The sequence below is a fragment of the Miscanthus floridulus genome, chromosome 8 (genome assembly GCF_019320115.1).
Source record: "Miscanthus floridulus cultivar M001 chromosome 8, ASM1932011v1, whole genome shotgun sequence".
Classification (NCBI taxonomy): domain Eukaryota; kingdom Viridiplantae; phylum Streptophyta; class Magnoliopsida; order Poales; family Poaceae; genus Miscanthus; species Miscanthus floridulus.
In genome coordinates this window covers 176,484,682-176,628,860 of record NC_089587.1, presented here as the reverse complement: position 1 = coordinate 176,628,860, position 144,179 = coordinate 176,484,682, and the positions used below count along the sequence as shown (strand labels likewise).

Here is a 144,179-nt window from a genome sequence, read left to right as displayed (position 1 = left end):
TTCTAGAGCTAGTGAAGAACTTCTTCTTCTTCTTGCCATCAAACTTGATGCCACTCTTGTTGAGCTTCTTTAGCATCTTGGTAGTTTTTCTCACCATGCGAGCAAGGCTTGCATCATCAACTTCATCATCACTTGAGCTCTCATACTCAAGCCTTGCTTTGCCCTTCTCATGAATAGCTTTGAATGCTAAGTCCTTTTCTTTCTTCTTGTTAGAGGATGAGCCATCTTGAGGTGTGATGTGCATGTACATCTCATGAGCATTGATCTTTCCCAAGATTTGTGTTGGTGTAGCAGTGGAAAGATCACCTTGATGAAGCATGGTCACAATATGCCCATATTTGTCAATGGGGAGGACACTCAAGATCTTTCTTACAACATTGGATGGTTGCATTTGAGTTAGTCCAAGCCCATTGACTTCCTCTACAAGAACATTCAAACATGAATACATTTCATTAGCACATTCTTTAGGAAGTATTTCAAAAGAGTTAAGCTTTTTCATGACAAGATGATAGCATTCCTCACACTCACTCTTTGTTCCCTCATGGAGCGCACAAACGTCCGACCATAGTGCATGGGCGTCTTTGTGGTTCCTCACCTGGTTGAACACATCTTTGCAAAGACCTCTAAAGATGGTGTTTCGAGCCTTTGCATTCCATTTCTCGTAATTCACCTCATCGCCTTGTAGGTTAGTAGCATCCCGAGGTTTTGGGAAGCCTTGTGAGGTGGCTCTAAGTATTCCAACATCTAGAGCTTCTAAGTACGCCTCCATGCGAATTTTCCAACATGGAAAATCATCCCCCTCAAAAATAGGAGGTCCATCCCCATGAGACACCTTTCTGTAGGCGGTTAAGCCTAAACACGTGAGCACAAGGCTCTGATACCAATTGAAAGGATCAAGATGCCCAAGAGGGGGGGTGAATTGGGCTAATTCTAAATTTCTTTGCAATAATTAAACTCTACGGTTAGCCTAATTAACTCCATGTGCCTAGAAAGTGTTGCTATTGATCTAGCGCACAAAAGTTAGCACCCTAAGTTCTAATCCTACTCTAGCATGGCAATTCTAGGAATATAAATGACAAGAATTAAATTGCTCAAAGTAAATGCTCAAAGTAAAAAGAGAAAGAGGAATGCGGCGATGTTTTGCTGAGGTATCGGAGTGTCGCCACTCCCCACTAGTCCTCGTTGGAGCACCCGCACAAGGGTGTAGCTCCCCCTTGATTCAGGCAACGATCAAGTGCTCTCTACGGGTTGATTCTTTGACACTCCATCGCGGTGAATCACCCACAACCGCTCACAACTTGAGTTGGGTCATCCACAAGCACCACCGGATGATCACCAATCTCCCAATCACCACCAAGCCATCTAGGTGATGGCGATCACCAAGAGTAACAAGCGAACTCTCACTTGACCATGACAAGCCTAATAAGAAGGGTGGATGCACACTTTACTACTCTTGATCTCACTAATGAGGGCACTCTTTGGGATTCTCAAATCTCAATCACCTCACTAGGACCTTGCTCTTCTTGGCACTCTCAAGGATGTTTCTCAGCTGTTAAAATGAGCAAAAGTACCCCCACGCATGAATGGAGGAAGTATTTATAACATGGGCTGAAAAACGAACCGTTATGTGCCTCTGTGGGGTGACCGAACACGCCGGTCAAGTTGACCGGACACGCCGGTTAGTTCACCCTGAACTCCAGTGATTATAGTGTGACCGGACACTGGCCAGCGTCTGGTCAGCACTGACCGGACACATTCGGTCATGATTTTCCCTCTCTGGAACATTACTGGAGTCGACCGGATGCTGGCCCTCAGCGTCTGGTCACTTGACCTCTCAGCGTTCGGTCGCACTAGACAAAAACACCTTGGTCAAATGAACTGACTGGACCCTGAGCCAGCGTCCGGTCACACCAGAGCCAGCGTTCGATTAGTATTTGACCCTCCATTCACTTCTAACTCTCGATCATACGTGAATGAAGTTTGCTCCATTGGATCTAAGGGCTATTTTGGAGCTACATAGTGCTAGATTTAGCAAGTGTGCACCACACCTAACTCACTAGACTCACCTAGGTCAAGCTACCCGTCCATACCCCCCTTAATCGTATGGCCAAAGGAAAAACAAAGTCCTAAACTACTCTAAGTGTCTCTTCAACTCCAATCGACACTTAGAACTAGTCCATCCTTAACCTTGTCGTTCATCCTTTGAAAACCAAAACGATTTCCATCGTAGGGGCATGACCACCATGATAGCCCAATTGATCTCCATTACCATGACCTAACTTGATTGCCTCTACAAAACGCACGTTAGTCATAGTAATTATGTATTGTCATTAATCACCGAAACCCAACAAGGGGCCTAGATGCTTTCAGAGAGTAGGGAAGGTGTTGCCTTTTGGGAGAAGAGGGCATCTACAAAGTGGTTGTGTAAGGACCGTGATGCCAAATAGTGAAGTTCGTGCATCCGGTCACTGCCTCGCTCAGCGTTCGGTCACTGCTGCTGACGCTTGCTGTTGCCGAGCAACTGATCGGACTCGTCCGGTTACCTCTGCCGAGCTCATTTCTTCATGATCTTGCATCCGGCTTGGTTCCCATCTTTATGCTTGGACTTTGCTTGATATCTTGGGTCTTCTCTTGTGCTTCTAGGGTCTTGCTTATGGTGTTGATTGTGGGATCATCATGTCACCTTCGTCCAAGTCACGTCTTTCACCCTATTAAACTACAAAACAATTACTTGCAAATTCATTAGTACAATTTGGTTGTGTTGGTCATCAAACACCAAAATCCAAAGTAAATGAGCCTAGGGTCCATTTTCCTTACAATCTCCCCCTTTTTGGTGATTGATGACAACACGGCCAAAGCAAGCAAATAATAATTTTTTTTAAATTTAAAACTATTTACTTGCTAGGATGCAATGCAAAGGGCAAGGTTATATGATGCTAAAAGATACCACATGTAAACATCTTTGGAAACTTATCTTGCCCTTGCAAATGTCCCCATGTGGCATTATGGATTTAAGCCTCCCCTTAACTCCATAATCCACTATCCTCCCTTTCTCGGACCATTACCACTTGTAAATTATTATGATCGGGCTTGCTTTTGGTCCTACAAATTCTCCCCCTTTGGAATCAAACACCGAAAAGGAAGACATCAGAAGCACAAGGAAGGGTCAAACTTTGTGATCCTTTGTATGTGAAGTGGAATATGTCATAAAATTTGACTCTCACATTACATAGACTAAGCTCCCCCTAAATATATGCATACATATGATGGAGAATGTAGTTTATGCATAATTGGCAAATTAATGTTCAAGGGAGTTTAATCTATATAATGTATGGAGAAAGCATATAAATACCAAAGTGAAATCGACATGATGATATCGGTTTAGAAATACCACATGTGGAAACTAATTTGATTTATACCACTTGCAATAGGTGGTGGATATTTGAAGTATGATGCTTAACTCCGGGGACTCCATTTTCCTTGCAATGAGACTACTACACACATGATAAGCTTGAAAAGGTGTTAGTCTCAAAGCATCCAACTTGTAGAGTAATCTCCCCCTAAATTTGTGCACACAAGTATGGAATACTTGTAGGAGACATGCACATTGATTTTAGAATAAAAAATACCACTTGAAAGATGACATCACATGAATGTGAGAATCATTTTCAAAAGTGATATTCGGGAGAAATTATCTATAATTTAGACTTTGGCACATATTAGATGAACAATTATAAAACAAACTATGTGTTGTGCTCCTAAATAATTAAAACCATGTAGGTTTGCTCCAAGGGTTAAGAGTGAAACCGAGCAAGCCTACCATAAGATATACCTAGTGTATGCAAGACAAAAGATTAAACATGCAAATGCAAACCTAGGCATAAAAAAGAACTAGATGCAAATTGAAATTGCAAGAAATTAAATCTAGTTACCTAACATGGGAAGGGGAATTTGGGTCCATAGTGTTCACTAACCCACTTGGCAATTGACATGGTCCAATGTGATGCACCCCATGAAATGCACCCAAAACTATACCAAGTCTCCAAATTCCCCAAAGTCCATCGGACTTCTCACTTCCCTTTCGGGATCCAAACCTTCTTGGTGCTCTTCATGTTGGAAATGATCTCCTTTGGCACCCAAATGTGTTTTGCTCCATTGTTGGCTTATTTGTTCACCTTGATGGCCACCACCTTGTCATTTTTCTTCTTCAAGAGATAAGGTGTGGAGGCCTTTTTGTCCACCTTGTTGGTGTAGGTGTTGGAGAGCTTACTTGTTTCCTTTTTGTTTTTCTCTTTCTTCTTAGCTCTTCCCCCATTCTTCACCTTGCACTCATAGGACTTGTGGCCTTCCTTGTGGCACACGTAGCAAACCATGGTTTATCCTTCATCAAGCTTCTTCACTCCCTTGAAGGTGTTATCTTGATGAAGTTGGGCTTGCTCCATCTTGCCTTTCACTTGAGTCAAGTCCTTGGTAAGGCGAGCCACTTCTTGCTTGAGTTGCTCATTCTCCATTGTGACCTCTTGTGTGCATGTTTCTACAACAACTTTCTCAACATAAACTTGGTTGCATAAGGGTGAGTCAAAACATAAATCATTACAAGAAGTAGAGGCATCCTTTTTAGGCATGTCAAAAATTGAACCTTTCCTTTTAGGTGCCTCGGTGGGTGTTGTACTGACGGCTTCAAGATTTGCAACTTTATTAGTTAGCTCATCACAATGTTTGCACATGATTTCCATTTTAGCGAGCAAACTTTTATAAGCATCTTGTGAGCTAGCTAACTTTTCCTTTAATTTTTCATTTTTCTTTACAAGTTGCTCATCATTGATTGTGCAATTATTTGTGTTTGCACTAGTCTCAAGTTGCTCAATTTTAGTAGATAGCTCCATATTAAGATTGGCAAAAGTTTCATATTGTTTAAGTAAAGTAGCATAAGCTTGTTGTGAGCTATCTAGTTTTTCTTTTAATTTTCAAGCTTCTTTTGTTGACTAGTGCAAACTTTAGCAAAGTTAAGATTTTCTTGCACAATTTCATCATAAGAAGGTAGCTCATCATCACTATCACTATCATTGTCACTATCACTAGGGATAGGCTTTTTGTTACCTCGTGCCATAAAGCACACACGTGAGGTGCTTGATGATGAGTGCTTATGCCCGCGCCTCTTGTGGTTTTCATCTTCTTCACTTGAAGAATCATCCCATGACCTTATTGATGTGAGGGCTGAAAGCATCTAAGCCCCTAGTTGGGTTTCAGTGATTAATGACAATACGAGATTACTGTGACTAACATGTGTTTTGCAGATGCAATTAAGTTAGGTCATGGTAATGGCAATTGATTGGGCAATCATGGTTGTCATGCCCCTACGGTGGAAATCATTTCAATTTTCAAAGGATGTACGACAAGGTTAAGGATGGACTAGTTCTAAGTGTTGTTTGGTGTTGAAGAGACACTTAGAGTAGTTTAGGACTTTGTTTTTTTCCATTGGCCATACTATTAAGGGGGGTATGGATGGGTAGCTTGACCTAGGTGAGTCTAGTGGGTTAGGTGTGGTGCCCACTTGTCAAATCTAGCACTAGGTAGCTCCTAAAAAGCGCTTAGATCAATTGGAGCAAACTTCATTCACATATGATTGCGAGTTGGAAGTTAATGGAGGGTCAAATGCTGACCGGACGCTGGTTCCGGTGTGACTGGATGCTGGAGCAGAGTCCGGTCAGTTCATTTGATCAAGGTGAAGTCGTCTGGACACGATCGGACGCTGAGAAGTGAGTGACCGGACACTGGGTGCTAGTGTCCGATCGACTCCAGTAAGGGTCCAGAGAGGAAAAATCCTGATCAGATGCGTCCAGTCAGTGCTGACCGGATGCTGGTTAGGTTCCAGCTACTGACCGGACGCTGAGCAGCAAAGTGACCGGACGCTGGGTGCTAGAGTCTAGTCAACATCAGTAAGGTTCTAGAGGGTAGTTTTTGTGACTGGATGCGTCCGATCAGTGCTGATCGGACGCTGGCCAGTGTTCGGTCACAACTTAAACTACATAGAGGTAGGTGAACTGACTGAAGCGTTCGATCATCTTGACTGAAGCATCCAGTCACCCCGTAGAGGCACATAACGGTTCATTTTGAATGAGGGGTTATAAATACTTCCTCTATTCACTCAAGGGATCATTTTGTTCATTCCAACAGCTGAAAAACACCCTTAAGAGTGCTAAGAAGAGCAAGGTCCTAGTGAGGTGATTGAGATTTGAGAATCCAAGAGAGAGGCCTCATTAGTGAAAGCAAGAGTAGCAAAGTGTGCATCCACCCTTCTCATTAGGCTTGTCGTGGTCAAGTGAGAGTTCGTGCTTGTTACTCTTGGTGATTGCTATCACCTAGACGGCTTGGTGGTGATTGGGAGCTTGGTGATCATCCGGTGGAACTTGTGGATGACCCAACTCAAGTTATGAGCGGTTGTGGGTGATTCACCGCGATAGAGTGTCGAAGAATCAACTCATAGAGAGCACTTGATCCTTGCGTGGATCAAGGGGGAGCTACACCCTTGCACGGGTGCTCCAACGAGTACTAGTGGGGAGTGGTGACTCTCCGATACCTCAGCAAAACATTGCTGCGTTCCTCCTTCTCTCTTTACTTTGAGCATTTACTTTGAGCAATTCAATTCTTGTCTTTACATTCATAGAATTGACATTCTAGAGTAGGATTGGAACATAGGTTGCCAAACTTTTGTGCGATAGAACAATAGAAACACTTTCTTAGCACAAGGGGTGAAGTGGGCTAATCGTAGGGTTTAATTATTGCAAAGAATTTTAGAATTAGCCCAATTCACCCCCCTCTTAGGCATCTTGATCCTTTCAATTAGTATCAGAGCCTCATGCTCACATATTTAGGCTTAACCGCCTAGAGAAAGATGTCTCACGGGGATGGACCTCCTCCTATCTTTGAGGGAGATGATTTTCCTTATTGGAAAATCCGCATGGAGGCGTATTTAGAAGCTCTAGATGTTGGAATACTTAGAGCTGCCTCACAAGGATTCCCAAAACCTTGGAATCCCACGCACCTTCAAGGCGATGAAGTGAACTATGAGAAATGGAATGCAAAGGCTCGAAACACCATCTTTTGAGGCCTTTGCAAAGATGTGTTGAACCGGGTGAGGAACCACAAGGACGCCCATGCACTATGGCCAAACATTTGTGCGCTCCATGAGGGAACTAAGAGCGAGCGTGATGAACGCTATCATCTTGTTATGAAAAAACTTAATTCTTTTGAGATGCTTCCTAAAGAGAGTGCTAATAAAATGTACTCACGCTTGAATGTTCTTGTAGAGGAAGTCAATGGGCTTGGACTTACTCAAATGCAACCATCCGATGTTGTGAGAAAAAATTTGAGTGTCCTCCCTATTGATAAATATGGGCATATTATGACCATGCTCCATCAAGGTGATCTTTCCACCGCTATACCGACTCAAATCTTGGGAAAGATCAATGCTCATGAGATGTACATGCACATCACACCACAAGATGGCTCATCCTCTACCAAGAAGAAAGATAAAGACTTAGCATTTAAGGCTAGCCAAGAGAAGGGCAAAGCAAGAATTGAGTATGAGAGCTCAAGTGATGATGAAGTTGATGATGCAAGTCTTGCTCTCATGGTGAGAAGAACCACCAAGATGCTAAAGAAGCTCAACAAGAGTGGCATCAAGTTCGATGGCAAGAAAAAGAAGTTCTTCACTAGCTCTAGAAGGAAGCCAATCTCCGAGATGGGTTGCTACAATTGTGGAGAACTTGGTCATCTAGAACACCAATGCACAAAGCCCAAGAAAGACAAGTACAAGAATAAGAACAAGGGCAAGAAAGATGACTCAAGTGATGAAGATGAAAAGAAGAAGAACAAGCTATACAAGAAGAAAGATGGCAAGAAGGACTTCCACAAGAAGAAGAAAAATAGGAAGGCATACATCATCCATGATTGGCTCACGGACATTGATTCATCAAGTTGCTCATCCGATGATGATAGTGATAATGAGAAGGTGGCCACCATTATGATTGATTCTTCATCATCTTCACCGACACCACCGCCATCATCCTCTACACACCTATGCCTTATGGCCAAGGGTGAATGAAAGGTACCAAATGATGATGATAGTAGTGGTGATGAACATGCTAATGATGATGATAGTGATAGTGATAGTGATGATGATGAATATGAAACACCTTCATATGATGATCTTGTTAAATTGCTAAATCAATATACTAGGATTATTAGAAAGACTAGAGCTAAGAATGACAAGCTAGAAGCTAAGAATGATTCTCTTTTAGCTAAATGTGATATAGCCGAAAAGGCTAGTGTTGAGCTTAGAGAAGCAAATGAAGCTATGTCATCTAAACTCAAGGAGCTCAAATCTTCTAAGAAAGAGCTTAAAGATAAACATGATAAACTTGAGCGGATGCATAAAGAGCTCATCACTAGCCATAATATGCTAAAAGAAGAATATATAACTCTCAAGATAAATCATGATAATCTTGTTATTGCTCAAGAATTTTTATCCAATGAGCCACATGATCCTACTAACGATGTTGTTAAGATTGATATAGCTACATCATGTGATGATTTAATTGTTGAGAGCATTGAGCAAGGATCTAGTGGCAAAGGCAAGCAAGTGGTTGAGTCTGATTACTATGATGAGTATATCAAGATCAAGAATGAGAATGAGAAGCTAAAGAAAGATCTTGAGAAGCTATCAACCACCAACACCATTGTGCTAGAAACTCTTGATCATGATGGTGACTTGATTCTTGAGAATGAGAAGCTCAAAGAAGAGAACAAGAAACTCAAGGAAGAGAAAAATAATGATGCACTCAAGGAAGAGAACAAGAAGCTCAAGTTGAAGAAAGAGCACCTCAAGATTGGATTGAGCAAGTTCACAAGAGGCAAGCATCTTCAAAGTGAGCTACTAATGAACACCATTATGAAGATGGATAGAAGTAGCATTGGGTACTTGGCAAACCAAGAGAAGAAGGCTCAAGCTCAACAACAACAACACAAGTCAAAGTCAAAGCCAAAGAGGTATTTTGAGTGTGGACAAGAAGGCCACTTTGCCCATGAGTGTTAAACTCCACCACCACAACCCTTGCCCAAGCATGCTAGACCCTTTGCTTTCAATGCTCATTACATGCTTAGAAAGGACTCTAGTGGAAAGATGAAAGTTATGTTCTTAGGACCTCCCAACAAGAATAGGCCTAAGAAAATATGGGTAGCAAAGTCACTTGTTGAGAAGGTGAAGGGCCCTCAACAAGTTTGGGTTCCTAAAGCTTGATCTCTTGTGTGTAGGTGAACTACAAGACCGGTGGAACTCATTGGGTAATTGATAGTGGTTGCACACAACATATAATCGGTGATCCTCGTATGTTCACCTCACTAGATGAAGAAGTAGATGGACAAGAAAGAATTACATTTGGAGATAATTCAAAGGGCAAAGTTAAAGGATTGGGCAAAGTGACAATATCAAATGATCATTCAATCTCAAATGTGCTATATATTGCTTCATTGAGCTTCAACTTGCTATCCATTGGACAATTGTGTGATCTTGGCTTCCAATGCTTGTTTACCGAGAAGGAAGTTGTTGTATCTAATAAGGATGATGATCAAGTGATATTCAAAGGATTTAGATACAACAACCTATATATCTAGTGGATTTCACCTTCGAAGATGCTAATTTGAAGACTTGACTATTCACCAAAACAACACTTGGGTGGCTATGGCATAGAAGACTTGCTCATGTTGGGATGAGCTCACTCAAGAAGCTAATGAAGAATGATTTGGTGAGAGGGTTGAAGGATGTGAAGTTTGAGAAGGACAAGCTTTGTAGTGCATGTCAAGCAGGCAAACAAGTTGCAAATACTCATCCTACAAAAGCTTTCATGTTAACCACAAGAGTGCTAGAGCTCCTTCACATGGATTTATTTGGACCAACAATATACAAAAGTTTGGGAGGAAATCTTTATTGTCTTGTGATTGTTGATGACTATTCAAGATACACATGGGTATTCTTCCTTCATGACAAATCCAAAGTTGCATCATGCTTCAAAAAGTTTGCCAAGAGAGCACAAAATGAGTTTAAAGTGAAGCTCAAAAAGATTAGAAGCGACAATGGAAAAGAATTTGACAACACAAACATTGAAGCATATTGTGATGAAGTTGGGATCAAGCATGAGGTCTCCACAACATATACTCCTCAACAAAATGGTGTAGTTGAGAGAAAAAACCAGACATTGATCACACTAGCAAGCACAATACTTAATGAGTACAACACTCCTAAAGCTCTATGGGCGGAAGCTATCAATACCGCATGCTATGCATCCAACCGCCTATTCCTTTAAAAGTTCCTTGGCAAGACACCTTATGAGTTGCTAAATGGGAAGAAGTCGGACGTCTCCTTCTTTAGGGTGTTTGGTTGCAAATGCTACATCTACAAGAAGCGACAACACCTAGGGAAGTTTCAAAGACATTGTGATATTGGTTTTCTTGTTGGTTACTCATCAAAGTCCAAAGCATATAGAGTATTTAATCATGCCACCAGCTTGGTTGAAGAAACATATGATGTGGAATTTTATGAATCTAACGGCTCCTAAGGAGCACATGAGAATCTTGATGATGTAGGTGATGAACCATTGAGGGAAGCCATGAAGAATATTCTGGTTGGAGACATCAAGTCACAATATGATGAAGATGATGTACAAGTGATTAATCCACCTTCTTCATCAAATGTGCCACAAGATGGTGATAAAGATGGGAGAGTAGAAAATGAAGACACTCATGTCTCCTATGAGCAAATGGTGGTACAAGCACAAGATGTTGATGCTCCACAACCTCCCCCTCAAGTGGTTGATAGAAGAAATTCACCTCTACTACAAGTTCATCCACAAGATCTCATCATAGGGAGTCCATCAAAGGGAGTAATGACTCGCTCTCAAAAGCTTGCTCCGTTTATTGAACATCAATCTTTTGTCTCTTGCTTTAAGCCTACTAAGGTAGAAGAAGCTCTTCAAGATCTGGATTGGATAAACATCATGCATAAAGAGTTGAACAACTTCACTCGAAATGAAGTGTGGACTCTTAAAGAGCGACCACAAGGTGCAAGAGTCATTGGAACAAAGTGGGTGTTCCGCAACAAGCAAGATCAAGGCGTTGTTGTGAGGAACAAGGGAGGACTAGTTGTAAAGGGGTTCTCTCAAGTTGAAGATTTAGATTTTGGAGAGACCTTTGCACCGGTTGCAAGACTAGAAGCCATTCTTATCCTCCTTGCATATGCATCACATCATGAAATGAAACTATATCAAATAGATGTGAAAAGTGTATTTTTAAATGGCTTTATTAATGAACTAGTCTATGTTGATTAACCTCCTGGGTTTGAAGACCCTAGATATCCTAATCATGTTTATACGTTGTCCAAGGCGCTATATGGGCTTAAACAAGCCCTAAGAGCTTGGTATGAGCGCCTTTGGGACTTCCTCATTGACAAGGGCTTCACCATTGGGAATGCCAACACCACACTATTCACCAAGAAGCTTGATGGACATATCTTCATTTGTCAAGTGTATGTTGATGATATCATCTTTGGATCATTAAATGAAGATTCTTGCAAAGAGTTTGATGAATTGATGTCGAAGGAGTTCAAGATGTCAATGATTGGAGAGCTTACATTCTTTCTTGGTTTTCAAGTCAAGCAAATGAGAGAAGGGATTTTCATCTCTCAAGAGAAATACACCAATGATCTTCTCAAGAGGTTCAAAATGGATGAATGTAAGCCAATCAAGACACCAATGCCAACTTATGGACATCTCGACCTAGATGAGGGAGGTAACACGGTTGATCAAACTCTCTACCACTCTATGATTGGTAGATTGTTATATTTAACCGCATCTAGGCCCGACATCATGTTTAGTGTGTGTATGTGTGCTAGATTTCAAGCTAATCCTAAGAAAACTCATTTGATTGCCATTAAAAGAATCCTTAGGTATCTTAAGCACATACCATGCATTGGCCTTTGGTATCCCAAAGGAGCTATATTTGAATTAGTTGGCTATTCCGATTCGGATTATGTCGGTTGCAAAGTTGATAGAAAAAGCACATCCGGAGGGTGCCATTTGCTTGGTAGATCACTTGTGTCTTGGTCCTCCAAGAAATAAAATAGTGTGGCTTTGTCCACCGCCGAAGCGAAATACATTGCCGCGGGTGCTTGTTGTGCACAAATACTTTACATGAAATAAACTTTGCTAGACTATGGTGTAGTTCTAGAAAAATTACATCTTTTGTGTGACAATGAGAGTGCGGTAAAACTTGCTAATAATCTGGTTCAACACTCTCGCACCAAGCACATAGATATCCGCCATCACTTTCTTAGAGATCATGTTGCTAAGAATGATATTTCACTAGAAGGTGTAAGGACCGATGATCAATTAGCGGATATCTTCACTAAACCGCTAGATGAGGCAACATTTTGTAGGTTGAGGAATGAGCTCAAGGTGCTTGATTTTAGCAATTTCACTAGAAAATGAGCTTGTGTTGTCCCTTGCATTGCATTGTAATATACAACATGTTTAATCTTTGGTAATGCATATAGGGCTTGTCTAACATGGTTAAGATGACCGATGAAAAGCGTGTGAAGAAACTTAACCTTGGATCCAACTTGACAAGCAACTAGAATTACTTTCAAGTATTGCATTGCATATGCATGCATGTTGTTTTGTCGTTTCTCTTCAAATCACCCTTTTATTGCCTATTTTCTTAAAAAGAATTATAGCCTAAGGCAAAATATTTAAAAAAAAATTGAAGGTTTGAGAGAGGTCACTCACATCAGTCCCAATTAGTGTTTATTTGGATCTTATTGAAGTTGGAACTTGATTGGGAACAGGCAGCGCGAGACTTTGAAGAATTGCTGAAAAGGAGTGACCGGACGCTAGACCAGACTCTGCTCCTCTGCGTCCGATCAGTTCACAGGAGGTGAACTTTGCTGCGAAGGAGTGATCGAACGCTGGAACAGTGTTCTCCCTGCGTCCGGTCAGAAGGTGATCTTGCGTTCGGTCAAGCGAAGAAGATAAAGTCAGGATCGACCAGACTCTGGTTGTGTTCGGTCAGTGGTGATCGAATGTGTCCAATCACAACTCCAGAGGATTTGGACCTCTCTGGAGTCGACTAGACTCTGGGTGACGGCATTTGGTTGTTGCCACCGGAGCGCCCGGTCAGTAGAAATCGTGTGGATCTAAAACTCTTCTCCGTTTCCTTTTCAATCATGGGTGAGCCACCATAAAATCAGGCCATCGGTTCACCTATCCCGCATCCACCGCTCGAGCTCGCCGTGCTCCTGTGCCCTAGTCACGCTGCATTGCCCGAGCCACCGCCTCCAGCACCACCGTGTTGCTCGCCGAGCCACCCTACTCATGCACCCACGCCGCCACACAACCGCACCTCCCCGCACCTGCGCGCCGCCACTCGCCCCGCGCACCTGCTCTACGCCAGCACCATGCTCCATTGCCCTAGTGCCACCAGCGCCCCCGCTGTCCTCCACTGTCATGCCCTAGCGCCTCTGCCTCATCGTGATCCACCACCATGTCAGCGATTAGCCCCAATCATCGCGCCGCATTGCCTCGCTGGAACAATAACCCTAATTGTCGTCCCAGTGGTTCCCCGATTCATTCCTCTTCTCGTCATTTCGCCGGTTCATCAGGTAGCAAGCCCTCGTTTCCAATTCCATATATAATGCTTGCTTTCTTAGGGTTTCATATCTCTAGATGTGTATTGAAATTATTCATAAATCCGATCTATTCTAACGTGCAGTGAGTCGGTGTTGTTGAGGTCTCATTGGTAGTTGTCAGACACCTTGGGGCTAAGCTCGCGAGTACGGATCAAGGCCAAACCTCGAAAGTGTTAGTGATAGTTGGTTCTTGTCTGAGGCAGCAGATCACTTCAGATGGCACATGTCAAGAACTTCAGAGGTGATCCAGGTGATGAGGATCCGAGGCCTCCGCCTCACTTGCCTACTGATGTGAAAGGCAAGGGGACGAAGAAGATCACGTCGAAGAAGCGGAAGTATGCAGATGCAGATACAGCGAGAGCAGTCGCAGTTGCAACCACCACAGAGCGTGTAGAGAGAGGAGGTGCTAGGAGTGGAGTCTAGATTGCATATCAGCTTTCACCTGCACAGAGAGCAGCTATAGAGCAGGTTGAGTGTCATCATGGTAGTCTAGCTGGGACTGTCATGATTGAGGGACGACGTGTTGCTTTGGAGGAGACTCAGCCTTAGGGGGAGCCAAAGCAGCAGGCAGAGCAGACCTAGGAGATAGAGCAGGCAGAGGAGATAGAGCAGGCACCATAGCTTCGCCGCTCTTGTTGTACACGTACCTAGGTGACACCGAGGGCAGAGACACAGCAGAGGGGTTCTCGTCTGCCTCCTAGACCACAGGGTCCGCCTCTTGTGACTTATCTGGATTTGAGGGCCGCCACAGCCAAACAGAGTATAGTGGTGCTACTACAGTGTTTCCTACCTATAACAAGACTTGGATGCTCCGCCATAGTGCAGTGAGGACACCTAGTCAACCGCGCCATCGTCCAGAGGTGCCAGAGACTAGCCCAGCAGGATAAGACTATCAGGGGCATTGCAGCTATAGAGGAGGAGCAGTTAGATGCTCAGTAGGAGGGTATGGTCGAGAGCGACCCTAGTGACAGTACTGATGATGACTACTAGGACATTCCTCAGATGCCTGCACAACAACATGACCATGAGGCTAGTAGTTCTAGTTCAGCTCCACCTGAACCATAGACAGATCCTGCTCTACTTGCTATCCTTGAGCGGATGAGGCAGGATCAGGCTCGCCAGGCCTAGGAGACAACAGCTGCTCTAACATAGGTTCAGGCTAGACAAGACAAGTTCCAGCGTCAGCAGCAGGCTATCCAGCAGTAGCAGCAGGCCATGCAGCAGCAGCAGCTCCTCAGGCAGCAGCAGTTACTTGGATTCATGCAGCATGTAGTTACTGCTATTAGGGCTCCACTGCCACAGCCTTCACCCTAGATCGGCTAGCCTGCCACCACTTCTATGACTCTAGCTTTATAGCCTAGTGGACTTCAGAGTCAGGGACAGTCAGCAATATAGTTTCCTTCACCTACAGAGCAGGTGTCCTAGTGGTTTGCCTCACTAGTGCCAGCCTCATAGTTTTCACCTCTACAGACGGGCTTCACACCGGCACAGACTTCCTCGCTGCTAGCGCCAGATACCATAGTATCTAGGAGCCTTGGTGCTACCTTTAGTGAGTTGACAGGATAGCCTACTCTGCCATATCTATATGTCCCTGGACCTTCCATAGTTGCACCTATTATCAGGACTACAAAGACGCTCCCTTCCTTAGTTGTGTCATCAGAGTCGCCTGCCACAGTTATACCTGTAGAGTCACAGGCTGCACCAGTCCCTGATCCGACCCAGACTGCTTCAGCGTCGCTTCTAGCTATAGAGGGTCAGACTGCTCAGAGCTCAAGATCAGATGATGATGGCATGTAGTTCCAGCTTGCTCCTCGCACCTCAGCGCCCGACTCATCCGTTGTAGCCCCACCGACCGACCCCTAGGTTTTGGTGTTTGACGCCAAAGGGGGAGAGGGATCAAGTATGTTAGACTTAGGGGGAGAGATACATTTAGGGGGAGTCTATCTATTATATTTGGCTTTTTATGTGTGATACACTATTATGCATTCATGTGTTTACTTTCATGCATCGAACTATATTTATGTGATAGTGATATCTACGTAATCGTGATATTAATGTTATATGTGACATGTGTGCTCTCTATTTTGAATTATTTATATGTCATATCACTTGTGTTATGCTCATTTGCTTTGCTTCCACATTTTACTCCAATGCAAATGAGCTTTATTAATTGTACTCATGCTTATTTCATATCTATTGAGTACATCATGTTGGCTTGGGTCATATAAGTTTGCCTAAACCTTTTGTTCTTATTGTCATAAGCTTATATGAACCAAGCATGTTGAAAACCTCATCTCTTACACATACTCGAGGTGGTATTGTCATTAATCACCAAAAAGGGGCAGATTGAAAGCATCTAGGCCCCTAGTTGGGTTTTCGTGATTAATGACAATACGGGATTACTGTGACTAACATGTGTTTTGCAGATACAATTAAGTTAGGTCATGGTAATGGCAATTGATTGGGCAATCATGGTTGTCATGCCCCTACGATGGAAATCGTTTTGGTTTTCAAAGGATGTACGATAATGTTAAGGATGGACTAGTTCTAAGTGTCGTTTGGTGTTGAAAAGACACTTAGAGTAGTTTAGATCTTTGTTTTTTCCTTTGGCCGTACTATTAAGGGGGGTATGGATGGGTAGCTTGACCTAGGTGAGTCTAGTGGGTTAGGTGTGGTGCACACTTGTCAAATCTAGCACTAGGTAGCTCCTAAAAAGCCCATAGATCAATTGGAGCAAACTTCATTCACATATGATTGCGAGTTGGAAGTGAATGGAGGGTCAAATGCTGACCAAACGCTGGAGCAGAGTCTGGTCAGTTCATTTGATCAAGGTGAAGTCATCTGGACACGACCGAATGGTAGGAAGTGAGTGACCGGACGCTGGGTGCCAGCGTCCGGTCGACTCTAGTAAGGGTCCAGAGAGGGAAAATCCTGATCGGACGTATCCGGTCTGTGCTGACCGGACGTTGGTCAGGTTCCGGCTACTGACCGGACGCTGAGCAGCAAAGTGACCGGACACTGGGTGCCAGAGTCCAGTCAACATCAGTAAGGTTCTAGAGGGTAGTTTTTGTGATCGGACGCGTCTGGTCAGTGCTGACCGGACGCTGGCTAGTGTTCGGTCACAACTTAAACTACACAGAGACGGGTGAACTAACCGAAGCGTCCGGTCACCCTGTAGAGGCACATAACAGTTCGTTTTGAATGAGGGGTTATAAATACTTCCTCTATTTACTCAAGGGATCACTTTTGCTCATTCCAACAGCTGAGAAACACCCTTGAGAGTGTCAAGAAGAGCAAGGTCCTAGTGAGGTGATTGAGATTTGAGAATCCAAGAGAGAGGCCTCATTAGTGAAAGCAAGAGTAGCAAAGTGTGCATTCACCCTTCTCATTAGGCTTGTCGTGGTCAAGTGAGAGTTCGTGCTTGCTACTCTTGGTGATTGCCATCACCTAGATGGTTTGATGGTGATTGGGAGCTTGGTGATCATCCGGTAGAGCTTGTGGATGACCCAACTCAAGTTGTGAGCGGTTGTGGGTAATTCACCGCGACGGAGTGTCGAAGAATCAACCCGTAGAGAGCACTTGATCCTTGTGCGGATCAAGGGGGAGCTACACCCTTACGCGGGTGCTCCAACAAGGACTAGTGGGGAGTGCTGACTCTCTGATACCTCGGCAAAACATCGCCGCGTTCCTCCTTCTCTCTTTACTTTGAGCATTTACTTTGAGCAATTCAATTCTTGTATTTATATTCATAGAATTGCCATGCTAGAGTAGGATTGGAACATAGGTTGCTAAACTTTTATGCGATAGAACAATAGAAACACTTTCTAGGCATAATGGGTGAAGTGGGCTAACCGTAGGGTTTAATTATTGCAAAGAATTTTAGAATTAGCTCAATTCACCCTCCCCCTCTTGGGCATCTTGATCCTTTCAAGGGCTTTGTCCTTGAATGCCTTCTTCTTTGTCTTGGGTGTGGGCTTATTTGGACAAACTTCCACAAAGTGCCCTAACTCGCTGCATCCATAGCATCATTTCTTTCTTTGCGCATTTCTTTAATTGGTGAAGATGAAATCTTGGATTTGGATGGGCACACCCTTGACATTGAGCCTTTGGATCTTCTTCTCCACCTTGTTGATAAGTTTGATTGATTCTTCATCAAGGTCGGAGGTGGAGGAGGAAGATTGATCATCATCGTCATCCTCGTCTTCATCATCATCATCATCTGCTTCATCGTCACTTGAGGAGCTTAAGCTTGAGCTTTGTCTCAACTTGCTTGTCCTTCATCTTCTTTTTCCCACTACATGCGAGAGCTTTGCCTTTGCTTGATGACGAGGCTTCTTCTTTACCCATCTTTCATGACATTTCAAATGCCACTATCTTGTCAATGACTATGGCCGGGGTCATGGTGCTCAAGTCCTCCATGTTGTGAAGGATGATGATGATGCTTGCATATTTCTTTTGTGGTAGCACGGAGATGATCTTCCTCACGATGTCCGCATCATCTAGCTTCGTTAATCCTATTGAATGGAGCTCATTGATAATTAGATTCAAACAAGAATACATATCATGAACAAGCCCATCATCATTCATTTTAAAGGAGTCATAATTTTGTTTTAGCTAGACAATGTTTTGCTCACGGATATTAGTTGTGCCGTCATGGAGCTTTTGGAGTTTTAACCAAATTTCATGTGTCGTATTTAAAGTTAACAATTTGTTAAACACATCCATGCTAAAAGATTCAAACATGCAATTTTTAGCTCTAACATTGAAAATAATTTTTTTTTCTTCACTCTTTGTGGGTTTATCGGGATTCTTAATGGGTTTCATCCCGTCACGAGTGACTCTCCAAATATCCAAATCTACCGCCTCAAGGTGACAAGCCATTCTAGTTTTATAGTAGGGAAAGTTAGTGCCAACAAAGTGTGGAGGCCTAGAGGTATCCATCCCAACCACTCTAAATAGCGTCGGCTCAATGGCGGTGAAGACAAAGGTCCAAATTGAGCCAACCGGCTCTGATACCACTTGTAAGGACCATGATGCCGAACAGTGAAGTCCGTGCGTCCGGTCACTGCCTCGCTCAGCGTCCGGTCGCTGCTGCTGACGCATGTTGTTGCCGAGCAACTGATCGGACGCGTCCGGTCCTCATAGGGCCGCGTCCGGTCACCTCTGTCGAGCTCATTTCTTCGCGATCTTGCGTCCGGCTTGGTTTCCATCTTCGTGCTTCGACTTTGCTTGATATCTTGGGTATTCTCTTGTGCTTCTAGGGTCTTGCTTATGGTGTTGATCGTGGGATCGTCATGTCGCCTTCGTCCAAGTCACGTCTTGCACCCTATTGAACTACAAAACAATTACTTGCAAATTCATTAGTCCAATTTGGTTGTATTGGTCATCAAACACCAAAATCCAAAGTAAATAGGTCTAGGGTCCATTTTCGTTACAGGTTGGACGGTCTTGGGTCCTCCACTGATCCTACTATGTCCTCTGTGTTGCCTCACTCATCACGCCGAATTTGGCATTAAAGCTTGGACGGTGAATGGAGGTTTGATGGCGATGAACAACATTAGGCAGTGGGAAGCTTTATAGAAGCGTAGGGTCATGGTTTGGCATAAAAGCGCATGTCAAGGAGACAAACCGATGTACGGTGTTGGGACTTGATTGTGGTGGTGACGCCTAGCGCAAGGTGGGCGGGTGAACAGGCAGCCTTTGAGGCGAACTCTATGTCATGTGCAGGCGGGCGCACAAGCGTAGGAGATATCTCTAGCAAAAATAGAGGATAATGGATAGGCTCGATGGAGCACCGTGGTGGCCGGCGTCGAGCATGAAGGACGTTGATGCAATTGAGTTCTAGGACACGCAAGTCAGCAAAGTATGTAGAGATGCACCAACCGCTCGGGGATGGATCGTGGTGGAGATGATGAAGACAATTGAAATCGATCCAAAGCTAGCCAAAACCATGGTGCGCACCCAAAGATTCGCCACACAGGCGACTGGATCTACCACCCCAAAGACCATTGGACCATTGACAGTGAAGACGACTAAATGTCTGAATGGAGAGACGAGCAGATCAAGTGGATGACGATGGTGTTGGGCGAACTCCACAAATATGGGAGTAAAGAACAAAAAAAAAGTTGCAACAACCATGAAATCAACATTGCAAGATGGAATAGGAACGTAGCAAAGGACAGAAAGAGCTACAACGATGATGAAGACATCATTGCAAGATGGAATAGAAAACTGCGATACAACGACAATGAAGACAACATTGCAAGATGGAATAGAAACTGCGACAACGTGTTGACGTGCTACAGCCATAATAAGAGGCACTAAACTACCTAACAACACTGAATCTACAGCTAGGAAAGGTGGGACCCCTCTCTCTTGTCTCCGGCAAGCACACCGTGTCGATCGAGAACGGAGGGAATGAATACTAGGTCTAGATATATAGTACTAAAAACTATGTATTTAAAGAAGTCAAAACAACTTAGGACATGTTTGGATGATGCGGTTTTTAAAAATTATAGTATCACAAAATTGTGGTTTTATAAGCAAAAGAGACGTAAAACCGTGGTTTAGAAAAAATGGTTTATGAGTAGAGTTTTTAAAACTCCTAAAAGACTACAGTTCTAACAAAACTATGGTTTTAGAGACTACAAAATTTGTTACATCCAAACATCCAGTGGCTTTTAATAACCAAAGTATTTTGTAAAACTATAGTATTTCTCTAATACTTTAAAAATACTTTGCACCCAACAGAGCCTTAGAGTTTGGAATGGAAGTAGAAGTTATTGGGTCCCTCTATAGACAATTAGCAGACTAACTTTTTCACATAAAACTAAGGCACAATGTGAGGAAATGCGGTCCTATTGTCAAGTTAGAATCATGGAAAAAAATGGTATACTGACCTGCCGACTAATCCTTTACAAGAACTGCACCTAAGAACAAACTAAACTTTTATGTTTTCTCCCACGTTCTTCCGCATTTAAAAAAACTTTCTTGTTGAAAATGTAAATCTACCCTATCCGACCCGAGTATACGGAAAGCAAATCGCATGTACATCAAACCACCCAGAATATCATGTCCACGGTCACACTCCATCGGAAGAGTCGGTCTTCTCATCTCCGTTCCCACCAATGCGCTCGTAGAACAAGATGTAGCCATGATCCGTGTTGCCCGAATATTCACGAGAAGAGCCATAGAACGTCTGTAGGGCGGACTCCGGGATCATCTCGACGTTGTCATCATCGAAGGACAGCCAATGGTCATGGCTCTTGATCTTGGCTACGTAGTGCCCCTGGTTGGGGCCGCTACCCAGGTGGACCACCACGGCAAAGAGGGAGTACTCACAGTCAGCAACGGCATCACTGGAGCTGCTGCTGAGCTTAAGCTCCAAGGGGTACACCACTCGGTACGACAGCTTCTTGTTCCGGTTAAGCTGCTCAATGAACTTGAAGCGCTTTAGGTGGATCACCAATGTTTGTGGCACCTTTTTTATCTTCATTCTCTTCTCTGCTTCTTGCAAGCTGCATGATGAGAAACCAAAATTTCGAGTTCAGTACATGGCACAGGGAAATCAAGCTAAGTAGTTCCTACCCATGGTGATTCTGAATGCATATTTCCACCTCACTTATAAGTGCAAGGTTAGCATCCCAGTTGAAACTGGACAATCAGATATTCAGATTTCCTAATGAACGATGGATGCACAAACTTAGAATCACTTGTATATCAATGCGACCATTACATATATTCTGTTGTGATCTCGACAGGACAAATTTCTCAATATTGTATAAAAAGTGCAGGAAAATATGTAGAATAGCAGAAATTGCCAGATTACAAGGGATTGGCCTGTAATGCTTCCCTTCCAAGGAAGGGAGTAGTTGCTTGGATGTTAGATTTGCTTTATAATTATCTGGATTTAAGTACTTGATGAACTTAGGGTGTGTTTGGTTTGAGGAATCAAACCATTCTAGACGAGGTGGTGCGTCATGAGTCCATTCCTCAAATTTGGTGGAATGACTTCATTCCTCACACTAGTACTAATTATTAACTTGTGAGGAATGAGGTGATGATGCATCAACCCATTTCATTCCACAAACCAAAACAAAAAAGGGAGTGAGAAGATGATGGACTAACCCATTCCTCAAACGAAACAACCTATTAATGAACAGAACAAGGATTGAAAATATTGACATGCCAATGAACCAGGGATTACATATTATCACAAGTTCACAACAAAGAGACAAAACCATTAGGAGACCAAAATGGCATCTAGCTTTGTTACCTGCAGCACTTGTCACAGAAGAACTTGTCATCCGCATTTAAAGTCTCGGTAGAAAAGAAATTCTTGAGGCAGCTTGTGAGTGAACTATTCTGTTCAATGTCAACGCTCAAGTCAAAAAATGTCTCATCCTTTGCGGTGATTGTCTCACACATTAGGCATCTGGTTTCATTGGTCAAAGTACCCTGCAAAGGTAAAGGGTAACTGTGCATGAAATCCTTGTAACAAAAAGTGAGTGTATGTGTGAAACTTGGCATCTTTTACAGTAAAGAAGAATGGCACCGGATTCAACTCAAACCTGGCTAGTCAGTTTAAAGCCACCTTTTTCTAATTGAGTTAGTGTCAAGGACCTCGGGTCCCTGGGTAGCTGGGCCTCGGCTACGTAGTTCGTAGCCGCGATCCGTCTTCTCCGGCGAGGTTTCCCCCTCCGCCGCAGGCTTGGTTTGGTTGAGAGAAAGAGATTAGGGATAATACTTTTCTTCCTTCCTCTCAGCTGTCCACGAGTACAATCTAAATGGCCTGAGGCCCAAACCAACCAACGCCATGCGCTCCTACAATTTAGGAATAAAAATAGTAACTAATGAATAGAAATAGCAACTAATCCTCTGCTTCCTCTCAGCCACTGATAGCTGGTCCGGCCTGGGCGTCTGGCGTGCGCGCGCGTTCTGCGCGTTCGGCTGCTCGCCGCACGTCCCTGGCACGCCGGCGCCTAGAGTATGTCAGGCCCCACATGACATCTCTCCGCCCCTCGAGAGCCAGATCGTCCTCGAGCTGGAACGCCGGGTACCGCCCGCGAAAGGAGCCGATGTCCTCCCACGTTGCTGAAGCCGCTGGTTCTCCTTTCCACTGGACGAGCACTTGGTGAGCGCCGCGGGCGAGGCGTGAGCGCACGACGAGCTCTGGTTCAGGTTGCACGGCGCCATGGTGGATGTCAGGCAAGGCAGGTGGAGCAGCCGGCACCGGCCCGACGAATTTCTTGAGGAGGCCCACATGGAACACATCATGCAGCTTGGCCCGCGGAGGCAGCTCGAGACGGACCGCGACGGGGTTGATGATCTCGGCGACGCGGTACGGCCCATAGAAGCGGGGCTTCAGTTTGCCCTTGCTGACCTGTGGCAGGGAGGCTGGTGCGCGATGACGGAGTCGAAGAAGCACAAGGTCGCCGACTGCATAAGCGACTGGACGGTGCCGCTTGTCGTAGTACTTCTTGTGGACGGACTGCGCTTGCTCCAGGCGGTAGCGAACATCGGCCAAGAACTCGTCCCTGTCCGCCATGTTCCGTGCGACGGCCGCCACACGGGTCTCACCCGGTTCATAAGACCGGATAGTAGGAGGGTCGCGGCCGTAGACCACCCTGAAGGGCGTGTCCCGCAACGACGTCTGATAGGCGGTGTTGTAGACGTACTCCGCCCACGGGAGCCAGCGGATCCATTGGCGGGGACGATCGCCGGTGAAGCAACGAAGGTACATGACGATGACACGATTAGCCGCCTCGGTTTGGCCATCAGACTGCGGGTGGAAGGCAGTCGTCATGTGCAACTTGGTGCCCAGGAGCCTCATTAGTTCCCTCCAGAATGTTGAGGTGAAGACGACATCCCGGTCGGAGACCAAGGACTGGGGAACACCATGGAGACGCACAATCTCCTTGAAGAACGCCTGCGCGACGGATTCTGCAGTGTAGGGGTGAGCTAACGGGATGAAATGGCAATATTTGCTGAAGCGGTCCACCACCGTCAGGATCACCGACTTCCCTCCCACACGGGGCAGGGCTTCCACGAAGTCCAAGCCGAGGTCGCTCCAGATTGCCGTGGGCACCGGCAGTGGCAAGAGGAGTCCGGCAGGGTGGAGGTGCTCGGACTTGTACCGCTGGCACGTGTCACAGGCACTGATGAAGTCCTGCACCAGGCGACGCATGTTGGGAAAGTGAAAGTCGCGACGAAGCCGATGCAGCGTGCGCTGCACACCCTCATGGCCGTCCTCGTGTACGGCAGCGAGCACCTCCTGTAGGAGCAGGGAGGACGGCGGGATGTAGAGCCTGGAGCCGAACGTGACCAAGCCGTCACACAGTCCCCACGGCGCTCCCCGTGAGCCCGCCAGGATCACATCGCGGATGGCCATGAGCGCGGGGTCCGTGAACTGGGCTTGACGCAGGCGGCTGATGTAGTCGAAGCGGGGAGCGGAGACAGCCAACACCGCACTGTCCTCGGTGTCGCGGCGGGATAGAGCGTCGGCCACCGTGTTGGAGACGCCCGGCTTGTACTCGACGGCGAAGTCGAAACCGAGGAGCTTGCCCACCCAGTGGTGTTGCGGAATGGTCGCCAGGCGTTGGTCGAGCAGGTACTTGAGGCTGAAGTGGTCGGTGCGCACCACAAAGCGGCGCCCCCAAAGGTACGGCCTCCAGTGGCGAATGGCGAGGACGAGGCCGATCAACTCCCGCTCGTAGGCGGCGAGGGCGCGATGGCGAGGCGCCACAGGCCGGCTGAAGAAAGCCAGCGGGTGCTTGTCCTGCAGGAGCACGGCGCCGAACCCGTACGTGGATGCGTCGCACTCGACGATGAACGGCTTGTCGAAGTCCGGGAGGGCGAGTACAGGGGCGGAGGTGACGGCCTGCTTGAGAGCTTGGAACGCAGCGGCGACCTCCTCAGACCAGCTGAACCCGTCTTTCTTGGTGAGCACCGTGAGGGGCGCGGCGATGAGGCCGTAGTCGTGGACGAATTTACGGTAGTAGCCCGCGAGACCGAGGAAGCCGCGGACTGCACGTGCTGAACGCGGCTGCGGCCAGTCCAAGACCGCCTGCACCTTGGCGGGATCCATGGCGACGCCGGCCGCGCTGATGATGTGCCCCAAGTAGCAGATGGAGTCGACGCCGAAAGCGCACTTAGAGCGCTTGACGAAAAGTCGGTGCTGTCGCAGGACGAGGAGGACGGCTCGCAGATGGCGCAAGTGGTCCGCCCATGTGGAGCTGTAAATGAGGATGTCATCGAAAAACACAAGGACGAACCGGCGGAGGAAGACGCGCAGAATGTCGTTCATGAGCGCCTGGAACGTCGCTGGGGCATTGCACAACCCGAACGGCATCACAAGGAACTCGTAGAGGCCGTCATGTGTGCGGAACGCCGTCTTGGCGATGTCGTCAGGGTGCATGCGGACCTGGTGGTAGCCTGAGCGCAGGTCCAGCTTGGTGAAGAATCGGGCGCCGTGCAGTTCGTCCAATAGTTCGTCGACCACCGGGATCGGGTACGCGTCCTTGACGGTGATGGCGTTGAGGGCTCTGTAGTCGACGCAGAACCGCCAGGACCCGTCAGCTTTCTTAACGAGGAGGACTGGGGAGGAGAACGCCGACGTGCTGCGGCGGATGAGTCCTTGCTCCATCATAGCGGCGCACTGCCGCTCCAATTCATCCTTGTGGGCGACCGGGTAGCGGTACGGGCGGACGGCCACTGGTGCGTTGCCCGGCAGGAAGTGAATGGCGTGGTCGCGGCCACGCTGTGGTGGCAGCCCGCGAGGCTCCTCAAAGACGTCGCCGAAAGAGGACAGGACGGCGTCGAGCAGCGGTCGCGCCTCGACCGGTGCACTGGAGGGCGGCGTGCGCGCCGTGGTCTCCGCAGCCGGTGCCGGACGCATGTCCAGGCCCGCCGCCATGGGGCCAGGCACGCCCTGGTCGGCCATCTGCTCGAGCCCGCGCCAGCAGACGGTGCGGCCCAGCCGCTGGAATGCCATGGTCCCTACCGAAAAGTCCCAGGCAATGCGACCCAAGGTGGCCATCCACTGGGTGCCCAGGACCATATCATACCCCGCCAGGGGCATCACATACAAGTCGACGTGGAACGCCAAGCCGTCGATGTAGATTGCCGCGCGACGGAGGACGCCGGGGCAAGGGACTTTCTCGCCGTTGGCCACCGTGGCGGTGAGGCGAGGGCGCGGCTGGACGGGGAGACCCGTGCGCGACGCCGCGGCCTCCCCAATGAAGTTGTGGCTGGACCCGGTGTCGACGAGCGCGATGAGGGAGGCGGCACCCAGAGTGACGCGGAGCAGCAGCGTGTTGCCACTGGGAACGCCGGCCACCGCGTGAAGGGAGAACACGGGCGCCTCCTGGTCCGGCTCGGCGGCGGCGGCGGCCTCGTCGTCGTCGTCCATGATGCTGTCCAGCAAGAACAGGCGTTTGCAGAACTTGTTGTGGCCGCGGCTGTACTTTTCGTCACAGTTGAAGCACAAGCCGAGGCGGCGGCGCTCCTCCTGCTCGGCCTGGGTGAGGCGCTTGACGGGCCGGCCCTTGACAGTAGCGGTGGGCGCGGCTGGCTTGGTGCCGTGTCCTGGTGGCGCGGGCAGCGCCAGACGTTGCGGGAGTGCGGGCAGGAGGCCGCGACCCGCTCCCTTGGGCGCAGTCGCCGCCGATGCGGTCGTCAGCGTGTACTGCTCCCTCAGCTCCAGCTGACGAGCGAGGCTCATGGCCGCCGCGAGGGACTGAGGGTTGTGAACCTGCACATCCAGGCTGAGCGGAGGAAGAAGTCCCCCCGTGAACAATTGGACCCGCTGTGCCTCCTCCAGATGGCCGGCCCGGGGAAGGAGCGCCTGAAAGCGCGCCTGGTACTCCGCAATGGTGCCCGTGCGCCGGCAATCCGCGAGCTCGAAGAGCGGGGCAGAGCGGAGAGGTGGACCGAACCGAAGATTGAGCAGTTCGGTGAAACGGCGCCACGACGGCGTTCCCTCGTCCGTCTGCACCTGCATATACCAGAGCTGCGCCTCGTCGTCGAGGTTGTAGGAAGCCATCCAAGTTTTCTCTTCCTCCATGATTCTCTGTTGATGAAAATACGATTCACACCGATTGATGAATATGAGGGGGTCCTTCGTACCATCATACTTCGGAAAATCCATTTTCTGGAATTTCGGCGGCCGGTCATTATGATGCTCGCCGGTCAGCGCCTTGGAGCCCGACGACGACGTACGCTCGGCCGTGAGGGAAGCGATGGCCTTGGCGTTGGCCTCCACAGTGGCCTGCAGCGCCTTCATGGCGTCGGTGAGGGCTTTGATCTGATCGGCATCACCCATGGCGGCGGCCGAAGAAGGCGACGCGGACGCGGATGAGGGTGATACGGCGGCGGCTGGAACTGGTGGTGGGCTGGTGGCGGCTGATGGGGAGGTGGGACGGGATGACGAGGATCGCCGGGATCGTGATACCAGGTTGTCAAGGACCTCGGGTCCCTGGGTAGCTGGGCCTCGGCTACGTAGTTCGTAGCCGCGATCCGTCTTCTCCGGCGAGGTTTCCCCCTCCGCCGCAGGCTTGGTTTGGTTGAGAGAAAGAGATTAGGGATAATACTTTTCTTCCTTCCTCTCAGCTGTCCACGAGTACAATCTAAATGGCCTGATGTCATGTTCAAACAAGTCTACACTAGGCGCCATAGGGCCCGAGATGTGCGCAGGGCCCAGGAACGCGCTGCTGTGCGCGCGGCCAGCACCCAGGGGGCGTCCTCCAGCAGTGGCTAGGAGGGAAAGTAGGAAATCTATTAGCTATTTTGGTTAGTCCTTAATTAGTGGACTTTGTTACTCCTTTTGGTTGAGCCGGAGGCTATACATATCTTGTAACCAGACACTTGGCAATTAAGAAAGAATTACCATCTAATCTCTCTCCCTCTCTTCTATCTAAGCCGGCGGCTGGGGGCATAACCCACCGACGAGGAACGGCGGCAAGGGGGTATAACCCGGCCGGCCACCACGGACAGCGGCTACGATCTACGTAGCCGAGGTCCCCCTTCCCTTGGGCTCACTGCCCTTGACAACCTGGTATCCCAGAGCCGACGATCCTCTTCTTCCCACCACTCCCAGTCCTCCACAGCCGCCTCACCACCCTTCCAGCCACCACCACCATCCCCTTCATCTCCGTCCACAGCCACGTCAGCGCCGCCAAACATGGGTGACGCCGATCCGCCCACCATGGCTGACATGATGAAGATGCTCCAGACCCTGACCACCAACATGTCCCAGATGCAATCCGACATGGCGGGCATGCAGGAGAAGCTCAGCTCGACGTCCGAGTCCAGCACCCACCACGACGGCCAGCATCACACGGATCGCCCCCCGCGGTTCCAGAAGATGGATTTCCCGCGCTTCGACGGTAAATCCGACCCACTGATTTTTATTAATCGGTGTGAGTCGTATTTTCGCCAGCAACGCACCATGCCGGAGGAGAAGGTGTGGATGGCGTCGTACAATCTGGAGGACGTGGCCCAACTGTGGTTCATCCAACTCCAGGAGGATGAGGGCACACCGCCATGGGGGCGCTTCAAGGAGCTCCTGAACCTTCGCTTTGGCCCGGTGCTGCGGTCCGCCCCGCTGTTCGAGCTCTCCGAGTGCCGCCGCACGGGGTCAGTCGAGGAGTACTCCAACCGCTTCCAGGCGCTCCTCCCTCGCGCGGGCCGCCTCGAGGAGGGCCAGCGGGTGCAGCTCTACACCGGCGGGTTGCTGCCACCGCTCAGCCACCAAGTGCGCATCCACGCGCCCGAAACACTGGCGGCGGCCATGAGTTTGGCGCGGGCCCTGGAACTCGTCGAACTGGACCGCCTCAACTCCACCCACGTCAAGACTGTGCCGCGCGCGCCTGGTCCACCGCCTGCACCGCGCCCAGGCGTCCTGGCGGCCCTGCCAGCGCCCGTCACCCCGACCCCGGCGCTCCAGACGCTGCCAGCTTCCCAGGCGCAACCCCTGGCCCTACCGGCGCCACCACCAAGGGCTGGGGGCAAGCGCCTCTCCATGGAGGAGCAGGCAGAACGGCGTAAACTCGGGCTCTGCTACAACTGCAATGAGCCCTACTCCCGCGGCCACAACAGAGTATGCCGCCGCATCTTCTACATCGACGGGGTCGTGCTAGATGAGGAGGTACCCGAGGAGGAGGCGCCGGTCTACTCTCTACACGCCGTCGCCGGCATCCCTGTGTGCGGCACCCTCCAGCTTGAGGTGCAGGTGGGCGCGGCCACGCTGCTCGCCCTTATCGACACAGGCTCCACCCACTGCTTCATCGGCGAAGCAGCCGCGCAGCGGGCTGGCCTGCCCGTCGAGCCTCGGCCTCGGCTCACGGCGACCGTGGCCAATGGCGAACGCATCTCCTGTCCGGGCGTTCTGCGCCACGCGCCCATTGTCATCGACAACCGGCCGTTCGCGGTCGACTTGTACATCATGCCCCTGGCCGGATATGACTTAGTGCTGGGCACCCAGTGGCTGGCGACTTTGGGCGATATTGTCTGGAATATGGCTGCAGGGACCATGGCGTTCAAGATGGCAGACCAGCAGGTCTGCTGGCGCAGCGTCGCTCCGCCAACACCACCGCGCCTCCACTCTACTTCGGTGGCCGAGCCCCTCCTGGAGGAGCTGCTCGCCGCGTTCGCCGACGTGTTCGCGGAGCCACGGGGCCTCCCTCCAGTGCGTGGCCGCGCACACCGCATCCTCCTCAAGCCCGGCACCGAGCCGGTGGCAGTGCGGCCCTACAGGTATCCGGCCGCCCACAAGACGGAGCTGGAGCAGCAGTGCGCGGCCATGATCGCGAACGGCATCGTCCGGCGCAGCGACTCCGCTTTCTCCTCGCCGGTCCTCCTCGTCAAGAAGCCGGACAAGTCCTGGCGATTCTGCGTCGACTACCGCGCACTCAACGCGGTCACGGTGAAGGACGCGTTCCCTATCCCCGTCGTCGACGAGCTCTTGGATGAGCTCCATGGCGCCAAGTACTTCACCAAGCTCGACTTGCGCTCGGGGTACCACCAAGTGCGCATGAGGCCGGAGGACGTACACAAGACGGCGTTCCGCACACACGACGGCCTATATGAGTTCCTGGTGATGCCGTTCGGCCTCTGCAATGCCCCGGCAACATTTCAGGCCCTCATGAACGACGTCTTGAGGCCGTTCCTCCGCCGGTTTGTCCTTGTTTTCTTTGATGACATTTTGATCTACAGCAAGTCCTGGGCCGACCACCTATGACACCTCCGCGCCGTCCTCAGCGAGCTTCGTCAGCACACCCTCTTCGTCAAACGCTCCAAGTGTGCTTTCGGGGTCGCCTCTGTCGCCTACCTCGGCCACACGATCTCGGCGGCAGGGGTGGCCATGGACTCCTCCAAGGTACAGGCCATTCACGATTGGCCGGTACCTCGCTCCGCACGGGCGGTGCGCGGCTTCCTTGGGCTTGCGGGCTACTACCGCAAGTTCATCCACAACTACGGCTCCATCGCCGCGCCGCTCACCGCGCTCCTCAAGAAGGAGGGCTTCACCTGGGGTCCTAAGGCTACTTCGGCTTTCCTCACCCTGAAGGAGGCAGTCACCTCGGCACCGGTGCTCGCTATGCCGGACTTCACCAAGACATTCGTCGTCGAGTGCGACGCATCGTCCCACGGGTTTGGTGCTGTCCTCATCCAGGAGGGACACCCCATCGCCTTCTTCAGCCGACAGGTCGCACCTCGACATCACGCCCTGGCAGCATATGAGCGTGAGCTCATTGGCTTAGTCTAGGCGGTGCGTCACTGGCGTCCATACCTCTGGGGGCGCCGCTTCACCGTTCGGACAGATCACTACAGCTTGAAATACCTCCTGGACCAGCGCTTGGCCACCATTCCGCAACACCATTGGGTTGGCAAGCTGCTGGGATTCGACTTCTCCGTCGAATACAAGCCGGGTGCAACGAACGCGGTCGCCGACGCGCTGTCCAGGCGCGACACAGTGGAGGGCGAGCTGCTGGCCCTCTCCTCTCCGCGCTTCGATTTCATCGCCAAGCTCCGGCAAGCTCAGCTGGAACACCCGGCACTTGTTGCTCTCCAGGATGAGCTAGCAGCAGGCACCAGACCAGCCCCCTGGGCGCTGGTGGACGGCATGGTGCAGTTTGCGGGGCGGCTGTACATCCCGGCTGACTCCCCGCTGCTCCAGGAGATCGTGGGGGCCATACATGAGGACGGCCATGAAGGCGTACAGCGGACACTCCACAGGCTGCGCCGCGATTTCCATTTTCCTAACATGAAGCAAGTTGTGCAGGACCGGGTGCGTACATGTGAAGTCTGTCAACGCTACAAGTCTGAGCACCAGCACCCTGCGGGCCTCCTCCTTCCTCTGCCGGTTCCCCAGGGTGTGTGGACTGATGTCGCGCTCGACTTTGTGGAGGCGCTGCCACGAGTCCGCGGCAAGTCGGTAATCCTCACCGTGGTGGATAGGTTCAGCAAGTACTGCCATTTCATCCCATTGGCACACCCGTACTCTGCTGAATCCGTCGCCCAGGCCTTCTTCAACGACATCGTCAGGCTCCATGGTGTCCCTCAGTCCATGGTCTCCGACCGGGACACGGTGTTCACGTCGTCGTTCTGGCAGGAGCTGATGCGGTTGATGGGCACCAAGCTACAGATGACCTTGGCGTTTCACCCCCAGTCCGACGGGCAGTCCGAGTCGGCCAACCGCGTCATCATCATGTACCTCCGGTGCTTAGTGGGGGACAGGCCGCGCGAATGGCTTCGGTGGCTGCCATGGGCAGAGTACCTCTTCAACACGGCATACCAGACGTCTTTGCGGGACACTCCCTTCCGCATTGTCTACGGGCGTGATCCTCCCTCCATCCGCTCCTATGAACCTGGGGACACCAGGGTGCCGGCCGTCGCCAAGACAATGGAGGAGCGTGCGACGTTCCTAGTGGACATCCGCTATCGCCTGGAGCAGGCACAGGCATACCAGAAGCGCTTCTACGACCGCGCACACCGAGAGGTCACCTATCAGGTGGGTGACTGGGCGCTGCTTCGACTCCGTCAGCGCACGGCGTCGTCTCTACCTCAAGCTGTGGGCGGCAAGCTGAAGCCGCGCTTCTTCGGCCCATACTGCGTCGTCGAACTCATCAACGAGGTTGCTGTCCGGCTGGAACTACCCCCTCGCGCCCGCATCCACAACGTGTTCCATGTGGGGCTGCTCAAGAAGTACCAAGGGACACCGCCGACCGAGCCTCCACAGCTGCCGCTACTTCACCATGGTGCCATTGATCCTGAGCCGGAGCGCGCGGTGCGGTACAGGCTGGCCCGGGGTGTGCATCAAGCATTGGTTCAGTGGAAGGGAGCTTCAGCCGCGTCGGCCACCTGGGAAGACGTCGCCACACTCCGCTCCAAGTTTCCCCAATTCCAGCTCGAGGACGAGCTGGCTCTCGACGGGGAGGGAGATGTCATGTTCAAACAAGTCTACACTAGGCGCCATAGGGCCCGAGATGTGCGCAGGGCCCAGGAACGCGCTGCTGTGCGCGCGGCCAGCACCCAGGGGGTGTCCTCCAGCAGTGGCTAGGAGGGAAAGTAGGAAATCTATTAGCTATTTTGGTTAGTCCTTAATTAGTGGACTTTGTTACTCCTTTTGGTTGAGCCGGAGGCTATACATATCTTGTAACCAGACACTTGGCAATTAAGAAAGAATTACCATCTAATCTCTCTCCCTCTCTTCTATCTAAGCCGGCGGCTGGGGGCATAACCCACCGACGAGGAACGGCGGCAAGGGGGTATAACCCGGCCGGCCACCACGGACAGCGGCTACGATCTACGTAGCCGAGGTCCCCCTTCCCTTGGGCTCACTGCCCTTGACACCTGAGGCCCAAACCAACCAGCGCCATGCGCTCCTACAATTTAGGAATAAAAATAGTAACTAATGAATAGAAATAGCAACTAATCCTCTGCTTCCTCTCAGCCACTGATAGCTGGTCCGGCCTGGGCGTCTGGCGTGCGCGCGCGTTCTGCGCGTTCGGCTGCTCGTCGCACGTCCCTGGCACGCCGGCGCCTAGAGTATGTCAGGCCCCACATGACAGTTAGGTTCCAATCCTTGTAAGAGTTACCTGAAAATTCTTATGTACCCATGTAACCAGTGGTTCTTTTCTAACTCCATCAACAGCTGCCCCATTTGAGACCATTTCAGGAGATGTAGTCCCAGGAGAATCCTTTGCAGAACTAGACTCTTTTTCCAGAATATCAACAATTTCATTCAGTAAGAAATTCAAAAACTCATGGGCATCCTACAGAATAGAACAGAAAAGCTGCGTTACTTTTGGAAGGTTTACTCTTTTATCTCATCAAAAGATATGAAGAGAAGAGAATGTTTAGCCCTACAGTGAATTGGATCAAAGGCGAGAATTTTCTGTAAAGAACCATGTACCATGCAACAAAAGTAAAGCAGGTCACAATAATAGCTAGGGCCTGAGCTTGCATTACTGAATCATACTCCCTCTATTACCAATTATAGGTCGTTTTGGCTTTTCTAGATACATAATTTTTTAATATGTATATATCTAGGAGCAACCTATAATTTGGGACCGAGTAAGTACTAAATAAAACCTTAAGGCAGGAATAAGCAAATCAGCTTGAGCTTATGATGTGCTAATGTGATTGACCTGACGTGGGCCACTGTTAAACATCTGGAAGTTACCTGATGCATGTAGCCACGAAAATATTCATTTAGTTTCCTAACCATTTGAATAAAACGTTTTGGAGCGATAACACCAGTCTTTTTCTTTGATGCACTTATCTGAAAAAAATATCAACCATTATTACTAGAAAAAAAAATTGCAGAAACTTTTCATGTTACATAGGCAAAATTATGCAGTACCGATCTGTACAATCAGCTCATGGATGCGCTCTTGCTTTAGTTTTATTCGCAACATTACAATGTACAAAGGTCCAGGTGTTCTTTCTTTCTTCAAAGAACGCACACGAGAGCTACATGTCATTTGGTTGCAAAATATTCAGGTGCTCTAAACTAATCACTTATAACTAATATACAAATGCAGCTTCAAGTGAGCTATTAAATAAGTTGAGTGAAGCAATACAGAATTGCCAACAAGCAATGCACAAAGTCAAGATCATGCAAACAACTAGTGTATACTAACCAATTTGTACACTCTAAACTGTATGCAAGTAGTATCAATCATTTCTTGGAAATAGCAAGAAATCACAAATGGTTTATCACTTATGGCTTGCAAAATATTACACCACAATGCATGAATAACAGCAATGTACTGCAAAGAACATTTTCTAGGTCCAAAGAAGAAAGAAGATTATCCACTTATCCAGAACCATTCTTTATAGAAATTCATTTCATAAAGCAACGCTGCAACAGTACAACAAAGTAGTATATCAATTAAATGGCAGATTATATTTCTTCACCTGTGAAAAAAGATCTGCTAGGCAGGTCAACAAATTTTCTTCAGCATCTTCGAGATTTCTGTTTTTGCTATAGTATTCCAGCAACTGCTCCCGGAATGGAGCACAATAATACAGTGCCTGAAAAAGGTATAACTTTTTAATCCCCATCAGTTATGCACCCGAAAATGTAGCACAAAGTCAGAATGAATGTGTAGTACCTAGAAATTAAAACAAAATGGCGAAACAATTGTATGAATACTAATGCTTTGGGAAAAAAATTAGATAAATTTTCTTTCGGTACAACTTTCTTAGTTTCATGAGCTAATCCTGCTCAGAAAATACTGAAGGCGATATCACGGTCTGCACAAAGTTAACAAGAGAAGGCCTGCATGCTGCCAAATAGCCAATACATGAACAGTCAACCATCGCTTTGTTGCATCATAATAATTTGCTTCTTCAAACTGTCATGTGGGGGCGCACGTATACCCGGCGTCGTCGTGCCCGTGACATCCGCCGAGCCGCAGAGCGAGCGTCCAGCGCGGCTGACGCCCAGGCCACCAAGCGTGGCTAGGAGAAAATTTAGCGATTTGTTTCCTTGGCTGTTACCTTGAGTCTAGGGAGTTTGTTTCCTCTTTTTATTTGCCAAAGTTAGTTGAACCACGGGCTATATATCTTGTACGTGGGAACATTGAAATAATCAAGAAAGAATTACCCCAAACTCTATCTCTCTCTTTTGTTCTTAAGCCTGCGGCGGAGGGGCAAACCTCGCCGGAGAAGACGGATCGTGGCTACGAACTACGTAGCCGAGGTCGTGCTATCTTAGGGTTTGACGCCCTTGACAACCTGGTATCACAGACCAAACGATCCTCTACTCCCACCACTAGCGCAGCGCCGTCACCCTCCACCATACACCCTAGCCCACAGACCACCACCGCGCCATCATCACCCGATCCCGCCGCGTCCCGCGTCGCCATCATGGGTGACAACGGTGACTTGAAGCCAACCCTGGAGGCCATCGCCGCGGCCCTGGCCGCCCTGCAAACGTCGTCCGAGGCCACCACCGCCGCCCTGCAGGCCCTCGCCTCGGAGCGTTCGTCTTCGTCCTCGGGCTCCAAGGCACCGACCGGGGAACACCACCACGACAGGCCACCGAAGCACTGGCGCCCGGAGTTTCCTCGCTACGACGGCAAGACAGACCCGCTCATCTTCATTAACAGATGCGAGTCTTTCTTCATCCAGCAGCACGTCATACCCGCGGAGCGAACGTGGATGGCTTCGTACAATCTGCAAGAGGGCGCGCAGCTTTGGTTCATGCACCTCCAGGAGACCGAGGGGACGCCAACGTGGGAGCGTTTCAAGGAGCTCCTCAATCTGCGCTATGGGCCTCCCCTCCGGTCGGTCCCCCTCTTCGAACTCTCGTCGTGCCGCCGCACCGGGTCGGTCGAGGACTACTGTGACCGGTTCCAAGCCCTACTGCCCCGCGCTGGTAAACTTGATGAAGCGCAGCGCGTGGAATTGTTCACGGGTGGCCTCCTACCGCCGCTCAGCCTCCAAGTGCAACAGCAACACCCGCCGACCCTCGCCGAGGCCATGAGTCTCGCTCGTCAGTTTGAGCTCATGGAGCCGTACCTCTTTCCGTCCAAGACGAGCGGCAAGGGCGTTCTGTCCACTCCAGCACCGCGGCCGGCCCAGCATCCAGTCCCAGCGATCAAGGCGGCACCAGCAACTACGTCGGTGGAGGGGCGGCCAGTGCGCCGGCTCACCCAAGCCGAGCAGGAGGAGCGCCGTCGCCTCGGCCTTTGCTTCAACTGCGACGAGCGGTACAGCAGGGGGCACAACAAGGTATGCAAACGCTTGTTCCTGCTGGACAGTGTCGAAGACGAGGACGAGGATGACGCGGTCGAGGAGCAGCCAGACACCAAGGACGCCAAGGACTCGGCCGTCTTCTCCCTGCACGCTGTGGCCGGGATCTACACCAACAACTCCCTGCTCCTGCGTGTGTCCCTGGGTACCACCTCCCTCGTCGCATTGGTGGACACCGGGTCGACCCACAACTTCATTGGGGAAGCCGTGGCCGAGCGCACGGGACTTCAGCCCCAGCCGCGCCCCCGACTGACGGCCACGGTGGCCAACGGCGACAAAATCGCCTGCCCAGGCGTGTTCCGGCGCGCGCCCATCTGCATCGAAGGCATCACGTTCAACGTCGACCTCTTCGTCATGCCGCTCGCCGGTTATGATATGGTGCTCGGCATGCAGTGGCTGGCGCGGCTGGGGTGCATCGAGTGGGACGTTCCTGGCCGCAGCATGGCGTTCCAACATCAGGGCCAGCGCGTTTCTTGGCAGGGCATCACCCCCCAGCATGGCCCGGGCGCCCACGCGGTCTCCGTCGACGACAACCTCCTGGAGGGCCTGTTGGGTTCCTTCCACGACGTCTTCGCCGAACCTACAGGCCTTCCACCACCGCGTGCTCGGGATCACGCCATCGTCCTCAATCCGAACGCTTCACCAGTGGCTGTCCGCCCATACCGGTATCCGGCGGCCCACAAGGACGAGCTCGAGCGACAGTGTGCCACCATGATCGCCCAGGGCATTGTTCGGCGCAGCGACTCCGCGTTCTCGTCCCCGGTCCTCCTCGTCAAAAAGCCGGACGGGACGTGGCGTTTCTGCGTCGACTACAGGGCGCTGAACGCGCTCACGATCAAGGATGCGTTTCCGATCCCGGTCGTCGACGAGCTCCTCGACGAACTCCATGGCGCACGGTTCTTCTCCAAGCTGGACCTGCGCTCCGGGTACCACCAGGTGCGGATGCGCCGTGAGGACATCCACAAGACGGCCTTCCGCACCCACGACGGCCTATACGAGTTTTTGGTGATGCCATTCGGCCTCTGCAACGCGCCGGCAACTTTTCAAGCTCTGATGAATGATGTACTTCGGCCGTTTCTTCGTCGCTTTGTACTCGTGTTCTTTGACGATATTTTGATATACAGCAAGACGTGGGCGGATCACCTTCGCCACCTCCGGGCCGCCCTCACCGAGCTCCGTCGCCACCGACTCTTCGTCAAGCGCTCAAAGTGTGCGTTCGGGGTGCTGTCCGTCTCCTACCTCGGCCACGTGATCTCGGAGGCGGGCGTCGCCATGGACCCGGCCAAGGTGCAGGCCATCCACGACTGGCCGGTGCCGCGGTCGGCGCGCGCGGTTCGCGGCTTCCTCGGATTAGCGGGCTACTACCGCAAGTTCGTACACGGCTACGGCATGGTCGCGGCTCCTCTGACGGCGCTCTTGAAGAAGGACGGGTTCTCATGGACACCGGAGGCGGCCGCGGCTTTCGACGCCCTCAAGTCCGCGGTCACTTCGGCGCCCGTGCTCGCCATGCCGGACTTCACCAAGCCGTTCATCGTGGAGTGTGACGCATCGACCCACGGCTTCGGCGCCGTGTTGATTCAAGTCGGCCACCCGCTCGCATTCTACAGTCGGCCGGTTGCGCCCCGCCACCGTGCCCTTGCTGCATATGAGCGTGAGCTCATAGGCCTCGTCCAGGCGGTTCGGCATTGGAGGCCGTACTTGTGGGGCCGTCGGTTCGTCGTCAAGACCGACCACTACAGCCTCAAATACTTGCTCGATCAACGGCTCGCTACCATCCCCCAACACCAGTGGGTGGGCAAGTTGCTGGGGTTCGACTTCTCGGTGGAGTACAAAGCCGGAGCGTCAAATACGGTGGCAGACGCTCTCTCGCGTCGTGACACGGCGGAGACCGGCGCGGTGCTGGCCCTCTCGGCGCCCCGCTTTGATTTCGTCGCTCGCCTCAAGCAGGCCCAGCAGAACGATCCAGTCCTCGTCGCGCTACACGATGATGTTCGCGCGGGCACCCGCGTGGCGCCATGGAGCGTGGTTGACGGCATGCTGCAGTTTGGGGGCCGCTTATACATACCACCGGCGTCTCCCCTTCTTCAAGAGATCATGACCGCGATACATGCGGAGGGACACGAGGGCGTCCAACGCACGCTGCATCGACTTCGCCGCGACTTTCACTTCCCTAACATGAAACAAGTTGTGCAGGATTTTGTTCGCGCTTGCGCCACATGCCAGAGGTACAAGTCCGAGCACCTCCACCCCGCTGGACTGCTCATGCCACTTCCAGTTCCTCAAGGCATATGGACGGACATCGCACTCGACTTCGTGGAGGCTCTACCGCGTGTCAAGGGGAAATCAGTCATCCTCACGGTGGTTGATCGTTTCAGCAAGTACTGCCACTTCATCCCCTTGGCGCACCCCTACTCGGCGGAGTCCGTCGCCCAGGCGTTCTTCACCGACATCGTCCGCCTTCACGGCGTACCGCAGTCCATAGTGTCGGACCGCGACCCGGTGTTCACATCCACCTTCTGGCAGGAGCTGTGGCGTTTGGTGGGTTCCAAGCTGCACATGTCGACCGCGTTCCACCCGCAGTCTGACGGACAGTCCGAGGCGGCCAACAGGGTGATCATTATGTACCTGCGCTGCCTCACCGGGGATCGGCCTAAGCAGTGGCTACGGTGGCTGCCGTGGGCGGAGTTCGTCTTCAACACCGCATACCAAAGCTCGCTCCGGGACACTCCGTTTCGGGTGGTTTACGGTCGGGAACCGCCGTCCGTCCGTTCGTACGAGCCGGGGGAGACCCGTGTCCCGGCTGTCGCCAAGACCATGGAGGAACGGGATGCGTTCCTTGATGGCGTCCGTTACCGTCTTGAGCAGGCACAGAAGACGCAGAAGCGACACTATGACGCCAATCACCGTGAGGTCGTGTACAAGGTGGGCGATTGGGCTCTGTTGCGCCTGCGCCACCGCGCTCCTGCCTCGCTGCAGCAGCCCGTGACCAGCAAGCTGAAGCCGCGATTCTACGGGCCCTACCTCGTCACCGAAGTCATTAACCAGGTGGCCGTCCGCCTCGCCCTTCCTCCCCAGGCTCGTCTCCATGACGTGTTTCATGTGGGCGTTCTAAAGAAGTTCGTCGGCCCACCACCTACTGCTACGCCACCGCTGCCTCCGATTCACTACGGTGCTGTGGCCCCGGAACCTGAGCGCGCCATCCGCACACGCCTGGCTCGGGGAGTTCATCAGGTCCTTGTCCAGTGGAAGGGCCAGTCCGCGTCTTCAGCTACATGGGAAGATGTTGAGCCATTCCTCTCCAAATTTCCATCCTTTCAGCTCGAGGACGAGCTGAACCTCGAGGGGGGGAGAGATGTCATGTGGGGGCGCACGTATACCCGGCGTCGTCGTGCCCGTGACATCCGCCGAGCCGCAGAGCGAGCGTCCAGCGCGGCTGACGCCCAGGCCACCAAGCGTGGCTAGGAGAAAATTTAGCGATTTGTTTCCTTGGCTGTTACCTTGAGTCTAGGGAGTTTGTTTCCTCTTTTTATTTGCCAAAGTTAGTTGAACCACGGGCTATATATCTTGTACGTGGGAACATTGAAATAATCAAGAAAGTATTACCCCAAACTCTATCTCTCTCTTTTGTTCTTAAGCCTGCGGCGGAGGGGCAAACCTCGCCGGAGAAGACGGATCGCGGCTACGAACTACGTAGCCGAGGTCGTGCTATCTTAGGGTTTGACGCCCTTGACACAAACTGTATTCAGATGATGCCATTTTTCCCTCGGTTAAAACATCAGACAGCACCAATTGTATTCCTGAATATGCTTAATTTCCACTATATTTGGGAATAACACTAATCCACAAAAAGTAACATCTAACAGGCATGCGATCTGATAAATAAAAAGTTGCCTGTGCCATTTCAAAACATGAGGAAGAAGACTTGAGGTGTTAATTCATTGATCAATACTCTCACCGTCCCTAAATAACTGTCGTCATTGGTGTGCATGCCACAAGTTTGACTCGATTTGTAGAAAATGCGTGCAACATTTGTATCTTGAAATAAATTTATTAAAAAACTAGATTCAAAGATCTTTCCAATAATACTTATTATGTCCATAAATATTAATATTTTTTAATATATATTCAGTCAAAGTTGTTTCTCGGAAAGCAAAAACGACAGATATTCAAGGACAGAGGGAGTATGTCAGCAATATGTATGATAATGTGGAGGACCACAAAAATGAATTGCAGCATTCTTCGACTTTGATTTTTTTGGAAGGTAGGTCAAAAACAACAATAACTTGCAAATTTAAAGGAATACCTATTAGTCACATCTAAAACTTCAGAAGCATAACCAAGTTTGGCACCTATGATACCAAAATGCACTGGATTTGCTGTATATTTGCATCAAATTGCAGTAGCTCTTAATGCATACGGCCTACCCATGGTTCATCCATAAAGTAACTAAGCAGGGCCTAGTTGCAGCATTTACATTAGTCAATAGTAAGCATCAACATTACTAGTTTCCTAAATGAAGCATCCCAAACTTCTATAACATTTTAGTTTGTCCTCCCGTCTTCACACCTCATCAGTTCCAAATTCCATGGTTCCATGATACCATGGGATGAGAGCAACGTTGTGAAAGAAACGATGCATTCGTGAATGAATGAGGATCTAAACTGTTGTCTATTGAGGTAAAGGCCATGAAACTGATGAGGATGACAATGACCAAATGTAACGCCAAAAATATTGCTGTTGTGAAACGCCCCTGTACACATATTCATGAGCATCATATAAGAAACCACCAACCAGATTAAGCACAGAATGCTGAATACGACAACACATGTCAATCACGCCATAATCCTGTTATCTGCAATCCTATTATCGGATAATAAACACAAAAATATTGATTGGCGTCGCCCGTGCTGGTCTGCCCGCATGCACCTAAACGAATTCAATTCCACTTACTGGTCCCCTACATGCCACACTGCACCAAACTTTGGACAAACAGAATGGTACACCTACCTCATCAAAAGCTAAAAAGAGGCCAGCACCCAAACGGTTCCTAAAACAACTACCTAACCAAAGTTTCACCAAAATTCCAACCATAACAATAACGAAAACTAAACGGATTGCGACGGAGCACGCAGTGAACGAGTCAACACGCCGACTAGCGCCTCCCCTCCCCTCCTATGTGGGGGGTCAGTAGCCACATCACCTGGAGGACGCTGTTGCAGTAGCAGGTGTTGCCGAAGTTCTCGAGCCCGAAGTAGCGCTCGCCCTCGGGGAACTGGTCGCCGAAGGCCCTCTCGAGCTTGGAGAGGCCGGAATCCATGACCGCCCACCGGTCCCACCACCCGGAGGCGGCGCTGGCGAGGGACCGGAGCCCCGACCCGGCCGCGGAGCGGTGCCTCTCCGCGGCCGCCGCCGGCGGGGAGGCCGTTGGCGATCGCGCCAGCTTCGCCATGCTAGGGTTCCGCTGGCTTGGCCACGGGCGTGGAGATGGCGGTGGAGGAGTAGCGCGGGAGGCTGACTAGGCGAAAGCCCGACGGGTCGAAGAGATCGAGATGGAGGGTGGGAAGGACCGAAGGAGGGAGCTTGACTGCTTGGGGATGTCACTGCCGTGTCGCGAACTCGCGATGTTTTTTTTTTCCCCCGGATGAGAGGGTTGCTTGCTTCTGCGTGTGCGTGTGTATCTCTAGCGTGGCTCATTTCAGGCTTGTTTGACTTGCAGATCGTGGTACCTCCTCTCTGTATCTTATCTCAAAGAGTAGAATTCAGCTCGACTTATAGACTTAAGCGGCAGTGTCATCTTGGTCTTTGAATTTTCAAAGTGATATATATGAGTTTTTAAACTTGGCTAACGATATCATTCCGGTCCATAAATTCCAAGGTAATCACTGTCGATTTTTAAACTTGGCTAGTTGTGTCATTTTTGGACCATAAACTTAGTTTTGAGTCACATCTGGATCTAAACCGAGCCTAACCCACTCTATAAGTAGACATGGCATGCTGACTGTGAGTTAGATGTGGGCTCCACATGTGGACATATATCTATATTTTAATTTTTTTTGGAGGAGTTAAATTCGGTCCCTAAGCTTTGCCGACAGTGTCGATGAATAGATATCAGAGAGGAGAGGTGGACCCTATATGTAGGGTCCACGTCTAACGCACAGTCAACGTGCCACGTCAGTATATAGGGTGGATTAGGCCTTGTTTGGACCTAGATGAGATTCAAAACCAAGTTTAGAGTCCGAAATGACACCATTGGCCAAGTTTAGAAATAGGTTGTTGGGGACCTAATACCGGGGTACTCAACGAGGTGGAACTAATAACCATCGAACGTTAAAAACTCCCGGACGGACAAGGGCGCCACTGCGTTTCCTGCCCGAATGACGGGAGTTTGGTTCCGCCTCGTCTGACGCCCGTGGGCTAGCTCCGCCTCGCCCGAGGGCTAAGGGCTAGACCCCGCCTCGCCCGACGCCCGTGGGCCAGCTCCGCCTCGCCCGAGGGCTAAGGGCTAGACTCCGCCTCGCCTAACGCCTGTGGGCCAGCTCCGCCTTGCCCGACGCCCGTAGGCCGGCTCCGCCTCGCCCGAGGGCTAAAGGCTAGACTCCGCCTCGCCCGACCCCCGAGGGCTGGTCTCGGTCTCGCCCGACGGATAAAAGCTAGGCTCCACCTCGCCCGACGTCCGAGGACAGACATCGCCTCACCCGATGTCTAAAGACTGGTTCCGTCTCGCCTGACGACCTCTCCCCGCTCCCTCATGATGATAGGTACAGGGTAAGACAAGACGTTCGAGTCAACCACGGCATCAAGGACCATACCCTATGCCCCTGCAGGCAAGTACCATCAGGGCGTGACGGGACGGGCGCTTAGACCATTCCAGGCGTGGCAGAGCCTGAATAGTGTTGCGGGCGCGTACTTTTCGCCCTACAGTGTTGTAGGCGCCGCCTTCAGCCTCCGGGCAAAGAACCCAACGCGGACATACGACAACCACTACGTTTCAAGCGGGGACTCCCATCTCCTACAGTGACAAACAAGCAGTCACCGCGCCATCCGCTCCCCACGGGGTCAGAGATCAGCAACCCCGTCCGACACGCCGGCCGCAGGGGCGGGACGGGACGCACCCACTTGCTAAAAGAGGCCAGGGCATGGCCTACGAAGATCAACAAGCACACCGCTTCTGACACGGTCTGCCATGTTATACAGGGCAGGCGCGGAAAAAAAGGAAGACCCGGCTCCTTCGACGGACCTTCTATACCCTTGGTATTTTCTCCTTTCTCCCATCTGTAGCCCCTGCTCCCCCCTTGGTCTATAAAAGGGAGGGTAGGGCTCCCCACTAGAGAGACCGACTTTTGACGAACAACACAACACACATCACACACAGTCAAGCTGCTACCAGGCTCTTGGCATCCTTTCGACCATTCCATCAGAGACTTGGGACCAGTCCCTCTCTCGACCGTTTGTACCCTCTACTACGAACCATTTTCGATGCTAATAACACGAGCAACAACAGACTGGACGTAGGGACATTCAGCCCGAACCAGTATAAATCTTGTGTCCTTTAGCGCACCATCCGGGCATAACACGCATCAATATAAATTTACTTACCGGTGCGTGTTCGAAACACCGACACAGATGGTGATCACTTTGAAAGTCTATGGACTGGGATGACACCATTACAGATATCACTATGAAATTTGGGGGATCAGGATGGCAACACCGGCCAAATTTAAGGACCGACGGTGAATTTTACTCTATCTTAAACTATCTCTCATGCTTTTCATAATGAAGGTGCCCAGGATGAGGTTGGCGGGGTTAAAAATTGTAACCTACTCCCTCTATCCCTAAATATCTATCGTTTTCGCTTTTCGAGAAATAACTTTGACTAAACATATATTAAAAAATATTAATATTTATGTTACATAATTAGTATCATTGGAAAGATCTTTGAATCTATTTTTTAATAAATTTATTTGGAGATACAAATGTTGCACGCATTTTCTATAAATCGAGTTAAACTTATAGCACGCACACCAAGGGCGACAGTTATTTAGGGACGGAGGGAGTATAGTAGAGGTCATAGAGTTAGATAAAAAATATGCAAGATAATTATATATCTTTATATTATCAAGCTAAACTGAGACAGTTTACATGACGCGACTAAAAACCAGAGTTAAACTGTCAACTAGTTGAGCTGCTGTGGAAAAGGTTTATATGTTATTTCTTAAATGATGTAGCAAAATCAATATAAATAAAGAGAAAACATTGAAAACTGAAATTATGTAGTTTTTTTTAGGGAATGAAATTATGTAGTTGATTGAAATGCAGAAAAGGATAGAGCTCTATTATAAGAGTATATATATATATATATATATATATATATATATATATATATATATATATATATATATATATATATATATATATATAAATAAATATATAAGGGGAGAGCTCTATTATATGCTGACGTGGCATGCCTGCATACAGTAAGAATAATAACAGGTTCGTTTCGGTCAAATTACAAATGGCACTTGGAATCAATAAACAATAACAGTCGGATCTTAAGAAGGTGGAAAACTTCAAAGCTGAAAAGGGGGAAAGGTCTGCATTTTGACTTTTAGCAGCCATCAGAAATAGCTAGCCGCTGCTGCGTACTTAGAATCAGTGGCGGAGCCAGGATTTATACTCAGAGGGGCCGGCCGTTAGGAATTATACTTAGGGAGAGCTGGTTCGGTCTTTTTCATTACGATAATTTTATTATCTAGTTGTGTTTTATATGATTATATTATCTAGAAGATATTAATAAGTATATATGACAAGAATTTTATATAATCTCTCTTAATATAAATAAAAAATATTAAATCATATTACTAATTTTTTTTTGTTGTGAAACATTGGGGGGTGGGGGTGGGGGTGGGGGTGGGGGGAGGGGCATGGCCCCTGCCAGCCCCCCCTTGGCTCCGCCAGTGCTTAGAATGTAGTCTTGTTCTCTAAATTTTCTTTCAAATATAATATGCTTACTTTTGGGCAGGACTAGTAGGTAGTGATTCCTCACACTTCGCCGAGATGATGGACGCATGTAAAATCGTTACACAACAAAGATCCAACAATATTTATAGGAGAAAGCTTATATATTAGCTCTGTCAACAAAAGAACTCCGATTCCTAATCTCTGACAAAAGGCATTAATAAATCCCCATAAAGCAAAATATCTTTGTTTTGTGAACTGTGACAGCCATGAGTAAGTGTGTTGATGTGGACATTACTTATTGGTTATCAAATCGAACAAGCCAGCGAAGTTTGAAGTCTCAAAGTCCCCTGTCTATGTGCTCAGCAACAGCAACTAAAGAAACTTCAGGGACACTGTCTTACTGTCATTCTTTACCCTCAGCTAGTCGTCAGTCATGTGCAGAGTTTACCAAGTCCCTCTTATTGAGAGAAGAATGCATGATACTCTGCTGAAGCTAAAACAAGGGATTCGCATATTTTAGTGCTTATAGGCACTAGAAAATCACTTGTTTCATGTGGATTGGAGTGCTCGGCTGCACTTTAGCGTACACTGTACGATGGCTGCCCTGCATCAGCCGTGAGAGTGATAGCATGTAGGATGGCTGTAGAGGATGGCCGTCAAGTATTCTTGCCATAATTTTAGGGAAAACATCGTCGGTAGTCCACATCAAAGAGTGCACACTCCACTTATATGATTATTCAATGAATGCGCAAACTCTTCTGTTGATGCAAAAGTGGATCTGCAAACACAAAGGGCTAATACTCGAATCGATATCCAAAGCGTGCCAGTCGATTTGACCTGTTAATCGACAAGGATGAAGATACGAACACTTTGGTCCTGACAACAGCGATACGCCCGGAAGTCACGGCCAAGAGGTACTCACGCGGAACTCGAGAATCGCCGAAGGTTGCACTGAAGCGATGCAACTCGCCGAATCAATGAGAACTCGTAAAAAGAAAAAGAAATATGCAAATTGACGAAGTCGCCGAAAAGTAAGTAGATGCAAATAGGAGTAAAAATTGGTTTTGATATTGATTGATATCTATTACATTGCCCCTCAATCTATATTTATACCCTGATCTAAAGAGACATAACCAAATACGACTAGGACACCAAGTCCATATCTAAGGAAACATGTGACTCTTACATGAATCATACTCTAACAAATATAGAAAAGGAAATCAACTCCTATCTATTTCCCTGTCCGCCTCAATTACGATGGAATTCTCACCGACCTCCTTTCCATCGGCATACTTCCTGTTTCATCGGCAGTAGCTTTCAAGCCTTCCTTCATCGGCATCGACAATAACATCTCCAACCTTATCGGCAACGCCCGAGTCTAAATCAACCTTTCCATCGATCACCACCATTCATCGGCAACCATCTTTACAAGCTGATTTTCATCGGCTGTCAGCGTATACAGTAACTTTCCTCCTGCCGATTAGCCCACTCTGATCATTTTAACACGTGCAAAAAACGGTGTCAACACATGCCCCCCAATTTCGGAGTATAAAACCATTAATGCTCCGAAATTTACTCCAGATAACGTTTGCCTTCGCCCAATTACCGTAACTCATCCTCCAAGCCAAAACTTGATCTGTTATCAAATCTAATCAAATCTAGTCCTGATTTACGCACCTCAGTAAATATCGCACAATTTCCAACCACTCTTGCCCTGATTATGGTTAAGATACCGAAACAATAATCCATCGGCAAGATCCTAACATAATAATACCGCTATTTTCAGAATTAAAATATCCTGTACCGAGATCTCTTCTAAGTCATGATTACTTGCCATCAAATCATCTGTACAATCCCTTGATTATCGTGCGAACAGTTACCATATCCATCTGAACCACCTCGACCCACATGCGCGCGGCATAGAGATAAGTCCAGAATACCCCTACTCCAAACGGCTTATAAATAGATTTCTCCGGAACGCTCGTCTTCTACCCTCAGACTCCAATCTTTGGCATTCTCTCTTTCCGGTGGCGACTCCGACGAACAACTGCGCGACCTCAACCAACAAGAACTTTTCTCCAGCGTCAACCTTGAGTCTCCAGCTCGTGCCCCCATCTACCTCAAGATAATGGCAATCAACTTCGACGTCCCTGCGGTTCGTTCCACTTCCGTTACTTTTTACCTCGATTCCTCTAGTCTTTGCGAGTTCATACAGTTGGTAATTTTTCTCTTTTTCTTTGTTCTTCGGATCCTCTAAACTTAGGAACTTCGCAACAAATTAGTTATTCCAACCGATCAACCGCATTTCCAATGCCTAGGACCAATGGGCAACCTAGATCCAACTGATCTGATTAATGCAGAGGTTAACAAAATCCCTTTTAGAGCCCAAAATTTCTCTCTGAATTTATGGAAAGATACATTCCGATCTTGGCCCAAAACCACCAAAGGGTGGAAAGATTGGTACTTGAGGGTCAACAGGTCGATGCAAGTACACTGGGCAGAACGGAAGTTAGACCAATGCATTAGGCTATCCATTGCCGATATGCAAAAGAACGAGTCAATGATGATTGCAGCTGCTTACTTCTGGTCAGACACAACAAACACTTTTATATTTGGACATGGCCCAGCTACTCCCACACTTGCCGATGTCTACATGCTCACTGGCTTGGACATTTCAACTGCCGATGAAGGCTCCATCTATGGCAGAAAATCTGAATATAGGGTGAATACCCGCAACATCGGTGGTTGGACGGGATATATTCAAGAATGCCAGAGGACCGGGACAGTTAACCAGAGGGAACATGCCACATTCTTAAATATGTGGTTAGAAAAATTTATCTTCTGTGGTCGATCAGTAGGACCAACCAACGCCTTCTTCCCCGCGGCTGAACTCTTGGCCAATGGTGTAAGGTTACCTCTTGGCCGATACCTTCTGAGCTCCACTTATCATCTTCTTCATCAAGTGTCTCAGAAACTTTTGCTTGGTGAACCCATCGGCAACTTAGGAGGCCCGTGGTGGTTTATCAACATGTGGCTGAAGCCCATATGCACAAACATTTGTAATGGGACTTCTTTGCCCAACAATTCCCACGAGAAATTGCTGAAGACCACGTGCTTGGGGATGAGGAATCGGCAACACGCTCACCCCTCAATTTTGGTGAAGCCATAATTGTCCTCCCTAGAATAGAGGCCAATGAAGACCAGATCGGTAGATTCTTCCAAAGCTTCTACAATGGTCTTTCTCATGATCATAGGGCCTGGGTACCTTATATTGACGAAGAAAACAGATTCCCCCTTCTTTTCAACTTTGCCGATGACACTTTGAATCAAGATAATGAACTCATGATGGCCATCATTACTCCCAGGGCAATCCCAATAAACACATTCGGTAGCGAGAAAAACACCAATATCACGTATGAATTTTACAATCCATCGACAGTATCCCGTCAATTGGCTTTTGGGCAACTGCCAATCAAACTTTGTTTTGCCGATGTGATCAAACCAAGAGAAACAATCACCTGCGGAACAGATTGGAGCAGGGTAGTGCGACTCTCCCCCGATGCCGATACTACAGATGTCGATATATCCATCTGGACGCCAGAATCTTTCATCACCGAATCATATAAGCAATGGTGGCGAGAGTGGAGGGAACAACTGTTTGCAACATCTGCTCACACATATCGGCACATGATCGACCCTGAATACGCCATTCCCGATGACACAGTAAGTTTCTTTTTACTCCCTTCTGCTTTTTCCTTTCATATATCGGTAACTAACTTTCTCGTGACAGGTTAACAACCCAGCACCATCTATGAGTAAAAGTGGGAAACCCTTCGATCTTCGGCCTATTTCCCCGATATCACCGATCGGCTACAACGCCCCCACCTTAGCTGCTTTGACTCACCAGAAGACCCGTGCCAAGACCATCACCTCTAAGTCCAAATTGGCTACAGCTAGGGCCACTCCATTGGCTGCTGCTACAACCCTGATCAAGGCATTCAAGGTAACAACCCTATTTATTTCTACTCATGCCGATCACAAACTATATTAACATTAATCATCAGGGTGTAAGAGCCACTGCTGGATCGTCATCGGCAATTCCTCCGACATCAAGCACCACTACCTCTGACAAACCTTCAGAGGTATTCCTTTGATTTTACATTTTATCTATTAAATATCATACCTTACACCTATTTTGCAGCAACAAATGGGTACATCGGTAAGCGTACCAGATGTTCAAGCTCCACAACCAACAAGTGCCGATGCCCCCTAGCCAACCGTTGCTGAGGCCCAAGCAAAGCGCAAAGCCTTAACAGATGCCGAGGTACAGCCAAAACGATAGAAGTCCATGCCGATCCCCACATCTGCCCCAACGTCTGCAAGCCGGCCAGAATCAGTCGATGCAACTGAGCAAGCAGTTAATCCTCCTGTACAGGACATACCATCGGTCATCATACCCCAAGGGCCAACCACTGATGAGGCCACAGAGGATATCCCATCGGCAAGCTCAGCCGATCCTCCACACGGCATACTCTAGGCTGCTTCCTCCAGCCAAGTATAGGAAATTGCCTTGAAACAGGTAAGTCGATTGACCTAGTCGATTTATAATATTCATACTTATCCTTAACTGACCTCTTTTTCTTTTTCTTAGGAACAAGACTCCCCAAACAGTCTATTTTCCTTTGCCATTGATGTTTCTGACGATGATGGAGAGGAAACAAGTTCTTCCCTTGCACTGGGAACAATATCGGCAGAAATTAAGTCCAAGTTGGAAGCTCTCCTGGACTTGTTACAGCAGGATACTGCCCAACTGGTAGATGACTCGGACCCCACAAAGGCAATTTTCAAAACAATCCGTGGCCAGGTCCCTGCCGATGTTGAAGAAGCACTCTTCCCAGCAGCCCATTTAGAAAGCCGCCAACTACAATATCAACAGGCTGCTCAACGTATTGCCGATAGAGCAGCTCAAGCTCAACTCAAAGAAGAGATGCTACAACTGAAACAGATTGCCGATGAGAAGCACAAGGGCATCGGTAACTTGCAGACTTTGGGCGCTGAACTTAAGCAGAAAATCTTAGATTTATCGGCAAAGAGGATGGCTCTATTGGCTGAATTGAAAGAAGTCAAGGCAGCCTTAACTCATGCCCAACAAGAAGAAAGCCAGCTACCCGATGCCATCAAGGCCCTTCAGCAAGAAAGAGACATCCAGGCTCGCAAAGCCTTGGCCATGAAGAAAAAACTCAAGCCTGTGGAGGGTGCTGCCGATGAAGACATCAAAGAAATGAAGGAAGCCGACCAGATTCGCCTGCGTGCGATATTGGCTATCCAATCCTTGTTAAGCTTGTAAATCTTGTCTATTGCATCGGCACTTTATGAGACATTGACATCCTTGTATAATTTTAGCCGATAGGACTGTTATCGGCACTTATACTTTTATGCATCCATTCAGATACTAGGGTAATATTTCTTTAAATATTTTCCATTTAATGCTCTGGGAAACACAACCCCTTCGAGGGTTTCTAGAATATATGCGTTACCAGGAATAGACTGATTTATCCGATATAGACCTTCCCAATTAGGAGACCACTTTCCAAACTTTGAACTTTTAGTCCCAATCGGTAAAATCAATTTCCAGACCAGATCTCCATCGGCAAACTCCTTTACCTTCACCTTCTTGTCATACCATCTGGCTACTCTTTTCTTATTTTCTTCGATGCTAACTAAAGCCCTTAACCGATGACCCGCCACATCTTCCAACTCATCCTTCATAAGAGTATCATAATCATCGGCTGTCAGCTGATTTTGAGAACGTATTCGCCTAGAGCCAGTTTTAATTTCCCAAGGCAATACTGCGTCGTGTCCATATACTAACTGATAAGGCGTTACTTTGGTTGCACCATGACATGACATCCGATATGACCACAAGGCTTCATTTAATACTGTATGCCACCTCTTAGGATTTTCTTTAATTTTGCGCTTAATGAGTTTGATGATCCCTTTGTTAGAAGCCTCAGCCTGACCATTAGCTTGAGCATAATATGGAGAAGAATTTAAAACTTTAATTCCCATACCTATAGCAAACTCATCAAATTCTCCCGATGTAAACATAGTACCCTGATCGGTAGTGATAGTTTGAGGAATACCAAATTGGTAAACAATATGCTCTTTCACAAAATCGATCATATTAGCCGATGTCATCTTTTTTAAAGGAATTGCCTCAACCCATTTTGTGAAATAATCGGTAGCAACCAGAATAAATTTATATCCTTTGCTCGATGGCGGATAAATCTGACCGATGAGATCGATAGCCCATCCCCGGAACGGCCAAGGTTTAATTATAGGGTTCATAGCCGATGCAGGCGCTCTTTGAATATTACCAAACTTTTGACACCCCTAACATCCTTTAAAATATTTAAAACAATCTTCAAGAATAGTCGGCCAATAGTATCCATTCCTTCTGATCATCCACTTCATCTTGAAAGCCGATTGATGCGCTCCACACACTCCTTCATGAATTTCACCCATCAAGCTTTTCGATTCATCACTGCTAACACATCTGAGTAAAACTCCATCTATAGTTCGATAATATAATTCATCATCGAGGAGCACATACTTGGTAGCTTGGAACCTTATACGTCTTTCAACCTTTTTATATGGATCCTTTAAATAATTGACAATCTCCTTTCTCCAGTTATCGGTATCGACTGCCGATGTTAGCACTTCCTGAATAGGCTGATACCCTGAAGCATGCTGAGCTAGTCGATTAGCCTCTTCATTATACAGTCGAGAAATATGTTCAAGACAAAAATCTCTAAACCCTTTCAACAATTGCAAACATCTTTTATAATACGAAATTAAAACTTCACTTTGGCATTCATAAATCCCAACCAATTGATTTATAACTAGCATAGAATCACCAAAGATTTCAACAGCATCGGTACGTATCTCCTTCAGCAATTCTAACCCTTTTATCAAGGCTTGGTATTTAGCCTGATTGTTTGTCGATGTAGCAACAATCGGCAATGAAAACTCATACTTCCTTCCTTGAGGTGAAATCAACACAATGTCGATACCTGCTCCTTCACCATATGTGGACCCATCGAAGAAAAGTGTCCAAGGAGCAACCTCCAGAGAGTCCACTGTATTACAATGCTGAGTGACAAAATCAGCCATAACCTGCCCCTTAACTGCCTTAGTCGATTCGTAACGTAGTTCAAATTCTGATAATGCTAAAATCTACTTGCCGATTCTACCACTTAATATCGGCATCGACAGCATATACTTGACTATGTCGTCTTTGCATATGACCGTACATTCGGCAGATAACTAATAATGTCTTAATTTGATACAAGAAAAATATAAACACAGACATAATTTTTCGATGGTCGAATACCTTGTCTCAGCATCCACTAATCTTCTGCTCAAATAATAAATAACACGTTCTTTCCCTTCAAATTCTTGAATAAGAGTTGAACCGATAACGGTATCATCAGTTGACAAATACAACCTGAAAGGTTTCCCGTATTGAGGTGGAACTAGCACTGGAGGATTTGTTAAATATTTCTTAATTTCATCTAGGGCTAACTGCTGCTCAGCTCCCCATACAAATTCCTGATCGACTTTCAATTTAAGTAATGGACTGAAAGCCTTGATCTTACCCGACAGATTAGATATGAATTTTCTAATGAAATTAATCTTACCGATCAAAGATTGCAATTCAGTTTTATTGGCAGGAGCAACCACCTTGTTAATTGCATCAATAGACTTCCTACTGATTTCGATGCCCCGCTGATGCACCATAAAACCCAAGAATTGACCTGCCGATACACCAAATGCACATTTATTAGGATTCATCTTCAATCCATGCTTCCTTGTGCACTCCAGTATCTTTCGTAGATCGGCTAGATGTTTCGTGATATCTCCAGACTTAATCACTACATCATCAATGTAGATCTCCACTAATATGCCGATGTATTCATGAAAAATAAAGTTCATAGCTCTTTGATAAGTAGCGCCGGCATTTTTCAAACCAAACGTCATGACTATCCACTCAAACAACCCTACATGACCTGGACATCTGAAAGCAGTCTTAGGAATATCTTTTTCAGCCATGAATATTTGATTGTAACCTGCATTACCATCCATGAAGCTGATAATTTGATGTCCGGCTGTAGCATCAATCAACAAATCAGCAATCGGCATTGGATAGCCATCCATCGGTGTGGCTTTGTTGAGATTCCTGAAATCAATACAAACACGAAGTTTTCTATTTTTCTTATAAATAGGAACCACATTAGAGATCCACTATGCATATCGACACTGCCGAATAAACTTTGCCTCAATTAATTTAGTTATTTCGGCCTTAATGTCAGGAAGTATATTAGGGTTGCATCGGCGCGCTGGCTGCTGATGTGGCCGAAATACAGATTTGATAGGTAACCGATGTTCAACTATCGATCGGTCTAATCTAGGCATCTCAGTATAATCCCAAGCAAAACAATCTTTATACTTTTTTAACAAATCAGTCATTTGCTGCTTATACTTCGAATCTAACTTAGCACTAATAAAAGTAGGTCTTAGCCTATCGCCATCACCAATATCTACTTCTACTAAATCATCTACCGATATGAACCCTTGACCTAATTTTCCATCATCGGCAAACCTATCCATTAAAACTCTTCTTCAGAACCGACTGCTTGGATCGGTGAAATTTCATAATCAGCAACTCTAAGGAACTCTTTTTCCCAAACTTCTTCTGATATGCATTTAGTTCGCTCATAAGTATCTGATTCTGCCGATGCGATGATATAAGAAGAATCACCAGGAACAAACTCAATCTTATCCCCAATCCACTGTACGAGGCATTGATGCATTATAGAAGGAACACAACAATTAGCATGAATCCAATCCCTCCCTAGAAGCAGATTATATGCACCCTTGCCATTAATAACAAAGAACGTCGTCGGCAAGGTTTTGCTGCCGATGGTCAATTCAACGCATACTGCCCCTTTAGCCGGTGACACATTGCCTTCAAAATCCTTCAGCATCATATCGGTTTTGGTCAAGTCTTGATCTCCCTTACCAAGTTTCCGATACATCACATAAGGCATAATATTAATCGCAGCTCCTCCGTCGATAAGTATCTTAGATACAGGCTACCCATCAACTCTACCTTTCACAAACAAAGCCTTAAGATGCTGTCTCTCATCATCGGTAGGTTTCTCAAAAACAGCCATCATTGGATCTAGTGTCAACTGAGCTACTTGATCAGAGAGAACAACTTCTTCCTCATTATCAGATAGTGCCAAAAACTCCATCGGCAACATGAATACCATATTAACATCTGCCGATGGACCCTTATTTTTGTGTTTTACCTGCCACTGCTGATGACCAGACCTCTCATTGGAGGAATTTTCCTCTCGGTATAAATCCTCCTGATGCTCACGTTGCATCCTCCTTTTCTGTGTCTTTGTCAGACCCTTCGGGCACCATCGAGGAAACTTGGTTTTCCAAACCGGCTGATAACAGGTCCTAGTTGATTCTACACGGCGTATATTAGGGTCCCTGTAGAATATTTCTTCATCAGAAACTCTTGCGTTTGTCATCTCCTCAAGCTCCTCTTGATTCCTTGGAAAATATCCAGCGCGTTTACCAAGCCTCTCATGTACACTAAGTCTGCCCCCCAGCCGATCATGCACTGATGCTCTGCCTCTGATTGGCTCATTGATAAATAAACCCTGATTGCTAGGTTGAAACTTCCTTTCTGACCGATTGACCCTATAATAACCATTGCACTCAAGGCAATTTTCAACAGTTGGCAATTTAATACCTTCTTCCCAGCAATGGATGAAAAACGAGCACCTCCAATGATCTTTATGCCGATACCATTCTTCCCGACGTCTCTCTTCTTGCTGTTGTCGATATCGGTCCTTACGCTGACGCCAACCCTCCTGCTGCCTTCGATGGGTAATCACAATGCCAGGTCGAGGAGGGTTTTTGGAACTACTGCTTTCTCCCAACAAACCCTTACTTTTTGCATCATCGGTAGTTATCCGATGTTGGGGATCCACTGATGCGTTTTTCTCAGCAGCCTCTGACGTCAATACCTTGGTCTTCCCTTTGGCCTCCAACATATTTGCTAAAAAAGGGTGTTGATCAATTTTTATCGGCTTTTGGGCCTTGGAAGTACCAAACTTAATTCTCCCAGATTCAATAGCCGATTGTAACTGTTGCCTGAACACCTTGCACTCATTTGTACTGTGTGAAGTTGCATTGTGCCATTTGCAGTACAAGATCTTCTTCAACTCTTCTGCCGATGGGATCACATGATTAGGTGACAGCTTAATTTGGCCCTCTTGAAGCAGAAGATCAAATATCTTGTCGGCCTTGGTGATATCAAAGGTAAACTTTTCTGGCTCTTTCTGGCCAAAGAGATAAGATATCGACTTTTTATTCTTAACCCACTCAGCTAAGCCGATAACTGGTTCTTCATCAGAATCAGAATCTCCTACTTCTTCAACAAATGATACTTTTTTACTTCAATTCTTTTTAGGTTCAAAAACCCTAGTATCTTGATCAGAGATCCTTTGCACAAGATGACTAAGGCTTTCAAACTCCTAAGAAGCATATCTGTCTTTAAGATGTGGCAATAACCCTTGGAAAGCTAGATCGGCAAGCTGCCGATCATCTAGCACCAGGCTGTAGCACTTATTTTTTACATCTCATAGCCTTTGCACAAAGCTTTCTACCGATTCATCATTACGCTGTCTCAATTTTACTAAATCGGTAAGCTTCTTTTCATAGATTCCAGCAAAGAAATACTTATGAAATTGTTTTTCTAGATCAGTCCAAGTAATAATAGAATTTGGTGGTAATGAAATGAACCATGTAAATACTGATCCAGACAAAGATGATGAAAATAATCGAACTCTTAATTCATCTCTGCTAGCTACCTCTCCACATTGAATAATGAAGCGATTGACGTGTTCCATTGTTGATGTATCATCTTGCCCAGAGAATTTAGTGAAATCTGGTACCTTGTACCGATTTGGGAGAGGAATTAAATCATATGCAGGAGGGTATGGAGTCCGATAAGAATAAGTATTGACCTTGGATTTTATCCCAAACTGATCCTTCATAATTTCTGCTATCTTATCGGCCCAAAAAGCATCAGCCTCCTGCTGATGAACTGGCTGAATTTCTACAGGAGGTACCTGCTGATATCCCTCCACATATCTTTGTGGCCCACGATCTCCAGCAATCGGCATATTTGCCATTACTTGTGGTCCATTAACCTGCTGGAAAGGATTCATCGGCTGAGCTGCCGATGCTTGATTCTGGAAACCAGCTTGCATATGACCTTGTTGAATCCCTGCAACCTGCTGATTTTGCTGAACTGTATGTTGAACAGGTAACTATCCTGACCAACCATTATTAGAACTCATCGGTACAAAACTTACCGATGGCTGGTAATTTGCTAACATTGTTGGATAATTATAACCAGCTTGAGGCATGAACTGAACCCCAGTTTGACTTATAGCAGGGGCTTTCTGCCGCATCGGCAGTAAGCTTGCCGATGGACTTGAATTGGGTGTTTGAACCAAAGGCATCTGGAAACCTCCTGGAGTTGGCTGCACAGTAGTTGCTGTGGCATATTGAGGCACTTGAGCCATCGACGAAACAGCCGATGGTATAGGAGCTTTTCCTACTGCATCAAACACTCGAGGTAACCCAGGATTGAAAGCAGATGACTCTGGAGGCATACCATATCCCCACCAATTAGTAGGAATCTAGCTATTCTGAGACACAGGGCCTGACATAGCTGATGCCGATAGATCTGTATTAAGCTGAACTCGTCCTCCTGGTAGTACCGGATCTGATCGTATCGGTATAGATTGAATATTAGGTAAGCCTGCCGATACTGGAGGAGAAGTAACTTCTGTACCCACAACGGCTGAGGGAGCCGATGGAGTATTGACAGATGCCGGCTCTGGTTGGTGATAGGCAGGCCCAACGTAATGCGGTGACGCTTGTCCTTCTTTGAGAGTTTGAAAGGTCCTTGTTGGTTTTGGTAATTGAGTGACAACCTAGGTGGACTAATTGTGTTTATGTGAGATACACAGGTGATTAGTCCACAGGTACATGTGTATGAGCAACATATGCCATGGAGGTGAAAATGGCTTGGAGATGTTGCAAAGCTCACACATGTGATGATGAAGGAGCTTATTGCACATGAGACATGACATTGAGTCATGTGATCAAGGTGGAGAAGATCAAGACAAGACTTGGCTTGATGGACCGGTTACAAGCGTGAAGGGCAAGTCAAAGGCTTTGGAGTGATGGACCGCGTGGCGGTGAAGCTTGAGCAAGACTTGGCGCCGATGGACGATATCAACGGTGAAGAGCAAGTAGAGTCAAGATCGATGAACCAATATGATCATGTGATGATATGAAGTGGATCATATCATTGTTGATCGTGTTGGTGCATGTGTTGCATCGACATTGAAGGAAATGGAATGGAATGCGCAAGGCAAAGGTATAACCTAGGGCATTTCATTTCACCGGTCATAGGTGTGTAGAGAAGTTTATGACCGGGTTTAGGATAGATGGCCGTACTATCAAGAGGGGCAAACTTGTTTGCATATCGGTCATCTAGTGCCACTCGAGTGATTTAACTTTGCATTGTCGCTAGGATCGAGTGGCGTGGCAAGTTGAGTGGCTAACATCCTTTAGGAAATGATTGTGAAAATGCTAACACACATACACATGATGGTGTATACTTGGTGGTGTTGGCACATTTACGAAGGAGGTGGTGTTTGCAGGGGTGAGATGGGTTTGGGTCCCTCTCTCCCTCCCGCCGAGCTTGCTCGGCGGGATTCGGCGCTTTCGGGAAAATGGAATGCCTATTTTCTACTGCGCCGGATGCAAATTCTTGGTGGTTAGCTCATTGGAGCAAGGGTGAAGAAGTTAGAAGTGAAAACGAGTTGGTCGCAAAGATGCTGGCGTCGGTCAACTGACCGGACGCTGGATCTGAATGCACCGGACGCTGGCAGGCTGCGTCCGGTCGCGCTGACGTGGAGTGTAGCAGTAGCTGGAGAGTGACCGGACGCTGGCTGCGTCCGATCGCGTTCGACCAGACGCGTCCGGTCATGCTCGGAAGCTTACTGGAAACGACCGGACGCTGGGGGTTCAGCGTCCGGTCAGTTGAAGCTGCTGCGTCCGGTCAGGTCAAGTGACCGTTGGAATCGGGACACGTGGTCATCTGCGAGCGACCGGACGCTGAGGTTCAGCGTCCGGTCAACACGACCAGAGCGTCCGGTCGTCCCGACCGTTGCCCAGTGAAGGGGTAACGGCTAGTTTAGCCCTTGGGGCTATAAATAGAAGTGGCCCTCGGCCATGGCTGGTGCTGAGCACCTAGGGGGACTTTGTGTCCATGCTTGAGAGTGCTTAGGAGCCCTCCATCTCACACATACTTGATAGTGATCATCCGATTGTGTGAGTGAGCGATTCTAGTGCGATTGCATCGTGAGGTTGCATCGAGTGGCACTAGGTGATCGAGTTGCAAGCCGGTGGTGCTTGTTACTCTTGGAGGTTGCCACCTCCTAGACGGCTTGGTGGTGGTCTCCGTCGAAGCCCGCAAGAAGTTTGTGCGGTGCTCCGGAGAAGAGCTTTGTGAGGGGCATTGTGCTCGCCCTACGGGAGCCGCGCAGAGCAACTCTAGTAAAGCGAGACGCGAAGGGCGACAAGTGGTCCGGCCGGGTCAAGTGCTAGAGCTTGTGGTAAGCACTCCACGTGGGAGAGTGTGACTTGCGAGTCACCACTAGCAAGAGGACCGGCGGCAACCTTGAAGCTTGTCTCAACGGGGACTAGCGTGTTGACAAACACGTGAACCTCGGGAGAAAAATCATCGTGTCAACTTTGTTCTTCCCGTTGGTTTACAACCCCCTTACACAAGCTTGTAATTACTTTCACTTACATTGTGCTTGTGTAGTTGATCTTGTAATTAGATAGCTTGTGTAGCTTGCTAATTACCTTCTTGTTTGTGTAGCATAGAAGTAGCTCCCTTGCGTGGCTAATTTGGTTTTAGTAACCTTGTTAGTCACATTGCTTAGTTTGTGTAGCTAAGTATTTGCGCTCTCTAATGAGGCATTGGTTGCCTTGTTATTGAGCATTGCTAGTGAGCATCGTTAGCTTTGTGCTTTTGCTTACTAGCATGTGTAGGAGCTCCCTTGTCGCTTAAAGTACTAGTGGCCTAGGTTTGTGTAACCTTGCTCCTAGAATTGTTTAGGAGAGCTCTAGCTAGCCCGGCACCTATGTTGCATAATTGTTATCTTTGCAAGGTGCTAGTGAACATATATAGTGGGGTATAGTCTTGGCTAGACCGATAGTTTTAATTCCGCATTTGTATCGGTTAGCCGACGCAATTAATTTTGGAAAAGACTATTCACCCCCCCTCTAGTCGCCATCTCGACCCTTCAGAGTTCGAACCACAGCATTATGAACAGTATTGGACAGCACATTGGAATGATTAATCAAAGCATGATTTACTGCAGAATTAACCATCTCTTGAAGTTTACCAGGATTGAAGTCAAAGGTAACCTGCCGAGGCAACGACAAATCTTGCTTCTGGATGACTTGTCCACTCTTGTTCAGGCTAAACGATCTCAGACAAAACTGCCTGTATTCTTCTATAGCCTTTTCCATGGCCTGCCTCTGCTCTTCCTTAAGATCTTCTTCTGATACCGTGATAATGTTCCCTGAATCGATCTCGGGATTGAACATATTGATCGGATTGATTTGTCCCACCGAGCGTGCCAAAAGATGTGTTGATGCAAAAGTGGATCTGCAAACACAAAGGGCTAATACCCGAATCGATATCCAAAGCGTGCCAGTCGATTTGACCTGTTAATCGACAAGGATGAAGATACGAGCACTTTGGTCCTGACAACAGCGATACGCCCGGAAGTCACGGCCAAGAGGTACTCACGCGGAACTCGAGAATCGCCGAAGGTTGCACTGAAGCGATGCAACTCGCCGAATCAATGAGAACTCGTAAAAAGAAAAAGAAATATGCAAATTGACGAAGTCGCCGAAAAGTAAGTAGATGCAAATAGGAGTAAAAATTAGTTTTGATATTGATTGATATCTATTACATTGCCCCTCAATCTATATTTATACCCTGATCTAAAGAGACATAACCAAATACGACTAGGACACCAAGTCAATATCTAAGGAAACACGTGACTCTTACATGAATCATACTCTAACAAATATAGAAAAGGAAATCAACTCCTATCTATTTCCCTGTCCGCCTCAATTACGATGGAATTCTCACCGACCTCCTTTCCATCGGCATACTTCCTGTTTCATCGGCAGTAGCTTTCAAGCCTTCCTTCATCGGCATCGACAATAACATCTCCAACCTTATCGGCAACGCCCGAGTCTAAATCAACATTTCTATCGATCACCACCATTCATCGGCAACCATCTTTACAAGCTGATTTTCATCGGCTGTCAGCGTATACAATAACTTTCCTCCTGCCGATTAGCCCACTCTGATCATTTTGACACGTGCAAAAAACGGTGTCAACATCTTCTAAATGGAGTATCAATCAAGAGATAACAAGACGGATGAGAGTAGAACTGTACGACTTGACTGGTGTTATGTGTTAAGAAGACGACCTTTGTTACAGGTACCCGTGGTACCTCTCTGGTACTTAATTTCCCTTTTGAATTTTGCTGACCGTTCATTTGTGTTAGGCTTTTTTTCAAATAAAGAAAAAGAATTGCTCCAGTACTTCTCTTTCTAAAAAGTACACGGATCTTAAAGCTGCCCACTTAATTAATTATTTTTTTTCAGAATTATTTTTCACTTGGTCCTGCATGGGCTATCACGTCGAAGCCCAAACCTTGTCCAGCCCAGGTTCATTACGAACTCAGGACCTATTTGGAATACAGGAATGTCGTAGGAGTCATACGAGAATTTTATAAGAATCAGTTTAATTTTACAAGAAAAATATAGAAACAAAAAAAAATATTTCTCACGTTCCAAATAGTCCCTCGGCTCTCCCCACGTTCTTTTGTTTGGTGTCTATCCATTTGGTGTCCATGAGGTCCGTCGGGAGCGCGCCACTGCCTCCGCCGTACTAGTACCGATCATTTGGCCTGTTCGTTTCGTTTTCCTGGGCCGGCGCAGACCATGCCCCGTCGCGAAAGCCAGGAGGCCGTGCAGCGCGCTCGACATCACGGCCTCACCGGCTCACCGCGTGCAAATCTATATTCATGCTAAGGTTTCAATTAAACACGGATGAGCAATGCAAAAGTAAAAAAAAACGTGAATATAGATTAAAAAAATAAAAATGGTAATTAGAGTATGTCACAAGTAGATTAAATAAAAAAGTATTCCAATGATTATTTTTAAATCTATATTTATATCTATATCTATATAATCTTATATTTTTCAATCCCCACTAGAATTCCATTTCACTATGCAAGCTGTCCACATTAGCATCCAATAGCACATAATTATGACAACTCACTAGCATATGTAATTATGTCTTCATTCAAGCAGGTTACATCATCCACTAGCATGTATTTAGTTGTCCACATTATCATGGTACACCATCCATTAACATATACCATGATATTTATTTGTTAATGTAAGTAAACATAAGTAGTAGAATTTTATTTTAAATCATCCGTGATTCCTGCAGCAATGCACGGGGTATGCTTTTAGTACAATATATGAGAGAGTTTAAAATGGATACACGTTAAATTAAACACATACTCCCCTGTCCCAAAAATAAGTGTCGTTCTCACTTTTCGAGGGTCAAACATTTTTAACTTTGACCAAATATATAGAAAAAATATTAGTACTTATAGTGCATAATTCGTATCATTAGATAATTGAATCTATTTTCATATTAAACTTATATAGAGATACAATGATGCTAATATTTTCTATAAATCCAGTCAAATTTATGAAAGTTTAACCGGTACGAATACCATAACGACACTTATTTTAGGACAGAGGGATTTATACGGAGCCGCGGGGCAAATGGAAAAAAATATAAATTGAGAAAGAAAAACATATAAAGTATTTATTTGTAACTAAAGTCTATCCCAGCAAGATTCCTGTGACTCTCTTGCTTTCAGTACTGAACTACCAGTACTGAGTACCGACTGTGGGCGGCGCAGTCAGCTGCTGCACCAATCAATTGGAATAGAAAATAGCGAAAAAGGGGATTGGTGAGCATACATAAGCTTTTTTGAAAAATAGTTCCACTATAAGTAACATCGGTACGTGTTCACCATCATCCGACATCCACTGAGCTCAGCTCGCTATTTATCTGTCCTCGCGCGCGCCGGGCCCGGAGGAGCACAGCAACCAGGCCCCAGGCTTGCTTGCTCCTAGTCCTAGTCGATCAAAATTCGAGCTGAGACCGACCGATCGATCGATCGGCCATCGACCAGGTTGCGTGAGGACAAGCAGCAGCTAGCGACGATGCACGGCGGGGGAGTAGTCACATTGAGCAGCGCCGGCGCCGGCTACAGCAGCGAGATCACCGTCACGGTGGTGATGAGCTGCCTGATGGCGGCCTCCGGCGGGCTCATCTTCGGCTACGACATCAGCATCACAGGTCAGAGCTACCTGCTGCCGTTTGGTTTGGTTCGGTCCGCTGGATCTAGCTACATACACGAGCTGTGCTCGATCTTCACCTCGCTCTCTACTTCTCTTGCTCTTTTACTTGTTCATTCATGCGTTGCATCTCCTATATATACTATTCCTTGTTTTGCGGCACAGTTTGGCCCATAGTTCGTGAAGTGGCCGGTTTCACATGTCGATTATTCAAGACGATCTCCCAGAGCCTGATGACGACCTGCGACGCTTTTAAGCTGAAGAATTCGATTTCGAAGCTAGCGGCAAATCGCCGAGCGAGCTTTATCTGCCGCGTCCAGCGTCCGGCGTCCGGCGTGTTTATATTTGCCGAGAGGCGAGAGCGATAGGTCCAATGGATACCTGATGGAGGCAAACGACCGAGCTTTGTCCCCAGCTTCTTGTTCGGCTAGCTAGCTAGTTGCCGAAGGATCCAACATCCAAGGGAACGGGCCAGGGAGGTTCTTCCACGCCTGAGGACATGCTCCTCAAGGCATCACGATGGATGGTATTGACGGAGGGCAACCAAGGCCCTGTTCGGTTGGCCGGCTCGTATCGTTGCTAGTTCGTAAAGAAGTACTGTTGGCTGGTTTGTGTGAGAAAAATACTGTTCCTGCTAGAAATTTACGATCGTTTACGACAAGCCACGGCCAAACGAACGTGCTGTCATTCTCGGTCGTGCACCAATACTCTGCCCTGCTGTCTTGCTGTCGTATGTAGGAGGGAGTAATGTCTTGCTGTCCTGCTCTGCTAGCAGCTGTAGGCCTACGTATTTGACTCTTTGTTGCTTTGCCACAAAGTCAGAGGGTGTGAACCAATACCCTGCAAGGAGACTCGCATCGCATGTGTGCTGTGGTTAAGGCTCTCAAGAGTCAAGAGGATGATGTACACCGAGGCGGCTGCTTCCCTGCTTTACGCCTTGTTTTGATATACGTGTATATGTGTCGGACTGGATTGAAATAGAACTTAGTTTAATTTCACTCTAATCTACTTCTACACATATGAATTGAGATAAATACATACATACGCATCTAAACATGGTCTTAATTTGTTGCCTTGCCCACGTGGACGTATGGTGGATGACTCCCACTCCCAATCCCAATATTCACATCACATCCAACCCAGAGGCGTGATCTGCCATGCTGCATGCCCTTATATTATTACGAAGCTTCCACTTGCTTGCAAGTGTTGCAATAACAGGTGTTTTAGCCCGTGTTTAGTTGGCAGAAAGTTAGAAATTTAGCTACTGTAGTATTTTCGTTTTTATTTGGCAATTAGTATTTAATCATTGACTAATTAGGCTCAAAACGTTCGTCTTGCAATTTCCAACCAAACTGTGCAATTAATTTTTTTTCGTCTACATTTAATGCTCCATGCATGTATTGCAAGATTCGATGTGATAGGTACTATAGCATTTTTTAGAAAAACTTTTCGCAAACTAAACAAGGGGGCAGCTCCACACACGTACCCTATAATAAATGTCCTGTTCGTTTGGGTGATAAGCCATGACTGAATGTACTATTGGCTGATTTATTGTGAGAAAAAAATAATATTATTTAATTGAAAAAGTACGGCTTATAATCTAAGCGAATATGGCGAAAATCCAAAGCTACAGGGATCAGCACAGATCAGACAACATGGGTGCTGTGTGCCTGTGCAGAACGAAAAATAACGCATAATGCAAACACAACAAGATATATATGAGACAAGGGGCCCACGAGGGATATTATATATATGCAACTGTCAAGTGTCATGGTCTCCAACATAAGCAATGGGGCCCTTCCTTCTTTCACGAGTCACGGTCGTGCACTCCGGTCATCATCTCTAAGTTTTCATGGTAAAGAGAAAAAAAAAGGAAGAAAAAATCCGACAAGCGCAGCACGCGCGCATATGCGTGCTCCAAAGTTCATTCCTCAATCGTTTGCCCATTCTGTTTTCTTATATTAGGAAAAGAAAAGGACGCGCGATGTTAGTAATAGTATCAACATAACATGCTCCGATACTTTTGCCTGAGTGCACGCAATGATGGCTATAGAGGCGCGCTTTTAGGTTGGTCTCATGGTCTGGGATGCACTAAATTCATAGGATTGTTAGTGCACCTTTTCATACCGACTTCAGTAAACTTTCTATATATGTTGACACATCAGGGCCTTATATCATATAAATAATAGATGAGATTATTGGTTGCTTAATCTGGAGTCTCCTTCGACTTGGACATTGGATCATTGGATCTAACTCCTCTTAACCAGAGATCCAACTTAGGGGCAGTTTGGACCACAAGCTAAAAAAATTGTCCATCTTGTAAACATGGGTTAAATATGAGCTATCTCTAACCACCCTTATTAGCCCACAATTGGCCTGTGTTTAGCCCTTCTAATAATTGGTATTAAAAAATAGGAGCTAACTGTTAGCCCCTTGAATCTCGTTGGATGGAATGAAACCAGGGGTGGGGTCGGAATCATTAAGAAGATGGTGAAAAACACTTATCAAAGAGAATATTTTTAGCGATTCAAGTTGACATGAGTTCTAGATAGACCCTTATAGTGTCATCATATTTTTTCAAAAGGTCTACCTTCTACATATTACTAATTGTTCCACTATTGCTACTATTGATACCTTAGCTCCACTAAGCACTGTTGTTTGGCTTATTGCGAATTTTAGCTCCGCTACTCCTAACTGAGACATAAATGATTTAATAAGATAATAAATAATTGTTGAATTTTGAATTTGTTGATCATATTCGTGAGTATATTGATTGATATATTGAATGAATGGTTGTGGAGTATTTATTATCTAGAGGTCTCGATATGTGTTTGTGTATCTGTGTTCATAAAAATTTCGTACTACTATGTCTCATTCTCATGTTCCTAGTAAAATCACTAAAATAAAAAGATACTATTATATCCTGCTATAGAGTTTTTTTTAGCTTCTTCACCGTTGCTGAATAGTTTAGCTCCCTATTTGAAACCTTATTTAACATGCATAAGAATTTTTTTCTTCACTTCTAAGAGATGATACCTTAATTTGGCACTACGTACATGATCGGTGAAATGTAATCAGTACGATCGCAGACCGTTATGAACTGTTTTGCATGCCACTTGATGATCAAGTGATTCAGCCTGCTTAATTGAAAACGGGATGGTGAAATTTTCAGGTGGGTTGACGCAGATGGAGTCGTTCCTGAAGGCTTTCTTCCCCGACATCTTGGAGAAGATGAACAACGCGACGCAGGACGAGTACTGCATCTTCGACAGCCAGCTGCTCACCACATTTGTCTCGTCGCTGTACCTCGCCGGCATGTTCGCCTGCCTGGTCGCGGGCCACATCACCAAGAAGATTGGGCGGCGGAACTCGATGCTCATCGGGGCCTCGCTCTTCTTCGTCGGCTCCGTGCTCAACTGCACCGCCGTGAACGTGGCTATGCTCGTCATCGGCCGCGTCCTCCTGGGCTTCGCCGTGGGGTTCACGAACCAGTCCGCGCCGGTGTACCTGGCGGAGATCGCGCCGGCGCGGTGGCGTGGGGCGTTCACCAGCATCTTCCACTTGTTCCTGAACGTGGGCATGTTCGTGGCCGACCTGGTGAACTACCGCGCCAACACCATCGCCGTGTGGGGCTGGCGGCTGTCCCTCGGCGTGGGCATCGTCCCGGCCACCGTCATCCTGGTGGGCGCGACGTTCATCCCGGACTCGCCCAACAGCCTGGTGCTGCGCGGGAAGCCCGACGCTGCCCGCGCGTCGCTGCAGCGCATCCGCGGGAGGTCCGCCGACGTGGACGTGGAGCTGAAGGACATCATGCAGGCCGCGGAGGAGGACCGGCGGTACGAGTCCGGCGCGTTCCGGCGCATCGTCCGGTGCGAGTACCGCCCGCACCTTGTGATGGCCATCGCCATCCCGGTGTTCTTCGAGCTGACGGGCATGATCGTGGTGACGCTCTTCACGCCACTCCTCTTCTACACCATCGGGTTCACGAGCCAGAAGGCGATCCTGGGGTCCATCATCACCGACGTGGTGAGCCTGGCGTCCATCGCCGTCGCCGCGGTGGCCGTGGACCGGGTCGGGCGGCGGTCGCTGTTCATGGTGGGCGGGGCCATCCTGCTGGCGTGCCTGGTGGCCATGGCGTGGATCTTCGGCGCCGAGCTGGGCACCGACGGCGAGAAGGCGATGCCGCGGCCCTACGCCGTGGCGGTGGTGGCGCTGGTGTGCCTGTTCACGGCCGGCTTCGGCGTGTCGTGGGGCCCGCTCAAGTGGATCATCCCCAGCGAGATCTACCCGCTGGAGGTGAGGTCGGCGGGGCAGGGGGTGAGCGAGGCCATCTCGCTGGCGCTCACCTTCGTGCAGACGCAGTCTTTCCTCAACATGCTCTGCAGCTTCAAGTACGGCGCCTTCGCGTACAACGCGGGCTGGGTGGTGGTCATGACCGCGTTCATCTTCTTCTTCCTGCCGGAGACCAAGGGCGTGCCCATCGAGTCACTCCGCGAGGTGTGGGCGCGCCACTGGTACTGGAAGCGCTTCGTCAAGCCGCCGCCGCCGTCAGCCCCCAAAGTTTGAACAGAGTGAAACGTTGTTGGTTGTACTGGACTGGGTGGGCCGGTCCGTGCCTGATGGCTATACATTAGAATATCTGACGTGCGCTCTAGTGTCAAGTTTGAAACGGTAGATGTTTGGATTCTTGCCATCAAATTCACCCAAGGAAAATGTAACCATGTCGATGTACTCGAGCTGTGCTTGGATAATACCTCTGAATGCCACATTCCTGATGTTCGGGGGAAAAAAACAAACAAAAATTCTTTTTACACTGATTTTCATGTATTAGATCGTCAACATTATTACCAGTGACCATGCTGATCGGCGGCATGTTTTTCTTGGCCGGCGCCATTCTCAACACCTCCGCCGTCCACATCAGCATGCTCATCATTGGCCGCATCCTGCTTGCCTTCGCCGTCGCGGCTTCACCAGCCTGGTGATCACTCACTGCTCAGCCAATGCGCACGATTTGGTCGCCGTAACTCGCAAGGATATATACAGAAGGTGCATCGTGACAGTGGTGTGTTGGTTGCAGTCTGCACCCGTGTACCTGGCGGAGATCGCACCGGCACGGTGGCGAGGCGCGTTCACGACCTGCTTCAACGTGGGCATGTTCATGGCGGACATGGTGAACTATGGCACCAATTCCATCGTCCCGGCCGCCGTCGTCATCGTCGGCGCGGCGCTCATCCCTGACACGCCCAACAGTCTGGTGCTGCGTGGGAGGCTCGACGAGGCCCCCGCCTCGCTGCGGCGCATCCGCGAGGACGGGGCAGCGGCCGACACCGACGCGGAGCTCAAGGACATCGTCCGCGCCATGGAGCAAGACCGCAGGCACGAGTCCGGCGCACGCGGATAAGGAAGTCATTAGCTGACGTGTACTGGGTGAACGAGACAGTGGGTGGACGCGGGTGCGAGCATAGCAAAATGAACGAAACACTGTTGCCTCGTGTACTCTGATGTCCGGCCGAATCAATTCACTGTTCACTCACTGTTCTTCTGCAGAGCTCCAGCCGAGGACTTCTTGCGGCCTCCCCAACATAGGTCTGGTTTAGTTGGGGAAATTTTTGATAAAATGGTACTGTAGCATTTTCGTTGTTATTTGGTAATTAGTGTTTAATTATAGTCTAATTAGGTTTAAAAGATTCGTCTCGTGAATTTCGTCTAAACTGTGTAATTAGTTTTATTTTTTATTTATATTTAATGCTTCATGCATACGTCCAAAGATTCGATGTGACGGAAAATCTTAAAAATTTTTGCAAAATGAGAGAAACTAAACAGCACCACAGTGTGGGAAAGGCCAAGCATTGCGGGCGACACAGAGCTAGGGTTGGTTCTTCTGGCACCCGTGGATGCAGATTTGTGTGCAAGGTTAGTCATCATACTGGGTCTTGTTTAGTTCCAAAATTTTTTCTCAAAAAGTGTTATAGTAGCCATCGCATCGAATCTTACGATATGTGCATGGAGTATTAAATGTAGACGAAAAAAAACTAATTGCATAGTTTAGTTGGAAATCGCGAGACGAACGTTTTAAGCCTAATTAGTCCATGATTAAATACTAATTGATAAATAAAAATGAAAGTGAGCCAAAATCCCAAACTCACCCAACTAAACAAGCCCTAACATGTTGTGCAGATCTCGTGCTATTCCATAATCCTGTGTGCATTAAACGATTGTAACTTCTGGTGAGGGGGGAAATTGCTACGGCGTTGCAGTCTCTGATGCGGAGGTTCAAGATTTTACAGTGAGAAGTGTGAGGTTGTTTGCGGACTAGAGAGTATCTTTTCTAAAGAATTAGCGGGGCCCTACGGTTGGAACTTGGAAGTAGGCCAAACCAAGGTCTTAAAACAGAAGGTTAGCTTCCGACTCTAGTATTATCTACTAACGCCGTTTGCTAGAGTGAAATAGTAACCTACTTGATTGATACTATGGTGAAGCGCGTTTTGGTTTCTGACAACAAACCCATTGGTAAACTATGCAGTATCGCATGTAGGGGGGATGAACAGGGGCAGTCAGGAGGAGTTCGAGTGTGTGATTTCGTCGGGGATGCTCGGAAAGTCGGCGACAAAATCCACTCCTGGTTCAATTTCATGCAGATGGGATCAACCAGGGAGGACATTGAGTAGTGAATCAAACGCAGTTTAGTCAGGGTCCAATCAAGCAAGGTGCTCGGTGAAAGCAATACATGACATTATATCAGGATTCGATGAAAGGAAAAAGGAACTCGTTGAATCAATGGTTCGGAGGGCTTCTAAAGTTTCCACTGATTAAATCTACAAACAGACGGTTCTCAGCTTGGCTTATGGGAATGGTTGATGTTGCAAATTCAAGGTTAACAATGCCAAATGGCAGCGTTTTAAGGTTCACTAAGAAGGATATAGCTATTGTGTTTGGCATTCCGGATACTGGGAAAAGGGTCAATGAAGCAGGACATCTGAGCAAAGAGGCCAAGGAAAGAATGAAGCTACAGTGTTGGTCTTTTGGGGTGGGGGGGGGGGGGGGGGGGGGGGGGGGGGGGGGTAAAGACGGGCTCTGTTCAGCAGCTAGTGGACGCTAGGTACCCAAGAGGGATGAGCGCAGAACAGGAGGCTGCATTCAAAGTTGCGTTTGTGTTTTTTGTGATGTCCACCCTGTTTGCGCCGGGAGCCAAGCATGATTATGTGCACGTAGACTACTGGGGTGCCATGTTCGACCCCAATTGTATTCACCAGTTTGACTGGTCTGACTACGTTCATAAACGGTTGCTGTCATCGGCTGCAAAGTTCAAGTCCCATGAAGACTCAGGTTGCCATGCACCGTCGATGAAACAGGCTATGTCTACCGTAGATGAATCGGTAGAGGTGTGTGAGATACGAATTAGATGATGACGCAGAACACAGAGACAACAATTTAAATAGGTTCATGTCTATGTCATGTGTCTTTGGTGGATTATATTATGAGATGAGATGATTCTAGACTAAGCCCAGGATATGTATGTTGATGTCGACTAGGGGACCTCTGTCCCTCCTTATATATTCTGGAGGGATAAAGTTATGAGTAAAATATTCTATTTGGTATTACAATATATAATAAATCACATCTTCTTGTAGCCTTGCGGTGCACGTCGATCAGTGCCGTGCGTCGCACGCTTTGATCTTGTGGGCTTGACCACCTCTGATGGTGCAGCCCATGTCTTGCGCCGTGGGTACCAGGGGTCATACCCCCACAGCTAGTCCCTGGACACCTTGTATCCGCTGAGCAACATCGTCTTGAGCTTGTCCGAGTAGTTGAACATGTTGCCGGTCAACAGGAGCAGGCATCCGACTAGTTTAACTGGGAGCTGAACTGTTGAATCGAGTGTCCGAGTAGTTTAACTGGTAGCTGAGCTGTTGAATCGAGCATCCGACCAGTTGAATTAGGAGTCGAGTTGTTGAATCGAGCGTCCGACTAGTTTAATTGGGAGCCATGCCCGGACTCACTCAAAGCTGAGGTTTGCCAGAAGGATATAAGGAGGTCAAGTTTAAATTTTTTGAAACCTTCACCTTAGGAGAAGTGTGTCCACTTAGGTTCCGAGCGGCGAAGTAGGACGCTTAGCGTCCCTGACTTAGTCAGCGTAGAGGAACTTAGTCCCTCGAGGGCGAAGATAGATGCTTAGCACCCATGCCGTAGGCAGAATTGACTCTTAGAACCAAATAGAGAGCAATGACGATTAAGCATATTCACCGCAAGGTGAAATGTGCCCCCTTAGTCCTCGAGCCTGACAATAGGTGAAGTATTCACATGGTGCCAGGATCCAAAATAATAGTCTTCAGGTGCCAAACCAGTCCCCAGCTTAGCTAAGAAGAATAGTAGTCATCGCCAGATGACGTGTATACACGTAGTCCCTGAGACTGCTAGAATATTGAGAAGAAATCTTGTAGCAGGATCAAAGAAGTTTGACGAAAACTTGCCAACGTCATCTACGATGTACTTATCAAGACCTCGGATGTGCTGCCCAAGATCAGCACCCTGATCCGAATAGCATGGAGCAACTTGATAGCACACCGAAGAGACGTAGCAAATTCCAACCACCAAAGGAGCCTCCAGCTTAGCTAGCGACTCTTGTACAAAGAATCCGAACACTGAGGAGTCCCTAGCTTAGCTGGCGATGCTTGCTCGAAGAATCCAGATACCGAGGAGTCCCTAGCTTAGCTGGCGATGCTTGCACGTAGAATCTGAACACCGAGGCGTCCCCAGCTTAGCTAGCGACACTTGCACGTAGAATATGAACATTGAGGAGTCCCCAGCTTGGCTGGCGACGCTTATACAAAGAATCCAAATACCGAGGAGTTCCTAGCTTAGATGGCGATGCTTGCATGAAGAATCCAAAAACCGAGGAGTCCCTAGCTTAGCTGGTGACGCTTGCACGAAGAATCCAAACGCTGAGGAGTCCCCAGCTTACCTGGTGAGGCCCCCAGCAAAGCTGACGATGAAGTCCAAGCAACTGGTCGGCAGCGAAGTGAACGCCTAGCAGAAGTGAGCACCGAACAGTCCGACCAGTTAGTTAGCGGTGAAGTCCGTCTACCAGATGGTCCGACCACCCAAATGATGATACTCTTGTCCTTCCCGACTGATCTAGTCCTCGAGCGTAAAAAATGAGCTCGGCAACCGAACCTGGCCCCTGTAATAAAAATATGGAGAACATGTAGTACATGATATAAAAATAAAGTATATGAACTCGGCGATGAAGGCAGTAGAGCGGAGTAAATAAACATTATGTTTATTTTGGAGTTTGTTCATATTTCAAATATGAATATTTCCTTCCCGTTGGTGTAAACACTTAGTGTTATTTTGAAGTAGTGTTTATATTTAATATAAACAATCCGACCAATTAGTTTGTAGCTGAGCTCTCAGCCTTGGCTAGCCCGTAAACCATAACGCGGAGCACAGAGCTCGTGTACGTGTAGAAAAACAAGGCGTCGCCAGGGAGCCGCTACCGGCCACCCGCAACGCAGAGGGCAGGCACTCGTCTCGTGCACGTGTAGGGAGAAACCGGGGATAGAGCCATCTCTGGGGACCTCCTAGCGTAAACATGACTGTTCGAGGATTTGTCTTAGGCATAGTCGTATGTCATCTTTTAAGATTGTATATATGGAGAAAAGTCATTTGGAGAATAATCGTGGAGAAAATAGCACAGAGAAACATCGGAGGCGTATGAAGCTTAGAGAATATTAAAGTGTGACTTAACTTGATTGACGTCGAGTGGAGTAGAGGAGTAGGCGAGTCATGATGTCCGAGTAGATAGATGCGGTGCGAACGGCTCGCTTGACGGCTCGCTTGCGACTCGATGGAGGCTTGATCGGCTCGTGCTTGTATGTAGCCGGATCTCCCAAAAGCACCGAGTACAGCCAAAGAAATAATTCGGCATACACACACGTGCACGAGTATGCCCGTACTAATTTGATTAGCATGCATGGTGTACAGATTCCTTCAATGCCTGTTTATCGCTGCTTGTTGGCTGATGCAAAGGCACATAATCATGTATGTACTTAGTCCATACCAAATCTACCAGGCCTCACGGACTCGGCAATAGGCTCCTCGGCGATGGGGAAGCAACGGACTCCACGGAAAACAGAACGGCAGCGACAAACGGAGGCTCTAGGCAGTGCGAGATGTAGCAGATGCGGTGCACGGACTCACCTAGATCTGGCACTTCTTGTACTCATCCGATGCCTTCACCAAGTTAATGGAAACCTGCTAGCCCCTTCTTTATTGGAGTAGACGTTGGGTTCGATTGTTGCAGGATCACGCGAGTCTTCGATCTGGGCTGTTGGTCTTCGCACGGCGACTTGAGTTCGGCAGCAAATCTCTGTGTTGACATCGTAGGCAAGATGAAAGTCGCTCTCGCTAGGACATAAGTTCTGAGATCCCATCTGGTTCATCATGGAATCAGCACGCACACTTCTTACCTGACGCGTGTGGTAGAACCACTTAATCTAATGTCTCCCAGGAGTACTTGTCTTGCATTAGACACTAAGTACTCAAGAGATGACACTAAACTACACAGTTCTATTGAGCACACCCTAAGGAAGAACTAAAAAATCTAATTTTTTCCGTCAGGATCATAAATGAGAGTATAAAGCTTACAACATCTTTTGTCATTTCTTACATCACTTTATTACAGTAGCAGAATATTACCTCAATTGATTATAACAGTGTAATATAATAATGTTATCAGAGTTTTTAGCAAAAATGTATATAACGACAAGTTTAAGCGCTAACATTAGGAACATTTATATACATGAAACGATAAGAGACTGTAAGTCTTTTCCTTTGCAAAAACATTTTGTGAAAATTTTGAATAAACTCTACGTCAGCAATGTAAGGAAATCCTCGCTGAGCCCACCAGGAGGTTTCCACACACAAAAGTCGTCTACCATCTATTGGTCACTTACAATAGGAGGAATAAAACCCTGAGTACTCGATTGTACTCAACAAGACTTACCTGACAGGAGAAAAATAAAAGACTTCAAGGATATGCAAGGCTATCTGGCTTGTGGGTTATTGCATCTGTAGGAAGCATTACTAAACGTGCATCCTTATATTCAATTTTATTAGCAGTCATCATTAGTTCATTAACTAACCATTCTATGTAAGTACCTATGCCACTATTGGTGTTTTCAGACCACCGATGAGTAAATTTGCATTTGCACATCTGGCTCGAATGGTGTACTCAAAGGACACAAGGATTTATACTGGTTCAGGCAGAACATCCCTACATCCAGTTCGCTGCTGCTCGTGTTACCGACACTTGGTTTGCAGTAGGGGTTACAAACAAGCGAGAGAGGGGGAGGATCCCAAGTCTCTGGTGGAAAGAGTGAACGGGTGCTGAGAGCTCGCTTGCCGCTCAACCGTGTGCTCATGTCATGCTCTTGTGTCAAGATCCCCCTTTATGGGGCGCCTGCTTCCCCTTTTATAGGTGAAGGGAAAGCGCGGGTTATAGAGGAGAAAAATGAGAAGAACGAGAGAGAGAAGAAGACTTCCAGGGTTGTTGGGTTCTTCTTCTCCTTCATGCGGATCCCACCGATCCTGTAGATGTTAATAGGGATGGCTCCATGTCATGGCCTTGTTCATCACTGGCGCCATGTGCATGCGTCATCTGCCGGTCATGGCGTTCCACTCTGTCCTGACGGACGTCGTGGTGAACTAACGCGCCTGTCAGCGTCCGTACGAGGATTAGGCAAAATAGCACCGGCACGCTTGACACTGTTCTTGATGTGAATCCCTAGGTATGGCCCGTCATGGTCACGGGTTACATCGAGGCATGCTAGCCCCTTCCCTAGCGTCAGAGTTTTGACCCAGGCCATACGCTTGGACCTAGAGTGGATGGCGATGGTATGGGTCATCATCCGACGAGAAGGAACCTACGTCCTTTGGGTCAGGCGAGACGGAGTGCACGACCTTGGGCGAGACGGAACCTGCGTCCTTGGGGTCAGGTGAGACGGAGCCCGTGGCCTCGAGGTCGAGCGAGATGGAGCCCGTGGCCTCGAGGTCGGGCAAGATGGAGCCCACAACTTTGGGCAAGATGGAACCCATGTCCTTGGGGTCGGGCGAGATGGAGCCCGCACCCAATGGTCCGGGCGAGACAGAGCCCGTGGCCTCGAGGTCGGGCGAGACGAAGCCTGCGACCTTGGGGTCGGGCGAGACCTTTTAATATATCTTGGTCCATCCAAGGAAGTCAACGTAGGCGCTAACTTCCTTGCTTTGTGTATCCCTAATATCAATACCCGACAGTAGCCCTTGAGCCTATGGAGGAGTAGAATACTCCTTTGAAGGCTTTTCTGGATGGGAGGACTTTGAGGGCCTTGGCCTTCTTTTTGTAGCCCACGGCGTGTCCTGGTAGGACGGTGATTCCCTTTTGTTGCGATCGGTCTTCTTAGGGGCATGTAACCATAGGATTCAGGTGGTTGGAAATATTTTTCTTGATTTCGGTCCCCTAGGATCCGATCGGTCCGCCGTCATCCTACGACCGTGCGTTCAGTCTCCTTGCTAGTCCAACTTTCCTCGAGCCCCCACGTGTAGCAGGGGTCTGGTCGAGGGTCGGCTCGTCTTTGTGATCATCATCCCTTAAGCGTTTTTTCAATTAAACGGAGGGACAGAGCCGTGCCATGTTTTTCCTCGATGGACAAAACATGGTGCTCGGTGAGCTATTAACGGGCTAGTCTAAGTGAGGCCCTGGCTTCCTATTCGTGGGGGTCTGGCATGGGTTAGCTGGTGACCGACTCCAGACTCTTGGTGGCCAATCCATATAGTTCTTGGGTCCGTTCGGCTAGTCCCCTTTCTTTGAGGAAAAATAATAGACTGGGAACCGACCAAGACTCGAACGTGGGCCGAGATGCCCGCAGCACTCGTGCACCTGGGTACTGGCTGCTAGTGGGCCCATCCATTTCCACCCTCACTCTAAGGGTGCCCTGGAGCGGCTGTGAACCCATTGGAGGGCTAGCCTTCGAACTCTTAGGCCTGAATGGGCCGTAGGAGCGTTTTCAGCTCTATATCCCTCCTTACCTGTGACTGTTCTCGCGCCTGTCTACACCGATGTTGAACTGGACAACATCGAGAAGGAGGTGGCCCCTCTAGCACAGGACTTACCTACCGAGATAGAGGATGAGATCATCCCCCATGAAATTAGTTAGGTAGATAAGCCAGGCGGTGAACTTGTAATAAGTGGACAAGCTCTTAAATTTTGTTATGGCCATATAGATTTTTAGCTCTTCTCCCTTTTTATATAAAAATGTTAATGCATTCTGATCCTTTTCGTCATTAAGGCTATAAAGCTCGGGGTGCAGGTGAAAAAGCTCTAATCATGCTGGTGAGCAAAAACGCCATAGCCGCTGGGGCATAGGTTTTTTGCAGTCCGACCAGTTTTACTCAGTGTTTGTTTCTGCAACCCTTGCTTGTAGATCTTAACGTGAGAAAGGGTCGGGCATAGAGAATGTTTGCCAGGTAGATATACTCTTTAATGCGTTCTGACTCTTTCCGTAGTTAAGGCTAAAAAGCTCTTGGTGCGGGCAAAAAACTCTAATCATGCTGGTGAGCAAAAATATCGTAGCCACTGGAGTGTAGGTTTCTTGCTGTCTGACCAATTTTACTCAGCGTTTGTTTCCGCAACCCTTGCTTCTAGATCTTAACGTGAGAAAGGGTCAGACATAGAGAATGTCTACCAGATAGAAATGCTCTTATCAGCCCCTGAGTGAAGCCCGACCCCTTGCCATTGCTAGGGTCGGGTGTCACTAAAGATCGAGGAGTCGATGGCGAAACCGATAAGAGAAGGCGTGCATATATTAAGGGTAAAAGCGACGTAGCTATTTGATGTTTCAGGTGTTGATGAAGACTTCACCGTCAATGGTCTTGAGCTTATAGGTTCCTAGTCGGAGCAGCTCCACGATGATGTATGGTCCCTCCCATGGCAGAGAGAGCTTATGGAGGTTCTTTGTTGCTCTAGACGAGGCGGAGCACTAGGTCCCCAACGTTGAAGGCCCAACCCTGCACTCGATGGCTGTGGTACCAGCACAACGCTTGCTGGTACTTGGCCGAGCAGAGGAGGGCAACGTCATGCGCTTCATCTAGCTGGTCCATGGCATCCTCGAGGGACACCTCGGCTCCCTATTCATCATACGCCCTGACCCTCGGCACTCCATAATCGAGGTCGGTCAGGAGGATAGCCTCAGAACCGTAGACCATGAAGAATGGTGTGTAGCCAGTGGCCTGGCTGGGGGGTCATCCTCAAGCTCCAGAGCACCGCAGGAAGCTTCACGACCCATCGTCTGCCAACCTTGTTTAACCGTTTAAAGATCCTAGGCTTGAGGCCTTATAGGACCATGCCGTTTGTGCGCTCGACCTACCTATTCGTGTGGGGGTGTGCCATGGTGGCCCAATCAACATGGATGTGGTATTCATCGTAGAATCGGAGGAACTTTTTCCCGGTGAACTGCATGCCATTGTCTATGATAATGGAGTTCAGGACTCCAAAGCGATGGACGATGTCAAGAAAGAACAACATGGCTTGCTCGAACTTGATCATGGAGTTCGATCGAGCCCTTATCCACTTTATAAACTTGTTTGTGGCAATAAGCAAGTGTGTATAGCCCCCGGGTGCCCTCTTGAGAGGTCTGACCAGATTGAGCCCCTAGACCACGAACGACCACGTGATGGGGATCGTTTGGAGTGGTTGGGCCGGTAGGTGGGTCTACCGAGCGTAGTATTAACACCCTTCATAGGTGCGCACAATCTGTTCAGCATCGACTACTGTGGTTGGCCAGTAGAAGCCTTGTCGGAACATGTTTCTGACTAGGGTCCTAGGTGCGGCATGGTGCCCACAAACCCCATAGTGGATATCACTCAACAACTGCTTCCCTTATTCGATGGGGATGCAGCGTTGCAGGATCCCAGTGTGGCTTCGCCTGTAGAGCTCGCCCTCAATAATGACAAAGGACTTGGCATGACACGCGAGCCGCTGAGCCTCCGTTTTGTCCATCGGTAGTGCCTCACGGAGGAGGTAGTCGAGGTACGGCGTCCTCTAGTCGGCTAGAGGGTCAGACTTTATCGTTGGATCCTCATCAAGCTCCATGACTTTGGGGTCAGATGGAGCCACCGATTGGTTAGCCCCCGAGCCTAGGGCAGGCGACCCATCACCAGTCTGTTCTGGCTCCTTGTAGCGGACCAAGGGCTTGTACTAATTACTAGCGAAGACACCCGTCGACACCAGCTCTCAGTCAGACACCATTTTCTCTAGCGTGTCGGCCGCCTCATTGAGACACCTCAGGATGTGATTGAGCTCGAGACCGTCAAACTTATCCTCTAGCTGGTGGACTTCTCAGCAATATGTAGCCATCTTGGCATTGTGGTAGCTTGATTCATTCATGACTTGGTTGATGACGAGCTGGGAGTTGCCCCGGATGTCTAGCCATCGAATACCCAACTCGATGGTGATGCGCAGGCCATTGATGAGTGCCTCATACTCGGCCACAATGTTGGAGGAGGGGAAATGGATGTGAACCATGTACCTCATGCGTACCTCGTGGGTCAAAACAAGGACTAGCCCCACGTTGACGCCTTTCTTCATCAGTGATCCATCGAAGTACATCGTCCAATACTCTTGGTCGACGACTGCTGGTGGCATTTGGATCTCGGTCCACTCTACAATGAAATCAGCCAGCACTTGGGACTTGATGGCCATCCGAGGGGCATATGAAATGCCTTGATCCATCAGCTCAAGTGCCCACTTCACGATTCTTCCTGTGGCATCCTGGTTTTAGATGACCTCGCCGAGAGGGAAGGATGTCATGACCGTCATCAGATGTGACTCAAAGTAGTGGCGCAACTTCCTCTTGGTGATAAGGATGGCGTATAGGAGTTTTTGGATTTGGGGGTAGCGAGTCTTGAAATTGGACAAGACCTAGCTAATGAAGTACATGAGATGCTGCACTTTGAGGGCATGTCCCTCTTCTTCTCACTCTACCACTAGGGTGGAGCTGACCACTTGCATGGTGGCTACAATGTAGAGCAGAAGTGGTTCCCCATTGGTTGGGGGGACCAGGATCGGGCCCTTCATTAGGAGCTGCTTGACCTTATCAAGTGTGTCTTAGGCCTCAGGTGTCCATTCGAAGCGGTCAGCCTTCTTCAGAAGCCGATAGAGGGGGAGACCTCATTCACCAAGGCATGAGATAAAGCGACTGAGCGCAGCGAGGCACCCTATAACTCACTGTACCCCCTTTATGTTCTAAATCAGGCCCATCCTCATGATGTCCAAGATCTTCTCTGGATTGGTTTCGATGCCACGCTTGGAGACGATAAAACCCATGAACATACCCCTTGGGACCCCAAAAACGCACTTCTCTGGGTTGAGTTTGATACCATTTACTCAAAGTTTTGCGAGGGTCTGCTCTAGGTCGGCTATGACCTGGTCAGTTGGTTTGGATTTGACCACGATGTCGTCGACGTAGGCCTCGATGGTCTACCCGATGAGTTCCCTAAAACACTTGAGCATGCAACGTTGCTACGTAGCCCCTACGTTCTTTAGGCCAAACGACATTGTGACATAGCAGAATGATCCAAATGGGGTAATGAAAGATGTCATGAGCTGGTCAGACTCTTTCATCATGATTTGATGGTACCCGGAGTATGCATCAAGGAAGCAAAGGGTTTCAGACCCTGAGGTCGAGTCAACTACTTGGTCTATGCGCGGCAAAGGAAATAGATCCTTCAGACATGCTTTGTTAAGACCCATGTAGTCAACACACATTCTCCATTTCCCACTCTTTTTTCGTACAAGAACGGGATTGGCTAACCACTCAGGGTGGTATACTTCCTTGATGAATCCGGCCACCAAAAGCTTTGCAATCTCCTCGCCGATGGCCCTGTGTTTCTCCTCATCAAAGCGACACAGGTGGTGCTTCACTAGCTTGGAGCCTGGCCTGATCTTTAAGGCATTCTTGGTGACTTCTCTCAGAATGCCTGACATGTTCGAGGGTCCCCACGCAAAGATGTCTTTGTTGGTGCAGAGGAAATCGGCGAGCATGCTTTCCTATTTGGAGGAAAGCATGGTGCCAATGAGCACCACTTTGCCCTCGGAGCCACTGGGGTCTATGTGGACCTCCTTGGCGCCCTCTACAGGCTCAAAAGACCCCATCGACCGCTTGGGGTCGGGCGCTTCTTCGATGACCTCCTCCCTGATGGCCGCAAGCTCTTTGGAGGCGATAATTGCCGCGATGTGTTCGCAGCATTCAACCTCGCACTCGTAGGCACGCTAGAAGAAGGTGCCGATGGTGATGACCCCGCATGGACCCGACATCTTCAACTTTAGATAGGTGTAGTTGGGGACGACCATGAACTTTGCGTAGCATGGATGTCCTAGGATGGCGTGGTAGGTCCCGTGGAACCTGACCACCTCAAAGGTAAGGGTCTCTATCCTATAATTGGTAGGATTCCCAATGGTGATGGGCAGATCGATCTGCCCAAGTGGCATGGCCTACTTTCCAGGCACGATGCCGTGGAAAGGCGCCCCAGTTGGCCAAATGCGTGATTGGTCAATGCCCATGACATCGAGCATTTCAACATACATGATGTTGAGGTCGCTACCTCTATCCATCAGCACCTTGGTGAGTCGCTTCGTGCCAATGATTGGGTCGACCACAAGTGGGTATCTTCCTAGTTGCGGGACGTTTTCTGAGTGGTTGGTCCGATCAAAGGTTATGGCGGACTTTGACCATTGGAGGAAGGAAGGCATGGCCGGCTTAGCCGTATAGACCTCGCGGCACGCAAGCTTCTGGCAGTGCTTGGAGTCATAGGGCATTGACCCTCCGAAGATTATGAGGTAGCCATCTAGTGTTGGAAATACGCCATCCTTCCCCTCGACGTCGTCATCGGCTGGCTTGGGCTCCTTCCTATGCTCCCCCTTGTTGGAGCCTTCGAACAAGAATCACTTCATGAGGATGCAGTCCTTGTATAGGTGCTTGATGGGAAAAGCATGGTTTGGGCATGGCCCTTCGAGCAGCTTCTCGAAGTGGTCTAGGGTACCCTCGGTGGGCTTCTGACCCCCTTGCGGTCAGCAGTGGCCACGAGTGAGCCCTCACGCCACTGCTTGTTCTTCTTCTTGTTGGGGTGGTTGGAGGCGTCTTCACTAGCATCCTCGTCCTACTTTGCCTTGCCCTTAGGGCAGTCCAAAATCGCCCTGACCACCTCCTCGCCTGAGGCATGGCTAGTGGCGACATCGAGGAGCTCCTTGGTGGTTCGCGAGCTCTTATGTCCTAGCTTGTGAACCTAGGACTCATAGGTGGTCCTATACAGGAAAGCTCCTATGACATCGGCGTTGGTGACATCAGGCAGCTCATTGCACTATCGAGAGAAGCGTCGGATGTACCCACGAAGAGTTTCCCCAGACTTCTATCAAGAGTTTTTGAGATCCCATGGGTTCCCAGGACGTGCGTATGTGCCCTGGAAGTTTCCCACGAAGATCTCTTTTAGGTTCGCTCAACTTTGGATTCAGTTGGACGGAATGTGTTCCAACCATGTTCGCACCAAATCGGCTAGGAACAATGGAACGTTGTGGATAATGAAATTATCACTATCCGCTCCACTGGCTTGGCAAGCAAGTCGATAATCCTCAAGCCACAGTCCAGGGTTTGTTTCCTCGAAGTATTTCAGCATGTTGGTCGGCGGTCGGTACCGCGGTGGCAAGATGGCGTTGAGGATGTGTTGGCCAAATGCTTGAGGTCTTGGCAAGTCAGGGCTCAGGCTTTGGTCCTCGCTGTTGTCATAGCGTCCACCATGATGAGGGTGATAGCCATGGCTAGCCTCCTCCCTCTCATCACCGCGGGCACGCCTACGAGCATCCAAGGTGTTGCGTGCATCACGGTGGAGGTAGAGACGCTCATGCACCGGGATCACGACATGTGGCCTGTTGCCTCGCTACACCTAGTGGACTGACACGTCCCTATTAGGTCGCTCTGAGGGCACGCGCTGGCTGGCATCGAGCTCGCGTCGTCAAGACAGTGAGCTCTTTGCCTGCTGTGCCGCCACACGCTCGAGTAGCATGCAAATCTCATGATGGGCCTGATGATGCTCAGGTGTCATAGGCTTCGGAAGCCCCTAGAGCAAGGCTACCATGACAGCGATGTTCTGGCTTGCTTGGGTGAAATTTGGGAGGGATTCATCGTCCTTGATGATCCTCCAGCTCATGCCGCTAGCCATGGTGCATGCACGCCCACCGTCTTTATGGCGCTCGATCTCTCGCACGAGCTCCATGCATTCCTGCTCGAGCTAGAGTCTTGCTTCTTCGAGCTCTTGGTGCTATGCTCTTAGTTGCTCTACCCCCAGGCAAGGTGGGGCCCCTGTATCCCCCTCAACCTCATTATCAAGGTCGTTTGTTGGCATAGCCCCTCCCTCATGGATCTTTCAATGTATCCCTTAGGGGTACCTGCCATGAAACATTCTCACGAGGAGTGATGGCTCCCCTTGCTGGAGTCAGAGTTGGAGAGCGACTCTGATTCTCTCATGAGAAGGTCGTGGAAAGATTCCGTGACGTATTCGGTCATCCCCATGAACTCATTGTTCGTAGGGGATGGGGGAATGAGTTCCGCAACAAGGTGGTCAACGGTCTCTGTGGTGTTGTGGAGACCAAACGGGAGCACTATCAGGGCGCTTCGGATGAGGTATTCTGGGGAGAGCGGCTCTCCTCCGGTAAGCTATGTCATAACGTTGGCGAACGAGAAGGTGAGGCGACGCAGGTCATCCTGGGATGGTCGGGGTCCTAGGAAGGCACCAGTAATTGAAGTCGAGGAGCTAGTCGCTCCTAGGGGCATAGGCCTTCGGTGCGTGTAGCTATAGCTCCTCAAGTGTCTCGATGATCCCATCAAAGCCAGCAGAGTGGAGAGGCTAGACGGTGGCGAGAATGTGCGCCAACTCTTCCTCCATCGTATTGATGAAGTCTAGGTTCCCGAAGCACATGTGCGTGCTCAGGACCCAGCTGACACCATGACTAGCCATCTGAGGCTTGATGTGGATGTCGAGATGCGCAAAAAGCCCCTACGTGATGTGCCAACTGTCAGTGTTTTCGGACCACCGATGAGTAAATTTGTATTTGTGCATCTGGCTTGGATGGTGTGCTCAGAGGACACAAGGGTTTATACTGGTTCGGGCGGAATGTCCCTATATCCAGTTCCCTGCTGCTCATGTTACCGACACTTGGTTTGCAGTTGGGGTTATAAATAGGCAGAGAGGGAGAGGATCCCAAGTCTCTCATGGAAGGAGTGAACGGGTGCTGTGAGCTGGCTTGCTGCTCAACCATGTGCTCAAGTTGTGCTCTTGTGTCAAGATCCCCCCTTTCATGGGGTGCCTTGCTTCCCCTTTTTTAGGCAAAGAGAAAGCGTGGGTTGTAGAGGAGGAAAAGGAGAAGAACGAGAGAGAGAGAAGAAGGCTTTCAGGGTTGCCGGGTCCTTCATCCCCTTCATGCGGGTCCCATCGATCCTATAGATGTTGATAGGGATGACTTCATGTCGCATCCCTGTTCATCACTGGAGCCATGCATAGGCGTCATCTGCCAATCATGGTGTTCCACTCCGTCCCAGCGGACATCGTGGTGAACTAACACGCCTGTCAGTGTTCGTACGAGAATTAGGCAGAACAACACCAGCATGCCCAACACTATTCTTGATGTGAATCCCCAGGTATGGTCCGTCATGGCCACGAGTTACATCGAGGTGTGCCAGCCTCTTCCATGGCGTCAAAGTTTTGACCCAGGCCCATACTCTTGGACCTGTAGTGGTTGGCGACGGTACGAGTCCCTGTCGGATGAGACGGAACTTGTGTCCTTAGGGTCGGGTGAGACGGAGCCCGTGACCTTGGGCAAGATAGAACCCGTGTCTTTAGGGTCAGGTGAGATGGAGCCCGCACCTAATGGGGCGGGCAAGACAGAGCCCGTAGCCTTGAGGTCGGGTGAGACGGAGCCCATGGCCTCGAGGTCAGGTGAGACAGAGCCCACGACCTTGGGTGAGACAAAACCCACATCCTTGGGGTCAGGTGAGACAGAGCCCGCACCCAAGAGGTCGGGCGAGATGGAGCCCGCGACCTCGAGGTCAAGTGAGACAGAGCCCAAGGCCTCGAGGTCGAGCGAGACGAAGCCCGCGACCTTGGGGTCGGGCGAGACCTTTTAATACGTCTCGAGCCATCTAGGGAAGTCAGCGTGGGCGCTAACTTCCTTGCTTTGGGTATCCCTAATATCGATACTCGACATCTTCTTTCAAGTAGGTGGTAAGCAATCAAAAACTATTTTACCATTTTTTATATTCTAGTTATTACTACGGTGCTAGACCATAGCCAAGTCGGTACCGTCTCACAGAAATGGCAATTCGCGAATCAATGTATCCAAGCTGGGTATCCCGAAACACATGCCCCATTTGTACCCCAGACACAAACAAGACCAACCATTCCACTCCTATCACGGGGTCCAGGTCCCCGTCCAAACTTAGACTCCAAGCCCCCACACTTGAGACCCGATCTCAATATGGTGCTTAGACCTCCACCTAATACCCACCCCTAAAAGCCAGTCCAGAAAGTGTCATAATCCATGACAAGAGAGTAACAAGTCTTCCCGCTTCCATAAATAAGTATGTGCTCAGTATAATAAGTCTGTGACCTGACTACTATCCACAGCAATGGACGGTCCTCAATTGACATAGGCGAAACAAGTACAACCAGAGCCTCGCTCGATTGCCTAACCAAGTCCAGATCCAAAGTACCATTCCGCCCGGTCTCCAGTTATCATCCATATATATTTCATTATGGTGACATGATCATCAAGGCACCGTCTTTTCTGCTACTGTAGATGACTCCGTGATCCATCGTTGTTCCTATTATGATATACGTGGATGCAACACAGAGACGTAATTAATCAAAGGCAACCGCAACTCTTAAAAATACGATTACGTCTCTCTAGCTAACGAGCTAGCTCTAATGGCTAACACACTAGGCTACGTATCCATGTTGCCGAATAAGGCGTTATTTCCCAACAAATGTTTCAGTTCTACCATCTCGAGGTGTTTCGGCAGTTCATTGATTTAATATGTATATTCGAACTAGGGCTCATTAGCTATCTTAGCAAACTAATTATTATGGAGCTACAAAAATTACAGTGAGCATCTAATAATGTTATAAATTTACTGTGAAATTTTTAGAGCCAACACTATCACCATTTTATTACAAAAATTCCTACAAGTTTATATCTTAACAATATTAAGCATCTCAATTTAATTTGATAACTCCTGAAAATACTATGAACTATGCGAACAAAATATACTAGCAGATAGATCATGATTTTTGGAACCTAAAAAAATTAATTTCATAATTTTTGGACATTCACATGATTTTATATTAATTACCAAAGATCAACTCAGAATCTAATTAGACAATACTAACTAATTTATCCGAAAAGAAAAAGACAAGCGGCCTAGCGCAGCCCACTACGGCGCAGCCCACGCTTGCTTGCTTGCAAAGGAGCCCTCGAGCTTTATCCGAACTACAACGGAATCCAATCACTATTCTCCCCTCTCTTTGACAATCTCATTTAGCCCCCCTTGGGTTTTCCTAATTTCCCCATGCACATCCCCAAGGCAAAGCGCGCGGCGGCGCGGCGAGCAGCGGCACAGGGTGGCTACGCCGGCCACCTGGGACCTACGCGGACCTATCTAGTGGGTTGATAGCCTTCCCTAACCTAAACGACTGTGTTGGGTGGTGGTGAGTGGTGGCGGGGCTCACTGGTGAGGGCTGCAACGACGCGTGGCCATCCACGACGGCGACGTGGCCGTTCTAGTGAGTTAGGGTGGCTACAGGCCTAACTAGCTAGCGGGTGAGCATCAGGAGCTTACCGTGGAGTTGGTCGAAGTGACAGTTGGAGTAGAGGATGGTGGAGGAGGGCTAGCCTCTAATGGCTTCGAGGGGAGTTGCCACCCGCATCGGCCGAGCGCGACCATAACAACTCGGTGGCGAGGAAAATACTAAATTAGAGCTTGGCCGCACTCCAATCATGGCTGAATGGGGCCGGGTGGCTTGGTGGCTTAAATACAGATCCAGAGACATGACAAATCGGGCGATGGTGATGTCTCCCCGCTGGATTTAATGAACGACGTCGCGTCGGGTGGAAATGACAAGGAAGGGGAGGGAGGGGTTCAGATTGCGCATCAGCATGACATGCTTAAAGACGATAACGGTTGGGAGTATGTCTGTTGCGGTAGGGCTAAGGCGCACGTGGGGATACCGTGGCTGCGAGCATGGCCACGTGCTGGTGCAGCGAGTGTGCCATGTGCACGCGCGATAGTGGCAGTGCCATCGGGAAGGGCTAGGCAGCGGCGTAGAATTGCAGAGAGCGCGGACGCGACGGCATGGCGACAACGCCGGCAGCAGGGACAAGCCCACGCGTGTGATGGAGAGAAGGACAACAGTAGCACCACAACGCGAGGCGGGAAGGGCGGCAACGGTGGCAGCAACACAACAGGGAGGTGGGGCAGCAGCGTGACTGCTAGCAGCTGCAGGGCGAAGACAGCAGCCCGTTGGGGCCGGCCACGGCCAACCCACATCTAGATAGGCCGACTGGGCTCAGCACCGCAGTGCGTGGGACGCGGCCAGCCGTGCGATGCCGATCGGCCGAGCGAGGTGACCGTGCGCACAGGGCAGGCATATGACGTGCACGAATTTTAAAGCGCATATAAAAACTGACCTAACACTGTTGAAGCTAAACTACCTCGACCATGCTAAAGAGGGTACATCAGTCTACCATAAGGAGCAAAAACACAACATTAACCTTTAGCTAGATTTTTCAGAATTAATTCACCAACATGGCATTGTCACACTGTTTTCAAACTTAAAATTCTTCCTAGTCTTGTGATGAATTTGACTCGAAGTTCCATTTCCAAGCCATTAGAAATACTAGCTAGTCACATTATTTTTCTACGGGAAGAGTTGTATTGTCATCTACAAAGTTTGAACTTCAAACCTTATTTAGGTGTCATACACATGTTCTATAATACTTTCGCTCAATAAAAATTAGTTTTCCACCCTACTTGATATAACATGAGTTATTGAATAAATTTCTATTTAATATTTTTATTGGTCATTTTAGGCTATAAGAAATTTATCAACACCTTCTATCACATGCATTATTACATAAACATGATGCTCATTACATGATTTAGTAGTTTGTTCAGGGTGTAACACTGAGGGTGTTACAGTGCGCCACTGTCGACGAAATATGGTCGACAGTCTATCGAGGGGTATGTCCACGGTAGTAGATGAATCGGTGGAGGTGCGCGAGATACAAACTAGATGGTGACACAGAACACAGAGACAACGATTTAGACAGGTTCATGCCATCAGTCTGACGTAATAGCCTATGTTCTATGTCATTGGTGGATTATATTAAGAGATGAGATGATTCTAGGCTAAACTTAGGATCCGTATGTCAATATCGACTAGGGGACCCCTGTCCCTCCTTGTATATTCTGAAGGGATAGTGTTACAAGTAAAGTATCATATTTTGTATTACAATATATAATAAATAACATCTTCTTGTAGCCTTGTGGTGCACGCTGACTAGTGCCGTGCGCCGTACGCCGTACGTCTTGATCTTGTGGGCCGTACCACCTCTGATTGTGTGTTCCATGTCTTACGCCGTGGGTACCGAGGGTCCTACCCAATATAACTGGTTGCTCTCTTTTTCTATAGGCGAGAATGCAGGACAATAAACCTTGTTTGTCTATAGTGCGTTCATTTGATGAAGGGTCCAAACAATTCACACATGCAGGTGTTCTACCTTGACAACGTCGAGATTGGTGACTGGGATATGGATCATAGTGTCCTACCACGGATATCTTCTTTTACATATGAACGCATTCGGGGCATGATAGCAGCTGACACGCTGCTGCGAAATGACGCAAAGTCCACACCTGGGTTTGGGAAGTCAAAGGTAAAGAAAATATCACAATTGCACCTTTTAGTTCGTTCATTGTTAAGTGAGTATATGCGAAAAAAGAAATCATAGTGTGAGGTTCAGCTGTGATGCAATAACTGTTGGACTGGTTCGACGTTGCCAACTGTCATGCTATACAAGGGCACGTATGGGCATCACCGAACAAGCCGATATTGAGATTTTTTTTTTCATTTTAACACTTTTTTAAAACTAATTTTAAATCTAACACTGACGGTTTTTTTTAACTAACACTATTGGTCGCGTATATTGCTCTGGCGTGGCCAAATGCTTGTGCCGCGCCATGCATGGTGGCGTGGCAGCGGGCTGACGTGGCGATGACCAGAATCGTGACCGGTGACGTGGCAGGGCTCTGCCGCGCCACCGATCTTGACGCGGCACTGCCGCGTCACGGAGCATGGCGCAGCAGGGCCAAATAAATATCGCGCGCGAGCCCGCCCGCCCGCACGCACCCCTACCCGCTCGCTGCCAGCTGCGCAGCGCTCGCCCACGCCGCGCCCGCAAGCGCCCGCCCGCCCACGTCGCGTCCGGCCACTGCGGCCGCGCAGCGCCCGCGCCGGCCGCGCCACGAACGTCGGCACGTCAAGGCCGCCCGCTCCTAAGGTACCTCACTCTCGATTTTATGTTATTTTGATTATTATCGTTTTAGGATAATTAGTGATTTAGGACAATTAGTGATTCAGGATAGTTAGTAATTTAGGATAGTTAGGGTTTTATGATTGTTATTGATTTATGATAGTTTGTCAAATTTAAGATAGTTAGTGATTTAGCATAGTTAGGTTAGTGGATTTGTTTGTGATTTACGTAGGTAGTTTTTAGGTTTGATGTTGTGTGTTCTAGTATAGTTATACTTGGCCATGCAGCCCGAGGCCCGGTAGCCCGGCCCACGGCCCGCTAATTTGACCCGACACGAGTCCGGCCCGGCACGAGGGTCTCTGGGCCCGGGCTGGCCCGGCACGCAGCTACAGGCCGTGCCTGGGCCGTTGCGCAAGCCCGCGGGCTGGCACGGCCTGGCATGGTAATAAGCTGTCGGCCCGGCAGCAGCTCCCAGCTCCGGCGCGGCCTGCTAGCGGCCCAGCGGCCAACGGCGCTTTGGCCTCCCGGCCTCCCCCTGCCATATAAGCGCGAGGCAGGCAGGCAGCCGGCGCCCCTCACAAACCCTAAACCTAAATCACTCGATTGACTCCTCTCCTCTCCTGCTCTCCACTCTCCAGTCCACTGCGCCGCAGCCGCCGCTCGCACTCTCGCCTCGCCGTATGACCGTATCCACTGTGCCGTCGTCGACCCCGACTCCGGTGACCTCGAACCGCCGCTGCCGGCGTGCTCCTCACCCTCTCTACCTCTCCCTTCTCCCTCTACCTTTCTCCCCTCTAGATCTCGGTGATTATGTGAGTTTGTTGACCCCGTTTGTCCCTCCTCCGCTGCTCGCCGTCCTTGCTGACCTTGTGTCGTCTGCTCTGGCCGCGAGGCCGTCGTCGTCTTCTTCTCCGGCACCGGGCTCCGGTTGCGAAGGTAAGCACCTAACCCTAACCCTAACCGGCTAACCCTAATCCCCATCTTTCTTCTTTTTTTGATGAGATCTCTAACTGATCTATTCCTTCCTCCTTCGCAGGTCGGTAGCCGATGCTTCAAGCTCTAGCTGCGGCATAGAGCGAGGAGCAAGGCGGCCACCCGCACCGTTGAGGTACGGTGCTGGAGAGGCGGCCATGGCTGAAGACAATGGCGAGCTTCCGCCTGGCATGGCCCCTGAGGGCGAGAACGACGACGACATCCGTGATGACGCTGCTGCGTTGTTCGGTGTCGATCTCGGAGACGGCGACGGTGGTGAAGGGGCGACGGCGTCTGCGAACCTGGTCGGCTCCAACTCCAACGGCTCTGTTCCATCTGTTGCTGCTGCTGGTAATGGTAAGGTTGGTAAGCGTAAATCTCCTGTCTGGGATGATTTTGAAGAGATATTTGAGACTGTGAATGGAGTACAGATTTGCACTAAAGCTAAATGTAAAATGTGTAAGTCAACCTTGTCTGCTAGATCTAGTGCTGGCACTGGTCACTTGAAGAGGCACCAGAACTCTTGTAGGCAGAAAACTGATCAACATGATAGGGTTCAATCTAGGCTATCTTACAATCCTGATGGTTCTGTGCATAACTGGGATTATAAACCTGAGGTAGCTAGAACTGAACTCTGCAGATTGATTGCTAGGCTTGATTTGCCTTTGGGTATTGGTGATACAGATGCATTTGAGGAGTACATTCAACGTGCTCATAACCCTAGGTTTCGTAGGGTGTCTAGACAGTCCACCACTAGAGACCTTCGTGCTCTATTTACTAAACGTCGTAATATGCTTAAGAATCATGTTTTGTCTGGTGCATCATCTGTTGCTTTGACATCTGATATATGGTCTGGAAATGCTAAGGAGGACTACATTAGTGTAGTTGCTCATTATGTGAGTGCAGATTGGGAGCTACAGAAAAAGGTAATTAGCCTCAGGTTGATTGAGGTGAAGCACACTGGTGAGAACATTTCTGAAAAAATTGCTTGTGTGGTTCAGGAATTTGGTATGATTGACAAGATTTATTCTGTTACTCTAGACAATGCTTCCTCCAATGCTAAGGCAATGGAGACTTTGACACCCATGTTTGCATGTTATTTAGGTTCTGATCCAACACCTACTTCATCAGATCCTAATAAGCGTAAATATAATCTTATGCATCAGCGTTGTGCTTGCCATATCATTAATTTGATTGTGAAATCTGGTTTAAAGAGATTTAAAACTTACACAGAGGATTTTAGAACTGCTATTAACTTCTTAAATTCATCTAATCACAGAATTGCCATGTTTAAGAATTATTGCAATGCTCAGGGTGTTAGACCTAGAAAGTTTGGTTTAGATATGGATGTGAGATGGAATGCTACATACCTTATGCTTAAACACTTGCTACCTTACAAGGAGGTTTTTTCTGTGTTCATTAATGCAAATTTTGGCTGCATATTGTTGACTCCAAGACATTGGCTCATTGCTGCCAAGATATTGGAGTTCCTGGAATTATTTTATGAATCAACATGTGTTCTATCTGGTGTTTACTATCCAACTAGTCCACTAATTCTACACCATATGCTTGACATTGCTCATCATTTGCATGAAAGTGAAAAAGATCAAAATCTAATGGCTGTTGTCTATCCTATGAAGCTTAAATATCTTAAGTATTAGGAAAATATACCTCTGTTATATTCTATTGCTTTCATTCTTGATCCTATAGCTAAGTTGAGAGGTTTGTTTAATGTGCTGGTAATACTTAAAGAGAACATTGGTGTTGATTACAATAAATATTATGCTGATGTTAAAACTGAAATTTACAAGTTATTTGCCAAGTATGACAGCAAGTATGGTTCTACAAGGTCTCAAAGGCCTATACATCCTGCAGTCAACTCAGGTAAGAGGAAACAAGCATGGGGAAGGATCTTTGGTGGCCCTGGATCATCAGCTGTTGTTGGTCCTCCTCCCCTTGCCTCTGTCTCCACTTCAACTCAATCTGCTGCCTCTGTTGCTTGTGAGCTCACAACTTATCTGGATAGTGACAATGTCACTGCATATGAGGATGATTTTGATTTGCTTCTCTAGTGGCGTGACCACAAACTAACCTATCCTGTTCTTTCTATAATGGCAAGAGATATTATGGCTGTTCCTGTTTCTACTGTCTCTTCAGAATCATGTTTCAGTTTAACAGGAAGGATTATTAAGGAGCGGCACTGAAGACTTCTGCCTGAACATGTGGAGATGCTTGCTTGCATCAAGGACTGGGAGCTGGGTGATAGAAGACTTCAACATTCTGCTGACAACCAAGAGCTGGCAGAGTCCTTTGAGAATCTGTATCTTGATGTTCCTGAAGATGGATCTAGGCCTCCTTCTGCTAGCACATCTGCAAGTGCTTCTGTTGCTTCTGCTTCTGCTGCTACCTGAGAGCTGAGAGTTGAGAGTTCAGTTTGAGAGAGTTGAGATTGAGACCTGTGAGGCTTGAGAGTTGAGACATGATGCTTGTATCTGGTATTTGTATTGTGAACATTTGAACATTATAAGAGCTGTGTTGCACTCTTTTTCCCTTTTTGGGGTTTCTCACAAGGGTGAGTTTTACCCAAAAAGGTTTTTAATGAGGCAGCATTGTACATAGCTCATTTCTATCTTTAAATCTCTGTCTTTTGTTGTGTTTGAGTCTTGCTGTTAAGTTGTTAAATAGTTAAGTTGTTTTTGTGATTCTGTGAATGACTTGTCAAAATTATGAATGTGCTGTTGATTAAGAATCTGATGAGCAGTTTTCTACAATTTGGGTTGTGGGCTGGCACGGCCCGCAAGTTTTGGCCGGGCTGTGTGGGCGGCACGGCCCGAATTTCAGCCCGAGGGGCCGTGCTTGGGCTGTCAACGGGGCACGAGGCCCGGTAAGGCACGGCACGGGGGGCACGGCGTGCCGTGCCGGCCCGACACCAGCGGGCCGTGCCTGGCCCGTGCCCGGGCCGTGCCGAGCCAGGCCGGCCCGATGGCCATATATAAGTATAGTTAGGACTTTGGGTTTAGGGATTGATTAGGTATTTATTATTTAGTTTATAGTTAGTTATTTAGTTAGGGATTTTGGGTATAGACACTAGTTTACAAATGTCGGTACTTACTAGTGCGTGATACGTCGATTTTGATGACTTCATGAAGTTTCGTTAAATGCTTATATTCCTAGTAAAGTTGTTTATGTTACTAGTGCGCGATATGTCTGTTAATGTTACTTTGAATATATACATGTGCTTTCATATTGTGTTCGTATTGCATAACAAGTAGTTCAAATTTTTGCAATGCTATACCAGGGCGCACCAGTGGGACGAGCGTTATGCGCCGTACATACGGCGTGCCGGCTTCCTTGAGCTTGTCCGCCCTTGACCCAGCACTACTTACTGTAGCTGTAGACAGGTGCGAGTGCATTCTTTGTACGTAAACTTTCTTGTAGCAAATTTGAGGCAACTAACAGTCGTTCTATTCTTATAACAGGTGGATGCCTGAGACCCACACGTTCCACCTATCTTGTGGCGAGATGACCTTGACCATGCAGGACGTGAAGGCTATTTTTGGCCTTCGGTTGGGGAGACTTCCAGTGACAGGGATAGTTGACAACGATCACTGGAGGGAGCTGATTGCTCAGTTTACTAGCTTTCTTCCACCGGACGACGAGGCTTCCAAGAAAAATAAGTAAGAAATTGAAGCCTATTTAATACTTGCATTGCTTTCCTACAGCCATCGGGTCTCATTTTCTTTGGTAAATTTCACGAAAACTTCCGGTGTTTTATCGTCCTGGATCATGGAACGCTTTGATTACTTAGACCCACGGGTTGAGAAGGCTCAGATTGACAGGTTCGCTTGAGTGTGGCTCTAGCACTTTCTTGGTGCTTTCGTCTCCCCAGACGCCTCGGGCAACACCATCAGCTGGATCTTTCTTGACATACTACACCAGCCGTGGGAGAACATAGCGGCGTACAGCTGGGGCAGCGCAGTCCTAGCATGGACGTATCAATAGCTATGCGTTGCCTGCCGTCGCACCTCAGGGTATGTGAACCTTGGAGGTTGCTCGTACCTACTCCAGGTTTGGTGTTGGGAACGATGGTCCGTTGGGAGGCCCCTTAGTGCTGGTTTACCGATAAGTACTTCGATTCATTATATTCTTCGATATGGTTACATATGATGAGTTTATTAATGGCTAATTCATTATCGTGTTCAATGCAGCAATGGAACGGGCAGAATACACTCCCTACAACTCTGTTTATCTGGACAAAATCAGAGTTAGTTAGAGGGAATGCGAGGCGCAAGTACAGGGAGTACACGGATGATCTCGATGTCCTGACACAGCACCAGGTTACGTTCTCTTTACTATCATACCTGTGTCTTGTTCGATCTACACTATATCACAGCCTAACTCAATTACGAAATGTTTAGGTGCATTGGTGTCCTTGGGATGCTCCGGAGCTCCAGTACTATCTCAGTCCTATCACTAGGGATGAGTCAGAGGACTATCGCTGCAACGTCCCTCTTATTTTCTTCCACATGGTCGAGATTCACTTGCCTATCAGGGTCTGCAGACAGTTTGGAAGAATAACAGGCTGCCCACCACCGCTTTACTCCACCAACCAAGGATTGCACGGGTGCGTTATTGATTAATAACAAAGCTACAATTCAGAGGTGTGTGTGGTACAACTAACATCGTTTTGTTATAGGTATGACCGTAGGAAGAGGTACAAGACCAAGGATTGACGCGTGACACACAACGCGCACATCCACTTGTGGGAGACCAGGGAACGGCAGCCGGTCCATGTGGGTCCTCCACACGACCAGCACATCTTCGACAAGTACCTGCAGTGGCTTCACAGGTCTACGAGGACACATATCAAGCCCCCATACACTGAGGAGGTGATTGACGAGGACTTGAAGGAAGATGTCATCGAAGATGTGTACGACGTTACCACTAGAGAGGACACACAGCTACAGAGAGCTCCGCTTCAAAGATACGTGGTAAGATATTTGAATGGTACAATTTGTTATCCTTTTGGTATTAAGTATGTGTACTAAAACTATCCAACTGTGTTTCTGTACCCAGGCGACACAATTGTCAAGGATGTCCAACGAAGCAACGTTCCAGCTTCACGAGTCTAGAGGGCAGGGGCCAGGCGTTCTCACGGCTTTTGTGGAGGTAAACCCGTTCCGAAAATGTTTCTTTACTGTATATGCGTTTGAGAAATACACTAACTTTAACGTCTATTTATGCAGAAGGTGAAGAACAGCTGCAGGAAGCTAGCTCAGAAGCTGAGCTGTATGGACACTCCTTATGAGGAACCTCCACTCCCGGCGCGGTCAGGTGGCACGTCTTCAGCCTCTTTGAGGACACCAGCCAGCTCTTCTCAGCCAGTGACAGGTGTCACTTCGGCGGTGCGTACACCACCACATCATAGCGCTGGGAAGGACCCTACAACCGAGGACGACGACGATGACGATGACGACGACGACGACCCCCAGGCTTCCGCAGATAGCACGACCAGTAGGACGATTGGCCGCAGGATGAGATCGGCATGTCTCAGCTATGTGGTGTCCCGCTTGGTACCCAAGGAGCCTCATAGGTACTAACAAAGGTAGTTTTTTAAATACGTAGGCTACATGAACTAACGATCATAAAGAATTCTAAGTAATCGTGCATATCATATACTTGCAGGGTACGAGCCGTACGCACCGGCGATGCGACCACACCGACGTTGGCTACACTCTCAATGTGTTGCCAACAAATCCGAAGAGACAGATGCGTCCGAGGGATCCTTACACTCCTGGGTCTTAGTTTGTTTGGTCGAACTATTATTGGGGTCCGAAACTTGCAGGCTTAGTTTGTTATGTTATGTCGAACTTATGTCAAACCAATGAAAATGTTATGTGGTAGCTTGTCAACTTGTGTACGGACTTTATTTATTTGCTTCATATTCGTTTCAATGCGTCGCGACATCATAGTATGCGAGATTAAGTAGCAACTAGTTCGGAAACCGGCGGTCCCGAGGTATCTCAACGCCGGTGGCCGGCATCTTGCACGAGGGGTCGAGGAAGCCGGGGTCCATGGTCGCGTCCCCGCCGATCCTACAATATGGGGCCTAAAAGCCAAATAAATAAGTTCCCTTAAAAAATATTCGTTTCAATCCGATCCAATTTTTCGTAATCGATTAGTTAACATGGTGGTTAACCGTATTATGAAAGACGGAAAAAATATCATTGGCTTATCAAATTCTCTATTCGGCCGTGAAAAAAATTCAACAAAAGACAGAAACAAATCCACTATTGATTTTACGTCAAGCAATACTTAGAATAACTCCCACTATCGGCGCGACGCGTTCCGATTAAACCGTTAAGGTACCGCCGGGCGGGCGGCGGACGCGGCGGCCAGGCGGGCTTGCTGCTCGGGCAGGCGGGACTGGCCGCGGGGTTTCATTCGGCTCTGCCGCGCCACGGATCCAGGGCGCGGCACTGCCGCGCCAAGGTCGATGGCGCGGCAGACCCTGTCACGTCATCAGTCAGCGATTCCGGTCGCCGCCATGTCAGCCCTCTGTCGCGCCACCATGCATGGCGCAGCATAGGCATTTAGCCGCGCCAGGGCAATAGGCGCGGCCAAAAGTGTTAGTTTTTTTTTAAAAAAAACTGCCAGTGTTAGATTTAAAATTAGTTTTTAAAAAGTGTTAAAATTAAAAAAAAAATCGATATTGACAGGGAGGCCCAGATTTCGTTATGGAACGCATCGGTGAAAATGGTCAGGGTTCTACGGCTGCCGCTAGAGGTATATAGTCTCAGTACACAATATGTGATATGTTCTCATCTGAAAGATTGTAAGAAGTATGTGTAGAAGGTGCACCTATCAGGTGTTATCTTTATAGATTTTTTTTTTTGCGAAGGTGTTATCTTTATAGATACTTGTACATCGAGCAAATTGTTAACTGAAGTGTAGTGTAATATGGTCGTTTTGTCAAATGTTAGGCTGCTGGTCCCCTGTTCCTAGCGGTTCCTGATTTCAACAGTCTCAAGCTGACAACTTGCAAGCATTATGGAATAGATTGTATCAATGTTTTACTGAGTATAATGGAGCCATATGTCGATGGGTTCAGATACCATTTTGAATGGCAGCCAACTAAAAATGGTGAGACAACTGAACAACGCTAGTTTAGAATAAACATGTAGTATATAACTATGTGGATGCAACTGACATTATTATTATTTTTTGCATCGTGGCTCTATATGCAACAGGGGGTGGCTGTGTTGCCACTGCATTGAAAGATGCAGATCACCTGGATCAAACTAGTGCTGATAACAGAGCCAGTAAGCATGACAGGGGATGCCCAAGCAAGAAAAGAACATACGACATCATGAGCAGAGAAACTGGGTCTTCGTCGGGTGCAAATATGCAGATAGAGTCAGCTGATGAAATGCTATGGACTGAGGTGGATATCACCAAAAGGAGAAACTGCAGAGGGTTGAGTTTAACTGGCACGTGCCATACAAATCGTAAGGGCTAGGGAGTGCACCATCGTGTGGATGTCAGGATTCATGAGGGTGTGAGGTCACCATGGGAGCTCGGAGATGTGTGGCCCTACAATGAAAGGACACACAGTGACTTGTCAGAGAACAATGTAGGGCATGCCACTTCTGGCATCCCAGCAATATACAAATTGTAAGGGTAAGATTACAAAATAATACTTGTGAGCAAATCTTTTATCATTTTTTTAATCACAACGGCAACACTTGTCAGTAGAGATGCCCATAACAATCCCTGATGCTCGGTGAAAGCATATAGGCATCTAGTTGGGTTTCGTGATTAATGACGACATAAGATTACTGTGACTAACGTGTGTTTTGCAGAGACAATTTAAGTTAGGTCATGGTAATAGTGATTGTTTGGGCAAATATGGTTTTCATGCCCCTATCGATGAAAATCGTTTTGATTTTCAAAGGATAAACGACAAGGTTAATGACGGACAAGTTTTAAGTGTCGATTGGCGTTGAAGAGATACTTAGAGTAGTTTATGACTTTGTTTTTTTTCCTTTAGCCATACTATTAAGGGGGATATGAACTAGTAGCTTAACCTAGGTAAGTCTAATGTGTTAGGTGTGGTGCACACTTGTCAAACTTAGTACTAGGTAGCCTAGGATGGCCCAAAGATCAAATGGAACAAACCCGTTCACACAGTTTTTTAATTGGATGTGATTTGGGGGGTTTAATGTGAACCGGACCCTGACTGTTTGTTTGAACCGGACCGAGGTGATGGGTCCGGAGGCCACGTGGCAGCTTCAGGGTGGCTCTCAGGTGCAGGGCTGTTCCGGACCCAGGCCTAGGGGGCATCCGGACCCTAGTGCTAGAGTCCGGTTGGCCAGGGCACAGTCAGGCGATTCCAGACCGTGTGAACATTGGGCTGGGTTTGAATCCATATAGAGAGGTTCCAGAGGCGACATTTGGAACCGGACCCGGTCCGGTTGGGGCATCCGGACCATTGGCTTGGGTCTGGACCCTCCAACAGTCTCCTCTGACAGCAGTACTTGCGCTGTAGCTTCTGTGAGAGTCGGACCCATAGGGACTTGGTCCGGTTCCACCACGGTCCAGTCTGGAGCATGAGCAGAAAATGAGAATTGTGCCCAACGGTTATGTTTTTGAGTAGGGATATTTATAGTTCTCCTACTCGTCCAATTCCTCTCTCTTGCCTATTTATTCAGCTGAGGAAATACTTTGAAGTGCAAGGGAGAGCAAGAGCCTATTGGGGTGATTGAGATTTGAGAATCCAAGATTAAGGACCTCATTAGTGCATAGGGAGTAGCAAGTGTGCATCCACCTTTCTCATTAGGCTTGTCTTGGTCAAGTGAGGGTTTGTGCTTGTTACTCTTGGTGATCGCCATCACCTAGACGGCTTGGTGGTGGTTGGAAGCTTGGTGATCATCCGGCGGAGCTTGTGGATGACCCAAGCCATGGTGTGAGCGGTTGTGGATGATTAACCGCGACGGAGTGTCGAAGAATCAGCCCATAGAGAGCACTTGATCCTTGTGTAGATCAAGGGGGAGCTACACCCTTGCGTGGGTGCTCCAACGATGACTAGTGGGGAGTGGCGACTCTTCGATACCTCAAAAAAATATCGCCGCGTTCCTCGCCCTCTCTTTACTTTGAGTATTTATATTTCAGCAATTCAATTCATGTCTTTACATTCTTAGAATTGCCATGCTAGAGTAGGATTAGAACCTAGGGTGCAAACATTTTATATGGTAGAACAATAGAAGCACTTTTAGGCACAAGGGGGTGAAATAGGCTAAGTGTAGGGCTTAATTATTGCAAGAAATTTAGAATTAGCCCAATTCACCCCCCTTTTGGGCATCTTGATCCTTTCAATTGATATTGGAGCCTCGTGCTCCTTAAATTAGGCTTAACTGCCTAGAGCAAGATGTCCCATGGGGATGAACCCCCTCCCGTCTTTGAGGGAGATGATTTTCCTTATTGAAAAATTCGCATGGAGGCGTACCTAGATGCTATATATGTTGGAGTGTATAGAGTTGCCACACAAGGCTTCCCAAAACCTAAGGACCCCACCAACCTTGTTGGTGATGAGGCAAATTACGAGAAGTGGAATGCAAAAGCTAGAAACACCCTTTTTAGAGGCCTTTGCAAGGATGTCTTTAACCGTGTGTGGAACCACAAAGACTCCCATGCTCTATGGTTGGACATTTGTGCGCTCCATGAGAGAACCAAGAGTGAGCGTGAGAAACACTATCATCTTGTGATGAAGAAGTTTAATTCATTTGAAATGCTTCCTAAAGAAAGTGCTAATAAAATGTATTCTTGCTTGAATGTTCTTGTAGAGGAGGTCAATGGGCTTGGACTCACTCAAATGCAACCATCCGATGTTGTGAGAAAGATATTGAGTGTCCTCCCCATTGACAAGTATGGGCATATTGTGATCTTTCCACCGCTATGCCAACTCAAATATTGGGAAAGATCAATGCACATGAGATGTACATGCACATCACTCCTCAAGAGGGTTCCTCTTCATCCAAGAAGAAAGATTTAGCATTCAAGGCTAGCCAAGAGAAGAGGAGCAAAGAAAAGGTTGCTCTTGATAGCTCTAGTGATGATGAAGTTGATGATGCAAGTCTTGCTCTCATGGAGAAAAGAACCACCAAGATGTTAAAAAAGCTAAACAAGAATGGTGTCAAGTTTGATGGCAAGAAGAAGAAATTCTTCACTAGTAGCAAAAGGAAGCCCATCTCCAAAATGGATTGCTACAATTGCGGAGATCTTGGTCATCTAGCTCATCAATGACCCAAACCCAAGAAAGACAAGTACAAGAAGAAGTACAAGGGCAAGAAAGATGACTCAAGTGATGATGATAACAAGAACAAAAACAAGCCATACAAGAAGGATGGCAAGAAGAAGGAATATCACAAGAAGAAGAATGTCAAGGCCTATATTGTGGGTGATTGGCTCATGGACATTGAATCATCAAGTGGCTCATTCGATGGTGAAAGTGATAATGAGAAGGAGAAGGTGGCCGCTCTTGTGATTGGGTCTTCACTATCTCCACCGCCACCACTGCCATTATCCTCTACACACCTATGCCTCATGGCCAAGGGTGAACGAAAGGTACAAAGTGATGATGATAGTAGTGGTGATGACAATGCTAGTGATGATGAGAATGGTAATGATAGTGATGAAGAATTTGAATCACCTTGTTGTGATGATCTTGTTGAGTTGCTAAACTCATACACTAAAATTATTAGAAAGACAAGTGCTAAAAATGAGAAGATACAACTTGAGAATGATTCACTTTTAGCAAAGTATGACATAGCCAAAAAAGCTAGTGATGAGCTTAGAGAAGAAAATAAAATTGTGTCATCCAAGCTCAAGGAGCTCAAAACATCTAAAAAGGAGCTTAGAGAAAAACATGATAAACTTGAGGGGATACAACATGAGCTCACCACTAGTTACAACTTGCTAAAAAAAGAGTGCACCAATCTCAAGATTAATCATGACAATCTTGTTCTTTCTCATGAGCCACATGATGCTACTAACAATGTTGTTAAGATTAATATAGCCACATCATGTGATGACTTGATTGTTGAGAGCATTGAGCAAGGTTCTAGTGGCAAAGGCAAGAAAGTGGTTGAGACTGATAATTATGATGATTATGTCAAGCTCAAGAGTGAGAATGAGAAGCTCAAGAAGGATCTTGAAAAACTATCAACCACCAATACAATTGTGATAGAAAACCTTGACAATGATCATGATTTGGCTCTTGAGAATGAGATGCTTAGAGAAGAGAACAAGAGGCTCAAGATGGAGAAGGATCTTGAGAAGCTATCAACTCATGATGAACTTAGAGAAGAAAACAAGAAACTCAAGTTGGAGAAGGAACATTTCAAGACCGGTTTGAGCAAGTTCACAAGAGGTCAATATCTTCAAAGTGAGCTACTTATGAACACTATGATGAAGATGGATAGAACTATAGAAGTGGTATTGGATTCTTGTCAAATCAAGAGAAGAAAGCTCAAGCTCAACATCAACAACAATACAAGTCAAAGCCTAAGCCAAAGAGATGCTTTGAGTGTGGACAAGAAGGTCACTTTACTCATGAGTGTGAAACTCCACCACCACAACCCTTGCCCAAGCATGTTAGACCCTTTGCTTTCAATGCTCACTACATGCTTAGAAAGGATTCTAGTGGAAAGATGAAAGTCATGTTCTTAGGTCCACCAAACAAGAATAGGCCTAAGCAAATTTAGGTTGCTAAGTCACTAGTTGAGAAAGTCAAGGGCCCTCGTCAAATTTGGGTCCCTAAACAACAAGCTTGATCTCTTGTGTGTATAGGTGAACTACAAGATCGGTGGAAGTTATTGGGTTATTGATAGTGATTGCACTCAACATATGACCGGTGATCCTCGTATGTTCACCTCACTAGATGAAGAAGTGGATTATCAAGAATAGATTACATTTGGTGATAATTCAAAGGGCAAAGTACAAGGGTTGGGCAAAGTTGCACTATCAAATGACCACTTAATTTCAAATGTGCTATATGTTGCTTTATTGAGCTTCAACTTGCTATTCGTTGGACAATTGTGTGATCTTGGCTTTCAATGCTTATTCACCAAGAAAGAAGTGGTTGTATCAAAGAAGGATGATGAACAAGTGATATTCAAAGGCTTTAGATACAACAATCTATATCCAGTTGATTTCACCTCTGAAGATGCTAACTTAAAGACATGCTTATTCACCAAGACATCACTTGGGTGGCTTTGACATAGGAGGCTTGCACATGTTGGGATGAGTACACTCAAGAAGCTATTGAAGAAGGAGTTAGTGAGAGGTTTGAAGGATGTCAAGTTTGAGAAGGACAAACTTTGTAGTGCATGTTAAGACAGCAAGCAAGTTGTAAGCACTCATCCAATCAAAGCTTATATGTCAACATCAAGAGTGCTAGAGCTTCTACACATGGATTTATTTGGACCAATAACATATAAGAGTTTGGGAGGCAACCTCTATTATCTTGTGATAGTTGATGATTATTCAAGATACACTTGGGTATTCTTCCTTCATGACAAGACCGAAGTGACCGCATGTTTCAAGAAGTTTGCCAAGAGAGCTCAAAATGAATTTGAAGTGAAGCTCAAGAAGATAAGAAGTGACAATGGGAAAGAATTTGTCAACACAAACATTGAAGAGTATTGTGATGAAGTTGGGATCAAGCATGAGGTCTCCACAACCTAGACTCCTCAACAAAATGGTGTAGCAGAGAGAAAGAACCGGACACTTATCACCCTTACAAGAACAGTGCTTGATGAGTACAACACACCGCAAGATTTTTTGGGAGAAAGCTATCAACACCACATGCTATGCATCAAACCGCCTATTTCTTCAAAAGTTTCTTGGCAAGACCCCTTATGAGTTGCTCAATGGGAAGAAGTTGGACGTCTTGTTTTTCCGGGTGTTTGGTTGTAAATGCTACATCTATAAGAAGTGGCAACACCTAGGAAAGTTCCAAAGACATTATGATATTGGTTTTCTTATTGGTTACTCATCAAATTCTAAAGCATATTGAGTATTTAATTATGCCATCGGCTTGGTTGAAGAAACATATATGATGTGGAATTTGATGAATCTAATAGCTCCCAAGGAGCTCATGAAAACCTTGATGATGTAGGTGATGAACCATTGAGGGAGACCATGAAGAACATTCTGGTTGGAGACATCAAGCCTAAAGATGATGAAGATGAAGTGCAAGTGATTGATCCACCTTCTTCGTCAAATGTGCCACAATACAATGATAAAGATAAGAGAGTAGAGAATGAAGACACTCATGTCTCTCATGATCAAATGGTGGCACAAGCTCAAGATGTTGATGCTCCACAACCTCCTCCTTAAGTGGTTGATAGAAGAAATTCGCCTCTACTTCAAGCACATCCACAAGATCTCATCATAGGGAGTCCTTTAAAGGGTGTAATGACTCGCTCTCAAAAACTTACTTTATTTGTTAAACATCACTCATTTGATTTTTGCATTGAGCCTAAAAATGTAGAAGAAGCTCTTCAAGATCCAGATTGGATAAATGCCATGCATAAAGAATTGAACAACTTCATCCGCAATGAAGTTTGGACACTTGAAGAGTGACCACAAGATGCAAGAGTCATTAGAACAAAGTGGGTGTTCCGCAACAAGTAAGATGATTAAGGCATTGTTATAAGGAATAAGGCAAGGCTAGTTGCAAAGGGGTTCTCTCAAGTTGAAGGTTTGTATTTTGGAGAGACCTTTGCACCGGTTGCCAGACTTGAAGCCATTCGTATCCTCCTAGCATATGCATCGCATCATGAAATAAAATTATATCAAATGGATGTTAAAAGTGCATTTTTAAATGGCTTCATAAATGAACTAGTCTATGTTGATCAACATCCTGGGTTTGAAGACCCTTGGTATCCTAATCATGTTTATAGGTTGTCTAAGGCACTATATGGGCTAAAGCAAGCCCCAAGAGCTTGGTATGAGCGCCTTCAGGATTTTCTCATTGAGAAGGGCTTCACCATTGGGAAGGTCGATACCACACTATTCACCAAGAAGTTTGATGGAGAGATCTTCATTTGTCAAGTATATGTTGATGATATCATATTTGGCTCAACAAATGAAGATTATTGCAAAGAGTTTGGTGAATTGATGTTGAAGGAGTTCGAGATGTCAATGATTGGAGAGCTTACATTATTTCTTGGTTTTTAAGTCAAGCAAATGAGAGAAGGGATCTTCATCTCTCAAAAAAAGTATACCAAGGATCTTCTCAAGAGGTTTAAGATGTATAAATGTAAGCCAATCAAGACACCAATGCCATCAAATGGACATATTGACCTAGATGAGGGAGGTAAACTGATTGATCAAACTCTCTACCGTTCTATGATTGGTAGCTTGCTATATTTGACCGCATCTAGGCCCAACATCATGTTTAGTGTGTGTATGTGTGCTAGATTTCAAGCTAGTCCTAAGGAAGCTCACTTTGTTGCCATTAATAGAATCCTTAGGTACCTTAAGCACACACCAAACATTGGCCTTTGGTATCCCAAAGGAGTTAGATTTCAACTCATTGGGTATTCCGATTCGGATTACGGGGGTTGTAAGAATGATAGGAAAAGCATGTTCGGAGGGTGCTATTTGCTTGGTAGATCACTAGTGTCTTGGACCTCAAAGAAGTAAAATAATGTGGCCTTGTCCATAGCCGAGGCGAACTACACTGCCACGTGTGCTTGTTGTGCACAAATCGTTTACATGAAACAAACTCTTCTAGACTATGGTGTAGTTCTAGAAAGCTACCCCTTTTGTGTGACAATGAGAGCGCTGTAAAACTTGCTAATATCCTAGTTCAACACTCTCACACCAAGCACATAGACATCCACCATCACTTTCTTAGAGATCATGTTGCTAAAAATGATATATCACTAGAAGTGTAAGGACCAAGGATCAATTGGCAGATATCTTCACTAAACCGCTAGATGAGGCTACCTTTTGTAGATTGAGGAATGAGCTCAATGTGCTTGACCTAAGTAACTTCTATAAAAGATGAGCTTGTGTTGACCCTTGCATTGCATTGTAATATAAAACATGTTTAATTTTTAGTAATGCACTTAGGGCTTGTCTAACATGGTTAAGATAATCGCTGAAAAGCGTGTGAAAAAGCTTAACCTTGGGATCAAACTTGACAAGCAACTAGATTTATCTTTCTTGTATTGCATTGCATATGCTTGTGTGTTGCTTTGTCATTTCTTTTCGGTTAAGTTTTGAGCATCCGCTGTGTTCGTCCATAAATAGGGAGAGCATTTGAAGCTCCTAATGGTTAAAATCCCTATTGTGTGGCCATAGGGTGCTCCTCGTCCCATTTTATCGCTTATTTTGCTAAAAAGAATTATAGCCGAAGGCAAAATACATTGAAAATTTGAGGGTTTGAGAGAGATCTCTTATATCAGTTCCAACTAGTGTTTATTTGTCTCTTATTAAGTTGGAATTTGATTGAGAGAAATCATCACGGCAGATAGAGAAGAAAAGAAAGGAAAACAAGAACCGGACCCAAAAAATGCATAGAACCTGACCCAATTGGTTGAGTCTGGTAATCATCTCTAGCATAGGTGGTGCTCTATTCATAGATCTAGACCCTACTGAATTGAAGATCCAGACCAATTCGTGAGAGTCCGGTTGGTCCTCTCCTACACTGCATGAGAGCCAGAACCTGCTAGACGGTCCGAAAACGTCATTCAAACTCGGTCCAAAGGCAATTTTGGCATTCTAGAGCTCTCTATTCCATTCTAGACCCGCATCCTTCTCGGTCCAGACTCACTCTGTTCACTTGGTCCAATCTGAAGAAATCTTGCACAATGAACTTGAGATCTAACTGACACGTGGGGCCCACACCTCAGTCACCGTGCTTACTCTCTCTGTCATCTAGGCCTAGAGCCACTTCCCCTCTCTCTAATTCATTTTGGGCATGCCCGTTACTTCCATACGCCACCATGCCACGACTGTGCCCGCGAAAACCCTAGTCGTCATGCCCGTTCATTGTGCCACCACTACCATGCCATCGCGCTCTCGATCATGCCATAGTAACGCCACCGCGTCTTGGCTGCGCTCACGCCCACCTTGTGTTCGCACCTAGTCATTCTCCTGCATGCCGTGCTAGTGCCTATGCTCACCGCGATCGCCGATTCTTCTCCCCGCGCTGACTTGCCATCGTCCTCCTCGACTTAGGCGACCTTGTGCTCTCCTTCTTGTCGTCCAGAGCCGCTCCTCTGGTGGATTCCTCGAACGGCTCTACTTCCACCAGGGTGAGCATCCTTCCTGCCCACTAGGTGCTCGGCTTTTTGCCTGACTGAGCACAGAACCCTGTTTTGATCTATTTCTGGCCAAATTTCCTTGCATTGCCCATTGCTTTGGTTTGTGATGCTCTTGTTGTCGTGCTCTAGTGGTTTCCTCGACTCGCCATCTGTTCTTATAGGGTGAGTGCCATCTTTTGCATGCCATGTGTTTGACAGCATGTCCCTACATTTGCAGCATCAGTTTCTGAATCCTTCTTGGCCTATTCTCTTGGAGAAGCTATCCTTGTCGCTTTGTGGTGCCCCATTGTGATTTAGCCCCTCATCTTTTCATAGGAACTCAAAGGTAGCAAGCCATTCATTCCCTTCTTAACTAGTTGCTTGCTTCCAATTAGGTTTATCGCTTCTCTAGTGAATATGTTGCTTAAATGTTTACTTCCTATTCTATCTCATGCAGCGAGTTTGGGCAGCGAGGTCTCTTGGTAGTGTGTTAGTGGCAGATAAACTCGGGGCCAGGCCCACAAGTATGGATTGAGATGAAGCCTCTTGAGTGGCAGTTGATAGTGGTTCTTAGTGCCACAATGGTTTTCTTGTTGGAGGACAGATCATGGGTAGTTGATTATCAATGGCAGTGGTTCTCAGTGTCAGGGGAGTTTGTGTGGTAGTTGTTTGTCAGTTGATTTCTCATATGATTGGTAGTTGATTTTTAGTGGCAATTGGTCTCACTGACGGTCAGTCATGGTTCATTGCAAGAACACTGGTGGTGGTCCTAGCAATGATGTGAGGCGTCTGCCTCATCTGACGATGCAGCAAAAGGCGAAGGGACCAAAGAAGGTGCTTGCAAAGAAGAAGTGCAAGCGTGAGGACATAGCGGTAGAGGGGGCCATAGTAGTGGCAGCAGTAGCCGAGCATGCTGAGAGAGGTGGTAGAGGCAATGGCGTCCACATTGGTGAGGTCTAATTCCACCTTGAGGGCAGAGAGCTTGGGCCAGAGGCGATAGAGCAGCCACAAACAGTGGAGCCCGCACCATAGGCAGAGCAACGGACAGAGCAGCAGCAAACACTAGAGCTTTGTTGGTCCACATGTCTTCATCCTCAGATGAAGCCTAGGCCTAAGGGTCCAAGACGTGGTGCTGGTGTTCCTAGAGCAGCTACAGCAGTAGAGCCTCCATGTTAGTGTTTCGTAAACCGGACTAGTAAATTTATATGATTGTCATGCTACTCTAGGAAGACAATGGTAGCATCCAATGGACACGAGGATTTATATTGGTTTAGGCTAGAGCCCTACGTCCAATCTTAGAGAAGATCGGGTGCGTGTTCCTCACATGAATGCTCTGCAGTTCTTACAATGGGGGTGCAAGAATGGTGAAAGAGGTGGTAGAACCTATGTTAGACGAGGGGCAGCCCAAAGAGAAGCTCTAGGAGCCCTACTACCATGGATAGAATGGTAGAGGATGAAGAATGAGAAGATGTCCCAAGATGGGTGCCCTAGCCACCCTTATATAGAGTTTGGGACCAGGGCTCGTTACAAAGAGAAGGGTCCCCTAACCGAAGGGTCGAGAGCCTAAGGGAGGTCCTAGCTAACTTGGCTTGCAAGCTACACCATCTTCTGATGCTTACCCGGGCATGGCTATAGTCATGGTCTTGTGGCCACGTTGTGGTAGGGTTTGGCATGGTGCTACTATGTTGGCCATGATAGCACTGTAGCCATGGTAATAGTTCATCAGCTGTCCTATGCAACATGACGTCCTTCATGGTCTTCACCATCATCTCTAGGTTCCCTAGGGCATCATACCCATAGTAGGTATCCATCCTTGGTCATTGTTCACCTAGTCACTTCATGAGGCTAAGGGCCATGACCCCTATCGTTGGGGTCGAGGCTCTCCATAAGTCAGGAAGGTCTCTAGGTTGAGACCCTTGTCATGGATCCCATCCTATAGTGGGTGGGATCGTACACATGTCTTGTCGGTCCGTATTCGGACAATGGGTTTTGTACCCATTGCCACTATTGTGAGGTGGTGTCTCGTTGGTGCGGCGTGGCATAGGGATGGCGTCTGACTGGACTGAGGTGACTAATGTCCCCTCCATCCTTGTGAGGTTAGTGCGGCATGCCTACTCTTGTTAGAGCAGACATACTGAGCCACACTTGATCTCTCCCCGTCCTGCCCCAAGGGTCATGATGGGGGAGAGGTCACACGTCTTTCATGTGGCTAAGGCAGGAGAAGGATTCGTGGCCAACCCTGGCATAAGCGTTAGTTCAGCGTGCTCATCCTAGCTAGGCCTCAGTCATTCGGGCCATTGTTAACCTGATGAGTTGTGGGCCATGTGGCCTACCAACTGATCGGTGCCTTGAGAGACTCCAGGGTCATAACCCTGACACTCCACCACCACCAGTTCACCTTGACTTGAGGAGCATCTCTGCCTCCAGAGTCCATGAGTTGAGGTTTGTTGAGCTGGAGGAGTGGTTTCCACGAGAGAGAGACCCCAGAGCTTCTGAGGGATGGTACCATCCACTTCATGAGGACTTCTACACCACCTTGGACATTATTGAGGTTCAGTTTCGTAAGCATAAGGTCTGTCCTTTGGAGTTTGTAGTCAAAGCAGGTGGTGAGGAGATTTGTCCCTACTTGACCTATTTGCCGAGGTTGGCAGACCTTCTCGGATAGTCTAGGAAATAAGTGGTTGCTTAGGTCAGAGAGTTTTATGCTTCTCTTCGGATAGATTCAGATCACGAGTACTTGCAGTTCAGCCTCAGAGGTACCCCCTATAGGTTATATGCTAGTGCTATCCAAGAGACGCTCAAGTTGACATAGTCCTCCACCAGACTTCACGACCAGTGCTTTGACAAAGATGAGCTGCCCAGGCATGCACCAGGCGGACGAACTCTAGAGATAGACCGCGTAGCAACTTTGTTCATGCCGTTGTTCGGAGAGGGCTCCAGGCGTACACCTCATGACCTCCGACCTATCATTTGTGTCCTGAACAAGGTCATGCGGAGGACTTAGCTACCTAGGATAGTTACAAGGAGGGGTTGACTAATGTAACACCCTCGGTGTTACACCCTAACAAACTACTAAACCAAGTCATCAGCATCATGTTTATGTGATAATGCATGTGATAAAGTGTGTAGATAAATTTCTTGTAACCTAAAATGACTAATAAAAATACTAAATGAAAGTTGATTCAATAGCTCATGTATATCAAGTAGGGTTGAAAATCAATTTTTATTGAGCAAAAATACTATATAACATATATGTGGCACATAAATAAAGCTTGAAGTGCAAACTTTGTAGATGACAATGAAATACTTGCTGTGGAAAAATAACATTGCTAGCTAACATTCCTAATAGCCTAAAAATGGAACTTGAAATCAAGTTCAGCTCAAAGGCAGAATATTTTCAAGTTTATCAACAGCAAGACAATTCAATGTTTAGTGATTTATTTTGTGAAATCGAGTTAGGAGGTGGTGTCGTGTTTTAGCTCAGGTTTGTAGCCTCATATGCCATCTTGAGCATGGTGAAGATGGTTTAGGTCCAGAAGCAACCGTTTAGTTGTTATAGGAGCTTTAAAATGCGTGCACAACACATTCTCGGGCTGGCTCGCCGGGTAGACGTGATCACCAAGTTCGGGCGCTCGGCGTCACCGCGCTAGTCTTTCATGCGAGCGCTGTTGCGTGTGGCCAACCATGGCTTCCTCGGGCCTGGCTGTGGCTCGACCGCCGCTGGCCCCGCCGCGCGGAGCCACTACTGCTGCCACCTACCCCGCCCCACGCCACAATGAAGCCACTGCCGGCGCCATCACCTTGTCGTCGCATCCACACACTGCTGCCCTATCTCGCATTGCCACTACTAATGCCACCACGACGCCATGCTGCATTGCTGCTGCTCGCTCTGCTACCGCATGCACAAGTGCTGTCCCGGCTATGCTCATGTCGTCACCTCGCCTTAATGGCGTTGCAGCCGCACAGGCCACGCCCCTACTTGCCTCCCCGTGCATGCATGTTGTCTGGTCGCATGTTGTGTTGCGAGTGCATAGATAGGGTTGTGAGTCCAGCCGACCGCTAGCTGCCAAGGTGAGGATGGCCAAAGCTCGGACCCATCCCTCTTTCCCTCTGCTGCCACCGTCGGAGCTGAGCCAGCATGTTAGACAGTGAGAGGTCATCTCCAATCAAATCCGCCCATCTATGGCCCTGCCAATGAGTTCTCCAGCTACCTAACCCCACCCAACCATGAAGCATGCACTGCCAAGCTCCAATTTGGAGCCTTCCCCGCAGCCATGCCGATAAGGCCGCAATCGGCCGTGGTCTAGGGCAGCCTTCCTACCACCCACCCCAAACCAATTCACCTACACCACTAGATTCGCCTTCATCCCCTCTTCACCCTCTGCTCCATAGCCAAACCGCTACCACCTCCCCATCGTCACTGACATGACCATGCCACCGCGGTGCGTCGCCGCACGTGGCCAGCCCTTCTCCATCACCCTCTTCACCAATCGTCACCTTAGCTGATAAGGACATGAGCTCCATGCATACGACCATGCTTGGAGATAGAGGATGAGGAGATCAGTGAGGGTGTCCTAACTGAGAAGGTGGCCCGAAGCTCATCCGGTTCGAGTCACCAATGTGGAGGCCCAAATCAAGTTCGAGCCTATATCGGGTTCTAGGACCAGTCTGTCATAAAACTGGTCACACGGGCATGTTCGGGCTCTGTTTTCGACAATCCACATATGGATGGAAATCTAATTAGATAAGGAAACCAATGCAGGTGGTCTCACATCAAAATCCCTTTGGAATTAATGGGAATCATCAAAACAAGTCAGCGTCCAAAATCTGTCAGGGTGCTGCGACACCGTCTTTTGGTCCATTGGACCATGTATCGTGTTTGGGCCCATTAGGGGGCGCATCCAGGGGGTGACATTCGGGGCTCTATAATTAGCAGCCTTCGCTCTCCTTAGGGTTTGGGTTTTGTTTAGTTCTTGATTTTCTCATGAAACAAACGTCGTTTTGCTGCAACTGTGCCGCCAAGGCCGCTTGCTATGAACCAAGGCCCCTGTTCTTGATCTTGTTCGCCTATGGCGATTAGTCCTTTCAAACAAAGACTTGAACTCCTTTTTGTTATCATAAGCCTCATATTTATTTGCAATTTTAGATTGCGTTCATCCTGTTCTTGCTTGTGTTCTTGATTCACTTGTAGGAAAGCCTTCTCGACGAGGTCAATCGCGTTCGCGTGGTTGATAACTAATGGAGCAGTGGTGTAATGGTTGTGAGGGTCCGAATTAGTCTTGGTTTGAAGCCTAGATCATGAACGCCAAGTCTCTACCAATCGACGCTATCATATCTATCGGAAGATTGGGCCTTGTTTACATTATCGGCTATGTCCACGGTAGTCTACTGAAGCTCACACGCTAGCCAGTTAGGTCAGTAGCACCCCCAGCTCACCGGACTAGGTGCGCTACCATCGTGGACGGTCGCGCGTTGCTCCAGCGTGTTTCACCGCCCCGCATTGTTGCTTAGTGTAGGCGGTTGGACCATAGTTGAAGGTCGGCCTGATTGATGGGCCGGCGCGAGCCCCAGGTGGCTGGTGCAGCCGCGCTATGCCACCGCCCGCCATGCACTGAGTCGCTAGGGGTGTGCGCGAGTGAATTAGAGAAAGGTCGAGGGGTTAAGTGAGAAGTCTTCTGAGAAGGTGAAATAGTGTTTGGCCTTAGTTGTAATTCGAGGGAATTGCAAGGTCTATTTTGCAAAAGTGCCAGCGCGCGCGGGATTCCCCCGTCGTGGGTGGCCGCTTCAGCAGGCCGCTGCGTGCGCTGTGCCATGCGGGCCACGCGGAGAATCTATTTTCTTTTTCCAGGGGATTAGTAAATAATTTTCTAATTTAATTTCTGAGCTGATCTTTGGTAATTAATATAAAATCATGCAGGTGTCCAAAAATTATGAAACAATTTTTTTGAAGTTTCTAAAATTGTGATCTATCTGTTAGTGTAATCAGTTCATATATATACATGTTGATACCAGGAGCTATTAAATCATTTGAAAGTGCTTCATATTATTAAAATTAATCATTGTAGGAATTTTTGTTGTAAATTGGTGATAGCTTTAGTCCTAAAATATTTATAGTAGCTTCATTGTATTATTATGTGCTCACTGTAATTTTTGGAGCCTTAGAATAGGCTAACCATTAGGGTAGTTAAATGCTCTTTGTTTCAATATACATTAAATCACTAGTAGAAATAAAGATATATCCTTAATTTGCCAAGCTAAGGGTTTGTTAGTTGAACCCAACGCTTTGCTTGATGAAGATGGTAGTGAGCTTAGTACCTTAGTCATTAGAGCTAGCTTAGTAGCTTAGTATGCGTATTCTTATTTTAAGAGTTGTTGTTGCCTAAATGCTAAGTGTTGCATCATCATCGCATGCATGTAGAGAATGAGTTGGTGGAGATAGTGACTACTGACGATCGCAAGTTTGAGGAGATCATTGAGGAGTACGAGGAGGAGATTCTCGTGTAGGAGGAGGTCCCAGAGCCACCACCGACTAACTCGGCTGACACCGTGCCTGCCTAAGGCAAGCCCTGGTGCATAACCCTTATTTTTCATAATCACTGTATATATATATATGTGATGTGCATTTACATTACAGGAATTTTATGAAAACCACATGCATAGATATATCTACCTATGAGTCCTACTAGTATAGGTTCGAGTAGCTGCTATGGGTTATGGTGGGTGTGACGAGTTGTGTCCCGCGACCACGGGGCTTAGCTTGGTTATAATGTTTTCCCTATCCATGTCGATTGAGGACCGTCCATTACATTGTATACTCAGGGTTTATTTTCTCCTGTTGCAGTTGTAGCTTGAGGAGTAGTGCTTATGTGGAGGATTTTTCTAGTGGGCACAGACAGATCCTTGTATCATTTCTGCTAGATATTTATTTTAATTTCATTATTTAATTATCGCACTCTGAACCTTGGTATTGTAATAAATAATTTCTAAGAACTCTTGTTGTTAGAAATAGACTAAGTATTACAGCTCGTACTCATTATTGGATTCTAGAGGTAAAACATGGATTGATTTGAGTTCTCCCGTGGGGTGTGTTTGATGGAACTGTCTGATGTAGCAAATTTTCAGGGTGCTTAGTGTCTAGTGGAAGACGAGCACCTCAGAAAGCATGTTATTTCGGGCGGTTCTGCCACAGGTGGTATTTGAGCCAATAATGAGTCTATGCGTTTAAAAACTCTTTTCAAAACCTAAAATTTGACAACAAAAGCTTTACGAAAAGTAGGATGCGATAAATTACGTAAATAAATATAAGCCCTAGTAATATGGTCTATCTTGGATAGTGGCACTAGTTTTATCTAATCAATCTTCTGTAGGTACACTAACTTATGCTGCGTAAGAATCGTTTAGCATACTGAAGTGAGTGTGCTCTATGCCAAAAATTATATGCGAATGTCGCTATATTCTGGCTTGAGCGAACGGATAGGTCGATCCATGCATCATGAAAAGGGAATCTTGTTTAAGCTAAACTCCCCCACACGTATAATTATGGGGTAGTCTTGAACCTTAGGCAAAGAATTGTTGAGTTGAAGCTTCCTTCTTCTAAGGATAGAATGTCTCTCCTTATGCCTTCGGTCCCCACCTTGCCAGTTGTTGCTCATGCTAAAGCTTCTCCTGACCTTGTTTCTATTACTGTGGTCTGTGAGTTTCTAGATATCTTTCCCAAGGATCTACCTGGGTTACTAGTGGATCGGGATGTGGAGTTTTCCGTTGATTTAGAACCTGATACTGCTCCTATTTCATGGCATCCTTACCGTATGGCTTCAAAGGAATTGGCTGAGATGAAGAAATAGTTAGAAGAATTGTTGGAGAAGGGATTCAACCGTCCAAGGTCTTCACCTTGGGTTTGTCCAGCTATTTTTGTGAAGAAGAAGCACGACAATCTTCGAATGTGTGTGGATTATCACCTTCTCAATGTGGTAACCATTAAGAACATGTATCCTTTACCTCATATTGATACTTTGTTCGATCAGTTGACTGGTGCTAAGGTGTTTTCAAAGATTGATTTTCGTTCTTGGTATCACCAAATTAAGATCCGGCCATAAGATATACCAAAGACAGTTTTCTCTACTAGGTATGGCCATTATGAATGCCTAGTCATGTCTTTTGATCTCACCAATGCTCCTACATTCTTCATGTATCTCATGAATTCTGTCTTCATGCCAGAGTTGGACAAGTTTGTAGTGGTATTCATTGATGACATCCTGATATATTCTAAGAACAATGAAGAGCATGCACAACATCTTCACATAGTCTTGACTCGATTACGGGAACATAAGTTGTATGCCAAATTCATCAAGTGTGAGTTTTGGTTGGATCGAGTGTAGTTTTTGGGGCATGTCCTAACACATGAAGGCATCTCTGTGGATCCTGGCAAGGTGCAGGATGTGTTAAATTAGAAATCTCTAAAGTCAGTGCATCAGATTTGTTAGTTCCTTGGTCTTGCTAGTTTTTATCGACGCTTCATCCCTGAGTTTTCTAAAGTAGCTCAGTCAATGACCAAGTTGCTCTAGAAGGATGTCAATTTTGTATGGAGTTCAGCTTGTGAAGAAGCTTTCCAAGCCCTAAAGAAGTTTCTTACCTCTGCTCCTGTTCTTGCTCAACTAGATATTGATAGGCCATTTCATGTGTATTGTGATGCCTCTAGGACTAGACTGGGATGTGTGCTTATGCAAGATGGACATGTGATAGCTTATGATTCATGTTAGCTGAAAAAGCATGAGCTGAATTATCCCACCCATGATATAGAGCTAGCTGTAGTTGTGCATGCTCTAAAAATTTGGAGGCATTATCTATTGGGAAATAAAGTGCATATTTATACAGATCACAAGAGTCTCAAATATATTTTCACTCAATTCAAGTTGAGTAGGAGGCAACGGAGGTGGCTCAAGTTAATGAAGGATTACAATTTAGGAGTTCATTATCATCAGGGAAAAACTAATATGGTAGCTGATGCCTTAAGTAGGAAGTCACATCAGGTTGAGGAAGAATCTTTGCCCCTCACCCATTCTGAAGTGTTAGCCCATATTGCTCTAGTCACAGATCTACTTGAGTAAATTATTATAGAGCAAAGGCAAGATGCTTCGGGAATTCTGCATATCAAGAAGCTAATCGCTGAAGGGCATGGTCCTCATTTAAGTATTGATGATCAAGGTGTGGTGAAGTTTAAGAACCAATTGGTGGTTCCCTCAAGTGATGAGCTTAGGAGAAATATTTTGGATGAAGCTCACAACTCCAAATTATCCATTTATCTAGGAAGTAACAAGATGTATCATGATTTGCGTCACTTGTATTGGTGGCCAAATATGAAACATGATATTACCAAATACATCTCAGAATATGACATTTGTGGAAGGGTTAAGGTAGACCATATGCGCATGCTAGCAATTTCTATAGACCTTGCCCACCCCTGTTTAGAAATGGGAGGATATTTCCATGGACTTTGTTGTGGGTTTGCCCCATATGGCAAAGGGGTATGATTCTATTTAGGTCATTGTGGATCGCCTTACCAAGTCTGCTCATTTCCTCCCGGTCAATACAAGGTATGCAACCAAGAAGTATGCCAAGTTGTATTTTGATCGGGTTGTGACCCTACATGGAGTTCCTCTTACCATTATTTCTGATAGAGGGTCAGTCTTTGTCTCTCGCTTCTGGGAGCAACTCCAGAAATGTCTTGGTACTTGCCTCCTCAGAAGTTCAGCTTATCACCCCCAAACTAATGATTAGAAAGAAAGGGTCAATCAAGTACTTGAAGACATGTTGAGAGCTTGTGCCATTTCTTATCTAGAAAAGTGGGATGAATGCTTGTCTTTAGCTGAGTTTTCTTATAACAATAGCTATCAAGAAAGCATTCGAATGGCACCTTTCAAGGCCCTGTATGGCAAGAAGTGTAGAACACCTCATAACTGGGTTAAAGTGGGTGACCGTGGTTATTTTGGACCTGATTTCATAAAGGAAGCAAGAGAGCAAGTCAGTGTCATTCAGAGTCATTTGAAAGCAGCTCAGAACCGTTAGAAAGCTTATACAGACAAGAGGAGAAGGCCCTTGCAGTTTGAAGTTGGTGACCATGTGTATCTAAAGGTATCCCCGATGAGAGGTGTGCATTGGTTTGAGGTCCGTGGGAAATTAGCTCCTTGTTATGCCGGACCTTATAAAATTTTGGAGCGGTGTGCTTCGGTTGCTTACTATCTCCAACTCCTGGATATTATGTCAGCAATCCATAATGTCTTCCATGTTTCCTAGTTGAAAAAGTGTTTGCGAGTTCTTAATGAAGTGGTGGAAATTGAAGGACTCTCTCTCCAACCTGATCTTAATTATATTGAACACCTTGTCCAAATCTTAGATGAAAAAGAGAGTCACTAGGAACAAAGTGGTAAAATTCTATAAAGTCTAGTGGCAAAATCATTCGGAGGATGAAGCAACTTGGGAATAGAAGAGCAATATTCTGAAGCATTATCCCCATCTTCTCCCTGATGTATCGAGGTAATGGTTTAAGTAAAAGTTTATTTCTTATCCCTTTTCCCACACTAGGCACACACATGAAATCTTGGGACGAGATTTTGTTTAAGGGGGTAGAGCTATAACACTCTCGGTGTTACACCCTAACAAACTACTGAACCATGTCATGAGCATCATGTTTATGTGATAATGCATGTGATAAAGTGTGTAGATAAATTTCTTGTAACCTAAAATGACTAATAAAAATGCTAAATGAAAGTTGATTCAATAGCTCATGTATATCAAGTACGGTTGAAAACCAATTTTTATTGAGCAAAAATATTATAGAACATATATGTGGCACCTAAATAAAGCTTGAAGTACAAACTTTGTAGATGACAATGAAATACTTGCTGCAGAAAAATAACATTGCTAGCTAACATTTCTAATAGCCTAAAAATGGAACTTGAAATCAAGTTCAGCTCAAAGACTTAGAATATTTTCAAGTTTATAAATAGCAAGACAATGCAATGTTTGGTGATTTATTTTGTGAAATCGAGTTAGGAGGTGGTGTCGTGTTTTAGCTCGGGTTGGTAGCCTCATATGCCATCTTGAGTATGGTGAAGATGGTTTAGGTCCAGAAGCAACCGTTCAGTTGTTATAGGAGCTTTAAAATGCGTGCACGACATGTTCTTGGGCTGGCTCGTTGGGTGGACGCGGTCACCAAGTTTGGGCACTCGGCGTCACCACGCTGGTCGTGCATGGCCAGCCATGGCTGCCTCTGGCCTGGCTGTGGCTCAGCCGCCAGTGGCCCCATCGTGCGGAGCCACTGCTGCTGCCGCCCCCCTGACCCACGCTGTGACGAAGCCACTAATGGCGCCATCACCTCATCGTCGCGTTGGCGCACTGCTACCCTACCTCGTGTTGCCACTACCGACACCACCGCGACGCCATGCTGCGCTGCTGCCACCCGCTCTGCTACCGCATGCACGTGGGCTATCCCGGCTACGCTTGTGCCGTTGCCTCACCTTAATGGCGCTGTGGCCACACAGGTCATGCCCCCACTTGCCTCCCCACATGTGCATGTTGTCTGGTCGCTTGTCGCATTGTGAGTGCACAGACAGGGTCATGAGTCTGGCCAACCGCTAGCTGCCAAGGTGAGGATGGCCAAAGCTCGAACCCATCCCTCTTTCCCTCTACTGCCACTGTCGGAGCTACGCCAGCATGTTGGACAACGAGAGGTCATCTCCAATCAAATCCACCCGTCTATGGCCCTACCAATGAGTTCTTTAGCCACCTAACCCCACCCAGCCATGAAGCACGCACTGCCAAGCTCCAATTTGGCCACGATCGGCCGTGGTCGAGGGCAGCCCTGCTACCGCCCACCCCGAACCAATTCACCTGCACCACTAGATTCACCTTCACCTCGTTACACTCTTGTCGTGGGTTCTGGCTCTTTCCGGACCAACTCATTGGAGGTAGGAAAGGTGGAGGTCTAAGTACCATATTGAGACCGGGTCTCAAGTGTGGGGGCTTGGAGTCCAAGTTTGGTCGGGGACCTAGACCCTGTGACAGCAGTGGAATAGGTTAGTCTTGTTTGTGCTTGGGGTACAAATGAGACGTGTTTTGGGGTACCCAGCTAGGATACATTGGTTCATAAATCATCGTTTCTGTGAGACGGTACGACTTGGCTATGGTCTAGAACCGTAGTAAGAACTAGAATATGGAAGATGGTAAATTGGTTCTGATTGCTCAACCCTTGCTTGAAAGTAGAATAGGTGCTTACCTAAAATGGTTAGCTAATGAAGTAATCATGACTGCTAATTAAACTTGATCTTAAGGATGTATTTTTAGTAATGCTTTTCGCAAACAAAAAGAAAACAACAAACCTATATTGCCTATCATATCCCTTGGAGTTAGGAAACTATTCGCATTAGTTGGGTAAGTCTTGCGAGTATATTGTGTACTCAGGGTTTGTTTTATCTTGTTGCAGGTGCAGCTTGAGGAGTAGCGCTTGTGTGGAGGATTTTTCTGGTGGGCACAGACGGATCCTTGTATCATTTCCACTAGATGTTTATTTTTATTCTGTTGTTTAATTATCGCACTCTGAACCCTGGTATTGTAATAAATAATTTCCAAGAACTCTTGTTGTATGAAATGGACTAAGTATTGTAGCTCGCACTCATTATTGGATTCTAGAGGTAAAACATGGATTGATTTGAGTTCTCCCATGGGGTGTGCTCGACAGAACTATCCGATGTAGCAAAATTTTGGGGTGCTTAGTGTCTAGTAGAAGACGAGCGCCTCTGAAAGCATGTTATTTTGGGTGGTTCTACCACAACTAACCTCTAGATGTGGCTTCTTTCAGCTTTGGTTTCTCAGACTCCGTTTGATATAGTCGACTTTCTGATGTGTGAGATGGAGGACACTATTGCATATAGTTTTCGGGCTAGACAACAACTTCCCTATGTCCATTGGATCTTCTCCTTGATTATGATGAGGATTCAGGCCATTAGAGGACTAGGGATAGTGTTAGAGCAGTCACCCATAGAGTACCCCATCTACTAGATGACCTCTATTGTAGATGGACGTCGTGGGAGCAGGACACCGAGACGACAATGCCACAAACTAGAGGTACCTAAGACTGAGGCTGATTAGGACGAGGCCATCAGGGCCACTATAGAGGCTGAGCTTGAGCAGTTAGAGGCAAAGCCAGACGATGTGGTCTAGGATGACTCATCAGATAGCTCCAATGAGGACTACCGACCAATTCCACCTATGTCCCCATGGGCACATGATAGAGAGGCCGGTGGCTCTAGTTTAGCACCACCTCAGCAGATAGATCTGGCTTTGCTTGCTATACTTGATAGGATCTAGAGTCATGTAGAGGCATAGTCAGTCGCTACCACTCAGATGCAGATTCGACAGGACCAGCTCCAGCAACAGTAGCAGTTACTCCTGTAGCAGCTTCTCTCCTTTCAGTAGACTACACTTGGTTTCATGGAGCATATCATTCATTACACTAGCGCTCCTGCATATTAGCCTCCTGTGCAGCCACTTGGCACAGTTGTGACTACTCCTCCTATAGTGACTCTAGCATTATAGTCTAGTGGACTTCAGAGTCAGAGTCAGCAGCTGTCTGTATAGTTTGCTTCTCTAGGGACAGGGCAGGCTTAGGACTTCACTCTGATTGTCATGGGTTTCACTCCTACATAGTCAGCGTCCGTGTTAGTGACAGACACTCCTATTTCTTGGAGTCTTAGTGCTACTTTCAATGAGCTTATAGGGTAGCCTACTCTTTTAGAGCTTAGAGTGCTTGTACCTACCACCATAGCTCCGGTCATAGGGACTACCGAGACGATCTTGTCTTCGGTTGCTTCATCTGAGCTGCCTCTAACAGTCACTCTTCCACCTCTAATAGTCACTCTTCCACTTGAGGCATCAGCGATAGAGACAGAGATAGTTGTGGTTCTTCTAGAGACAATTTTAGAGCCACAGGGTTAGGCCACCGCTTTAGCTTCTGAGTCTTAGCCAGCCAACCTAGCTACCGAGTAGACCCAGACCGCTTCACCTACACTTCCAGCTATTGAGGGTTAGCGTGAGTCCACTCTAGAGGGTCCAACAGCTCAGAGTTTAGAGTCAGATGATGATGCGACCTAGTTTTGTCTTACCCCACGTGTCTCTACACCCAACTCGTTTGCTTCTATCCCACCGACTAACCCTTAGGTTTTGGTGCTTGACGCCAAAGGGGGAGAGGGAGCGAGTATGTTAGACTTAGGGGGAGCATGTGAGATGGACTCGTTCTTTTGTGTGTGATACTTTGATGCATATCATGTTTACTTTTATGCATTGTGATATATGTGATATATGTGTGATTGTGAGACTTATGTGACATATGTACTCTCTACTTTTGATTTATATATATCATGTCACTTGGTTATGCTCATTTGTTTTGCTTCCATGTTATACTCTGATTCAAATGAGCTCTATGTTTTGTACTCGTGCTTATTTCATATCTATTGAGTATATTATGTTAGCTTGGGTCATATAAGCATTTCTAACCCATTGGTCTCATTGTCAATTGCTTATATGAACCAAACATGTTAAAAAACTCACCCATCTCTTTTACACATACTCGAGGTGGTGTTGTCATCAATCACCAAAAAGGGGAGATTGAAAGCATCTAGGCCCCTAGTTGTGTTTTAGTGATTAATGATGACACAAGATTACTGTAACTAACGTGTGTTTTGTAGAGACAATTTAAGTTAGGTCATGGTAATGGTGATTGTTTGGGAAATTATGGTTTTCATGTCACTATCGATGGAAATCATTTTGGTTTTCAAAGGATGGATGACAAGGTTAACGATGGACTAGTTCTAAGTGTCGAATGGCGTTGGAGAGGCACTTAGAGTAGTTTATGACTTTGTTTTACCTTTGGCCATACTATTAAGGGGGGTATGAACTAGTAGCTTGACCTAGGTGAGTCTAATGTGTTAGGTGTGGTGCACACTTGTCAAACATAGCACTTGGTAGCTCATGGATGGCCCAAAGATCAAATGGAACAAACCCCATTCACAAAGTTTTTGAATTGGATGTGATTTAGGGGGTTTAATGTGAACCGGACCCTTACTGTTTGTTTGAACTGGTGAGGCCACATGGCAGTTTCAGGGTGGTTCTTAGGCATAGGGCTATTCTGGACCTAGGACTAGGAGGCATCCAAACCCTAGCGCTAGAGTCCGGTTAGCCAAGTTGCAGTGCAGGCGATTTTGTACCATGTGAACAGTATGGGTCCGGACCAGCATTGAGTTGGGTCCGGATCCATACAGAGAGGTTCCAGAGGCGACATTTGGAACTGGACCCGGTCCGATTGGGGCATCCGGACCATCGCTTAGGTTTGGACCCTCTAATGGTCTCCTCTGATAGCAGTACTTGCGTTGTAGCTTCTATGAGATTTGGGCCCATGGGGACTTGGTCTGGTTCCCAATAATTATGTTTTTGAGTGGGGGTATTTATACTTCTCCTACTTGTCTAATTCCTCTCTCTTGCCCATTTGTTCAGCCAAGGAAACACTTTGGAGTGCAAGGGAGAGCAAGAGCCTAGTGGGGTTATTGAGATTTGAGAATCCAAGATTAAGGACCCCATTAGTGCATAGGGAGTTGCAAGTGTGCATCCATCTTTCTCATTAGGCTTGTCTTGGTCAAGTGAGGGTTTGTGCTTGTTACTATTGGTGATCGCCATCACCTAGATGGCTCGGTGGTGGTTGGAAGCTTGGTGATCATCCGGCGGAGCTTGTGGATGACCCAAGCCATGGTGTGAGCGGTTGTGGACGATTAACCATGATAGAGTGTGGAAGAATCAGCCCATAGATAGCACTTGATCCTTGCATGGATCAAGGGGGAGCTACACCCTTGCACGGGTGCGTCCACAAGGACTAGTGAGGAGTGGCGACTCTCTGGTACCTCAAAAAAACATCGTCGTGTTCCTCTCCCTCTCTTTACTTTAAGCATTTACATTTGAGATATTCAATTCATGTCTTTACATTCTTCGAATTGTTATGCTAGAGTAGAATTGGAACCTAGGGTGCAAACCTTTTGTGCGGTACAACAATAGAAACACATTTAGGCACAAGGATGCGAAATGGGCTAAGTGTAGGGCTTAATTATTGTAAGAAATTTAGAATTAGCCTAATTCAACCACTACCCCAGATCTAGACATCACTGTCGGTTCAAAAACCCCCTTCACTGCCGTATTTTAAACCGACAGTGGCATACCGACAGTGATGGGGTGTTGACATCACTGTCGGTCCTTAAAAACTAACACTGATCTATAGGCAATAGTGTCGGTTCCTGGCTCCACCCAGCAGTGTCCAATTGAACAACACTGTCGGTTCGTAGTCCCAACTAACAGTGATGGTTGCTTCAAGAGTGTCGGTTCTTGGCTCAAGCCAACAATGTTGAGCAAGCCTATACTGTCGGTTCATGGATCAAACTAGTAGTGTTGTCATAACGATCACTGTCGGTTCATGGTTCAAGCTAGCAGTGTTGAGCAAGCCAATGCTGTCGGTTTGTTTCTAACCGGTAGTGATGGTTACGACAACACTACCGATTTGTTGCTAACCCGCAGTGATGGCCCGTTCATATTTTATTGTTTTATAATTTATTTTAATTTATATTTTTTCATGAAATTGGGTTTCACTTTATAAATGCTACGTAGACGACTGGTCCATCGATATTAAACATTACAAATATTATGGTTACAGGTCAAATGTTTTTATCAAGATCTCGATCCCTCAAAATAAAAAAGAAATTATTTGATAAGATGAAGCATGCTTCTCAGACTTCTTACAATAATCTAGTGAGCCACTCTGGGCCATACTGGTCCTTGAACTTCACGAATTGTGCAATGGAAAATACTCCATCTTTTTCCAATACCTCGGCTAAGATGAATTTTGCCAGCTCCGATTGCAGTGCGACGATCTCCATGTCTAACAGCCTTTTGTGGTTAAATTTCTTGCGCTGTCGTTCAAAAAAGATGATATCCAAAGAGGAATCAGTAAATCATTTTGTTGAATTATTAACAGACATAAATGAAATGGGGATTATACACACCAACTTATCTGCTTCTTCCGATTTCCCGCCGATGTAGCGAAGCATTGCCCACATTACATAAAACCAGCATTCATTGTTTCCCATCGGCTGTTTTAGGTACTTTCCCTCCATTTTGACAACCTTGAATGTGACCTGTGTCCCACCGATATGTCTTCTTTGGACACTGTGCAACATTAAAAGGAGAAACTTTAGAAAGCGGTATGTGTGACTAGAAAATAATATGTTATTAGGATCGCTTACTAATTTAGCACTGCCACCAGTGCATCCAGATGATGAAATGGTTTTTTCTTCGAGTCCCACACCTCGATCAGAATTTTAGCAAGATTGACACAAATGAAGATGAAATAGTTGCTGCAATCACAGAATCCTAATTATCAAATAATCTTAACAAAAAAAGAAGCATAAAATTAAAAGCCGAGAACATATACTCACAGTTGTAGGCTAGAAGTATGTGGGTTTTGTTCTTCATCTTGAATTCATCGAAAACAGCAATCAATCTCTCTCTCAAGTCTTCCATGTCACATCCATGGAGGCCTAAACATGTCTTCTCATTGACTCGCTAGGGGTCCAAGAAGCCTATGTTATCCCATTTGCTTTTTAGTATGCAAAATTTTTGCTATACACCTACATAAAATCATGGGAATTGGTCAAAAGTTAACTATTTGTGTCTCGAGAGAGTAGTTAATTATAATATCATGCGTGTAGGGTACTACATTTTCCACAGCGTCAACATTTGTGAATCAAGAGAGCGTTTCTGGTATAGTTGGAACAAGCACTCCCACTTGACATCGAACTTCTCTTCTTCAGGATAATGAAAACATGTGGCGAACGGAAAATAACCTCAAAACCAAAGTCCTCCGTCTCTATTGCTTGAGCCATGTAATATTCATGTAACTGGCGCATATATTTTGTCAAATTTTTATACTCATCATTGGGAACCAAAAGATTGCCCCTTTTATACTTCATTGTCGGTGTTCCCATCCCTTGTACATCATAATAGATGTTTGCAGCCTCTTCCATGGTTAATTCGAGGTTGTCTTCGACGTACTTCTGTATCTTAAATCTTCATTGTGTATTTCATCGGCTCTTATTGTAGCGTACTGATTCTGTGTTTGCCTTTCAAATTCAGAATTCAACAAACATAGAGGTAGTGAGGCACAATGATTGAAGAAACTAATACAATCTTCCTTCGAGATGTGTGCTGTAAATTTTCCTTCCATCAAGTTTGTAACGCTTCCACTGAATGACGTTTTTCTTTTTTGTTGGTCCACTTTGGGAGCATTAGCCACCAAATCCAAGGACCTTTTCTATGACTGCGAGGATGCCTTTGATCTTGTTTTAGGCTAAGGTGGAGGAGGAGGAGGATGACGACAAGAATTCTATTTTCCTGGGGCTGATGAAGATGGAGGAGGAGGAGTCATTGAAAGCTCTAGTTTGGTTTTGGTGAATTGATGAAACCCTAAGTGCTAACCTAGTTTATCAAGTGATCATGAGATAGGTAGCACATTCCAAGTGGTGAAATAAATGAAGATCATGACATGATGATGGCGATGCCATGGTGATGATCAAGTGCTTGGACTTGAAAAGAAGAAAGAGAAAAACAAAAGGCTTAAGGCAAAGGTATAAATGGTAGGAGCTATTTTGTTTTGGTGATCGAGACGCTTAGTGAGTGTGATCACATTTAGGATCTATAGCCATACTATTAGGAGGGGTGAAACTCGTATCGAAATGCGGTTATCAAAGTGCCACTAGATGCTCTAACTCATTGCATATGCATTTAGGATCTAGTGGAGTGCTAACACCCTTGAAAATATTTACGAAAATATGCTAACACAAGTGCACAAGGTGATACACTTGGTGGTTGGCACATTTGACCAAGGGTTAGGAACTTCACCGGCAGAGTGTCTGCCCATAGAGTGCGGACAGTCCGACGGTGCCACTGGTGCCATATACAGAAAAGACGGAGTTCACTATAAGTGACTGGACGCTGGTCTCAGAAGGACCAACGCGTCTGGTCAGTAGAAGCAGCGAAGACGCTGGTGTCAGTCTCTGACCGAACACTGGAGGGCTATCTCTGGTCCCGCTGACATGGCAGTGCACAAAGGAAATGCCGAGTGACCGAATGCTGGGTGAGTCCGGTCAAGCATGACCGAATGCGTCCGGTCATGATTTCTTGTTTCTGGATGCTTACTAGAAATGACTAGATGCTGAGGTCCAGTGTCTGGTCACTTCGCAGCAGCACGTCCGATCATCACTTGACCATTGAGATTGGGCGAACAACATTTGAAGCCAATGACACGTGGCATGCATCGCACGACCGGACGCTGGGGTCCTGCGTCCGGTCCATATGACCGGAGCATCCTGTCACCCCGTGTTATGCCCAGTGAAGGGGTACAACAGCTCTATTTCATGGGGGCTTCTATTTAAGCCCTATGGCCAGCACAAGCTCACTCTCTTGGCCATTTGCATTGACATAGCAACCTTGTGAGCGTAGCCAAAGCCCTCCCACTCATCTCCATCATTGATTCATCATCTTTGTGAGATTGGGATTGAATCCAAGTGCATTGCTTGAGTGTTTGCATCTGAGGCACTTGGTGTTTGTGTTTCGCTGTGGGATTAGCTTGTTACTCTTGTTGGTTGCCGCCACTTAGATGGCTTGGAGCAGCAAGGATCGTCGAGCGGAGGTTGGTGATTGTCTCTGGCTCCGATCGTGGTGATTGTGAGGGGTTCTTGACCTTTCCCCGGTGGAGAGCCAAAAGGTACTCTAGTGAATTGCTCGTGGCTTGTGTGATCCTCATCTTGTGTTGGTTGTGCAGCACCCTATTGAGGGTTTGGCGTGTGATGCCAATTAGCGCGTGAACCTCCAAGTGAGTGAATCACCACAACGAGGACTAGCTTGCCGGCAAGCAAGTGAACCTCGGTAAAAAAATCATTGTGTCATCATTTGATTCCGAGGTGATTGGTCTTCATTGGTATTCATTCTTGTGATTGATTGGTTCACTCCTCGACTCGGCAGAATAACCATCTTGCTCACTCTCTTTACATTACCGCAAACTAGTTATCAAGCTCTTTAGTGTAGCTAGTTGTGAGAGCTTGTTAGTTTGGTTAGTGTGACTCTTTAGTTAGTCTTTGAGAGCACACTAACTTAGTGTAGTGACATAGCCATTGTGTGGAAAGTAACTATAGAAACTAGAATTGTGGTAGGTGGCTTGCTTTTTAGTAGGCTAGCGCAACACTTGCTTCGCCTCATAATTGTCTAACCGGTTTGTTAAGTGTTGTTGTAGAAATTTTTAATAGGATATTCACCCCCCTCTAGCCATTAGGACCTTTCAGTCTTCTCTTTTCTCGGGGCTGATGAAGATGGAGTCGGGTGAGGAGGAATAGAAGGAGACCTCTATCTTCTCGGGGGTGATGACAAGGGATGAGGAGGGGAGTGATCTGTGTTGGGAGATGGTGAGTGATCATCATGGGTGGGCGAAGACTCACAGTCATCCTCATCATCAAAGGACAATTGGTGGTCAAGCTTAATGAAGTGCTTGGGCCAGGCCACTTGAGAGCCCTTGTTATAACCAAGTTTTGGCCTATCTTCCGCTATGGAGTACTCAATGTGTATCTTGTTATACTTCTTATCAAGTATTCTGTCAATGGTGATGCGAGCGTACCCTGTGGAATTGGGCGGCAATTAATGGTCTCGTCTCCCATAGGCCTGGCCTGGCCGAGCACCACCTCATCCTTTGTCCATTCCTGATGGATGTACAACTTGACATTGATGGGTTCAGTGATGCTGTCAACCGGATAAGGCACATTTGCATCTTCTTCATCAAGCGGGGTCGATCCGCAGCTGCTACGACCCCTAAATTGTGGGCTAAAGGCAGTAGGAGTAGGGTTTTGTGGTACTCCTGACCCCTTGGACAGCAAAATTTGCTAGACTCATGCTTCAGCAGTCACCTCAATCTATGCATCTATTCTATCTTCCATCTCGTTTAGTCGCCTCAAACACTCTGCCTCCTGATCTGCTCTACCCCTCGAGCAGCTCCGGTAAGTGTGAGATTCTTTGGGGAATGCTAGTTTCTAAGGAACAACACCGGTTCCTCTAGTGTGACTAGGGTGCTCCTTGGTTCTGAGTGCTTGGATGAGCACGTCTTTCTCCCTATTAGAAGTGCAAGTCCCTTGCCTCACCTCCTCAGTTACCTGGGAGATCCTCTGGATGAGTTCGCTCATGGGTGGATTTGTGGAGCTAAAGCTCCCATCCTCAGCGTGGCATACATTCCTCCCCATACAGTATAATACTGATCTTGGCTCCCAATGGGTGGTCTCAACTTGAACGCCTTCCTCAGCAAGGTGATCTATCTTTTCAAGTTCTACTTCAAATTATTGTATCTTTTTGGTGTAGCCACGAGAGCCGAGATGATGAGGATTCATCGCTTTCTGCGAGTTCTCCTTATTCTTCCTGCCCAGTTCTAAGTACTCCTCGGATAATCTGTATTCCTTGAAATCCTACAAGAAGTCCTTATGCTTGCTAAACTGTCCATAATCGAAATCTGGCTCTTTATTTTGGAGGACAAAATTCTTGTACAATGTCCCCTTGAAATTCTTGAAGCATGTCCCCATGATTTCTTTTGCTTTTTTCTTGATTACCTCCTTGTCATACTCCGTTGGGAAAGTGAAATACTCTAGGATCTTGATATCCCATATGTAATCCTTCTCACTTTCGGGAACCCTCCACGGGTCATTATCTTTCCCATTCCACTTCCTGTTCCTAATCGGGATGAAGTCCCTTACAAGTAACTCAAAGATAGTCTTGTATTTGGTCAAAGCTATAGGCGGTGAGAGTGGATCCCTGAATTCATCAAACTCAGTGATGTGCTAGTGTGCATTATTACCAATAGGAATCTTTGACACACCTCGCTTGGATCTGGCCTTCCTGCTACCCAAACCCTCTGGCTCCTTAACCGGTGGAGGCTCCTACTGGAGACACCAAGTAAGCTATGACCCTCTCAATTGATTAGCGTGTGTGGCTACATAGTCACATGATACCAAAGTTACCTAGCCATCTTGGTCATTTTGACCAAGCTCGAGCAGGCCAGACGGGGTCCATGGCTGCTCGTTCTCAATGTCCTAATTGACACCATCACTGTTTGTCAGATCATGTGGCTCACCCGTCCCAGTGATATCAGTCGCTTCTTGTTGCCGATCTATTCTTCGGTGATAGGGTAACATGCGACGATGAGTCATGGCTGTGACACAATCATGGTTAGTTTTGGCTGCGTACAACTACTAATAGCATATGTTCATATTATATATATATTATGTTTAATGCAAAGTCTAATAATAGGTCCACATACAACAAAGTCAAATAATAGCATATGTTCACCTAGAACAAATTCATTGTTTGATTGACCATATACAATAAAGTCCACCTACTGTTCTACGAAACTAAGCCTACATCAACTTCCAAATAAGAAAAGCAATGACCATAGCCATAAATAAAAGCATGACATCTTTCCAAGACCAAGGAGCAATTCTCCTAATCTTCACATCTTCGGCGGGTGGCTTCTCTTCAATCTCCAGTGCTAGCGGATGGCCATGGTTTGCATTCATTGGACCATAGTAGGTCGGTTGCCCATGGTTTGCAAGGTAGACTGGATGACTATAGTAGGCCCTCAAAGCTTCAACTTCTGTGTTGTATTTTTGTGCAAATTACTAGGGTAGCGATTGACTTGAGCATAACAATCTTTCCAAGTTTGATAAATCCCAGGCATGTGACCAACATGCACTATATACCATGCCATGGTTGCCTATACATTTAAGTAAATTATGTTGTCATTCAAACATGATGTATCATAATATTAAGTTCACATACAGCTAGGATTTTGATAGCCATGGTTATATAGCACACAGAACAGGTAGGATTTACACATCTACCGATTTTTGGTATAGTTGACCTTGAACAAAAACACACGATGTGCCTCAACAGTCAATATCATTTTATGGTGAATTAATTTAAAGAAAATCCCATTTTGAAGCTACGTGTCATTTTGAAGCTTTGTATTCTCTCCATGGATCACTTGTGCTGAAAAGCTTAGCCAGCTATGACCTTATTAGTCGAAGAGATTTAGCAAGCACTTGTCTGAACTTATTGTGCTAGATGATGTGTGAGACATATATTCAGTGCATCTCGATAAACAAGAATTTATACTCTGTTCAAATGTTTAGACTACACACACCAAACATGTAGAAGCATATATGACATAATTTGGCCAAGCTGCCTGTACATGTGTGCTTGCAGGTTTGCAAAAGCAAACTAAGTCTTATAATTTAGCCAAGCAGCCTATAACTCAATCGAATAGGAATTGGCTGCTACTGGGAAGACAACAACCTAATAAATTATAAATCATAAATGTACATGCACCAGAATTAGGCCGGTTGCTTACTTGCTAAAAACTATTGGACAAAAAATAACTTTTCCTCTAACAATGGTCCTTTTGTTCCCAAAAAACTTTGAACCATGGATTCTATATATCCACATCTCCATATAAACCATGCATACTAATTCAAGTATGCAGCAACACCTCTACTGATTCACAGCTTTTCTATGGAAAACACATGTCATGATTCACAACTTTTCTATGGAAAACAAGGGTCATGATTCACAGTTTTTCAACGAAAACCACAGGTCAAGGCCCAGGAACATCTATTCAAGTAACTTTGAGTCTTATAATAAAAGCACAGTAGCGGCCTGCACCCTCCTATTTTCCTAAAAAAAAGTAACTCTGAGTCAGGAGTGAATGCAATTAACTAGGGCCCTTGCACTCACCGTGGGGCATTTCATCAAACACATAGCGGGCAGTGAGCCACGCACTCACTGTGGGGGTGGGAAAGCAGTTGTTCGCGCACTCCTGAAGGTCTCGGCGGTGGGAGTGCATGCATGGAGGAGGGGCACGACTGGCGTCATGGATGAGGAACGAGGGCACAGACGGTGTGATGCTCCAGCGTGGGGCGGTGCACGGCCATCGGAGTCGAAGAAGAGGAGCGTAGGGCTAGGAACGGTGGCACGGGGGGTGGTGGACGGGTGCACGAGGAATGGTGGTGCATGGGTGGTGCTCCAGCGGCACGAGGGGAGGGGTTTGCATGGGGTTGAAATGAATTTGGAAAATTTCAACCCATGCCTTGCTTTTATACCAATGGTTCATAACTGCCGGTTCTAATTATAAACCAACAGTGATGAGGAAACATCACTATCAGGCCATTCCTCCAACCGGCATTGATGGGGGTGTAGCAGTTAGGGGTTAAGTAGGATATCTTTTCCCTATCTTTTGAATTCCTCCAACTGGCTCAATGGTTAAGACCCCGCTATTTAGCCCTCGAGACCCGTGTTCAAGTCCTAGGCGGTCCAAATTTTTTGGTTCAATTTTATAAATTATTAAATGACTTTGGAAAATGGTTCATCACTGTCGGTTGTAAGTCTAAACCGATAGTGATGAAGCAATATTATTGTTGGGTGATTCGTTGAACCGGCAGTGATTGCGGTGTAGCAGTTACGGGTTAAGTAGGATATCTTTTCCCTTTCTTTTGAATTCCTCTAACTGGCTCAACGGTTAAGACCCCGCAATTTAGCCCCCGAGACCCGTGTTCGAGTCCCAGGTGGCTCAAATTTTTTTGTTTAATTTTATAATTTGTTAAGCGCTCTAAAAGGTCAAAAAGAAAAAATAAATTAGCCTTGATACACATCATATACTAGTGCAGCGGTTAAGTCTCAGAACTCTGCTGCCCGAGACACGAGCTCGAACCCAAGTGCTGGCACAATTTTTTTTAATTTTTTATATATCACTGCCGGTTTTCAAAATAAATCGACAGTAATAACTAGCATCACTGTCGGTTTCATCTACTCACTGCCGGTTTTTTGAAACCCACAGTGATGTTTATATATATTAAAAAAATTCTTTTATATACTGAATAAATAGAAGCATGTGTATTCCTATGTTGAAATGGCTTGAATTTTTTTGGCAAGCATGTACACTCAAATTAAGACCCCACACTGGATCTTAGGTTTTTCTGATCAGTTTTTTTATTTATTATATTTTTTCTGTGTGCTGAATGACACAAAAGAGGGTGAAATTCATCTTGGACCTAATAGATTTTTTCATCGACCTCCACAAAATTCTTATCCCTAGGACACATTAGAGCCTATATAAAAGTTTGGCACCATTCTGGATCTTTTCATGGGTAGACTTAGTTCAACCTATAATTAATCGGTGTCGTCGCGCAGAAATTCAATTAAACCTCAAAAAGTAGCAAACCATCTCTGGAAAATCCCAAACTAGGTGTTTCCTTCACACGTGGCACATGCAAGCCTAAGAAAAAGTTTGAGACCAATACGACACCGGAATGTGTATGAACCATAAAAACCTTGATAACCTATGTGTATAGTCATAGTTTGATGAAAGGGCTTATGTACGTCTGTGAAGCATGTATACTCGGCCTATGTCAAAATTGCTTGAAATTTTTTTGGCAAGCATGTATACCCAAATTAAGGCCCCAAACAAGATCTGAGGTTTTTCTGTTCATTTTTATTAATATATTTTTCTTTGTGATGAATGAGACAAAAGAGGATGAATTACATCTTGAACCCCATAGATTTTTTCATTAACCTCCATAAAATTCTTATCCCTAGGGCACGTTAGAGCCGGTGTAAAAGTTTGGCACCGTTCTGGATCTTTTCATGGGTAGACTCAGTTCAACCTATAATTAATCGGTGTCGTCGCGCGGAAATTCAATTAAACATTAGAAAGTAGCAAACCATCTCCGGAAAATCCCAAACTAGGTGTTTCCTTCACACGTGGCACGTGCAAGCCTAAGAAAAAGTTTGAGACCAATACAACACCGGAATGCGTATGAACCACAGAAACCTTAATAACCTATGTGTATAGTCATGGTTCGATGAAAGGGCTCATGTACCTCTGTGAAGCATGTATACTCCGTCTATGTCAAAATAGCTTGAAATGTTTTTGGCAAGCATGTATACCCAAATTAAGGCCCCAAACAAGATCTGAGGTTTTTCTGATCATTTTTTTATTAATATATTTTCTCTGTGCTGAATGAGACAAACGAGGGTGAATTACATCTTGGACCCAATAGATTTTTTCATCGACCTCCACAAAATTCTTATCCCTAGGGCACATTAGAGCCTATGTAAAAGTTTGGCACCATTCTGGATCTTTTTGTGGGTAGACTTAGTTCAACCTATAATTAATCGGTGTCGTCGCGCGAAAATTCAATTAAACCTCAGAAAGTAACAAACCATCTCCGGAAAATCCTAAACTTGGTATTTCCTTCACCTGTGTCATGTGCAAGCCTGAGAATAATTTAGAGACCAATACGACACCGGAATGTATATTTCTAGTTGTCCAACAAATATTACATGAATTACATGCATGACAATAATTAAACACACAAGCCGTACAAATTAAAATTAGAACCCAATTAAACTACGACCTTGAAAACCTAGCTAAACAAACATTAATTACTATCGGAATCACTACTGGGATCGATCGGGCCACGCACACTAACATGCCTCTAGAGCCATATATGGTAATTGATGTCACAGATTATATATCCGCTTGTATCGATGAAGGTCAATGTCTATATGAGTGCACTCTATCGTGCCTCACAATATCGAAAGAATGGTCGGCCATAGATGTAACCTACTGAACGACCATTGCCCTGTTAGTAATCCTTATACACTACTGGCGTCCTTCTATAGTGAGCTGACCGAGGTTTCCATTGTAGAAGTCCTAATCGTACCCAAGTTGCTTCGTAGCTTGGTCTAGAACGGCCCACAAGCCACATGCAGCATAGGTTAGGTCCTAGAGCGCAATCTGCATGCGAAGAAAAAGAAAAAAAAATTAGAGAATGTTATTACAATAATAAACAACAAATAACCATGACTCAGGTATAAGTGACCATTTTACCACATCCACACGATTGTAGCTCACAAACCATTCGCTTGCTTGCAGGACAGGGATATCACCAGCATTCAAAGCAAGTGCCTTGAAATGCGAGAAATCAGGCACATCATAGCAAACACATCAAAGTGCCTCTAAACAGATGCGCACGGCACTGAATTGGGCGCTTATCACGTCTAGGCTCTGTCTTCCCGTCTTGTGGATATGGTTCCGATGATTTGCACCCCTCAAAGGGATGGAAAAACTGAGTTCACACATCCATAGCCAACCACTTGCATTAGATGTCTTGTTCTCGACGATGTCCTAGATAAAGAACCAGCTAAGTGTTGTTCACAGCCAATCTATTAGGGATATAATCTGCGACATATATGTATGCAACAATGATATTAAACTAATTATACTTATTTGTTAGCATCAAAAAACAAAAGATATTGGAAAATATTTCATACAATAGATGGAACAGGGAACCGTGGAATGGCCACATTAGCAGCGAATAGCTCATCACCAGGGTGGAAACCTGGTTCTTGTGGTGGGAAAGGTCCGTTGTTCATACCACCTGATCGATAAAATGCAAAAAAAATATGAACATAAAATATATGCACAAAAAATTCTTCCAAGTAAAATGTGACAACATAATTAAATATAGATCGAATGCAAGGAATAAGAATATATATAAATGTAGAATGCAAAGAAACATGAATATAAATTTAGATCAAATGAATATAGATAGAATGTTGGAGAAGACAACATATCAATACCATTGAAAATGCAAGAGCCATGACCAAATCACGTAGAGAGAGAGTGAATTTCTTGAGAAGTGAGAGTGAAACGTGAGAAATAAGACTGTGAGAGTTCATGGGTGGGTGGGATCGATATATGTGGCCGGTGGTTTGTTTTATATAGGGGGGCATGGACATCACTGCCGGTTTTTAAGTAGAACCAACAGTAAAAGTTAATATCACTGCCAGTTTTTAAATTAAATAGAACCGATAGTGAAAGTTAATATCACTGTCGATTTGTAAGTAGAACCGACAACGAAAGTGCATATATATAAAGGATATATTTATTTAGATAGTATAGTGGGAAAGTTTTAACAACAACGATATATTTATTTAGATAGTAATGAAATACATCAAAAATAACAAAAATATTAGAAATAAATTACATATATGATAACAAAGACCTTACACTAAAATTCCATATACGATAACAAAGACCTATTTGCGTACATGTCAATGTTACAATCAACGTGTATCAACACATTATAATTTAACCACCTCAGTAGCATTCTTCTAGCACCAACTAGGGTCAAACAGCAGCACCGAGGTGGTCTACGAGCTATACCGGTTGGAGATGACAAGGTGGCATCGATGAATCCATGCCTTGTCTATACATGGCCTTTTTCTAGATACGCACCGCAGCGGATGGCTCTGTGAACCTCGTGGCATCTCCAATCTTCGATGTTGCTCTATCTTTAGTAGCATTCTTCTAATACCTCTTGTGTGCACCATTTTGATGGACTACGACGCATAACGATATATATGGTTTGTTGTGAGAGGAAAACATTATATCATGGCTGATAAACCCTGGCTGAAACCAACATGCATGGAGAGGCTCCCTAACAGGGCGCCATTTTATAGGCTAGCTATCGTGGTAGGTGGGAGCAGTGCTCCTGCTATGGTGATCAGTGGGAGCACTGCTGGCTCGTGAGGGAATATTCATATCACTGTTGGTTTTGTTAAAAAACCGACAATGATAGGGGTCATTAGTGCCAGTTTTTAGAACCGGCAATGATTCCATGTATCACTGTCGCGAGGGGCCTGACAAACCGATAGCTTTTATTTTTTTGAAATCAGAGCCACTGCCGTATCACTGTCGGTTTTATTAAAAAACCGGTAGTGATAGGGGTCATCAGTGCCGGTTTTTAGAACCGGCAGTGATTCCATGTATCACTGCCGTGATAGGCCTGACAAACCGATAGCTTTTATTTTTTTGAAAGCAGAGCCACTGCCATATCACTATCGATTTTATTAAGAAACCGGCAATGATAGGGATCATTAGTGCTAGTTTTTAGAAACAGTAGTGATGCCATTTATCAGTGTTGGTTTTTAAAAAAAATAAAAAAAATTGTCCTGCCTGGGTTTCGAACCGAGGGAGCGACAAAGAGGGATTAGTGGCTTAACCGCTGCGTTAAAGGAGGATTTATGTTAGGAAACGTTTTGTTATCATTTTTATAGTTAAGTTGAGGTTCATTTAATTCTGTAAAAATATTAAAAAAAAGTTTGCCGCACCTAGGATTCGAACAAAGGGTGTGGGCTTCACAGTAGCTGGCTTTTACCGCTGCGCTAGCATTAAGGATTATGTTAGTTTAGGTTATGTTTTTTCTTTTATCTATTTAGTGCATGTAAATACATATAATTTATTGTAAAATAATACAAATATTTGTGTCTCAATTATTTAATTCCATGATAATTAATTAATGGTCTATAATTATCAGATAATAGTGTTTCTGAACATCATCTCAATATTTGATTACATAGTCAATTATTTAATTTTAGAGAAGCGCACAAAATATAAATTAGATTACATTGTTGGTGAACAACGTCTGAATAATGATTACATAGTTAATAATAATCTAACTATCTTTAGGTGCATCAACAATGAGGGCCTCAATGTGATCAAGCCGTACGTAAGCAGGTTTGTCACCCTCTTGAAAGATAGGTAGGGGTACGTTCGCCCCGAATGGCGGCATTTCCTGATAGCCCCTGTAGTCTTCTTGATCCATCACTCCATCGACACCGACAATCTTCCTCTTCCCTTCTAGGACTACTTTTAGCCTTCCTTTTGTCTTGTTGTCCCTTGCATAGAAGATTTGCATAACATCTCTTGCAAGGATGAAAGGATCGTCTCTATATGCGGTCTTAGTGAGATCAACGGTAGTGAACCCTTCGCTGCCAGTGTTGATTTCCTCGAGATGGACCCACTGGCAGCAAAAAAGAGCTGCCTTCAACGGACCATAGGCTAGCTCTCATATCACCTCTATAAAACCATAGCATGTCGCCTGCACGTTGCCGTTTTCATCGTGAACATCAAAACGAACACCACAATTTTGGTATGTGCTCTTTCCATCTTGTTTTTTTGTGTAAAATGTGAATCCATTGATCTCATACCCTTGGTACTTAAGATATGTACTCGAAGGTCCCTTGGCTAAGGCATCCAGTTGATTACCCAACTTTATTCCAAGCAAGCGATGTTGCAACCAGTTAACAAACTCCTCCTTATGTTTTTTATCTAGCCAAGCTTGTGACCTGCTTAGACACAGAGTTTGTAGTGATTGCCTATGCTCGTTAATGTATGGCATCACACCCTCAGCTTGCTAGAGAACAGCGAACTGTGCATGTCTGAAAGAAACATGGTCATCTACTGTAACAGATTTCTCCTCGATCGTTCCTTTGCCACGTAGTCTTCCCTCGTGACGAGATTCTCGAACTCTGACCCTTTTGATGTCCAGATAATATGTGCAGAACTCAATGGCCTCCTCCGTTGACCATCCATCAACCATGCCCCCTTCTAGCCTGAATTTGTTCCTAACATACCTCCTAAAAACTTTCATCAATCTTTTGAAAGGGAACATCTGAAGCAGGTACATTGGGCCAAGGGCTCTAATTTGGTCAACAAGATGAATGAGCAGATGCAATGAGATATCAAAGTAAGTCGGCGAGAAATGCATCTCAAGCCTAATGAGAGTTTTGGCTATGTCCCGCTGTGTCAACGAAATATGGTCGGCAGTCTACCTAGGGGTATGCCCAAGGTAGTAGATTATCGGTAGACAGATGCACAAGCTACAAACAAGATGGTGACGCAAGACAGACATGAGGTTGACCTCGCCGTCGTCTTCCCAAGCACGCTTGCCCCTGTAATCGTCATGGTGATTACGCCGCTGATTACGCAGGTCGCGGTGGTCGCGGGAATCGTTGCGCTGGTTGCGGCGATCAAAATTGTCGTTCCGACCACGGTTGCCGCGGTAGTCGTCGCGGTGTGGGGGGTGGTCGGAGCGTGGAACCCTTGCTGCTTCTTTGATAATTATCTTTTTAGCATCATTGGCATCCGCATATTTTTTAGCAGTGGCTAGGAGCACTGTGACTGATTCAGGTCTCTTGCAGAGGAGCTTATCCCTTAGGGCATCGTGGAAGCGAAGACCAGTGATGAAAGCCTCGATTGCCTCATTGTCAGAGATTGACGGGACCTTGATGCGCATCTCTGAGAAGCGTTGGGCGTACTCGCATAGTGGCTCATCTTTGCGATCTCGAATCCACTGCAGATCATATTTGTTGCCGGGTTGCTCGCAAGTAGCAATGAAGTTGTCGATGAATGCTTGCTTGAGTTCTTGCCAAGAATCAAAGTAATTTATCGGCAAGCTGACCAGCCATTGGTGGCCTGCATGGCCGACGGCGATTGGGAAGTAATTAGACATGACGTGCTCGTCAGCCATGGCTGATCTGCACGCAGTTTCGTAGAGCATGACCCATAATTTGGGGTTCTCCTTGCCGTCGTACTTCTAAAGTTTTTTGAGCTTGAAGTTCTTGGGCCATATGACTTGGCGAAGGTGTGGAGTAAACTGCTTCAAACCCGAGGACCGTGGGTAGTATCATATTCCATACGACGATAGCTTTCGTAGGATGCACGATCGTTGGCTCTTTGGTTAATGCGATCGTGCAGATCGCGTTCTCCGAGGGAATAGCGAAGATCGTTATTGCCATTACGGCGATCCCGATTGCCACCCTTGTTAACCCTGTGACCGTGGTTATCACGGCGATTGTCGCGGTTGTCTCAGCGGTTGTCATCCCGGTAGTCACGGCGGTTGTCGTCCCGGTAGTCACGGCGGTTGTCGTCCCGACCACCATCATGACCACCATTTCTGCCTTGACGGTTGTTTGATGGGTCATTGTTGCGCGAGCCACGTTGGTTGGGTGGCTGTGAGCGACTTGAGTACTGGCGGCTGTGGCTTGATTCGACAGAGACGGATGGAGCCTGGGCTTGATTTACAATCTCTGCGGTCTGGGCCATAGCAGCCGTCAGGTAAGCTTGTATATCATCACGAACTGCCTGGATTTCCGGGGTATTGGGTAGTCATTGCATTGTCGCCATAGCAACAGCTACATTGGTGCTTGGAGTCCTGAAGACCTACTTGCCCCCCACCCTGTCAAAGGCATTGTTAAGGTCACGTGGCTGGACCCTTATGCGTCGTGCCTCCTCTTCTGCCTCGGCTTCGACTTGTCGGTGATTAAACCGGTCAATATTGCGTGCTTCGCATGCTAGCCTTTCTTGTTCTGTTTCGCCAACTGCTGGTGGTTCGTCATTACTGACAACATTGATCAAGTCTCCTTACCTTGGTAGGAAGGATGGGAATCGTGGGAACCCCAGGGCGTGGTCTGGGATATCCAGATCGTATTCAATGCCTTCATTGTCATGATGCTAGAGCTCGGTGTGGATGGAGCCATTAGATGCGATGCCAGACGGGGAGCTTGAGCCACCCTATTGAACTGTGTGGACCGATCCTTCTTGATACTCCTCAATCCGGACCATGTTGACGAAGTTGCATAGGCCGTTGGGCTGAGCCTGGTAGTTCTCCATCGAGGCTTTGCACTCGGAGAGCCGGAGACCCATCGTGGGGGCTGGCCGGTGACGAACGGAGCGCCCTTCAGGAGTAGATGTGACCACAAGATCCGTACCAAGTCGTGCAGGACGACTGGCCCGAGCTGGTCAGGTAGATCTATTGTGGGTAGTGGTTACCTACTCATTAGGTTGACTTTGAATCAAACTTACTAGAGCTAGGGTTTCAGCAAGTTTGGTGCCGACCCGATCGATAGAGTCGAGCAGGTCGGTGTTGTCGATCTGCCTCCCTTTATAGCGAGGAAGCGGACGACGGGTTGTCGGCGTGGTTGAAGACGATGCTAGCGTGGCCGGAGCCAGATCCACCATGGTCGGAGCCGTAGCCGATGCAGGTGAAGCAGTGGTCGACGCAGATTGAATCCACACCTCCTCTGTGGTCATGGCAATGAAGTCGTCGAAGCCAGTGGTCTAGGTGATCTGGCTGATGGTGAATGTGAGGCCATTCAGCGTAGCCATGGAACCGGGGATGATGACCATCTTGTTCGTCTGGAGAGCAGTACGCACACCCCCTACCTGGCGCGCCACTGTCGACGAAATATGGTCGGCAGTCTACCTAGGGGTATGCCCAAGGTAGTAGATTATTGGCAGACAGATGCGCAAGCTACAAACAAGATGGTGACGCAAGACAGACACGAGGTTTTATTTAGGTTCGCCCGCCGTGAAGGCGTAATACCTACATCCTATGTCTGATTGTATTGATGTATGTCAATGAGAGATGTTTTTTAGAGGGGTCCCCTACCTGCCTTATATAGTCTAGGGAGCAGGGTTATAGATCTGGAAACTAATCCTAACCAGTTACAATTGCCATAGGTGGCCGGATAAGGATTCCTATTCTAACCGACCAGGATCTTGCTTGATCTCCAAGTCTGCCTTGATTCCTTGTGTGGGACTCCGAATAGATTGGTCGGGCCACGCGTCGTCTTCTAGTGGGCTAGACCCCCTGGTCCGGGCTGGCCCAAGCCTAGCTGTAAGGATATAGGGGTTAATACCCCCACACGCTGTAGCTACTCTAGCATGGACACATCAATGACCTTTTTTGAGATTGCATTGAAGAACGAGCAAAGCTTTATGATTGGGGCACGAACCTTTGGGGGGAGGATACCACACAGGGCAACAGGGAGTAGCTGAGTCATAATGACATGACAGTCATGGGCCTTCATAGGGCCATAGTTGAACTTGAGTTCTCTCATGTTCACTAGCCTCTTTGGGTTCGCACAGTAGCCCATCGGGATTTTGAGTTCATTGAAGAAAGAAATAAGCGCATGCTTTTCTTCCTTCTTCAATGTCCATGACGTAACCGAAAGTTCGAATTGGCCATTCTCTAGCTCCACAGGATGAAGCTCCTTCCTAATTCCCAAGTGTTGCATGTCTAGGTGTGTGGCTAGTGAATCCTTCGATGTCCCCCCGGTGTCCATCAAGGTGTTAAGAGTGTTAGTGCACACTGAAAGGATCAAGGTGCCCAAGAGGGGGGGGGGTGAATTGGGCTAATTCTAAATTTTTTTGCAATAATTAAACTCTACAGTTAGCCCAATTAACCCCTTATGCCTAGAAAGTGTTTCTATTGATCTAACGCACAAAAGTTTAGCACCCTAAGTTCCAATCCTACTCTAGCATGGCAATTCTAGGAATGTAAATGACAAGAATTGAATTGCTCAAAGTAAATGCTTAAAGTAAAGAGAGAAGGAACATGGCGATATTTTGCCGAGGTATCGGAGAGTCGTCACTCCCCACTAGTCCTCGTTGGAGCACCCGCGCAAGGGTGTAGCTCCCCCTTGATCCACGCAAGGATCAAGTGCTCTCTACGGGTTGACTCTTTGACACTCCATCACGGTGAATCACCCACAACCGCTCACAACTTGAGTTGGGTCATCCACAAGCTCTGCCGGATGATCATCAAGCTCTCCAATCACCACTAAGCCATCAAGGTGATGGCGATCACCAAGAGTAACAAGCACGAACTCTCACTTGACCATGATAAGCCTAATGAGAAGGGTGGATGCACACTTTGCTACTCTTGATCTCACTAATGAGGGCTCTCTTTGGGATTCTCAAATCTCAATCACCTCACTAGGACCTTGCTCTTCTTGGCACTCTCAAGGATGTTTCTCAGCTATTGAAATGAGCAAAAGTACCCCCACACATGAATGGAGGAAGTATTTATAACATGGGCTAAAAAACGAACCGTTATGTGCCTCTGTGGGGTGACCGGACGCTCCGGTCAAGTTGACCGGACGCGCCGGTTAGTTCACCCTGAACTCTAGTGATTACAGTGTGACCAGACGCTGGCCAGCGTTCGGTCAGCACTGACCGGACGCATCCGGTCATGATTTTCCCTCTCTAGAACCTTACTGAAGTCGACCGGACGCTGGCCAGCGTCCGGTCACTTGACCTCTCAGCATTCGGTCGCACCAGACGAAAACACCTTGGTCAAATGACATCTCCAGTTTGTTGAGTTCTCGAAGTATCATAGGCCCATCTCGATATTTTGGAGCTAAGCGTTTCTCAATAGTACCGTTGAAATCTTTTCTGTTCCTGCAGTAAGGGTGATCCTTAGGTAGGAACCAACGGTGTCCCATATAAACTATCTTTGAGTTATTTGGCAGATTTACCGCATCGGTGTCGTCCAAGCACTCGACACATCCAATATAGCCTTTTGTCTTCTCTCCGAACAACGAACCTTGACCTGGCAGGTCGGTGATTGTAGCGATAAGTACTCCCTTGATCGTGACATGTTCCTTTTTATACTCATCCCAAACATCCGGCACACCCTTTTCAAACATCTCCACTAGTTCATCGATCACTGGTTCTAGAAACACATCGATATCATTCCCAGGTTGTCTTGGCCCTTGGATCAGTAGTGGCATCTGGATATACGACCGCTTCATACAGACCCAAGGTGGAAGGTTGTATATATAGAGCATCACTGGCCATGTGCTATGATTACTTCAAATCTGGTCGAAAGGATTCATCCCATCTATGCTCAAAGCAAACCAAAGGTGCCTTACCTCTCCACCGATGTCCATATAGAACATAGTATTGATAGTCCTCGAGTCAAGCCCATCGGTGGGGTGCCTCATCATTGTATCTTTCTTATGCTCTTCGCTATGCTAGCACAATAGCTTGGCTGACTTTGCACATGCAAACAACCTATGCACCTATGGGGCTATCGGGAAATACCAAATGACCTTTACAGGACCTCCTCTGGTCTTGGTACCCTCATCTGACGACCCTTTCTTGTACCGTGGAGCTTCACACTTGGAGCACTTATCCAAGTCTTTGTATTTTTCTCCACGGTACAATATGCAATCATTGGAACACGCGTGGATTTTTCAATCTCGAGGCCGATGGGGCAGATCATTTGCTTGGCCAAGTATGTCTTTTCTGGCAACTCGTTTTTTTCTTGGAGCATTTTCCTTATTATACCTAACAACTGATCGAAGCCTTTATCGCTCAATTTGTTTGTCGATTTGAACTCTAACAGCATGATGTCAGCTTCTAGTTTGCTCATTGGACAATTCCTATACAATGGCGTTTTGCCATCTTATCTTATTTTCTCTAACTTTCTCAGTTGTCTTTCACTAAGACATCCAGTGTCTACATTACGTAGCAGCTGAGAAATACCATCGTTATCCTCGGTATCATCACCTAGCGTGTTCCTAAACACATTATTAATTGTGGCCATAGGTTCCGTGTTGACACCAGGTTTCTCGTTAGCATTGTGGATGGCTACGTCAGGCATGTCCACATCATTATCGTTTTCTCGCAGAACATTCACACCAATCTTGCCATGTATAGTCCATATCGTATAGTTTGGCATGAATCCCCTGGTAATCAAGTGCGATTGTATAGACTCAATTTGACGAAAGTTCCTTTGATTCTTGCAATCTTTGCATGGGCAGAAGACAGGGTTCCCATTCCCAACATGAGCTTTGGCATCGGTGATAAATTGGCTGACGTCATGCATGTACCGCTTGTCCGTTCGGGACAGATGCATCCACTCTCGATCCATCTCTACACAAAAAAATATTGAGACAATAATTACAAAGAATTAATAAGAAATCGAGCTTCATGAACAACAATTGTAGCTCGAAAGTACCATTTTTAGAAAATATTATTGTACACTAATTATTGGAAAATTGAAATTATTAGCCCTGGACCTGTAAATTAAAAATCATAGTAAAAAACAATTATTGCACAATAATGAAGAACATCTATTCTACTCTACTTCTAAAAACTAATTATAGCATCACATACTAACAATGATGATCTTGACCACCATGGAATAATTAGCTAGGAATTTAAATGTGTTCATAGACACCAACCTTTTAGACGATGGATTCACCACAATTTGAGCCTTGCACATGATCAATTGGAAAAGTGCTCTCTAGAATGAAGAAAGAATTAGAATGAGAATCAAGCAATGTAGCCATCAAAACAAAGATAATTAAGCAACAAAATCAAATGAGTGGATGTTCTTAAAGCAAAAAGATCAAGCCATTCTTCAAAATCCAAGCGCTAGCTTCATGGTAAAGAGCAGACGCAACAATGGAGGGAAGGGCACAAACGCGCACCTTTGTTCTCGGGATGGAAGAGAGGAGGAAGCAGAGGACAGCTGCAGCCTTTTTGTGCTATAGGCTTATCACCGTCGGTTGTTAGCTAGAATCGACAGTGATAGATCAAAATCACTATCGGCTCTTGGCTTAAACCAGTAGTGATGAGTGGCCGCCAAAACACTGCCGATTTAAGCCACAAACCGACAGTGATGTGGTCCTTCATTGCCGGTTTTAGCCCAGCCCCGATCATTTTCTTATTTTCAAGCTCATAACCGGCAGTGAAGGTACATCACCGACAGTGATGAGTTCGGCAGTGATATTCAAATCTAGGGTAGTGAACCCTTATTTTAGGCATCTTGATCCTTTCGGTTTTATTAATGTACATATTGATTTCTTTTTTTTTTCCTGTATCCCACACATTGTGCACTACTGCCCCAAGTATATTGAGGTCATGCCAAATGCAGCACGTGATCATGTGATGGGGGTCTCGGAGATGGAAATGGACATGTTTGATGCAATAATACGGAGTTTCATGCAGAGTGATGACAAGCTGTATCATTCGGAGGGTCGACTACGTTGGAGACATTTTTTTGAGTCAGACGTGTTGGTAAAGTGTCCACACCTGAGAAAACACACACATAAGATCGATCAGTCCGACTATCTATCAGTCCGACTATTTGAACATTACGAACTGATATCTATAATGTTTTGTTATAATAGGCTGCAGTCGTAGCAAGATGGTTTGACATAGGAAACCCATGCATCAGAAATCAATTCGTGGGTTCCCACCTTAAATACGATGTATATAATTGCAGTCTGGTGAGCTAGATTTGTAAATACATTTATTTGTTCCTTGTTCACAAGAAGGCTTATCCCTGTAAGCAATTGATGCAGCTGTTCTTCCCGGTGATTTTGAAGCAAAGGTGGGTGTGTTTTTCTTGGAACCTGAAAGACAACACTATCGGAGTGTTCGACCCAGCATGTATGAGCATATCTGCTTTGCAAAGAAGCAGCGTATACACACGTGTTGCAGACATGTTGAAGGGTGCCATTTCATCTGCGGTTCGGGTCCTATTTCCTGGGTGGGATCATGATTGGTCTGCTGCATCAGTTGCCCCATTTAATTGGCGCTACGGGGGTTTGCACTGGTTAGTAACAATCCCTGTCCACATGCATCCAAATACTGATCCATTTCTTTGCATCAATGTACAGATCTAGTGCTTTTAATCAGTCAGGTTAGCTAAAGATATTTGCAGTTAGGAGACACAAGAACGCATTGGTGTATTAGCGCAGGGCTGATTATTGATTATTTATTTTTATTCTTTTTGCAGCTTGAATCGTACTGGTGTCCTCTGTGCATATTTTTGCAGGTGCTTCAATGGGGAGCGACTAATTCCAGAA

At 46.8% G+C, this 144,179-nt stretch overlaps 4 protein-coding genes and 1 pseudogene across 4 annotated transcripts; 4 read left to right on the top strand and 1 right to left on the bottom strand.

Annotated features, from left to right (window-relative positions):
* Positions 1-20,490: 20,490 nt before the first annotated feature.
* Positions 20,491-41,741, bottom strand: LOC136477588 (ubiquitin carboxyl-terminal hydrolase 3-like). Its single transcript, XM_066475794.1, has 6 exons — positions 41,199-41,741; positions 34,157-34,273; positions 33,420-33,518; positions 32,833-33,009; positions 22,014-22,195; positions 20,491-21,255 (listed from the first exon to the last, which is right to left on the bottom strand). The coding sequence occupies exons 1-6, from the start codon at positions 41,445-41,447 to the stop codon at positions 20,820-20,822; spliced, it is 1,260 nt and encodes a 419-aa protein (XP_066331891.1). The 5' UTR covers positions 41,448-41,741; the 3' UTR covers positions 20,491-20,819.
* A 20,562-nt stretch (positions 41,742-62,303) lies between these two features.
* On the top strand, positions 62,304-67,367 carry LOC136474101 (sugar transport protein MST1-like). The gene is made up of 2 exons (XM_066471708.1): positions 62,304-62,595; positions 65,767-67,367. Exons 1-2 carry the CDS (start codon positions 62,460-62,462, stop codon positions 67,158-67,160), a joined length of 1,530 nt encoding a protein of 509 aa, XP_066327805.1. The 5' UTR covers positions 62,304-62,459; the 3' UTR covers positions 67,161-67,367.
* Positions 67,368-67,450: 83 nt separating this feature from the next.
* Positions 67,451-67,995, top strand: LOC136470217 (sugar transport protein 5-like). Its single transcript, XM_066468134.1, has 2 exons — positions 67,451-67,572; positions 67,641-67,995. The coding sequence occupies exons 1-2, from the start codon at positions 67,451-67,453 to the stop codon at positions 67,993-67,995; spliced, it is 477 nt and encodes a 158-aa protein (XP_066324231.1).
* Positions 67,996-69,438: 1,443 nt separating this feature from the next.
* On the top strand, positions 69,439-89,266 carry LOC136470216 (uncharacterized; annotated as a pseudogene).
* Positions 89,267-99,129: 9,863 nt separating this feature from the next.
* On the top strand, positions 99,130-111,995 carry LOC136470215 (rRNA-processing protein EBP2-like). The gene is made up of 3 exons (XM_066468133.1): positions 99,130-99,307; positions 100,292-100,582; positions 111,910-111,995. The coding sequence occupies exons 1-3, from the start codon at positions 99,130-99,132 to the stop codon at positions 111,993-111,995; spliced, it is 555 nt and encodes a 184-aa protein (XP_066324230.1).
* The last annotated feature ends 32,184 nt before the right edge of the window (positions 111,996-144,179 follow it).

Coding starts and splice junctions, on each gene's coding strand:
- LOC136477588 (XM_066475794.1), bottom strand. CDS start 41,447: ATGGCGAAGCTGGCGCGATCGCCAACGGCCTCCCCGCCGGCGGCGGCC. Junction 34,274..41,198: donor ACTGCAACAGCGTCCTCCAG/GTGATGTGGCTA, acceptor TACCTTTTTCAG/GCACTGTATTATTGTGCTCC. Junction 21,256..22,013: donor TTCTGTGACAAGTGCTGCAG/GTAACAAAGCTA, acceptor CTCATCATGCAG/CTTGCAAGAAGCAGAGAAGA.
- LOC136474101 (XM_066471708.1), top strand. CDS start 62,460: ATGCACGGCGGGGGAGTAGTCACATTGAGCAGCGCCGGCGCCGGCTAC. Junction 62,596..65,766: donor CTACGACATCAGCATCACAG/GTCAGAGCTACC, acceptor TGAAATTTTCAG/GTGGGTTGACGCAGATGGAG.
- LOC136470217 (XM_066468134.1), top strand. CDS start 67,451: ATGCTGATCGGCGGCATGTTTTTCTTGGCCGGCGCCATTCTCAACACC. Junction 67,573..67,640: donor GTCGCGGCTTCACCAGCCTG/GTGATCACTCAC, acceptor TATATACAGAAG/GTGCATCGTGACAGTGGTGT.
- LOC136470215 (XM_066468133.1), top strand. CDS start 99,130: ATGCCAACTCAAATATTGGGAAAGATCAATGCACATGAGATGTACATG. Junction 99,308..100,291: donor TGATGAAGTTGATGATGCAA/GTCTTGCTCTCA, acceptor GCATTGAGCAAG/GTTCTAGTGGCAAAGGCAAG. Junction 100,583..111,909: donor GAAGGAACATTTCAAGACCG/GTTTGAGCAAGT, acceptor GCATGCATGTAG/AGAATGAGTTGGTGGAGATA.